Source organism: Vigna unguiculata, chromosome 4 (assembly GCF_004118075.2).
Source record: "Vigna unguiculata cultivar IT97K-499-35 chromosome 4, ASM411807v1, whole genome shotgun sequence".
Classification (NCBI taxonomy): domain Eukaryota; kingdom Viridiplantae; phylum Streptophyta; class Magnoliopsida; order Fabales; family Fabaceae; genus Vigna; species Vigna unguiculata.
In genome coordinates, this window is record NC_040282.1 from 31,644,358 (window position 1) to 31,770,345 (window position 125,988).

The window sequence follows — 125,988 nt, forward strand, 5'->3', positions numbered from 1 at the left end:
CCTGTGGTGAAAATGTCATCCATCAGAACTGTGCTAAGTTTAGCTGCTACTCTTGATTTGGAGGTTGAGCAGATGGATGTGAAGACAGCTTTCCTTCATGGTAATTTGGAGGAAGAGATATACATGAAGCAACCTGATGGTTTTCTTGTTGAAGGCAAGGAAGATTATGTGTGTAGACTAAGGAAGAGTCTATACGGTTTGAAGCAGGCTCCAAGGCAGTGGTATAAGAAGTTTGAGTCTTTTATGTGTGAGCAAGGTTACAAGAAGACTACTTCTAATCATTGTGTCTTTGTTAAAAGTTTTTCTAATGATGACTTTATTATCCTGTTATTATATGTTGATGACATGCTTATTGTTGGGAAAGATATTTCCAGAATTGACAGGTTAAAGAAGACACTTGGCGAGTCTTTTGCCATGAAAGACTTGGGAGCTGCTAAAAGGATTCTTGGGATACATATCTCACGTGATAGGAGAGAAAAGAAGATTTATCTATCACAAGAGCAATACATTAGGAAGGTGTTGCAGAGATTCCAGATGAAAAATGCTAAAGCTGTGAGTACTCCTCTTGCTACTCATTTTAAACTGAGTGTTAAACAGAGTCCTTCAAATGAAGTTGAGAAGACCAATATGAGTAGAGTTCCTTATGCATCTGCGGTGGGCAGTTTGATGTATGCGATGGTGTGTACAAGACCAGATATTGCACATGCTGTTGGTACAGTTAGTCGATTTTTGTCAAACCCAGGTAGAGAGCATTGGAATGCTGTGAAATGGATTTTGAGGTATCTTCATGGTACAGTTGATATGAAGCTTTGTTTTGGAGGTGATAAACCTACTTTGATGGGTTACTCAGACTCAGATATGGCTGGGGATATTGATTCCAGAAAGTCCACTTCGGGCTATTTGATAAAGTTTGCAGGGGGAGCTGTGGCTTGGCAATCAAGACTACAGAGGTGTGTAGCGTTGTCTACTACAGAGGCAGAGTTCATTGCTATTACTGAAGCATGCAAGGAGTTGTTATGGTTGAAGAAATTCTTGCAGGAGCTTGGTTTTAGGCAAGATAAGTATTCATTGTTCGTTGATAGCCAAAGTGCTATCCATCTTGGTAAGAATCCAACTTTTCATTCTAGATCCAAACATATTGATGTGAGGTATCATTGGATACGTGATGCTTTGGATGCTAAGTTGTTGGAGTTGGAAAAGGTTCATACAGATGATAATGGTGCTGATATGATGACTAAAGCATTGCCAAGAGGGAAGTTTGAAGTTTGTTGTGAGATCGCCGGTTTGGGGGTTCTCTCCACATAGTTGTGAGGGGGAGATTTGTTGGGTATTGGGCTCACTTCCTATGTGGAGAAAAGGCCCAAAACTTGAGAAGCCCATGTCTCACTTAACCTAGTGGAGAGGAGGCTATAAAATAAAGAGAGAGGCAGAACAATAGAGTCAGAACACACTGAAAGCCCTAACACATAGAGGGAGAGGTAGAGGGAAAATTCTGTTCACGTTTTTCACAGAGCTGTCACAGTAGAATCAGCGCTGCGGATTTGTTCACCGTTGGATCGGGCTGAAATTTTGACAGCAGGTTCGGAACTCATTGCTCTTCATTCTGACCGGTCGGATCTTTGATACGAGGTCTCAGTTGGGAGATATTAATTTCGCACGGCAGCAGTGATTTTTAGAGGTTTTCCTCTCTTGTTCTTCTCTATTTGAAAGCTTTGTTGCTTTGTTGATTGGTTGGGTGTTGGCACTAATTTGTGTTATTGATTGAGACTCTTTTGTACTCTTGTTGATCATAGTGAAGCTATTTCTTTGGTCTGGACGACTCGTGGTTTTTACCCTTGATTTGAGGGGTTTTCCACGTTAAAAATCTTGGTGCCTTTATTTGTGCTTTTGGTGATTTATTATTGCTGCTCTTTGATTATTGCTCCTCATATATTCTTGCAAGTTAGGGAAAATTATATCCGCTGCATTCTCTGGTATATTGTTTGTTATTGTTTTCCCCATCACAAACATACGTTCCCAACAATGGTTTCTGCAACAAAGGATCTTTTTTCTCCCACTCATCGTATTCATGCCATCTTAGAAGAAGCTCAATTATAAAGCAAGCATCAACTAGAATCATATTTAAGAAATCATGACTATTGTATATAATTCGGTCTGCATAACAAACTCGAATTTTTTCTTCCAAATCTTTAATTTTGGCAAGAAATTCCCTTACTGGTAGTTCTGTTCGATTTAGAAATCCTTTGAGATATTTAAGTTTAAGCTCTTCCATTCCCTCGTAATTGTTGTGATGATGATAAGGACCAATGGAAACAGTTTGAGGTGTGTAGGCTTTGGGATTATATTCACGAATATTTGGTGGTACCCTGTAAATGCATTGCGTATGGATTTCATCCATCTCTGGAAGTTTCACATTTTGAAGCTTCTCAGTCCATTCTCTGTCTAAAAGTTCTATTTCAATAGCTAGATCTTTCGATTCTCCTTCCATTTGGTTAAAACTCTGTAACTTAGACAAAAAAAATATAATAACTTATTCAAACTTTAGGATTTTGGAATCAATTTTTAAAATACTGTATGCCATAATTCAAAAGACTGTAATTAATATTTATATAAAACCAGTAGTTTAAAAGTTACTTCAGAGAAAGAAACCCTATTACTAACAACCAATTTAATGGTTTATTTATAAATTTCTTTAAAATTTTCATAGGGCGCAAAGATATTATATATGAAAAGGTAAATATAATATAACAGAAAAACATTGAGTTAATAGATTTTAAATATGATAGGGTATACCACAGTTAGGACAAGGCATGTAAAATAAATGTAATTTTGGTAAGGAAACAAGACTGGATAACAAAATATCGACTAAACATAACTACAAGCTATATTAAAGCCAATAATATATAACCTTTTACTAATTTATTTATATATTCATTAAATTTTTATTAAATAAAAAGTATAATTATTTCTAAAATGACTACTTAACATTTTACAATGATTTCAATTTCAAGATATAATTATTTATGAAATCTTTTAATTTATATTTAGTTATTTAAAAATATTGTAAATGTTGTGCTTTATCAGTTTTCATCTAAATAGAATAGATTATGCAAATAAAAAACTATAAGAATAATAAAACTAACTAGCACTTAGTTTCAAAAATTGTTAGACCAGATCCTATATAGTCATCGGATAATGGATAGTTCAACTTAATATCATCTGCGTCATATCGTTCAAAAAGAAAAAATAATTTTTAGTAAAGTTTTATTCTGCAGGGAAAGCTATTCTGATGAACAAGCTAAAGTGTTATTAAAAGTTAATAAAAATTGAGTAAAGCTCACGGGTGAAACCATGAACCCAAACCCATCATAGATCTGCGTTTCATGACACCAAATCCATCATTTTTTGGTCACAAATAATTCAACAAACACTCCAAAAACCATAACATATACATTACTCAAGAAATGGGTACTTACTTGCGGTTGGAGTAGCACAATAAAACTAGCAGTTTGAGTAGCACAATAAAACCTCCTTAACGCCAGAACACAACCAGTTTGAAGAGCAGAGAAAAGACGTTTCAACCTTACTTCTTAACCTTCAATGGTCACCACAAGATGATGGTGGAGTGAGGGCACGAATCTTAGTTGTTTCACTGTTTTCATCATTTGGGTTCTTTCTTAATCGTTCAAATTCTCCCCCAATTACTTATTTCCCGCTTAATTTGCCAATCTCTAGATGAACCAGCTACTCATCATAAATAAACAAGTCAAAAGGTTATATATTATTGGCTGATATTTTAATATAGATAGTAGTCACGTTTGGTGGATATATATATTTTATTATCTAGTCTCGTTTCGTACCTAAATTGTATTTATTTTAGGGTTAAATATGTTTTTAATACTTCAAATTTCAATAGAAATTTGGAATTAGTCTCTTTTCAAAAAATTTGATTAATTTAGTTTTTTATATTTAAAAATACGTGGATTTAATTCTTTTAACAAAATTTTGTTAAGTTTATCTGATGTTTCCGGTGTATTTCATGATAGTATTTGAATTGTTTACACCGTTTGACATATTTTCGCTTTAATATTAACTCAAATATTATCATAAAATACGTTTAAAATATTAAATAAACTTAACAAAATTTGGTAAGAATGACTAAATTCACGCATTTTTAAAAATAAAAGACTAAATTGATATAAAATTTTGAAAATAGACTAATTCCAAAATTTTCTTGAAGAACAGAAACCATATTTAACTCTTTATTTTATATGCCTTGTCCTAACTACGATAAACCCTGTAATATTTAAAATCTACTGTATCCAATGTCTTTCTGTTATTATGACCAAAATTCTTTTTATAATATCTATGCATGCGCCCTATAAAAATTTTAAATAAACTTATTGGAATAAACCATTAATTTGTTTGTTAATGTTTATAGGGGCCAAGCATAAAGTAGAGGAGGGAACGAAGCAAAAACGGACAATAGAAGGTAAGGAAGTTGGTGAAAGGGAGAGACCACCTTGTCGATAACTAAAAAATATTTGGTGTTTATGATGTTTTAAAACTTTCCAGTGTCTGATGTACTTTTTGGTATTTCGATACCAGAATTTTATAAATATAGTTCATTACTTATCTATATACCAGTTGGTATCCATGAATATATTAGAAGATATTCATCATCTCTCTGTTGTAGCTTTCTTCACTTATTTTTGCAGTTTGTTATCCTGCACGTTTTGATAATTTGATTTTCAAAGCTGGTTTTCGCTTGGGTCCAAATTACAGGACTTCAAAAATAATATAATTTTAAATTTCATATTTACTTCTAAAAAGCACTTTATATCACTCTAATTATAAAGTCTTTCAAATTTCAAAAATAAATTAACTTCTGAAATCGACTTTATATTATTCTAACTAAAGTCTTTTTCTAAGTTTTATTGGCATGTGCAGCCACACATTGTTTCTAGCCCCGAGGACATTATTATAACTATACTAAGAGCCAATTGGTTGACAATGGATCCATACAATTAATCTAAGGCCATCTTTCCAAGAACTTCACAATAAAATTTGAGACATAAAACTTTTACTGTTAGATAAAGATACCATTCATATGATATAACATAATATAATAATATAATACGTTATATAATTATAATGATACATAAAAAAATAGAAAAGAAAGAACTATGAACTTCGATTTTTTACTTTAAAGAATACCTATCAAAGTTACAACTTGTGTATCAAATCTGGGTTCCACGCAGAGTTTAATGAAAACACAAGTATTCATTCTCAGTATTGTAAGGCCCAGTTTGATTTCTGCCCTAATGTTTAAGGGCTGGCCTTAATCTGTTGGGCCTAAGGGGCTGATCCATAGGGTGCTAAGGCCCTAAAGCTGCTAGAGTTTCCATTTCTGATTCATTCTTGCAAAAACAAAACCCTAGGCACTGTCCCTCTCCCTAGAAGCTCTGCAAGGGTTTGATCCTACGCCCCTTTCAAGCCAACCAAACCTCATTCTCCTGTCACCTCTTGAGTCCGTTGTTGAAGTTGTTGGGTTCGTTGAGTCGGGTGTCAAAATTGTTGCAAAACCCTTTCCAGGTAAGGGAAGCTTGAGCTTATGGTTGCCTGTAATTTATGTATGCTTCCGAGTATGAATCATATGCGTGATGTATGCTTATGGTTGATTGTGTGATAGTGGTGAATACATGATTTCTATTGATGTTGCGTGTTGTGTTTTCGCGTGCGTGCAGTGGTGGGCACTATCTTTCTCGCCCAGGCGAGCGTGTCTCGCCCAGGCGAGCGTGTCTCGCCCAAGCGAGACTAACAGAGGCTCGCCCAGGCTTTTGTGTGCAAACTATCGCCTAGGCAACTGATTTCCATTTTTTAGCGAGGCGTGATCTCGCCTAGGCGAGGGTGGACTCGCCTGAGCGAGAATCCGCAGGGGCTGCTGTTCGAAGACTCGAGCTCTCACCTAGGCGAGGAGGAGCTCGCTTGAGCGAGAGGACCTCTTGCCTGAACGAGACTGAGGCAGCTTGGTGCTAAGGTGTGAATGGCCCACTAGTATGGTTGCTTGTTGTATGAATTGGGAAGTATGAAATATATGAATTGTTGTTTATGCATGATGTTGGTATTATGGGGACTTCCTGATTGGTTGGTGAAACATGTACGATGTGTGAGTAGGGGTAATTCCACGACTCTTGTAGTGAGAGCTCATGGTGGTGCCTCATCAATTGGACGTAATCCCATGGACCCTCCTAATGAGAGTCCCTAGTGGTGCCTCCCCTTTTGGACTTAATTCCATGAACCTCGTGGTGAGAGTTCGTGGTGGTGTCTACACAACAGGACGTAATTCCACGAAGATGATGTGGTGGTGCCTCACGGCCAGGATGTAATTCCACGAAGGCCACGTGGTGGTGCCTCTTGTAAGGGTGTAATTCTGCGAAGGCCTCGTGGTGACGCCTCACTGCTAGGACAGAATTCCATTGTTTTGTGGTGATGCCTCATTACGCGTATTCGGATTGTCTAGTTTGGAATGGTAGGGTTTCAGCAACTCCTGTGTGGTTCCATGATCTATGCTTGCCTATGTGTGTTGCTTGTTGCGTGTTATGATGTAATTATCTAGTGCTCTAGCTTACCCTTTCGCTGGTTTGCATGATTGTGTGTGGTTTTCCCCCTTTGCAATGATCATCAATTCTATTGATGTGAGCAGATGTGAGAACCCTTGACAGTGGCAATGATAGTAGAGATGCAGTAGCTTGAGGGTCATGGATGGATATTGGGCCCACTGTGGGACCCATCTGGGAAGGAGTTTCATTAGTTATGATGGTCTTGTCTATACAAGGCCTAGAACTTTATTTCTTTTGCCCATGTACGTTTGTTTGGGCCGTGTGGAGCCTTTTTCATGTAATCTAGGTATACTTGGCGCACTGTACACCTTTATACTCTAAACCATGTACTCTCTGATTATTCATGTATGTGATGTTTTATTAATTTGAGGTTATCCAGTTTTTGGGATATTACATTTATGGTATCAAAGCGGTCGATCCTTAGGTCTGTGGACTGGGTGTCCGCTTAGCTTTCTCTGTGTCTTTTTGAGTATTCTTCGCTAATTCTTGTCTTATCGCGCCTGACCAAGTGATTTCCTGTGTGTTAGTGAATTATGGCACCGTCTCGTAGGACCCCGCAATCTTCCCAGTGTGATGTGCCAGATATCGCCAGAGCGATTGAGGCAATGGTGGCAGCTGACGCAGCAAAGTACGGCAATGATGCAACAGCATGAAGCATCAATGCAGCGTCAGGCGGCAGCACTAGAGCAGCAACAATTGGTGATGCAGCAAATGGAGGTTGCGAGGGTGGCTGCGGAGGACACTCACAAACAGCATATGGAGGTTCTCCGCCAGCTGGAGGAGGATAGGGTAGCTGCCCCTGCTTTTGGCCTGAAGCCACAACCAACGGCCAGGGAGTGGAGTCTGGAGGACTTTTTGAAACACCACCCAGTGAAGTTTGGGGGTAAGACCAGTCCGGATGCAGCAGATCAGTGGCTGAAAGATCTGGAGAGAATATTTGATGCCAAGATGTGTCCCGATGAGAGTAGACTGGCTTTCGCGGTGTATATGTTCACGGGTGAGGCTGAGCATTGGTGGGTCAGCATGAAGTCCATGATGGAGGAGAGTCAGGAAGCAGTTACTTGGGAGGTCTTTAGGAGGAAATTTCTCTCCGAGTACTTCCCCGACAGCGTCAAATATGCCAAAGAGGTGGAGTTCCTACAGTTAACTCAAGGGAACAAGTCTGTGGCTGAGTATGCGAAAAAGTTTAAGCATCTAAGTCGTTTTTATACTATGCCACTGGATGAAGAGTGGCGATGCAGGAAGTTCGAGAATGGCCTCCGTGGAGACCTCCGTCTGATGGTGGCCCCGCTATCCATCAAGGATTTTGCAGCCTTGGTAGAGAAGGCTATGGTAATGGAGAAGATGAAGGTGGAGGTGGAGACTCAGCTATTTGGTAGATGCTCGGGGCCTACAGAAAAGGTTGCATCTTCAATTATCAAAATTTTCAAGTTCTTCATTTCCTTGAAGGCTTTTCCATCCCATTGCACCTGTACGTTGTTGTACTCTTCAAGCTTTATGAATTCTATTCTATCAGATCCCTTCCATGCCAAAAAGAAGAGTTTAACCACAAAATCGATAAATTAATATTAAATATAGCATGTATTCAACAAAATCGATAAATTAATACATGGATTTATCGAGAAAAAATTGCAGAGATGTTTTTAATATCAACATACCGTATTTTCTTCCAAAACATGAACAATGTCTTGGTCAAACCATAATCTACTACGTCTTCCTGGCTCAAGTGTTGATTCCTGCCTTACAATCTCTCTACCTGTGTCTCGAATTAGGTCATGAATCCTCACAAAACCAAAAGAATCAATCTTTATCAGAGATTTGTCAACCAGCACTCTCAAACCATCTTCTACATGAAAGCCATGCGCTTTTAGCATTGGTGTGACATTGCCCAGTTCATAGGTATTGAAGAAACAAGCAATGTCTAGGAAAATTCCCTTCTCATTTTCTTCCAAACCATCATAGCTTACTTTTAGTATTTCATGAATCTTCTGATGAGGAATACTTTCATATTTATCTAATGCAGAATTGCACTCATCTAAGCTTTTTCCAAATAAGTGGGATCCTATAACTTCCAGAGCCAACGGAAGGCCACACGCGTAAGAAACTGCACGCTTGGAAATACTCATGTATGGTGGACCAACTTTACCACTTCTGAAGGCATGCAAGTTAAACAATTCCAAAGCTTTTTCAAAATGTAATGGTTTAACCTCATATAAGTTAACCACCCCATGAGCATCTAGCAAGTGCTTGTCTCTTGTAGTGATGATGATTATACTTCCAGAGCCAAACCAATCACATCCCCCAGCAAGTGCCTTTAACTGCTTTAATTTGTCAACATCATCAAGAACTAGAAGGACCTTCTTCTGTTGAAGTCTCTGTTTTATTAATGGTATTCCTCTATTGACATCTCCCACTTTGATATCTTCCCCCTTGAGAATCTGAGAAAGTAGTATTTCTTGGAGTTGGACAATCTCGTTCTTATTAACTGCCTTTTCTCTAATGTCAGGTAGAAAACACGAACCTTCATAATGCCAAAAAATAATGTTATAGACAGCACGAGCAGTGGTGGTTTTACCAATACCCCCGATACCATAAATTCCTATCATGTTGACATCCGACCCATCTCCGAGGAGAGATTTCACTCCTTTCACTGCATACTCCAGCCCAATTGGATTATCAGCAACATGTAAAGGGATGTAATTTATCTTTTCAGATATCTCTTCAACAATCTTTCTGATAAACTCATATTCTGGTTGATACCTATACATAATAAGAAAACATGTGAACTAAAGCATATTCGTGTTTAGTTCCTTCATTTCAATCACAGAAATATTTGCCTCCAACTCTCAAATTTTATAGATCAAGATCCATGTACGATTTATTTCACTTTCCTTCCCTATCAGTATTAATATGAAAATTATCAGCAAAAATAGGGTTTATAATTTATATAACAAAAACAGGCTAAATTGCGTGATAAAAGGATAGTATGAAATACCAATATTTGCAATGCCAGCCTGATAGATTAGCTGCTTCATGTAAAGCCTTCCTCCATTTTTGTACCTTCTCGGTGTCAGCGTCGTTGTGGAACTTAGCTTCGTGTTTTGACAGTGCTTCTGCATAAGTTCCAGTATGATGTCGAACTTCTGATGGATCCACTCCATAAAATATTGGATAAATGGATCGACCTTCTTCCTTGGCGCCTTCAAGGATCTTTACAAGTTCATTTAAGCAATAGGTTGAAGATGCATAGCTTTCGGAGAAGACAACGATGGAAATCATTGAATTTTGAATTGCGTGGAAAAGAGCGGGTGTAATTTCTTCCCCTCTTCTAAGACCATCCTGGTCGATGAAAGTACGGATCCCCTTTTGGCACAAGGAATGGTAAAGATTATTAGTAAACTGGAAACGAGTGTCTTCACCCCTAAAACTTAGAAAGACATCATAAATCCATGTACGCCTGGGGGAAGACAATGATGATGAGATTCTTTGTGCCATGATCTAAGAACTTCAAAAGTACTACGAGATGAGAATCTAGTAAAACAAGGTTGTGATCGGTGAGGAGCAATTAGCATGTCGTTGCATTATATTTCACATGAAGATCTGGTGGGTGAATGCAGTATTTTTAAATGTCAAAGATGCTGCAAAAAATTCTTTGACTATATTATCTCATGTATAAACGCGTGAATGGATGAGGACACGGATTCATTGACTTCATCGAAGGAACTAACATGATGAATTTTCTTGTTTTACGTTATAGATTTCGCTTTTTCAATAAAAGAAATTGCACGAGTTACTGTGAAAGAAACTTGTATGAGTGTTGTGAAAGAAACTTGTATGAGTGTGCATATATAATTGTCAGACAATTTCTAAGGGTTATCGAAGGGAACAACTTGTTGATAATATATACTAACCTACACACATGTACGAAAGCGCTTGTGTACGTATTTTGTAAATATGAATAATAGTATATTAATAGGTATAACGTTTGTGTATGTATTTTGTAAATATGAATGATAATATACTAATAGGTGATAATGTTATTAAGTTAATATATAAAATAAATTTATATTTATTAAAAATAAAGTGAAAATTGAAAAATTAATTATTGATAAATTAAAAAAAAAGATAAACAATGTTATAAAAAATAGGAAAAAGTAACCATTAATTTTAAAAAGTTTAATAAATAATTATATTGTAAAGGGTATAATTAGTATTATAAAATATGGACAAAAAGAAAATATTTTTATATATTGCTATAGATGATGTGGTTAAAGAACAAAGATGATGACTTTTTTAAAAGGTGCATAGTCTTATTAAATTATCAAACATTTATGTGATACAAATAATTTCAAACTAATTTAATTAATAAATAATTGAAAATACTAAAAATTAATAAGTAATTAGTAAATTAAAAGAGTATGTAAAATACATAAATTCTAACCTGTAACGTATTTGATGTTATTTTAACTGTGCATCCATCCAAACTTTCAAATGACAGTAAGTGATATGTCGTGCTATTTCTATAGAAAAATGTTAATATTGATCTTTTTAGTCTTTCAACATCAGTTTTAGAATGAAGATTAGATGGGTTGCAATTGAAAGGGTAGTTTTTAAGATCGATTGTAACCACTACCGATGTTAAAATTGACACAATCACATCATTACCATGGATTAATCTTAAAAACAATGTTGAAAAGAGATCTCTATTTTGGAGGCAGCAATACACTTGAAATTTTATCAAGGAAATATCTTGTAAATAAAATTAAAAGTGATTATTACAAGATCACAAGTATTGTGGCTTTATTTTTCATTTCTATTTTTTATATTTAAATAAGTACGAGTGCTTGTATATTGTTATCATTCCTAAAAATTTATAGGTTAAATCATTTCAGATGTTCCTATTCTTGTAGCGAAATCTTAAGTAGGTCTCTCCATTTTTATTTGATTCAATTAAGTTCCTATTTTTGAAAATTCGTTGTAATCAGTTCCTTTCTATTAGTTGTACAGTAGAGGTGTTAATTATGTGTCACGTGTCAACATGTGGTTTTTTTAATTTTTTTTAATTTCTATTTTTTTTATAATTTTTAAAAAAAAATTTAAAATTGTCACGTGTCAATCTGACATTGTGTCACGTGGCAGAGATAATGTGATGTGGCAGTGGCAGTGCCACGTATCACTATTGGATGTGAAAAGTCTCAATGTAGTACCTGTATTTGTTATCTTGTCTCAATTTGGTCCCAATTTTTTTAAAACTAAATCAATTTCATCCCGATATCAACATTAATTTTTATATAAATTCTACAATGATATTTTTATTATAATTGATATTTTTAACAAAATTAAGTTTATTTAAATGTATATTTTGCATTGAACTTTATTAAAATATATTTAACCCTTTTCTTTTTTGAAAGAATTATTAAAATGATTTAATATGAGTTTTAATTTTGTTTAATTTTTCAATTATTTTATTTATATAAAACATTTCAATTATCTTCAAATGGTTTTTATATTAAATAATAAACTTAATTGATCTTTTAGTTCTCGTGATTCAATTTGGTTTTCTATTTTTTTTTTCAATTAAGTAATCGTATTTGTAAAAGTGGTATAATTAAGTCATTTCCATTAGATTGGCATTAACAATGTGTTCGTACATTCTAGGTGTCAAATGTAGTATTTTAAATTTTTTTAAACTAAAAAAAATGTCACGTGTTAGGTCATTGTCATGCCATTGTCTTGTATTCCGTTTAGTTCTTGTATATTTGAAATATTGACTCAATTGAGTTCCAATTTATTTTTTAGTGGAGCAATTTTGTCCTTCTCAATTTATTTTTTAATGGAGCAATTTTGTCGAAACCAAATTAGTAATTAATCTTAAGTTTAATTATATCATTGGTCCCTATTTTTGGGTCAAAATATCAATTTAGTCCCTCTTTTTTAGTCATCTCAATTAGGTCCCTAATTTAGTTAAAATGTCTTAAAGTTGTCCTTTTTATTAGTTTTGTGTAAAAGTCGTTAATTGAAAAGTTACCTAACATAGTTGACCGTACTCAAACAGTGACAAGGACCAAAAATCAGTGACATGACAGAAAATAAGAAAGATGATTTAAGAATTAAAAATAAATTGAAATTAGGATTTGTAAGTGGACCGTAACAATTCCCAACCTACTGAATTTGAGAACAATCTGATCCATATCATTCTGTTGTTTCACTCTTTACAAGATCTCTGGTGGGTTTTTCCTATTATGAGATGAGAGGGGAGACACTTCAACTTTTGCTAAAACCATATCATTCCTCCGGCAAAATGTATTGGTTCTTTTCCTTTCTTTACTTGTATAGCTCAGGCATTTGAAAACGTATTGGATTTACCCAACTAGAACAACGTCCTAGTGCCATGGTTCCATTTGCATAGCCATTAATGTTGTAAGTCCATGGCTCATTCAGTGTAACCCAATGCTTAACTCTATCTCCAAATGCCTTGAAGCAAACGTCCGCATAATCCCGAAAATCCTTGCTGAAGATTAATACAAAAGTGTTTGATCAACAAAACTAGCCATTGAATTTTCCAAGAGTGCAGAAATTAATACTTTGGAATCAAAACTCACAATATGAGAGGACTAAGGAAGCCACCATATTCATCTTCTAAAGCTTGGGGAAGATCACAATGGAAAAGAGTCACCAATGGTTTTATACCTGCAAAGGTTCATGTTTAATTGTCATACACCATTGATAATAACTGAAGAATGTGGGATTAAGAAAACTGAGTTTGAACATTACCATTAGCCAATTGTTCGTTGATGACATTGTTGTAATAGTCAATCCCTTCTTGGTTTATACCTCTGCTAAGCTTTCCATCTGTGTATTGTTTGTAAAAATCAAATTTTATATTGTCAAACTAAAATCTTAAGTCAAATTTAATCTAAAATGATCATTGTTCAGCATTTTGACTTGGTAGTATCCTGGACCAAGAAATCGAGAATCTGTATGAATCCAAGTTCATATTCTTCATAAATTTAGCATCTTCCTGTAAAATTTATGTGTAATGTATATGTTATTATATTGCACCAACGATTAAAATAAAAGCAAACACAATACTCGATATAGTAAATTATACATGAAATTATAATTCCTTTTAAGATATTAACCAAACCATAGACAAAAGATAACAAGTTAAATATCTGGAAAAAAAAAATTTTATACCCGGATATTTATGGGTGAAAGTATCCCACACACTTGGTCCTCTACCACCTTCTTTTGCACCACCTTCGAACTATATTACATTTTACGAGGAAAACATAATTAAGACCATGTCTTATCAGTGAAATGAATAGATACATTAAGTACTAATTAGTAGTTGATTATTCTATCTCATTATACTTAATTAATACCTGCTATGATGAGGACCCAACCCCAAAGATGAAACCTGGTAGGAAACTATTAAAAGTATAATGCAAATTCTAGAAGAATCTAGAAAAATATAAGATAGAGTTGTTGGAATGTAAAGAAACTTCTAGAGTATTGGAGAAAAGCCTAGGATAGAAAGAAAAATCAAGAACATTCAACTATGTAGAAAAATCTAGAAGTATTTGCATTAGTTCTAGCTAGGAGTTTCTAGAATAATCTATGGGTCTATAAATACCCATGTATGCTACCATTTTGTAATATGAAGAACAACTAACACAACATTCAATACAACTACTCTCAACTATAAAATACACTTCTCCAACTACTACTTTCACACTCTATTATCTACACATTTTCTCTATCCCTTCAACTATCCCCTTCACAACCTCAAAATACTAACAGTGGTACCAGAGCTACGTTCGATCATTTATTGGGCGTAGAAAAATTACTCTATTACTCCCAAAACCTTCCTTCTATACCTCCAAAAGAAGAGAGTTTTTTCTCTTAACCTATGGCTTCTAACATTGTTCACTTTTCTTCAGGCCCCCTACCAGTTTTTACCGGTGAAAATTTTGACCACTGGAAACTCAAACTAAAGACATATTTTATCTCACAAAAATTGTGGGATATTGTTCAATATGGTTATACAAAACCAAATAATATTGAGACTCTATCTGAGGAGGAACGAAAAAAGCTAGAAGATTCTGAACAAAAGGATGCCCAAGCATTGTTTGTTCTTCAACAAGCTATTGGAGAAAATATTGCCAGGAGGATCATGGATGCAGAAACTGCAAAAAGGGCATGGGATATTTTGGAAGAAGAATTTGAAGGCAATGAACAGGTACGCTCCGTTAAACTGCACTATCTAAGAAGAGAATTTGAGACCATCAGAATGAAGGAATCTGAGACCATTGAAGAATATTATGGAAGAATAAAAGAAATAGTGAATAAAATGAAGTTATATGGAAAAGAAATTAAGAAAAAAAGAGTGGTAGAAAAAATTCTTATCACTCTCACAGAAAAATATGATTCCATAGTAGCTTCCATAGAAACTTCCTCGGATCCATCTTCTCTATCGATAAGTAAATTAGTTGGTCTCCTTGGAGCGCACGAAGCAAGATTAAATAATCGTGCTGATACAAATTCAGTCGAAAATGTCTTCCAATCAAAGCTCAAATTACAACCCAAAAGGAGAGAAGAAGAAGAAAAGAAAAATATTGAAGAATATTCTAGAAGCAAAGATTCTAGAAATTTCTCTGGAAGCAAGAAAGATAAATATCCTCCGTGTGGCATTTGCAATAAGTCAAGTCATGCAGAAAAAGACTGTTGGCATCGTGGGAAGCCAATATGTCATTATTGCAAGAAGCCTGGTCATGTGGAGAAGTATTGTCGTAATAAAAATAAGCATCAAGCAAACTTTGCTGAAGAACATAATCAGGAGCAACGTTTATTCTATGCTAATCAAGAATCTCATAGTGGAGAAGGAAACTGGTACTTGGACAGTGGATGCAGCAATCACATGGCCAAAGATCAAAGCATCTTCAAAGACATTGATAAATCTATCAATGTCAAAGTTCGACTTGGAAATGGCGCCACAGTGGAGTCTCAAGGCAAAGGAACTGTCATGGTGGAGACAAAGAAAGGTACAAAATTCATCAAGGATGTTTTACTAGTTCCCAATCTTAAAGAAAATCTTTTAAGTATTGGCCAAATGATGGAGAATGGGTATTCTCTTCACTTTGAGAAAGATACATGCAAAATTTATGACAATAGAAGGTTAGAAATTGGTGAAGTAAAAATGGAGAAGAGAAATAGAAGCTTTCCCACAAGCTTCAAACCTAGAACCAATATTGCCATGAAGGCGGAAATTGATGACTCATGGCTTTGGCATAGGAGATTTAGCCACTTCAACACACATGCCTTAAAGCTTCTATATCAGAAAAACATGATGAGGGATCTTCCTTACTTGAAGGAGAATAATGAATCATGCAAAGGATCTCTTCTCGGCAAGCAACACCGATTACCATTCTCAACAGACAAAGCATGGAGAGCAAAAGACTTACTAGAATTAATCCACACCGATGTTTGTGGACCAATGAGGACGCCTTCACATCACAACAACAGGTACTTCATCCTCTTCATTGATGACTTCTCTAGAATGACATGGGTCTATTTCTTAAAGGCAAAGTCAAAAGTCTTCGAAATATTCAAGAAATTCAAGGCTCTTGTCGAGAAACAAAGTGAAAAACAGATAAAAGTACTTAGAAGTGATCGTGAAAAAGAGTACATATCTCGTGAGTTTGACAAATTCTGCGAAGATGAAGGCATAGAACGACAACTTACAGTCACATATACTCCACAACAAAATGGTGTTTCAGAGAGAAAGAATCGCACAGTCATGGAGATGGCGAGATCAATGTTGAAGGAGAAAGGACTACCAAATACATTCTGGGCAGAAGCAGTCTACACTGCGGTCTACCTACTAAATAGATGTCCTACTAAAGCAGTTCAAGACAAAACTCCAATCGAAGCCTGGAGTGGTAAGAAACCATCAGCTAAACATCTAAGAGTATTTGGATTTGTTTGCTATATTCATGTTCCAGACCAAAAGAGACACAAACTAGAAGACAAGACCGTACGAGGCATCTTCTTGGGATATAGTACACAATCCAAAGGTTATAGAGTCTATAATCTTCAAACAAAGAAGTTAACTATCAGCAGAGACATTGAAGTAGATGAAAGCGCTACTTGGAACTGGGAAGAGGAACAAATTGAAAGGAAGACAATATACATGCCCAACAATCAACCAACTACAAGCCAAGAAGATAATGATCAAGATACCATTATAACTCCAGAATCTCCTACAACTCCAACATCAATTCAAGATCAAGAAGAATCATCGCCTGAATCCACTCCGAGACGAATCAGATCTCTAACAGACATCTATCAATCTTGCAACTTGGCCATACTAGAGCCTGGAACCTTTGAAGAGGCTGTAAAACAAGAAGAATGGGTCAAGGCAATGAAAGAAGAGATAAAGACAATAGAGAAAAATAACACTTGGGAGCTAGCAGACTGTCCAAAAGATAAAGATATCATCGGAGTTAAGTGGGTCTTCAAGACAAAGTTAAACCCTGATGGTACCATACACAAACACAAGGCAAGGTTGGTAGCTAAGGGTTATTCACAACAACCTGGAGTAGACTACAATGAGACATTTGCTCTAGTTGCTCGACTAGACACAATAAGAACTCTAATAGCCCTTGCAGCACAAAAAGGATGGAGCATCTACCAATTAGACGTCAAGTCTGCATTCCTCAATGGTGTTCTTGAAGAAGAGATCTATATAGAGCAACCACCAGGATTTGTGGTTAAAGGCCAAGAAACCAAAGTGTTGAGATTGAAGAAAGCTTTATATGGCCTAAAACAAGCTCCTCGTGCATGGTACAGCAGAATCGATCAATATTTCACCAATCAAGGATTCAGGAGGAGCAAGAGTGAGCCTACACTATACATCAAGACACAAGGTCAGTATAATCTTTTACTCTCTCAATATGTAGATGATCTTATTTTCTCGGCATAGAGGTAAGTCAAAGAGATGATGGAATATTCATCTCACAAAAGAAATATACAGAAGATTTGCTGAAGAAATTTAAGATGTACGGGTGCAAACCTGTAAGGACATCACTAGTGACGAATGAGAAACTACAAAAGGTGGATGGAGCACCAGAAGCCGATGCATCTCGATACAGGAGTCTAGTTGGAAGTCTACTTTATCTGACGGCTACATGACCAGATATCATGTTCGCTACTAGTCTCTTATCAAGATTCATGTAAAATCCAAGCCAAATACATCTTGGCGTAGGCAAAAGAATTTTAAGATATCTACAAGGAACCAAAGAGCACGGTATATGGTACAAAACCACAGGCAATCCAACATTGCTTGGTTATACTGATAGTGATTGGGCAGGGTCAGTGGACGACATGAAGAGCACGTCAGGCTATGCTTTCTCACTTGGATCAGGAATATTCTCTTGGGCGTCAAAGAAGCAAGCCACAGTTGCTCAATCAACCGCTGAAGCAGAATATGTGGCAGCCACTGAAGCAACAAGTCAGGCTATATGGCTTCGAAGAATACTCAAAGATATCGGAGAAAAACAAAGTGGCCCTACTACAATTAATTGTGACAATAAATCAACCATTGCAATGACAAAGAATCCTATGCATCACAATAGAACAAAACATATAGCAATTAAATACCACTTCATAAGAGAAGCGGAAACAAATATGAAGATACGACTTGAGTACTGTCCGACAGAAGATCAAATTGCAGATATCTTCACAAAGGCTTTACCAAGACCAAGATTTGAACTACTACGCACTATGCTTGAAGTTACCGAATTTGCATCAAGGAGGAGTATTAAAAGTATAATGCAAATTCTAGAAGAATCTAGAAAAATATAAGATAAAGTTGTTGAAATGTAAAAAAACTTCTAGAGTATTGGAGAAAAGCCTAGGATAGAAAGAAAAATCAAGAACATTCGACTATGTAAAAAAATCTAGAAGTATTTGCATTAGTTCTAGCTAGGAGTTTCTAGAATAATCTATGGGTCTATAAATACCCATGTATGCTACCATTTTGTAATATGAAGAACGACTAACACAACATTCAATACAACTACTCTCAACTACAAAATACACTTCTCCAACTACTACTTTCACACTCTATTATCTACACATTTTCTCTATCCCTTCAACTATCCCCTTCACAACCTCAAAATACTAATAGAAACTATCCCGATTCAGATAAGCAACATCTATAATAGGATCAATTGCATCAGTTTCTATGCAATTAACATTTGTTTTGCTGATTACAAGAACAAAAGTTCCTGTCACAAATGTAGTTTTCCCCACAAATCCAGCATCATCAGGAAATGTTCCTGCCACTACAAATCCCCAACCTCAACCACCTCCTGCAAACACTAATGCTCCAGCCATTCAGGGGCAGAGTTGGTGTGTGGCAAAGCAAGGATCCTGAACCTTCTCTTCAAGCACCACTAGACTATGCTTGTGGAATGGGTGGGTCAGATTGTTCTCAAATTCAGCAGGGTAGGAATTATTAGGGTGGGAATTATTACGGTCCATTTACAAACCCAAATTTCAATTTATTTTTAATTCTTAAATCATCTTTCTTTTTTGCTGCCACGTGATTTATGGTTCTTACCACTATTTCAGTATTAGTCAATGTCAAGTCATTGTTTAATTAATGACGTTTACAAAAATTTAACAGAAAGGACAATTTTAAGACATTTTAATTAAATTAAGAACCTAATTGAAATGGTTAAAAAAAGAGAAATCAAATTGAGATTTTGATCCAAAAATAGGGACTAAGAGTATAATTAAACCTTAATCTTAATTACAACTTATATATACATGTTAAAATAATTTTTTAAAATTTATATACCAAATCACTCCACCTACATATTCAAATTAATTATATTTTTTACATTTTAAATTTCAATAAAAATAAATCTCTATTTTAAACTTATAATTTTTAAAAAATATTAAAAATGCAAATGTAAATTGGCAATTGTCATATTAACACTAGTGCAGAATTCCCATTTTACCTCGCCTTATATGCTTCGGTTGGCCAGGAACCGAAGCATATAATGGCGCGGTGGCATTTTTGCAATTACAGCCAAGTTTTAGGCCTCGGTTCTCCAAATACCCGAAGCCAAAGAGGGGTATAGGCCGCGGTTCGCTCAAAACCGGTGCCAAAGAGGTGTTTAGGCCTCGGTCCATCAAGACCCGAAGCCAAAAAGTGGCTGGAAGTCAGGGTATAGGCCTCGGTCCAAGGAGAACCGGTGCCAAAAGGGGTCAATGGCTTCGGTTCTTCTAACAACCGAAGCCATAGGGTTTATTTAGGGTTCGAAAATCGCGAACCCTCTTCTTCCTCCCCGCGCCAGCCTCTACAACTCTCTCTCTCTCTCTCCTCCCCAACTCCCCGGAGTTTGTCTTCACCTTCATGGCGGTCTCCATGCTCGGCGTCGTCGCCACCACCGCCAACCCCTCCTACACCGCCGCCGAACTCGCCAAGTAACTGGACGTCTCCAACGCCAAGCTCGTCGTCACGCTCTCCACCCACGTCCACAAGCTCAACAACCAGCAAGCGCAGCACCACTTCTTCAAGGTGGCAACCGTCGACGACCCACCGGAGAATTGCTGGGCTTTCCCGGAGGGCGACGAGAGCGAGGTTCCGGAGGGCGCTGCCGTTTTCGTCGGGGACGACGGGGCTGGCGAAGGGGGTGATTCTGACGCACAAGAGTTTGGTAACCAGCGTGGCGCAACAGATAGAGGGAGAGAACCCGCACATGTACCTGAAAGAAGAGGACGTTGTGCTGTGCGTGCTTCCTCTGTTTCACGTGTTCGCCATGCACATCGTGATGATGTGCGGGATGAGAACGGGGAGCGCTATTTTGCCGATCCAGAAGTTTGAGATGAGGGCGCTGCTGGAGGCGATTCAGAAACACAGGGTGACGGTGGCGATACTGGTGCCGTCGCTGGTGGTGGCGCTTACGACGAACACGGCGGTGGAGAAGTACGATTTGAGTTCGATACGGTTGGTTATGTTCGGGGCTGCGCCGCTGGGGCTACAGGCGGAAGAGGCTCTGAGTTTTTTTTTTTTTAAAAAAGAAACCCATATGGCCTCGGGTGCATCCAAAACCGAGGCCAAAAGGGTATCGAAAAAATCCCATATGGCCTCGGGTGGAACGTAAAACCGAGGCAGAAGGGGACTCTATGGCTTCGGTTCTTAACCGAGGCAAAAAGCTATGACCTTTTGGCCTCGCCCCAATATGCTTCGGTTCCCGAACCGGTGCAGAATATTGAAAACAACCGCTGCCAAAGGCCCTTTCTGCACTGGTGTAAAAATCTTAAAATTTAAAAATTATAATTGTCATCTTCCATTTACATTCTTTAAAATGGGTATTTCTTTTAATTTAGATTGAAAATTAAATTGGAAGGAAAAATTTCAAAATAAAGGTAATGAATTGAGTTAAAATTTTAAATATGAAGACTAAATTCAATACAAGATATTACTATGTGGCAATAACACTAATACTAGCACTCAATGCCACCAGACACAATACTGCCTTGACATGTCACAGTTTGTTTTGTTTTTTAACCACAATAATTAAAAATTATAAAATTAAAATACTACGATATGCTAGTTAGGTTCTTGAAATGGGTGTCTTACCTGTATTCATCTTTTTAGAGAAACTTCTAAGCACATAGTTGACAGGAAAAGTCAGCCACTAAACATATGTACCAAACACATCTCCAATGAAAACGCCAGCTATAAACGTCCGTACCAATCATTTCCAGTTACCACTTTACAGTTTATACATACATTTTATATTCTTAATTACTGTTCTCTCACATTATATATATGATCAAAATAATAATAAAATATTTGAATAATTATGATAAAAGGAAAGATGTTCATTGAAGCTTAAAATATTTACAATCATCTAAGAGCTCGTAATAAAGTACTTAGTGAATAAAAGGTTGTTAAAGTTAAGCACAGAGTGGAAAAATTAGACAAGCAGTTGAATCTTTATCTTGAGGAAAGAAAACAACGATAAAGTGAATCATCTTATTACAAGATTCTCTTACAAATACAACTTACACAATCAGATACAATGATCAACGTCTTCTTCCCTTAACTGAACTGACGTTCTTGTTCCTGATTTAACGACCGTATCTCATTAATTACCTGCACATTTAACATAACTAATTTTATCAGTTGTAACTCATTTCATAACAATAGTTAAGTATTAATATATCATAATTTCTTACCCTGAAATAGTGAGAGGATTGAACATACGGTCTGAATAAACGTGAGCAGAAGTAGCACAATTGCAGCAATAGTAGATGCTATTTTCCAAGGAGTGTTGAAGTACTCATGTATGAAGATAGCCTTGTACTTGTTCCGAGGATTTTCGTAGAATTCATTCAAACTATTGCAGATGGAGAAATAGTGTGAATTGAAATATGTCATAGGAAGATTTGAGTTCAGATTATTAATCATTGTAACCACTTTATTAGCATCACCCATCAAATTGACAATAATTTTCTTGTCAATAAGTACGTCGACATCTTTTTCAGTGTTGATAAGAAAATCAAGAATCACTACATATTGTGTAATGATGTCTGTAGCAGAAGGGTGGCATTGCTCATATGCCATCATATTCTTCAACAAAACTTCTGTACTGTCATCTATATTGAAGATTGGCATGCTCAACACTCCATGTTTAGAATAGGTCAAGTCAAGTAAGCTTTTATTTGGACTGATCTTGAACTTAAGACCTGCCTCCATTAGTTGGCTTGCACTGTATACATGTCTAACTTCTTTACCTTCTTTGGGTTTTCCAAGACCAAGCTCTGATGATGATATTATACAAGACCTTAACAAGTCAGTGAAGTGTTTTGGACTCTCTCTTGGACACACGATTCCTAAAGGTATTCTTTCAAAATATTCGAAAGTAATGTCGAGTAATTTCTCATCCATTCCGGTGAGGTTGTAAAGTTGTTCAAGAACAAAGAATGGAAGTTGATTTTCCAGTATTACCAAATCAACGCAAATATTAATTTCCAACAATGGTTTTAGCAACAAAGGATCTTTTCCCTTCCAGCCATTATAGTCATGACATCTTAGAAAAAGTTCAATTATAAAGCAAGCATCAACTAGAATCATATTTAAGAAATCATGACCCTGGTATATAATTCTGTCTGCGTAGCAAACTCGAATTTTTTCTTCCAAATCTTTAATTTTGGCAAGAAATTCCCTTATAGGTATTTCTGTTCGATTTAGAAGTCCCTTGAGATATTTGAGTTTAAGCTTTTCCATTGCCTCAAAACTGTTGTGATGATAAGGACCAACGGAAACAATTTGAGGTGTGTAGGCTTTGGGATTATAATCACGAATATTTGGTGGTACCCTATAAATGCTTTGCATATGGATTTCATCCATCTCTGGAGGATTCACATCTTGAAGCGTCTTAGTCCATTCTCTCTCTAAATGTTCTATTTCAATGGCTAAATCTCTCGATCCTCCCTCCATTTGGTTAAACCTCTGTAACATGAAAAATAATATAATAACTTATTCAAATATTAGGATTTTGGAATCAATTTTTAGAATGCTATATGCCATAATTTATAAGACTGTAATTAATATTTATATAAAACCAGTAGTTTAAAAGTTACTTTAGAGAAAGAAACTCTTACAAACAACCAAATTAATGGTTTATTTCTAATTTTCTTTAAAATTTTAATGGGCGCAAAGATATTATGAAAAGGATTTAAGTATAATATACAGAAAGATATCGAATATAATAGATTTTAAATATTATAGGGTATACCGCAGTTAGAACAAGGCATGTAAAATAAATGTAATTTTGGTAAGGAAACTAGACTAGATAACAAAATGTCCACCGATCATGACTACTAGCTATATTAAAATATCATGCCAATAATATAAAACCTTTGAAAAATATATTTATATATTCATTAATTTTTTATTAAATAAAAAGTATAAGTAATTAATTGATTGTGTGGACGTGCCTCTGGGTGTGCGTGATATTTTTATATATAGATAAAATGACTATTTGACATTTTACAATAATTTTAATTTTGCTTAAATAGTTCTTTGGTTCCAATTTTCTTGAGTTTTGCTTCGTTTTGTCCTATTTTTTTGAAATGTTCAAAATGGTCTTAATTTTTATAATTGTGGTCAATTTGGTCCTTTTTACAGACGTCGTTCAAATCGTTAACGGGAAGTGAACAGTAACTGCCATGTGTCTCTGTAGTTTTTTTAATTTCTTTTTAATTTTTTAATTTTTTTTAATTTTAAAAAAAATTTAAAATATTTTTTAATTTTAAAAATGTTGTTCACGTGTCAAGTCAACATAGTGACATGTGGCAGTATCTCGTGGTTTATATTCAATTTTGTCGCAATTTTTGTTAATTTTGTTTAATTTAGTTTCAATTTTTGTTAATTTTATTCAAATGAGTCCCAATTTTGCTCCTCTCCAAATTAACCAAATTTAATTTCAATATAAATGTTGTACTGACTCATTTAAAAAATAATGAAGAATTGTCCTTCTAATTTTAAAAATAATGAAGAATATTTCCTCTAATTTTAAACTAACTTTAACCCTATTTTTTACATGTATCAAAAATCAAACATATATAATAATTTCCCTAAAAAAATATAGTTAGGTTTGGTATAAAAATAATGAAAGAAATATTTAAAATAAATTTTAATAAAAATAAAAATAAAATTTTCAATATAACATTTATATAAAAAATAAATTTGGTCATTTGGGATAGAAACAAAATTGGGATTGAATTGAACAAAAATAACAAAAATTATGACTAAATTGAACAAAATTAACAAAAAGTGAGATCAAATTGAATATAACAACAAGATACTGCCACGTGTCACAATGCTGACTTGACATGTGGATAACATTTTTAATTTTTTTTAAATTAAAAAATATATTTTAAAAATTAAAAAAATCACGGAATGACAAGTGGTAGTTACTGTTCACCTTCCGTTAACGATTTAAACGACATATGCAAAAAGGACCAAATTGACTGCAAATTACAAAAATTAGGACCATTTTAAACATTTTGAAAAAAATAGGACCAAATGAAATAAAACTCACAAAAATTGGGACAAAAAGGTATTTAAGCCTTTTAATTTCAAGATATAATTTTTTTACAAAGTCTTTTAATTTATATTTAATTATCTAGAAATATTTTAAATGTTGTAGTTTATCAATTTTCATTTAAACAAAACAAATTATGCAAATCATAAATTATAAGAATAATAAAACTAACAACCATTATAACTTAGATCATCAATTTTCCTATTTAATAAATTTATCAATACAAACTAATAAACTAATTCATAGATATAAGTGTTATACGACGAATGCCGGTATTCATCTAGACTATACTTATAAAAAAAATATTAAGTAGATTTCATAACATAAGCAAGAGTAAACATAATATACTTTATTCTTATTAGCTAACTTTAATTAACCATAAAAACCTTAACAACTCTTTCCTTTTGGATTAATATGTCAATTTCAATGTGTCAAAGACATCTTCCTCTTCTTTAGAACAAAGGGTATCCAAAGGTTCCACCTTCTAAAGTTAGATAACCTTTTGACAGAAAACCATGAAAAGAAACACAGTTTTCCAAACTTTTTTTTTTCTTTCTTTTTGCTCTAGATTTAATTCTACAGTCTATTATTTGTTACAGTTACACTTTCTAGGCTTTAAAAGAATGTTCTACGTGCAGCAGTGCAATTATTAACAAGACTAGAACAGGACAGACCCGTAGCTTCTTTTTTTCTGCAGGGGGAGCTATTTTCATGAACAAGCTAAAAGTGTTATTAGAACTTAATGAAAATTCAGTAAAGCTCATGGGTAAACTGATCCATGCTTAGGGAAGCCAAACCCGTCATAGATCTGCTTTTCGAGCTACCAAATCCATCATTTTTTTGTCACAAATAATTCAACATTATTCAAGAAATTCCCTACTAAAATTTTTTATATTCCACAGAAATTTTCTTATAAATATGTTAAAAAAAATATTTTTTCTGTTATTTTTTCTAAAATTTTTAATCGAAAAGTAACTTTTTTTGAATAATTATTTTCTACAAAATTATAACATTAGTAAGTATTTTTTTACAAAATTTTTTTCATAATAAAATTTATAAATATTTTAAAAAAAAAATTAAAATAAAATTAACTAGAGATATGAATTTTTTTTAATAACGATAGATACTTACTTGCGGATGAGTAACAATAAAACTTGCAGTTAGTTTGAGTGCAGGATAAAACCTCCTTCACGCCGGAACACAACCGGTGGTGGCAGGTTGAAGTGTTCGCCACAGCAGCACCAGTTTGAAGATCAGAGAAAAGACGTTGAGTACACAAATCTTAGTTGTTTTGCCAAGATTGGTGAATACTCACTGTTTTCATCATTTGGGTTCTTGTGTAATCAAATCCTTCCCCAATTACTTATTTCCCCGTTAATTTTCGTATGATGCCAATCTCTAGATGAACCAGCTACGCATCATAAATAAATAAGTCAAAAGGTTATATATTATTGGCTGATATTTTAATATAGTTAGTGGTCACGTTTGGTGGATATACTTTATTATATAGTCTCGTTTCGTTACCTAAATTATATTTATTTTATATGCCTTGTCCTAACTACGCTAAACCCTATAATATTTAAAATCTACTGTATTCAATGTCTTTATGTTATATTATGTTCAAATTCTTTTTATAATATCTATGAGCCCAATGAAATTTTTAAATAAACTTATTGGAATAAACCATTAATTTGGTTGATAGTAAGTATTTCAACGTGTAAAACATGACTTTTTTCAATGCATATACAAAGTGATAGTTTTAAGCCATCGTAGTTGGTTAAAATAGGCTTAAACTGCAACGACCATTCTCAAACTTAAAAGGGTATCCAACAACATTAAGTTTAGACAAAGAAAATAAATTTTTAATGATATGAGGTACATAAAAAGTATTGATAAGGTCTAAGGGATATTTAGTGTCGAAGATTGGACGATAAGTCCCGACGGCTTTCACTGGAACTTTGTCTTTATTATCTATGAAGACGAACTTCTCATTTAGGTTTATGGTTCGGGTTGAAAGAAATTCATGCATTACATTATAAACATGAGTCGTACATCCAGAATCAATCCACAAAGTATTATGGGGAACTTCAGTTAAGTTTAATCCAAAACATATGTAAGTATTATGCTAAACTCTATGCTTTACACAATCCTTCTGGAAATGTCCAGACTTTTTGCATAAATGACATTTGTCATCTTCTTGATTTTGGTTGTGGACTCGTCAATCTTCAATGGTCCTTTACCCTTTCCATGTTTTTTTTTATAACTTTCTTTCTAGTTTCTTGATTCTTCACATACTGAACAAAGTGGTTTCCTAAGTTATTCAGTCTGGTCTAATCCTGAACTAACATATTGTGCATGTTCCCCTTGTCTTTCATGATGTTGTAGTTTATTTGGAACGGACCATACTCAAACTGTAATGAGTTGAAAATGAATTGCATGAGAAAACCTTCATCTGTTGTCATTCCTAGAGACTTAAGTCTTGCTACGAAATTTGTCATCTCGATCACATACTCGTTCATAGAACGTGAACCGTAAAACTTCATGATAGTTAACGAACTCATCAATGTCCCAACGAGAGACTTATAAGCAATTTGAGAGAGTTCTTCCATAAATTTCATAAATTCTTTCACATTGTCAATTTCTACCCCTTTTTCTTTCAAAGCAATAAATTTTTCTCATGTATGTGGCTTTTCTACATTTTAGGCAATATTTATCTGTTAGAGATAATAAAATCATGATCTAATTATTGACCGAACTCTTATTTGTGTATATAGAACTATTTTAGGCTTTGAAGTTGTGTAAGGAAAGAACAGTATTAGGAATCTACTTAAAGGTAAAGGAAGCTAATCATTTAGAAGTTGTTAATTTTCTTAAAATATTGAGTCTTGGTTTTGAAGTTTAATTTAAGGTATTCATAATTTTATCTTTTCCTAAATAGGTGAGCGATGACAAATTCATATTAGAAAAAATATGATAAAGAGTAAACAATTTGATTCTTCCTTCAAAAGGAAGACTTGTGATGAAGATGAAAAAAATGTATCTACGTCTACCAAACTTGAAAAACTTCATAAGAATTCAAGAATTAAAGAAAATGAAAAATAACTCACTAAAGTTCTTACAGTTGCATATAATGAATTTAAAAATTCTTTCGAACGTGATTCGGGAAAGCGTCATCAAATTTGACAATACCCACCAAATTAAATTGATGAGGTACGGAGGGCTTATATAAAGTTGCATTCATGTCATGATTTTTCCAATTTCTATAGCTACAACTAAAATATCTTTTTTTTGCAATGAAAATAATCAAGAACAAGTTGAGAAATAAAATGAACACTGAATTTTTAGAAAATAATATAATAATCTATACTGAAAGGGATATTACAGCAAGTTTTAATTCTGATTCAATTATTAAAGATTTTAAGTCATTCTGTAACAACAAATTCTAACATGAAATAGAATTTATTGATCTATAACCAGTTATAAAACAATTCTACCATGAAGTAGAAATTCATCATCTCTTTGTTGTAGCTTTTTTCACATTGTCGGTTGGTATGAGAAAAAAAATATTCTATCACTTATTTTTGCAGTTTGTTATCCTGCACGTTTTGACAAAATGATTTTCAAATACTTTGATTTTTTTTCTTGGATCCAAATTACAAGACTTCAGAAATAATATAATTTCAAATTTCATATTAACTTCTAGAAACGACTTTATATTAGTCTAACTAAAGTCTTTAAAAATTCAAAAATAAATTAACTTCTATAAACGACTTTATATTAGCCTAACTAAAGTCTTATTTCAAAAATAAATTAACTAGTAAAAACGACTTTATATTAGTCAAACGAAAGTCTTTTTCTAAGTTTTATTGGCATGATTTTTTTTTCAGCTCGAAGGACATTGCAATATTATAACTATACTGATAGCTAATTTTTGGACAATGTGTCCATAAAATTAATCAGCAAATGAGATAGCGTGCAATATGATGATTTGCTAAAATAATAGATTAATGATTTGGGCATTAGATTTGGATATTAGTGTTCATACATGATGGTGTAGACTTTGAAAAACTGGTTCAGGCTTCAGGAATTATTATATAAAGCATGAATCACAAAACAGTTGCTGTTGTTAATGTTATTCAATTGCTGAACATTAATCCTATTCCTCGAGAGCTTCATCATGAGGTTCCTTTCTCTTCTTTTTTTTTCTATGAAGTATCTACTTCAACTCTAATATTGCTTTATATTAATAACGGATCTAAGACTTTAAATCAATAAAGTAAATATGTTGACAAAAATAAATATATAAAATTTAAGAGAACAAAATAAAATAATATTTTTTTTATATATTTAGTAATAATTTTAACAAAATCACGAAGTAATTTTTCTTATCTCGTTAGGTCCGTCAGTGTACTATGCTACAATCAATTAAATAGAATTATAGTATTGATTTTTACATTATTAGTTTGTATATTCCATTCATAAAAATTATAATGATAATGTATTCGATCATTATTTAAATTATCTGTTAATATTATCTTTCAATTAACCACAATAAGTTCAATTGTGTGTTTTATTAACGTTTGTTTCATCCAATCGTTTCCTGTATTTATATACGAAAATGATATTCGAACATAAAATTCAAACTCAATTTTGACATGGGTGACGTGACACCCTTTTTTTCTTTTATTTTTATTTTTTTAAAATCAAACAGAACCCATGGTCACGTGCGTATGTGCTATGTGCTCTAAACAGACGTGGAGAGAGAAAGTAACACAAAATGCAAAATTTGGTAATTTTGGTGAGAGAGGGAGAGAGAAAGGCGATCGGAAGTGGATGCAGGGTGGAGTTCGCGTGAGATAGAAAGTCAGAGTAGAGGCAGAGGAAGGCGTTGCCGGAGAACAGGTGTCTGACCACAACTCATCGACGGCATAGTATTCAGGGTTAGTGCTATTTTCAGAAGACGACCACTAGGGCTTCCACAAATCGAAGACTTCCGACACACAACAACGAGCACGGTGGGTAGAAACCCTTTTCTGGCCTTAATGTATTTGTTAATCGTTGATATTTTTAATAACCGCTTATATGGCAGAAACTGTGCGATTTGAATTCGGTTTTACTTATCTGTAGGGTTTCCCAATCATGGAATCATGTATTGAGGTTTTGGTTGAGTAAAGTGAAATTTCCATTTGGGTGTATTGCTGCTTTTGTTTTTATCAGTGTACAAAACATGGCAGTTTGGGTGTTGAAATAATTGATTGAGGTGGTCAAATAATTGTTCATTTAATGTATATAATATTTGTGAAATTCGTAACATTATGATTTTTTACAGATATGTATTTTCGTCATTGCTGTAAAGCGAAGTTCATTGGTGCTTTGAACGAAAAGTTAAATGTGGCACAAAAGGAGTATATTGCAAGCACCCCGTTTTGGTGGTTTCCCATGTTAAAGCAATCATTGAAGATAAGTAGAAATGTTTTATCTCAGTTATATATTAAATGGGTTGAAAGAAGGAGTGGTTTTGATGTTGGTGGTGAAGTGGTGGACTTTAGTTTATTAGACGTTTGTTTAGGGTTAGGATTGAGGGTGGTCGGTGAAAAAATTGATTTAAATGAGGAAGTTGTGGAGAGTGAGACGTTGAATACTTTTGGGCGTCAAAGAGTTGATGTTAAGTTGATATATGATTTTTTGATGAAATTTGATGATGATGTTGGTGATGTTGAATTATTTTGCAAGCTATATGTTGTGTTAGGAATATCAGAGTTCTTGCTTGCAAGTAAAAAGGGTTGTGTTTTCCCCGTTATTTTTAAACTTGTTGATGACATGGAAAATATTGGGAAATATAATTGGGGTACATTAGTGTATGAGTATTTAGTGTTTAGCTTGTGTAGTGCTTCGTTGGCGTTGCAGAACGAACCAAGTCGATTTGAGTTTTATGTTGTTGGATGTGCGTATTTGCTTGAGGTAAATTGATTTATTTTTTCTAATGTTGTTTACATATGGTTTTAATTTTCCATAAATTGATTTTATTAATGATTTATGTTTTCAGTTATGGTCATTTGATCATTTGGTTGTTTGTCAATCAACGTTCAAGTGTAAGATGAACTTGTTCCCACGATTGTTGTATTGGATGAATGTGAGCGTGGGTGACAAGGTCATGAAGACTGCGTTTGATTACGACATGGTTTGGACGTGTTTAACTATATTAGTTATGTTTGAAATCTGTAAGTTTTTATTGAACTCAGACATGTGTTTTCTTGTATAGGCTATTGTTGATGTGGCGGTGTCAAAGGAAGAACTTGATTATGCTATTGTAAGAGAAGCATTTGAACATTTTGGCATTGAATACAAAACCCGAGATTTGAAGGACAAGGAAGAGCTAGAGCGTTTGCTAGAACATCATGAAGTAGAGATAGTTGATTTGGAACAATCTATGTCCGCATTGGATGAGTTGGTTGCAAATTGGAAGGGTCAACAGCGGAAGGATGAGGTCCGAGATGAAGTTGGTGATGATGTTTTCATTGATCCACCTGCATCTGTAATGAGTGATGAAAAAGATGATGGTGCACAACAAAGCAATATGTATGACCGTATGAAGGTTCGACCTAGGATGCGGTTCAAGAGTGTTGCCACAAAAACACCATATTCTGTTTATGGAAAGAAGAAGTTGAAATCACTACAAATTGGTTGATTTTGTTAATTTGAAAACACCATTGCTATTTCATTTTGAGTTATTTAAGAATGTTTGTTATGGATTGATTTTGCAGGACAAATTATGTCCATGATTCTGTTATGTGTTTTTGTGTTTGAAAATGTATGTTGCAGGTTTTTAGATGTTTTGCATTTACTTTGCGTAGCAGTAATAATTTTTTGTTTTTTGTGGGTGGTAGAACCAAATTATATAACACAACACCCCACTTCATTTCCCTTCACTCCCCATTTTGATGTGAGATAAAAAAATATGTAATAGAAGTCCTCGGTGAATATACTGGGGAATTATATTTTGGAGGCCAAGAATTATGAACCATATGAAGTTGACTTTCAGCAGTTAATGGCACGTATTTGTCATTGCTTAAGCAGATTGGGGCTGTTCACCAAAATGTTGAAATTTAAGATGGTTATAAAAAGTGGTACCGTGAACCAGAATATATAATAACAGTCCCCAATATGAATACTTGTACTCCCCACATGATAACGTAATTGATACTTTAAACAACATTTTATTTCCAACATAAAATAAAAGTTGTTATTAAAACTGTTTTTCGCATTTTGGATTGGTCATAATAAAATTAAAAATTTAATTGCTTAACATAATTAAGAAATTTAAGATGGTTATTAAAGTTGTTACTGTGAACCAGAATATATAACAGCGCTCCCCATTTTGAAAACTTTTACTCCCCACTTTGTAACATTGTTGTAAGTTTAAAGAACATTTAATTTCCTTCCAAAATTAAAATGATATTGAAACTGTTATTCTAAATTTAAATTGGTCATAATTTAAAATAAAAAATTTAATTGCTTAACAAAATTCAGAAATTTTAGATGGTTATTAAACCTGGTACGGTGAACAAGAATATATACCACCACTACCCATTTGGGATACCTTTACTCCTCACTTTGTAACGCAATTGAAAGTTTAAAGAACATTTAATTTCCTTCCAAAATTAATATGATATTAAAACTGTTATACTAAATTTAAATTGGTTATAATTTAAAATAAAAAATTTAATTGCTAAAGAAATATTATAAATTTTACATGGTTATTAAACCTGGTACTGTGAACCAGAATATATAACACCACTCCCCATTTTGGAAATTTTTACTCCCCACTTTGTAACGTTGTTGTAAGTTTAAAGAACATTTAATTTCCTTCCAAAATTAAAATGATATTGAAACTGTTATTCTAAATTTAAATTGGTAATAATTTAAAATAAAAAATTTAATTGTTTAACAAAATTCAGAGATTTTATATGGTTATTAAACTTGATACGGTGAACCAGAATATATACCACCACTCCCTATTTGGGATACCTTTACTCCCCACTTTGTAACGTAATTGAAAGTTTAAAGAACATTTAATTTCCTTCCAAAATTAAAGTGATATTAAAACTGTTATTCTAAATTTAAATTGGTTATAATTTAAAATAAAAAATTTAATTGCTAAAGAAAACTTATAAATTTCATATTGTTATTAAACCTGGTACTGTGAACCAGAATATATAGCAGCGCTCCCCATTTTGAAAACTTGTGCTCCCCACTTTGTAACGTTGTTGTAAGTTTAAAGAACATTTAATTTCCTTCCAAAATTAAAATGATATTGAAACTGTTATTCTAAATTTTAATTTGTCATAATTTAAAATAAAAAATTTAATTGCTTAAAAAAATTCAGAAATTTTAGATGGTTATTAAACCTAGTACGGTGAACATGAATATATACCACCACTCCCCATTTGGGATACCTTTACTCCCCACTTTGTAACGTAATTGAAATTTTAAAGAACATTTAATTTCCTTCCAAAATTAAAGTGATATTAAAACTGTTATTCTAAATTTAAATTGGTTATAATTTAAAATAAAAAATTTAATTGCTAAAGAAAATCTAAAAATTCCACATGGTTATTAAACTTAGTACTGTGAACCAGAATATATAACAGTGCTCCCCATTTTGGAAACTTTTACTCCCCACTGTCACTTTCTTGTAAGTTTAAAGAACATTTAATTTCCTTCCAAAATTAAAATGATATTGAAACTGTTATTCTAAATTTAAATTGGTCATAATTTAAAATAAAAAATTTAATTGCTTAACAGAATTCAGAAATTTTAGATGGTTATTAAACCTGGTACGGTGAACCAGAATATATACCACCACTCCCCATTTGGGATACCTTTACTCCCCACTTTGTAACGTAATTGAAAGTTTAAAGAACATTTAATTTCCTTCCAAAATTAAAGTGATATTAAAACTGTTATTCTAAATTTAAATTGGTTATAATTTAAAATAAAAAATTTAATTGCTAAAGAAAATTTATAAATTTTACATGGTTATTAAACCTGGTACTGTAAACCAGAATATATAACAGCGCTCCCCATTTTGAAAACTTTTACTCTCCACTTTGTAACGTTGTTGTAAGTTTAAAGAACATTTAATTTCCTTCCAAAATTAAAATGATATTGAAACGGTTATTCTAAATTTAAATTGGTCATAATTTAAAATAAAAAATTTAATTGCTTAACAAAATTCAGAAATTTTAGATGGTTATTTAACGTGGTACGGTGAACCAGAATATATACCACCACTCCCCATTCGGGATACCTTTACTCTCCACTTTGTAACGTAATGGAAAGTTTAAAGAACATTTAATTTCCTTCCAAAATTAAAGTGATATTAAAACTGTTATTCTAAATTTAAATTGGTTATAATTTAAAATAAAAAATTTAATTGCTAAAGAAAACTTATAAATTTTACATGGTTATTAAACCTGGTACTGTGAACCAGAATATATAACAGCGCTCCCCATTTTGGAAACTTTTACACCCCACTTTGAAACGTTGTTGTAAGTTTAAAGAGCATTTAATTTCCTTCCAAAATTAAAATGATATTGAAACTGTTATTCTAAATTTAAATTGGTTATAATTTAAAATAAAAAATTTAATTGCTTAACAAAATTCAGAAATTTTAGATGGTTATTAAACCTGGTACGGTAAACCAGAATATAACCACCACTCCCCATTTGGGATACTTTTACTCCCCACTTTGTAACGTTGTTGTAAGTTTAAAGAACATTTAATTTCCTTCCAAAATTAAAATGATATTGAAACTGTTATTCTAAATTTAAATTGGTCATAATTTAAAATAAAAAATTTAATTGCTTAACAGAATTCAGAAATTTTAGATGGTTATTAAACCTGGTACGGTGAACCAGGATCTATACCACCACTCCCCATTTAGGATACCTTTACTCCCCACTTTGTAACGTAATTGAAAGTTTAAAGAACATTTAATTTCCTTCCAAAATTAACGTAATATTAAAACTGTTATTCTAAATTTAAATTGGTCGTAATTTAAAATAAAAAATTTAATTGCTAAAGAAAATTTATAAATTTTACATGGTTATTAAACCTGGTACTGTGATCCAGAATATATAACACCACTCCCCATTTTGAAAATTTTTACTCCCCACTTTGTAACGTTGTTGTAAGTTTAAAGAACATTTAATTTCCTTCCAAAATTAGAATGATATTGAAACTGTTATTATAAATTTAAATTGGTCATAATTTAAAATAAAAAATGTAATTGCTTAACAAAATTCAGAAATTTTAGATTGTTATTAAACCTGTTTCTGTGAACCAGAATATATAACAGCGCTCCCCATTTTGGAAACGTTTACTCCCCACTTTGTAACGTAATTGAAAGTTTAAAGAACATTTAATTTCCTTCCAAAATTAAAATGCTATTAAAACTGTTATTCTAAATTTAAATTGGTCATAATTTAAAATAAAAAATTTAATTGCTAAAGAAAATTTAGAAATTTTACATGGTTATTAAACCTGGTACCGTGAACCAAAATATATAACAGCGCTCCCTATTTTGGAAACTTTTACTCCCCACTTTGTAACGTAATTGAAGGTTTAAAGAACATTTAATTTCCTTCCAAAATTAAAATGCTATTAAAACTATTATTCTAAATTTAAATTGGTCATAATTTAAAATAAAAAATTTAATTGCTAAAGAAAATTTAGAAATTTTACATGGTTATTAAACCTGGTACTGTGAACCAGAATATATAACAGTGCTCCCCATTTTCGAAACTTTTACTCCCCACTTTGTAACGTAATTGAAAGTTTAAAGAACATTTAATTTCCTTCCAAAATTAAAATGCTATTAAAACTGTTATTCTAAATTTAAATTGGTCATAATTTAAAATAAAATATTTAACTGCTTAACAAAATTCAGAAATTTTAGATGGTTATTAAACTTGGTACGGTGAACCAGAATATATACCACCACTCCCCATTTGGGATACTTTTACTCCCCACTTTGTAACGTAATTGATGGTTCTACTACCCCTTTAAACATCAACTTTCTGACCACCAAATAAAATTTACTTAGTTTCAGAATGTTCATTGCTTGAGAACACAAACACTGGTAGACGAAAACCAAATAATTACACAAACCAAATAACATTCCAAAAACAACAAACAATAACAACAATATCCAACACCAAAGCCCATCCCCTGAAACATAAAAAATTCCTATTTTCCATATCCAACCATAACTGAGTAACATTCGACCACCAAAATTAAAAAACCCCCAAATGTGCTGCTTTGAAAATTTTGGTGTTGTCCAAAGGCACAACATTATCAAACACCACAACATGCCACTACAAAATCAAGACTACAAAACCACACCACAATGCAAACCAGAATATACCAACGACTCTGTCAAACAATGTTGCACCAAACTCGAAAATAAATGAAACGTTTTTCCCCCAAAGATTAAAGCTTTTCGATTGGTGAACAAAAAAACACGAACCTTACACTAAAACGGTGTTGCGGAACGGCTTCCGGTAGGTTGGTTGTCGTTGTCGTCGACTCACTTCCACTGGATTCGATCCCCTCCACTATCGTCGCTGTCGCAGGTGTGTCCTCTCACGGTGACCGCCTCCCGCCTCGCTTCTATAACACCACAACTTCTCTGTCTCGACTTTCTCCGACTATTTCAGTCTCTCTCGGCCGTTCCGCCGACTTCCTCACGCTGGCTTCACCTTTCCACACACTTGATCACCCTGTCTCCGCCTTTCCTTCGAGTTGCTCACGTTGTGGCAGCCTTTTCGTCGACTTTCTCACGCTGTTTCCGCCTCTCCTCCGACTTGCACAAACTGTCTCCACTTCCTCCGACTTTCTCCCTGTCTCACGAACACTCTACAAATTTTGCCTTTTGTCTTACTTTCTCTCTCCATGTCTGCTTTAGTTTTGCCAAAAAGAATTTGCTGCACATAATTTCCGCGCACGTGACCATGGGTTCTGCTTGATTTAAAAAAAGAAAAAAGAAAAAAAAAAGGGTGCCACGTCACCCATGTCAAAATTGAGTTCGAATTTTATGTTCGAATATCATTTTCGATTTATATATTATTGGCTGATATTTAATATATAGTGTTTGGTCGACATTTTATTATCTAGTCTCGTTTGGTTACCAAAATTGTATTTATTTTATATGCTTTGTCCTAAAAGCGGTACACCCTATAATATTTAAAATCTGTTATATTCATTGTGTTTTTGTTATATTATATTTAAATCATTTTTATAATATCTTTGCCATATGAAAGTTTTAATGAAATTTATAAATAAACCATTAATTTGGTTGTTAGTGAGACTTTCTTACTTTTAAACTAAATGGTTTTATATAAATATTAACTACATTCTTATAAATTATGTGATATAGTATTTTAAAATTGATTCCAACATCTAAAAACCAACAATTTCACATTTGTCTGAATAATCAAATTTTCTTTATTACAATTTACTGCATGACGATGTTTGTTAATTATGTTGAGTAAGAGGTCTCTGTTCGCTGCTTGGGAATACAAGACTGTGATAGTGTCGTGGTTGATAAACTCTATGAAACAATCCATTGCACAAGCATTATTTACCTTGTCACTAAACATGCCACTTACGTATTAATTGGCTTCCACTCCTTTGATCTTTTATATTATCAAGTCTCCAATCTTCAATAAGGTTTTGTTTGTCTAATGATTTTTTTTATTATTTTAGAGTATTATATATATATATATATATATATAAATTGACATGATTTTTAATCTAAAACTTCAATATATTAAATTTATGAGTTTTTTTAATATAGAATTTAATTTTGTTTTCTTTATACGGTGTCGGACTTAAACTTAGATCATTCCTAACACAATTTACATAACACATAAATTTGTCCCACGATCTAAACGTAGACTTTTAATGTGTTTTTCAAAATGTAGATGATTTGTCAAAATCTTTTTTAAAACTTAGTCTTTAAAACTCTCAATCTTGTCAGTTTAAATTTAACTATATGCAATAAAGTTGACTCTTGACTCGAGACAACATATCTTAAGTCTCAACATGAGTTGGTTTGGCTTAACTTTCAACTTTAGGCCGATCTATCATGATCTTCAATACCAGATGACTCAACTTAATTTTTGGCTCAAGTCGATTTAACTTCAATTTTGATTCGAACCAACTTCACTTGACCTTTAACCTGTGCTGACTCAGCTTGAATTTCAATTTAGAATAACTTTACTTAATCTTTAACTCGATGCAACTTAACTTGACCTTTGATCTATGCCGAAAATGTTATATTTAGAAGTTTTTTAAAGTCTTATTGTGGGACAAAGTCCAAATTTTACCTTGACCATTACCCACTTTCAGTGGCGGATGTTTTGAGGGGGTAGGGAGGGGCCATGGCACTCCCTCCCATTTTTTATTTTTTTTATATTATATGTAATTTAGAAAATTTTAATATTTTTTAAAAAATTTAAATGATACGTAGTTTATATTAAAAAAATATGATTATTAAATTAGGTATTTTTTTAATTTTTTATAAAGTATAACATTTAATAATAATAAATGATAAAACATAAATCAAATATAATAAAAATTAAAAATATTTATTAAGATACATTCTTTTTTATTATCTTTTTGAGAGATTTATCTCTTATTCTCACATGTTTTTTTTCGCTTTTAAAAAAAGTTAGATACAAACTTATTATTTTTTTCTTTTAATTTTATTATAATTGAAGAAAAAAAAGAAATTCTCATATCTTACTTCATCCTGAAATATTTGTTTAATAGTTAGCATTATCTTTTATCTTATGAGTCTTATATTTATTTTTTATGAATATAGAAGTAAAAGTAATGTATGATGTGTTTTTTCATAACCGATTTTGAATTGTGACTTTATTATCATAGATTTTTTTAGGAATTCTCATTTTTTTATTAGATTGTAATAACTTATTTTTTGATTTTAATCATTTTTAGGAACTCTCAATCTTTGATTAGGTTGTGATAAATATTAATGAAGAATAAGATAATAGATTCATTGTTTTAAAGTGATAAAAGGAAAGGTACATGTGAAGATGAAAACAAGACTAATTCAATTTTTTACATATTCTGAAATATAATACTAATGATCATATTGTTCAATTAGAAGATCCTTTTCTTAAAGTTCAACGAGTTACATGAGAAATTTCCTATTAATTATTTAGAAAGGTTTTCATATTTATATTAAAAGAAATAGTTGAAAATTTTAGTTTTTATTTAATTATTGATGAATTCAAGAATATGAAAAAATAATACTTTAGATATGTGTGATTTGTTTTGTAATTACGGTTATATTAAATTATGTATTAAGTTTTATTTTATAGTGACAATAATTAAAAATATAAATTTTGAGTACATTTTTTGGCTCCTCCAATATTATTGGACAAGATCCGCCACTGCCCACTTTAAAAGGAGACTTTGGAGGTAAAGTTTTTTTCAACCCACACATTTGGTAACCCATTAAAAGAGATGCTATTTCTTTTTACACAGTCATATTATCATCATGCACCTCCATAGCCTAATGGAAATGATCTAACTAACTTTGATTTTAAGAATATTTAAAAACCTAATATTGAAATGACCTAACTCCATCTTTGTCATAGAAGCTGCCACCACACCTCCATAGATTTTTTGCACATCAATTGTCGAAAGGCCACACCTCCTTTGCAGCAAAGATGCAATGCCATGTAGTGGAAGCTGCAAGTCCCTACACCTCCATTGCAATGTTCGACGGTCTGTACCTCCATAGCACAAAGCTTTGCACCATCAAAGGCTTTGAAGAAGAAAGTGTTGCGTGCATCGCATTTGATATGGCTGAGTTTTCGCAATCGCTGTTCGTGGGTGTATTTGTGGAAATGGGTGTTTGTGATGCGGAAATTTTTTAGATTAGGAATACATTCCGATTTTTCAAATCCGTAAAGATTGTATGGTTAAATACTTTATGCATTATCAGCGTAAATGAATTATCAGCGTAAACACTATCGTGTATATGCAATTTTTTTTAAATATATATAATATTATATTAATAGATAATAATATTATAATGTTATTAAGTTAATATATAAAATAAAATTATATTTATTTAAAATAAAATGAAATATATTAGAAAAAAGGAGAGAATAGCTGTTGATAAAAAAAATAAAAATAAACAATTTTATAAAAAATTATAAAAATAGTAGTTAATTTTTAAAAATTTAAGAAATAATTATATTTTAAAAATTAAAATTCCAATTTTGAAATATAAACAGAAGAGAATCTTTATTGTATATTATATATTGTTATAGATTGAATTCGGTGCAATTGTTAATTCGAAAATACTTACGAACTTCACAATCTAGTATGCTAACTAAACCAAAACACGTTATGGATTTGACAGTCAGTAATGCTTTCACAAACAAACCACCAGTAATGGAAATGCATACCTCTGTTCTACACGTTGCCAACAATGCTCTTCAGAAGCTACTAGCAAATGTTAAAATATTTTTATAAATTTATATATGAAATTATTTTATCCCAAATTATTTTTCTTTATACATTTTAACATCAAAATAATTCCTATTTAAACATATAATTTTTTTAAAATATTAAAAATATAAATGTAAAGTGAAACTTCTAATTTTTAAATATTTAATGTGATAAATATTTTTAATGTGACGAGTGTCACACATTTTTAATATTTTTAAAATATTATAATTTTAAATAGGGATTTTTTTTATGTAATTTCAAAAAGAAAAATTAATATATATATATATATATATATATATAATTTGTAATTAAGTTTAATTACTAATTTAGTCTCAAAAATTTGAGAGACCAAATTATTTCATTTAAAAAAGAAGACCAAATTAAACATTTTTTTAAAAATTATATGACTAAATTGAATAAATAAAAAATTATGGATTTTTTAAAAAATTGAATAAAATTGAAAGTACAAATTAGGTATTAAACCTAAAATAAATAATAAAAGATAGAAAGGTTATTTTAAAATGTTTGGGTGAAGGAAGCCGAAGCCTTGGTGTAGTCTCTAAGGCCCACTTTATTTTTGCCTTTAATTAAAAGGGTTGTCTCAAATCTGTTGGGCCTAAGGGTTGACCCATAGGGTGCCAAGGCCCCTAAAGCAGCCAAGAGTCCTCATTCAGCTCTCATTTGCAAACTGTCCCCTCTCATACATTCACTCTTCCTTTTAGAACGCTTTGCTAGGGTTACTTACAGCTCTTGGTCAAGCTAGCTCTAAGCTCAGCTCTTCTTCACTTCATAGATCTGCTCTTGGAGCTACGGGTTCCGTTGGTTTAAGAGTCAAAATCCGATATTAGCTCCTTTCCAGGTAAGGGAAGCTAGATCCTTTTGTATATTCCGTGAGATCTATTTGTTGTACGTTTATTCCATGATTAAATAGACTGTGTGTGGGTATGAGTTGCTGGAATACATGTTTGAACTGTTTGGGGCGTGTTTGGGTGACTGTTGCACGAGAGAACAATGGTGAGCGCTAGTTTTCTCGCCTAAGCGAGCATGTCTTGCCTAGGTGAGATTAAGAGAGGCTCACCCAGGCCATTTCACGTGAGTTGTAGCTCAGGCGACTAACCACGTTTTGAGCAAGCGAGTGTCTCGCTCAGGCGAGGGAAGTCTCGCCTAAGCGAGAAGGAGCTGATGACCATTGTTCTTGATGTCGAGCTCTCACCTAGGTGAAAGAAGCTCGCCTGAGCGAGAGCCCCTCTCACCTGAGCGAGGCCTTTCTGCCTGAATAAGAAGCTGGGCGAGAATGCGACCTGTTTGGTTGTTTCCATTGTGGGCTCTATGTTTGTGTTGATCTTGCTTGTAAAGTATGAATTGGGTGATGATGTACGAATGAGATAATCTATATTCTGCAATGGGTGAGTTCAATGTGAATTGGGCATGTTACATGTATGGTTGTTTCATGGATTGAATATGATGAGTTGAGTATGGATTTGATATGAGATAAGAAATGATGACTTTTGACATGGTATCGACATGAGGTACAGTTCTATATTCGTGGATTTAGGAAGGATGAGTTGTTATTGATTCAACATGGAATATGAATGAGGAATGGTTAAAAGGGTTGGTATGTGATTTATATGTGTGATAAATGTTACTTGATTGATTGAGTATGATTGGTATGTGGATAGTACGTAAACCATGAGCCTCTAGGTGAGATCTCATGGTGGTGCTTCAATGGTCGGAACGTAATTCCATGACCCCTGTTAGTGGGAGTTCATGGTGGTTCCCCATCTATATAATTTGGTAAGGATTCAAGGTAAGGTTGCATCCTGACACTCTAAGGAGTCAGTTAGTCTCACTTAGAGCAGACTGACTTGTGGTGAGAGTAGCAGGAGGCCTGAAACTCATTAAGGGCTAACCTTGTGTGTGGGGGAATTGAGACATTGTAACACTTGTAACACTTAGCTCGGGGGTGAGCAGAGAAATCCACCACAAGTGTAAGCATCCGCTGAATCCGACTAGATTATGTGTATCCATATGAGTCGAGTCTGAGTCTAGTGTATTGCTTGGGGAGTCATAACATGTTTGGATGACATATACTGCTTGGACTGTGAAATAGCATGTGATTGTATGATCAACTGTTTTCTACTCTAACTTACCCTTTGTTTGTTTGTTGTATGTTTTGTATGTTTGGTTTTTTCTTTTTGCGATGATAATCAATTTATTAATGTGAGCATATGCGAGAAACACCCTTGGTTCACAAGGAGGTGATGGTTCGGCTGCATAGCCTACCTGGGCTGAATTCTACTATTTTGGGCCTTATTTTAGGACTATGGCCCATGTATTGGTTGTCCTTTAAATTTCCATTTTATTACTGTTAAATATTTGTATCTGGTTTAGTTTGGCATCGTTGTGTGCCTTGGATAATTGTAAGGAGTTATGTTTAAACTCCAAGACTGTGTTACTATATTATTTTTTGTGTGACACTTCCTTTAATTACGCTTATTAATTAAATGGGGTGTTATATAGTCTAATCCAAATTTAAAATTAGTTGTGATTTTTTAGTCTAGTCTAACAATACAATAATGAGCTAAGCAGAGTTACTCAAAGATACCACCAAAATCTCTTAACTGTCTGGTAATGAGCTAAGTAACAACAATGCTAATAACTCATCCTCTAAACAATCTCCATTATGGTTAATTGATCCACCATATTTTGAATACTGCTCAAGTGTTCTGCCACTGAGAACCATCCTTGTATTTCAAGTTTACTATCTTCCTAATAAAGAATGTCTTGTTCAAGGAATTTTTAGACTCAAACAGCTCACTTAATCTCATCCATAAATAGATTGATCTATCCATTGTCTGATCACACCAATAGTCTCTTCCTATTTATCTTCTTCCAATCTCCATCAGATCTACTTGTTGGTTTAACACCCTTTTCCTCAATAGGATCATACCGGTATCTGCAAAATAACAAATCTTCCATGCAAGATTTTCATATTGAATAATTTATAGAATCTAATTTAATCATGGTTCTTGCACCATCATTATCTCCCATCTTCAAAGCTCAAATCAAAGCCCCTAATCGGAGCTCTAATACTAGTCGTTGGGAAGATCTCAAAAATAACATATAACCAAGAAGAAGCAAAACTCAGATCAAATATTCCCTAAATAAATAATATGCAAAATAACAAAATGCATAAAACAGAGAAGAGATGAACTAACAAACACTAAAACTTTTAAAGTGGAAAAACCTAATATGGAGGAAAAACCCACGAGACCTAGACCAGTAAAATCTTTCACTAATAAAAATTAATGGGTACACCACAAGTTCACTTGGAGATTCCAATGATCAACATAGCACTATCCTCTTCACCAACAAGGTAGATAACAAACTCAAATGGGTACTTTAAATAAATAACAGTGAGAATCTCAATATATGAAAAAAGGAATAAAACCGTTACTTCAAGGTAGTTTCTCTACACATGCTTGCACAAAATAAATTGGTTGTTTTTTTCTTCTTCACTCTCTATGACTTTTTTTTTTCTCACCTGAGGCACTCACAACCCACTTTTGTCTTTGTGTTTGCCACTTTGTTCTTCTCTCTATAACTAACCTGATGCAAAGATTACATATTTAAATTACATAATGGATCGAGAACCCATAAAAAATATCTCCTTTTATTTTTCTTATTTAAATTATTGTGAATATTAGTAACCCAACGACTTCACCGTCTGCAGGTTCCTTTCCCTTTTATCTATTATTTTCCCATTGCATAATTCATTTAATATTTAACAATCCTATGAAATGTCATTAGTTTCATGTTTTTATTTGGAGTTTAATATTATATTATTTTTGCCTGCTGTACTCTAACTATATCATAGCATTTTTAAATTATAGTATACATAACCTATCACGTTAATTTTGTTAAAGAATTAGGTCTAAGTACAAATTACATGAATGAGAAGTGCCCATAGACTCTCTAGTTTCAAATTTGTGCTAAACCTTTTCATTACAATAAATGATACTTGACCCAACTTTAAGTTCATGTTGTCAATCTGTAACTCTCATCATGTGACGATAGGGGGATTGTAAGGAAATGGAGGGAGAATCAAATAGTACTTCACAAAATCAAGCCCAGTATTTAGAGGCAGAATTGACCAAGAAGCTTCAAGAAGTGGTCGTAGAAATGTCTGAAGTTAATGAGCAATGCATTTACAAAGTACCACAGAAATTTCGCCATGGTAATCCCAAAGCCTATACTCCTCAAGTTGTTTCCATTGGCCCGTTTCACAAACAGAGTGACTCTAATGAAGGGAACAACAATTTGAAGAAAATGGAAGAACTCAAACTGGAATATCTCCAGAGATTTCTAGATCGAAACGATAACTATGAAGAATTTGCTTCAAGAACTGATTGAGAAGGAAAAGCGAATTCGAAGCTGTTATGCAGAGCCTATTAATTGCAACAGCAATGATTTCTTAACTATGATTCTAGTAGATGCTTGTTTTATAATTGAGCATTTTCATAGATTTTATACAGGCTTGGCTTCGATTGAAAGAGACCTTTTGTCAGAAATATGGTTGGTAAATGATGTTCTTCATGGCCTGATACTACTTGAAAATCAGCTTCCTTTCTTTGTTCTTGAAAACATATTCAACTCTGCTAAGCCTGGTATGGAAGTTGAATTTCCCTTTAAGAATGTTAAATACATGGATGAATTCACTGGCCCTATAACAGATCTTGATTCTCTCTCATTTCTTGCTATTACCTTTCAATACTTTCGGAAACACAACTACATGAACATAAATGAAGACACAATTGAGAGTCCAAAACATTTCACCGATCTTCTAAGAACTTTCATGCAACCATCAAAAATTCGTCATGAAAATCTGAAAGTGGGATACATGGTTAAACATCTACCGAGCGCAAGCCAACTATCACAGGTGGGTTTGATATTCAAGGCTAGTTCTAACAAATGCTTGTTTGACAAAAATATCTTTCTGGAGGATCGAAATAACATGTCATTATTTTGTGTATCCTTTCCTTCTTTCCAATAATTGTCATGTTAATTAATATAACACAAAGTAGAATGAACATGCTTTACATTAGGATTAAAGTCACTTGTATGTACTTTGTCTTTCCTTTCTTGGCCTTTTAATAATAATTTTGTCACTTCAATTGACATAACACAGCATAAAATAGATTAACACCATTATTAAGATATTTAACCTTCCACCAAACTCGTTAATCAAAGGTTGGCCATCCTCTGCGCAGTTTAACACTTTCCCTATCCTCCAACCAAGTCAAACCAACCTTGTATTACATGGTTCTCTCTTTTATGTTTACTTGTGGGGAATTTAAAGGTAACAGCTTGAAGATTTTGGAAACTGAATATATTTAAGATGAAGGAAACAGAGCAGGTATTAGGAAAATTCGTGTTATGTTTCCTGGGATATGATTTCTGCTACCAAAACATTTCCAGCATTTTGATTTACAGTTTTAGTGAAGGATTAAAAGTATTAAAAATAGATGATTGGAATATCCACAAAGAAGACATGAGAGAAAATAGGAAAAATATATGATAGGGTTGCATTAATTTTATTTTATGTTTATGTGTTATATTAACTAACGTGGCTAAATATTATTAGAAGTTCACCTTCCACTATACTTTGTTTCTATTCAACTAAAAGTTTAGCAAGTTCATTAATGTAAACCATGATCTAACTCAATACAGACTTGACATAGAACACCTGTAAACTCGACTTATACTTCCATATTAATATATCAATATTAACATTCTATATAATTAAATCTGTATATATATCAGTTAAAGTATTATTGTAGGATGAGTGTGAGATGAGTTTAGACGAGTTTATTTGAACAGAATCTAATCAGACTAATACTAGATAATAGGTGACACTAGTTGAACATGTCTTACTTTATGAGTTCGTGATTCTTAGATTTGGAAGAAAGCCCCAGAAAGATTTTGTGGTTCAGGGTGACAAGCATATATCTAACTAGTTTATTTATTATTATCTAGTTTTTTTTGTTTATTATTATTATCTAGTTTTTTTTTGTTTATTTAATTTTAAAAAATATTGAGACATATATTGTTGTTTTTGTCCTAATTAGTTCTTGTTAGGAAGTCTCGGTTTAAATAGAGGCAACAACCTAAAAGTCTAATTTTACATCATTCTAAACTCAACTTAATTCACACATCTAAGCTGGAAATAGAAGTTCACAAGAGCATTGAAGGCCATTCCTTTTCACTGAAACATGATATTTTAAGAAGTAGAGTAACTACAACAACCTAATTAACTTGTTCAAAATTCACTTGTGAGCTCCGTTACGAACGTAATAATTGTAAATACAGAAACTTTTTTAATCCATATCCACCCATTCTTGAGGAATTCCTCTACTAACGACATAGTACAAAGAACTAGGTAATGAAGAAGGAGGTTCTGTGCTACTTAATGGAAAAATTGACATGGGATCTTCAAATTCTATATCCTCCTTATTATTTCCTTCCTCATACACACCAATTAGGCTCCAACTTAGATTTCCTATACCAATGCTATTTGTTGTGATTCCATTTCTAGTATTTCTTTGCATAGGGAAGTCCACCTCAAACGCAATCTCAGCTCTATTCCACTCTTGCTCTGAACACACCCCCTCCACTTTCCCTTCTAGATCACACCAAAGTATAATTTCTAGCCCTCTAAACATGAAATTGCACATACCACTGAATTGCAAAGTATCATTAATGAATACTCTGAAGTTGAAAGTCATTATCATGACGCTTTTCATCGCAGGAAAAAATAATGAACAACATAGCGCTATCTTAGGAAATTTGTTTCGAAACGAGAAATGCATCACTGATACCCTGCATCTGCCATACCAGTCTTCTTCCCTTATGAGCTTTGAGAATAACAAATTGAAATCAGAATGGATAAGAGGATTAGGACTGCATACCTGGATGCCATTATTGGGATTCATGTATGGATAATACACATCAAGATATAGGTTAGAACCACCAATAAACATGGCCATTGGAGACACCTCTGAGCTCAACTCCTTTTCAAAAAAATTATATGCTTCATGCCCATAACCAATTACCACTCTAACTTTCGGCATTATGCTTATACTACCTGGTAGCTGATGAAGCCTCCTGCACCCCTTCAAGGACAATAGTTCAAGCCAAACAAAATTTCCAATTGAAAATGGCAATTTTTCTATGTTTGTGGCGTCTAAATATACTGTCCTTATTTTCTCCATCTTTTCCAATACTTCTGGGAAACTCTCAAGCTTATAGCACATCCCAAGATCCAAAGTTTCAAGAGAAGTCAACATGATGCAGGGTGCAAGAGTTTTCAGCTTGGTGCACCCTTTAGCACTCAACAACCGAAGCTTATCAAGAAACCCAATTGATTCATCAATGTTAACTAAATTACAACATCTATCGAGACGCAGAGTTGTTAAGAGTGATGCCTCTCGTAGGCTCGGTAGATCAGTTAAGAACTTGCAATCTTCAAGGTTTATTACAGAAAATGATTCCAACATCTGCAACATAAAAACCGAATGGGTCAATTAAGGTAGAAACTCATGTTGAGAACAAAAGCTTTGGAAGATAAACATGCCTTTTGTGGTTTGAACATCAGAAGGCAACTTTCAGGCATAAGGAGTATCTCAAAACGTTTGGGATTGAAATCAGAAGGTAAAGATGGCGAAGGATAGCAATTCCAGTCTAGCACTCTTAAGCTATTTGGTAGATGCTCGGGGCCTACAGAAAAGGTTGCATCTTCGATTATCAAAATTTTCAAGTTCTTCATTTCCTTGAAGGCTTTTCCATCCCATTGCACTTGTACGTTGTTGTACCCTTCAAGCTTTATGAATTCTATTCTATCAGATCCCTTCCATGCCAAAGAAGAGTTTATCCACAAAAACGCGCACTTTAATTAGCTATGCCATCCATGGATAAATATATAAATATTAAATCTACCATGTATTCAACAAAATCGATAAATTAATACAGGGATTTATCGAGAAAAAATTGCAGAGATGTTTTTAATATCAACATACCGTATTTTCTTCCAAAACATGAACAATGTCTTGGTCAAACCATAATCTACTACGTCTTCCTGGCTCAAGTGTTGATTCCTGCCTTACAATCTCTCTACCTGTGTCTCGAATTAGGTCATGAATCCTCACAAAACCGAAAGAATCAATCTTTATCAGAGATTTGTCAACCAGCACTCTCAAACCATCTTCTACATGAAAGCCATGCGCTTTTAGCATTGGTGTGACATTGCCCAGTTCACAGGTATTGAAGAAACAAGCAATGTCTAGAAAAATTCCCTTCTCATTTTCTTCCAAACCATCATAGCTTACTTTTAGTATTTCATGAATCTTCTGATGAGGAATACTTTCATATTTATCTAATGCAGAATTGCACTCATCTAAGCTTTTTCCAAATAAGTGGGATCCTATAACTTCCAGAGCCAACGGAAGGCCACACGCATAAGAAACTGCACGCTTGGAAATACTCATGTATGGTGGACCAACTTTACCACTTCTGAAGGCATGCCAGTTAAACAATTCCAAAGCTTTTTCAATATGTAATGGTTTAACCTCATATAAGTTAACCACCCCATGAGCATCTAGCAAGTGCTTGTCTCTTGTAGTGATGATGATTCTACTTCCAGAGCCAAACCAATCACATCCCCCAGCAAGTGCCTTTAACTGCTCTAATTTGTCAACATCATCAAGAACTAGAAGGACCTTCTTCTGTTGAAGTCTCTGTTTTATTAATGGTATTCCTCTATTGACATCTCCCACTTTGATATCTTCCCCCTTGAGAATATGAGAAAGTAGTATTTCTTGGAGTTGGACAATCCCGTTCTTATTAACTGCCTTTTCTCTAATGTCAGGTAGAAAACACGAACCTTCATAATGCCAAAAAATAGTGTTATAGACAGCACGAGCAGTGGTGGTTTTACCAATACCCCCGATACCATAAATTCCTATCATGTTGACATCCGACTCATCTCCAAGGAGGGATTTCACTCCTTTCACTGCATACTCCAGCCCAATTGGATTATCAGCAACATGTAAAGGGATGTAATTTATCTTTTCAGATATCTCTTCAACAATCTTTCTGATAAACTCATATTCTGATTGATACCTATACATAATAAGAAAACATGTGAACTAAAGCATATTCGTGTTTAGTTCGTTCATTTCAATCACAGAAATATTTGCCTCCAACTCTCAAATTTTATAGATCAAGATCCATGTACGATTTATTTCACTTTCTTCCCTATTAGTATTAATACGAAAATTATCAGCAAAAATAGGGTTTATAATTTATATAACAAAAACAGGCTAAATTGTGTGATAAAAGGATAGTATGAAATACCAATATTTGCAATGCCAGCCTGATAGATTAGCTGCTTCATGTAAGGCCTTCCTCCATTTTTGTACCTTCTCGGTGTCAGCGTCGTTGTGGAACCTAGCTTCGTGTTTTGACAATGCTTCTGCATAACTTCCAGTCTGATGTCGAACTTCTGATGGATCCACTCCATAAAATATTGGATAAATTGATCGACCTTCTTCCTTCGCGCATTCAAGGATCCTTACAAGTTCATTTAAGCAATAGGTTGAAGATGCATAATTGAGAAGACAACGATGGAAATCATTGAACTTTGAATTGCGTGAAAAAGAGAAGGTGTAATTTCTTCCCCTCTTCTAAGACCTTCCTGGTCGATGAAAGTACGAATCCCCTTTTGGCACAAGGAATGGTAAAGATTATTAGTAAACTGAGAACGAGTGTCTTCACCTCTAAAACTTAGAAAAACATCATGAATCCATGTACGCCTGGGAGAAGACAAGGGTGATGAGATTCTCCGAGCCATGATTTAAGAACTTCAAAGATACTACGAAGGATGAGAAAGTAGTAAAACAACTTATATTTGCAGTATAACGAGGTTGTTATCGGTAAGGAGCAATTAGCAAGTAGTTGTGTTACATTTGAGATGAGATCTGGTGGGTGAATTCAATGTTTTGCAATGGCAGAGGTGGTGGAAAAAATTGTTTACTATATTACAGAAAAGTCACGTATAATGGGTAGGGACAGGGATTCGTTGACTTTGATGAAGCAACTAACTCATGATGACTTTTCTCTGATCTTATTACACACGATAGAAAGAGATTGCATCAGTTATAAAAGAAATTTTGCCACTGTTCATATATAATATTAGTGATACAATTTCTGAGGGTTATTAAATGTTTAATGCACATCCAAAATTTTCATCAATATCTCAACTACCTTAGAAAGGAAAAAAAGAAAAAGAAAGCAAAAAAAGAAAAAATAAATAAATAAATATAAAATATATATATATATATATATATATATATATATTGGCGGATTATATATGAAACAGGGAGGGACTGTGACTTCCCAAAATATTTTTGATTTTTTCTAGTTATGTATATATTTTTGATTTTTTAATATTTTTAAAATTTTGAAACTTTTTTAAATTATAAGTAATGAATTTTAAAAATTGATAGAAATTTAAATTTTGTGTCTTCTTAATTTTTTTAATAAAACATAATACTTAATGTTAATAAATAATAAAATATAAAATTAAATATAATAAAGAGGAAAAATATTTAGGTTTAATTATTTTTTTCTTGTTTTTGTCAAAAAAATGTCAAATTTTGATTAAAAAATCGAAACCAAATTAGACTAAATCAACTTGAGAACCAATTTACATTTTTGAAAACAAAAACTAAAATAGTGATTAAAATAAATATTTATTAAGATATTTTTATTTTATTTCTCATTGTCTTTTTAGGTTTTCACAAACTTATACTCATCTTTCAGCCTTGTATGTTTTCTTTTTGTTTTAGAAAAAAAAAAGTTAGACACGAACTCATTACTTTTGTTCTCATTTGTCATTTGTTCTCTTTTTTCCTTGAAGAAAAAAAGGTAATCCTCTTGTCTCCCTTGATAATGAATTATTAGTTTAATAGTTATTAACATTATTTTTTATTTTATGAACTTTGTATATTTATTTTTTTATGAATATAGAAGAAAAAATAATGTATTATATGTTTTTTCAAATCGATTTTGTGACTTGATTATAATATATTTTTCTTTTAATAATTTACGACTCTCAAATTCTCATTAGATTATGATAAATTATTTTTTAATATTAATTTTTTTAAAAGTATATTGATGAAGAATAAAACCATATATTCATTCTTTAAAATGATAGAAGAGAAGTTGTTGGTGAAGATGAAAACAAAATTGATTTTATTTCTTCACATATTTTGAAATATTGTACTAATTATCCAACCTAATGGTCAAATTGTTCAGTTAGATGAATTATTTTTTGAAACATTATACTAATGATTCAATCTAATAATCAAATAATTATATTGTTTTAGCCCCTCCAAATGTTGTAATCAAGATCCGTCAATATATATATATATATATATATATATATATATATATATGATAAAAAAAAATAAAGATAGTTACTTTTTAAAAATGTATATACATCAATATTGCTTTATTAAATTATCAATTATTTATGTTATAAAAGAAATGAAAAGAATAAATTAATAATTAATTAATAAACTAAAAAAGAGTGTCTCTTTGTCAAATTGATGTAATGGATTCGAAGAACTGGAAGTTATTCTAAAATCCCTCAAGAAAATTTCTACTGATATAGCAAGTGGCATGTTGTGATATTTCTATAGAAAACTTGTTATACTAATATTGATTTTTTTAGTCTTTCAATATCAGTTTTAGTTTTATAATCAACTTATATACGTCGTAATTGAATTACAGATTTCAATATCATGGTTGTCAGCAATACCAATGTTGAAATTGACACAATCAAATCTTTAACGTTAATTAATGTTAAAAAAACAGAACGTTGAAAGGTGATAATACATAGCTTATATTCAGTTTTATAAAATTGGCGTAGTCATTGCATTGTTGTTTTACTTTTGTTTTTAGTTTATTTCTATTTTTTATCAATCAGTTTTATTATACTTTCTTTGTAAATATCCTTTTTATCTTATTTTAGTTGTATTATATTTTATACTTCAAATGCTTCAAAATATATGATTTGCTAAATTGATTTTTTTATTTGCAGTAGACTCTCTTTTTTATCTTTATTTCTGGCACAATTTTTTTATTTTTTTTTCAAAAAATGTAATTTTTTTATTCTACAAAAATATAAAGTTGAATATCCAAAACTACAGAAACATAGATATTTAAAAAAATTAATTAGAAATAAAAAAATACAAATTTAAATATATAACAAAAATATTAAAAATTTTAATTGAAATTTATAAAATAGAAAAAAGTATTAAAATTTATTTAAAAACAAATATAAAAATAGAAGTTGGAGCTTTTCTATGCAAATATTTTATTTATTTTTTTATGTTTTAAGAAGTTCGAGTATTATAATTTTTTTTTTCTTTTTTTAAAAGAATATTTTGAAAAGTATATTTATTTATTGAAAATGTTTAATTATAATTTAAATGTTAGTGTTATGTAAATTTTCATTATTAAAAAATTAGTTAGCACTGGCATGTTTTAATTTAATCAAATAAATATACATTTTTCTAAAAATTACTACAATGTTTTTACTTTATCTTTATTTATCTTTAATTTAATTTTTTCATCTTCTAATTTTAAATAATTTGAACAACAAAAAGATATTTAAAAATTCAGTTTAGAATTTGGTTTCTACAAGATTAAATTGAGTGTAAAATGACCATAATGAATAATGTAAGAATTTGACTCCTCGGAGATGGAATTCTAACCTAGAAACAAATTCATGTATTTCTCTACTTTAAATTTTAATACTTTTCTACTTTAAAAATTTTATAAATTTCAATTAAAAATTTTGATATTTTGTTATACTTTTAAATTTAATTTTGAAATCTTTTCTCTAAATAAAACTTTTTTCTAAACAAAATTTCCATATTTCTACAATTAATTTTTTTTTAATATTTTTTCCAAATAAAAATTTATATTTTTTCAAAATAAGAAAAATAAAAAAATTGCATTAAGAGTAAAAGAGTCTAGTTTAAGAAATAATATGCATCTAGGTGGGTCTTAGGGTGGTAATCTATAATGCACGATACTTCAACTTGGGTCATGTATCCGTGTCCGACACGTATTCGTATCCGATATTGTAGAATACTTTATCGATACTTTATTAATGAAGTATCTAATTTATAAAGTTGTAGTGCACCACAAAAAAAAAATTTGGCAACTAATTTTAATGACAAAAAATAATTAGTTACTATATAGTGACTAATTTAGGTACCAATTTAAAAATTAAAAATTATTGCCAACTAAAATAGTTCCAAAAAATTATAATTGGTCTCTAAATTGATAATTAAAATAGTTTTTATTATTAATTGGTTTATAAATTGGTCACTAACATTAGGTACCAAGGTTTTGACTACCAAAGTAATTGGTTTCTCAATTGGTCAATAACATTAGTTACCAAGGTTTTAGTTACCAATATAATTGATCTCTAGTTTGGTTTCTAGATATAGGAAATTGGTCTCTAAAATGATTTTGGTTACTAAGATTGATAGTAATACTTTTGTGATGACAATAATTTATATTTTTTATGTTGACAACTTTAGTACATATAGTTTTTATTTGGATTCACATAGTAACAATATATATTTGTTATGTTTTTAAGAATTATTGTACATTTTTCAATATTCAATATTCATATATTACGTATCTATCACGTATTGTGTCATATTATTTTTAAAATAAACGTCGTATTGGATATTTGTCGTATGTGATACATGAATCGTATCCGTGCATCATAGGTGGTAACAAATATGTGAAAGAATATATTTCAAGAAAAGATTATGCTAGATTTGGAATCCTATGTTATTTTTATGATTTTTAGAACTTGAGGCATATTTATTAAAAATTTGTAAAGAGAACCTTATGAATTAGCTTTTTTCTTGTATTAGCTTATATTTTGTAATAAGGACTTGATTAGAGCCCATATTAGCGTTAGATTTCAGAGGCTACTTAAGACTTTTAATTAATGTGCTAAAAACTGCAGACAAAATTCATTTGCAAAATTTTCAGCGATTTAGATCTTCTCTTTTCTCTCTTCTCTTATTATTTAGTTTTTGTCTCCTTTTATCTTCCTTCTTTGTTGTTGCGTTTTCATTCTTCAGTAACGGATGAAATCAATTCATAGGATGAAAATGACATCAAGATCACAATTTTTTTAGTTTGTTTAGTTCTTGAATTTGTGTTTGATTTGTTTACATTTTTATCATTTTCATTCCTACATGTTCATGCACTCTAAGCTCTTGAGTTTAATTTTCTTACATTGAATGCTTCTATAGTTTAGTTTAACACTTTAATGTTCTTGCAATTTAGTTTCAATTTTGATTTTCGGATTTCAATGTCCATTTGTGTTTTTTGTTTTGAATATCTAAAAGCCCCACAAATTAATTTGTACAAGAATTACGCTCAAGATTGAATATGTACTCGGCCAGTGGATTATCTCGGTAGTTTACCGAGGTCATGGTTAGGAAAATCTGGTGGCATGGTGGGATAAAAGATACCAGGAAGATCGGGGTAGGGCCGAGGTTAAAATGTCTAATAAATTGTACTCGGCCTTTAAGTGATTTAGTTGGTTGTTGAATAAATGTAAGGTTGTTATTATATTTAGAGATATTTTAGGAAAAAAGATAATCTCATTTTGTAACTGATTATTCTATAAATAAGAGTTTTACTCCCATGATCAAGGGATAGATTGTTTTTTACCTAAATAAGTCTTAAGCACTTTCTTTTTGTTTTGATGAAGAATTATTTGACATTTTTCTTAACCAGAATATAACTTAATGTGTTCTTTTGAAAATTGACCTAAGTTGTACTTTATGTTGTATTATTAATAGAAACTTATTTTGCTTGAAATCACCTACTTTATATTCACAAACATAAAAATTTAGATCACCTAATTTACGTCAAATAGCGAAAAAACTCATAAAAAAAATGTGGTTGCACTTTCATTAATAAACGGAAACAATTTATGTCAAACTCCTTATTGGATAACATAGATAAGATGATTTGTGTTAATATGCAGTCTTAGGTTCATTATTTATTTTTTGTAAGCCGATTAGAGATTTGTCATAAATTTTTCTTTATATATCAAATTCAGATTTTCTTCGTCATTTCTTACTAAAAAAAAGCACATTGAAAACACACTTACAAGTTAAGATTTGTTCTTCGATAACGAAATTGTGTTGCTGATTATTAGGGAACATTTCTAACTAAGTTTTATTCTTTCATTGTGGACTGCTCATGGTTCATCTTAGTCATGACTTTGCTTCATTGTTGAGGTTTGTTATTTTAAATTGTGATCCTAACTATTTATTTGGGAATCCAGTTATGACTTTGCATGAATGCCTCTTGTCTATACATTGTTTTTGTTATTGTAAGAATAGTGGTAAAAAGTTTGCATTGTTTTACTTTATGAAATTTAAAATCAAAACTAAACATCTATTTTCATCTTGGTTCATTTTTACAACTAATAAAAAAAGTTATACTAAAATGGATACTTTTAAACTTGTTTTAGTTTAAGGTGTTGCATATCAAAATTAAATATATTTTATAAAGTTGAAGAAGAGTCAACGAACAAAGAAGTCAAATTTAAGATAGAAGTTTGGTCATTTAAGAAGAAGATTTAGTTTTACATGTTATTTAAGTTTGAGGGTGTAATACTCTTAAATATATACAACTTAATCTTTTTTCTACGTGACCTAACCTTTATCCTAAGTTTGGCTTCTTGATTCACCAACTCTTCTTCAATTATATCAAAATTCTTTCTTTAATATACAACATGCTAAAGTGAGACAAGCTAAAAAAAATGTTTATTTCATTGTAGATTTTTTCATTGACACAAACTTATTTACGTCGAAGCTAGTATAGTCTAACGTAAAATTGCATGTTTATGTCGATTTTGAACTATGCAACGTAAACCCAAAATAATTGACATAAGGCCTTCATTGTGTTAATGATTGCTCTATATACTTTATTTAAATCTTAATGCTACCTTTGCTTATAATATGTCTATGGTGGTAAGTAACGTTTTAACCTATCCTAAGATAAGTCTTTTATCGCTTAAAGTCTTAAAGATCTAAGTCTATGTGTGTTCAAAGCTTGGGTTCGTGAATGATAGGTAAGATCCCACGGACCAATAGTCCCTAACACAAGTGGGTAAAGGTGTTAGAAAATCATTACTCAAATAATACTAATAATAATAAAAATATAAAATGATATAATAATAATTATTAAATCAATAATAATACTAAGACAATATATAAAATAATGAATATTAATCAGAGATCAACAATTATTTTAACAATAATAAATAATAGATAAAAGGTAAGAAGTAGAAATATCCTGGGTTGAGGCAAGCATAGCGCTATCCTTAGAGAGAAAACGTCTCTAGTGCTAAACAAATACACACTCATATGTGTTTAAAATCATATGCGTTTCTCTCCCAAGATATAATAATCCGTCAGATCGATCGAGTGTAGCGAAAGATCTCCGGACCTTATGAACACCACTGTCTTAAAGATAATATAGGAAAGAAGAAAACTTTTAAGAGAACTCTAGTATTTGTTAGTATTTGTTATCTTTGTTGTTGTGTCTTTCCCTATACACTTAGGTGGTATTTATAGGTAGAAAATGGAGACAAAGAAGTAAATAGTAATAAGAATATAGCCGTTAGTCATAAAAACCATTAACCCATAAATTAAAAATCTATAAATACTTCAATAACAGTAAACCATTCACAAATTATTTGACAAATTAGTTCTCAACTACTTATTTACACTTGCAATATATGTGGAAACCGTTTGATTCAACATGAACCAAAAGATACAACTGATCGAGAGAAAAACAATAAAAGTATTTATAATGACAGATATGTGTTGTCTCTTAAAGACCCAAATGTTATCGCTCAAAGATTTGAGAGTTGTATAGTCTTCTCACTTAACTACCTAAGTCTTATCGATCAAAGACTTGGGAGTTGTACAGTGATAAAGTGATAAATAGGATTCCAACCTAATTTTAGATAAGCCTATAGGACAAAAAGTTTATTTAACTTCACCTAATATGTCTTGTGTTTAAGAAAAGCAAAGTTTACAAACGAGATTACATTTTTAAAATTATTATGAATGTTTAGGCCTCAATTCTCTTAAAAACCTAAGCTAAAGAGGAACATCATTAGGTTTCTAGACAATTGAAACCTAAATGTTTTCAATAATTTTAAAAATGGCACTTAATTTTAAATATTTTATTTTAGTGTCAAGCTTTTTGATACGATCTTATCCAGGAACGAGTACGACCGTTTCTGAATTTGAATCCTTAAAAGGCACAAACAAAAATAAATCAAAGAAGAACACAAACAAACAAGAGATAGAGATGCCACAATTTAGCAAATTGATAAGTTAATACAGATTTATCACAAAGATTGCCATATTTGATAAGAACCAGAGTTGGAAACACCACAATCCAAAAGATTGATAAGTCAAGGAAGATTCCACACAAAGAATTCAATCTTTGATAAGAACCAGAGTTACAATCCAAGAACCAAGAGAATCTTCTCTCAATGAAAGACCAATTTTCATATAATGATCATTTAAGGTGTCTACATATGCATTTTGTGACCCTATATATAGGCATAAATGTTTAAGCCACCTAAGAAACCCTAAAAGCAAGCCCAAAGACATCAGGCCTAAAAATAAATTCAAAATTCAAAAACAGACTCGAATCTTCGCTTAGCGAATCATCCCGCCCAACGATAAACTATTTTAAAAATTAAAAGAAAATTGCAAAATATTTTTAATTGCGTAAAATTATTCTATAATTGTGTTTCAAGCCATGATCTTCATACCCTTAAAAGTGCAAAGGCTCCTCCTCAAGTTCTTCTTTTATTGAATCAAAAGATAATCCCCATCATACCCTCATTCTTATAAAGAGACTTTCTCCTCAAATTCATACACCACTTGAAAATTTAGGAGATAGTCCTCTATCACTTTAGGCCTCAATTCTTTATAAAACTAAAGCCTATTAGGATCTATGGTTCAATTTTATTAAGAACTGAAGCCTAAATCTTGACTTAGGTTTAATTTTCACAAAATTTACAAAGGTGTGAAATCCCTATTTTATTACACCACTATAGTAACTCTCATTATCTCGTCCTCCTCCACTACGAATGTTGTTCCTCTACCATTGTTGGTCCTTTCTTCTTCTTTGCAAAGTCAATAACTTTCTTTTTCTTCTTCCTCCATCATTGAACAATCTTCCTCCCACCATTGCACTCCACATCCTCGTTGTCCGTTGTACCCTTGAACAAGATTTCTTAATGACCTCCACTCTCGCTATTGAACTCCATTTCTTCAACACTTCCACTCTCCATCATCGTTGTTGCACTAGAACACTGGTGAATGGTTTTTCTTTATTCCCTATTCAACTTTTTTTGCGTTTTTTTGTTGAGTTTGTGTTTTTCCTTGAGGCTTGTTGTTCCTAAAGTTCATTTTTTTGTTGTTGTGTCCATGTACTGCCACATTATGGTGGGATTGTGTATTTTTCCAAAAAATGCATCTAGGGTTGCTTCCTTCTCTACCTTCTCTATTGTTGTTTGCGTTTCACGTGCGAAGGTTTATTTTATTTCTAATATATGTTGTTTTGTTTTTTTATGTTAGATATATGGTTAATTATATTTTTAAACATATTGACTTATTTTCTTTATTTGAGATTGTTGTTTCATTGAGTTGTTAGCTTTAATTTCCTGTTTGAGATTCAATATGAAAATTATGTATTATCACTAAGTTTTTGATGAAATTGTATTTTTAAAAATTAATATAAGAGGAGGTAATACTAAAAATTTATATATATTGACACTACGCTAAAATTGTCAATAGATAACATATTTTAGAAAGCACTTTTTTAATTAACCGTTGTCTATAGAAACACGGAACCAAAAGATAGCGCTTCATAAAATAAGTGCTATCTAATTGTTTTACATAGATAGTGTTTTTCTATATAAGCACCGTCTATATTTTATTTATTTACTTTTTTAATTTTAGTAGATAAAAAAAGAGCACTCATAGAAATAAGTGCAATGTATTGAGATACAAATAGAGAGCATGTAATTGAACAAGCGTTATCTATTGTTTTGATCATTTTATTAATTAAAAGAAAATTGGCGCCCTCACATTCCCTCCTTTGTCCGTGCCTACTCTAGTGTCGTGTCCATTCTTTCTTCATCAACGTCCGTTTCAGCACCACTCTTTCTTTCCGTCTTCGATTCGTCAATAGTGATTCGCGACGCCCTCGCAGTACCTTCTTCATTAACGCCCATTCAATTGTTGTGCCCATTCTGTTTCTGATTTTCGTCTTCGTTTCTGCGATGCCCTCCCTTCTTCATTAGCATCATTGTATTTATGCTTGCCCATTCATTTTCATCTACGTTCGTTTCGTGTGTGGTGCTCTCCCTTCTTCATCAACGCCTTCGTTCATTTCTGCCGCAGTTGTGCTTTTCATCTGCGTAGTGTCAACAGTCTTGCGTTTCATGTGCGGTGCATTTCATCAACACTTCTGTGCAGTGCCCTATGCGTTTCATGTGCATCTCGTGTGCGTCTGCGTTTCGTCAACACTCGTGTGCGTCTGGGTTGCAAATATTGAAAGCTAAAAGCTCCAACATAAGGATTGAAAGTTGAAAGCTCTAGGTAACATTTCGTCACCATGTAATGTGATTTCTATTTTTGAGAAATTTTTTATTGAGTAGGTTTTCGTAAGAGAAAAAGGTGAAAAGGAGTGCCGCTTTTGAGATTATTGAGTTTTATAGGGATTATTGAGTTTTATAGGATTTAGGGTGAACATTTTTGTGAATTTTAGGACAAGGCACAAATGTTTCAAACTTGCCATTGAAAACGATTTTAGGTTCTCGAAAACCAGAAAGTGGTATGGAGATTCTAAACACATTTTTTGTGAATTTTTCCATTCGAAATTTAATTCAAGAGGTGCATAAGAAGTGGGTCAATTGGAATAAGCTATGGTTCCTGTGAATTGTAAGCTATTATAGAACTCATAAACTACGGTTTAAAATTATAGTCTAAAATGTTTGTTTTATATTATCTTCTCATAGTTTAATATTCAAAATAATCATAGTCTAATGTGTTAGAATTAATTGACGAATTAATTCTATTAGTGACTCATTTGAAATATTATGATGGGCCCAATTGTGATTTAATAAAATATAAAGACTTATTGGTTATTATTATGGGAAGTGATAATAAAATAAAGATAAAGATAAAATAAAAACCAACTTGATGGACGTTGGTTTATAAAAGGAATTGGGGTTCTGTCTCTGGCCATAAGGTTCTTTTCACTGTAACCCATCAAGTAGTGTGAGAAGAGAAAGAAAGGCAAAGAGATAGATTGGGAAAAGGTGGTTGAAGAGCACACAAGATTATAAATTTGAAGAACGCATATTCACAGGATCTCTCATGGATCAAGGTTAGTGCTCTATTATGTTTTATCGAGTGAGAATCATAAATCTTAAAGATCCTTAATTAAGTTTTACATGTGGTATCAGAGCAAGATTGTAGGATTTATGATTCTCCTATTATGTGATGTTTCTCCCTTATTATGTTTTTCTCTAATGTTATAAGCCCTAATTTAATTTTATGAATGATGATGCTATGGATCAAGTGCATCCGCTGCTGCCATTAAAATGCCATTAATTAGAATTTATGCGTGCGCGTGCTTTACTGTAATGGAGTTTTGTTTTTAATTGGAATAAAGGAATGAATGAAAGTTAAGAACTGTTACCTGTGCAAGTAATATGGCATTGATTGAAAATAAAAAAAAAACCGTTACTGTTTGAAATGAAGCAAAGTGAATGGCATATTGTTAATGTGTGAACGTGTGCTGCCATCCTGTGAACGTGCCTAAATGAAAGTTTAAAAACTGCTGAACGTGCATTGTGCTTAAATTAAGATGAGTAATTTTTTTTTTATTGGTTTACGTTTTAATTATTTTATTTATATAAATAATATTAATTATTTTATTTATATAAATAATTAATAATTTTATTTTAATTTGTAATAATATTTATGTTTAATATTGTTAAATTAAAATTAATAAGGATGCTATATAAAGTTTATAGCAATTAAATGTGTATTTATTTATTTGAAATTAAGTATGATAAATTTTGTTAGTCACCAAAGTGGCCAAAATTTTAATGTTTATATAATTTCAAATTATTAATCTTTTTTATTTTAATTATCCATAGTATGGATGCTAAATTATGAATAATTAAATTTATGGGTTAATTAAAATTCATTAATTATAAGACATTTAAGGATCGCTCAAAGGTTGATTAATTGTTCTCATAATTAATGAACATGATTGTAGATAATTTTGTATGCGTCACTAGTTTTATTTATATACCCAAAGGTAGTAGGTGATTCTAGTTGATGCATATTTTAATTATCAATAATGTTATAATATGATTAGCATCATTATGCTTATGTTTGTGTATTAGTGGATCTCCCAAAGGAGAACATTAGTATGCATAGAATGATTGTTTATATCTGAATCTGTTTTTACGTTTAGTTTTATGACTCAAAGCATTAATGTTAGGCATGTGTTAATTGCAGTCTCTATTCCGGTATCTTTACACGCGCTTGCTTCGTCTGTTCCAGTCTTTAATGGGTTGAATTTTCCTGACTGGAGTGAGCAAGTCCAATTTCACTTAGGTGTGTTGGATCTTGATCTAGCTCTTCTAGTTGAAAAGTCGGCTGCTATCACGGATACTAGTAGCAATGAAGAGAAAACCCATTATAAAGCCTGGGTAAGATCAAACAGACTTAGCTTAATGTTTATGAGAATGAGCATAGCAAGTAATATAAAGTCAGCTCTTCCCAAAACTGATGACGCAAAAGAATTTATGAAATTTGTGGAAGAGCGCTCCCAAACTGCTGATAAGTCTCTCGCTGGGACACTGATGAGTACGTTGACCACTATGAAGTTTGACGGTTCGCGTACTATGCATGAGCATGTGATCGAGATGACAAATATCGCAGCAAGACTTAAGTCTTTAGGAATGGTAGTGGATGAAGGTTTTCTCGTGCAGTTCATTCTGAACTCATTACCGTCTGAGTATGGTCCGTTCCAGATGAACTACAACACCATGAAAGACAAGTGGAATGTGCATGAATTGCACAGTATGCTAGTTCAGGAGGAGACCCGACTGAAGAACTTAGGAAGCCACTCTATTCAATATGTGAAGAATCAAGGAGCTGTTGGAAAGAAAGTTGCTAAGAAACATGGAAAGGGTAAAGGACCACTGAAGATTGACGAGTCCTCAACCAAAATCCAGAAGAAAAATGACAAATGTCATTTCTGCGGGAAGTCTGGACATTTCCAGAAGGACTGCATAAAGCGTAAGGCTTGGTTCGAAAAGAAAGGTGAGCATAATGCTTATGTATGTTTTGAATCAAACTTAACTGAAGTTCCCCATAATACGTGGTGGATTGATTCTGGATGTACGACTCATGTTTCTAATGTGATGCAGGGATTTCTTACAACCCGAACCATAAACCCAAATGAGAAGTTTGTCTTCATGGGCAATAAAGAGAAAGTTCCAGTGGAAGCGGTCGGGACTTATCGTCTAATCCTCGACACTGGATATCACTTAGACCTTATGGATACTTTTTATGTACCTAGTATCACTAGAAATTTAATTTCTTTGTCTAAGCTAGATATTGCTGGATATTCTTTTAAGTTTGGGAATGGTTGTTTCAGTTTGTTTAAGTGTACTTTTATGATTGGATCTGGTACACTTTATGATGGTTTATATAAATTGAATTTGGATAATTTATATGCTGAAACTCTTATGACTTTGCATCACAATGTTGGCACTAAACGTAGTTTAGTGGATGAACGATCTGCTTTCTTGTGGCATAAACGTTTGGGACATATTTCCAAAGAAAGAATGCAAAGATTAGTAAAGAATGAATTTCTTCCGGATTTAGATTTTACTGATCTGAATGTGTGTGTGGATTGTATTAAAGGCAAACAAACTAAACACACAAAGAAAGGAGCCACAAGAAGCACTCAGCTTCTTGAAATCATACACACCGATATATGTGGTCCGTTTGATGTAAATTCTTTCAATAAAGAGAAGTATTTCATCACCTTTATTGATGATTTTTCGCGTTATGGACATGTCTATCTACTGCATGAGAAATCTCAGTCAGTAAATGCCTTGGAAGTTTATATAAATGAAGTGGAAAGGCAATTAGACAGAAAGGTGAAAATCGTAAGGTCTGATAGAGGTGGTGAGTATTATGGAAGATATGATGAAAGTGGACAACACCTTGGTCCGTTCGCTAAGTTCCTTGAGAAACGTGGTATTTGTGCTCAATACACAATGCCAGGCACACCACAACAAAATGGTGTATCAGAAAGGCGTAATCGAACCTTAATGGATATGGTTAGGAGTATGTTAAGTAATTCATGTTTACCCGTATCATTGTGGATGTATGCTTTAAAGACTGCCATGTATTTGTTGAACAGGGTTCCTAGTAAAGCTGTTCAAAAGACTCCTTTTGAGTTATGGACGAATAGGAAACCCAGTTTGAGACACCTGCATGTTTGGGGTTGTCAGGCAGAAGTAAGGATATACAATCCGCAAGAAAAGAAACTGGATGAAAGAACAATCAGTGGATTTTTCATTGGTTATCCAGAAAAATCAAAGGGGTACATGTTTTACTGTCCTACCCATAGTACTAGAATCGTTGAAACTGGAAATGCTCGGTTCATTGAAAATGGCGAAAGTATTAAAAAATAGTATTAAGAAGATCTCACAGAGATAGAAAGTCTGCTATTTCGAATGATTATGTGGTTTATCTACAAGAGTCAGAAAATGACTTAAGTATTGATAATGATCCAATTTCTTTTTCAGAAGCCATTAATGGTGATAATTCTGATAAGTGGTTAGATGCCATGAAAGATGAGCTTAAATCAATGACACATAATGACGTATGGGACCTTGTGGAATTGCCAGAAGGATGCAAGAGAGTTGGGTGTAAATGGGTCTTTAAGACTAAGCGTGACTCTCAAGGCAATATTGAACGTTACAAGGCCCGTCTTGTTGCCAAAGGTTTTACTCAGAAAGATGGCATTGACTGTAAGGAAACATTTTCGCCTGTTTCTAAGAAAGATTCTTTTAGAATTATCATGGCATTAGTAGCTCATTATGATCTTGAGTTGCATCAAATGGATGTTAAAACTGCTTTTCTGAATGGGGATTTAGAAGAGGATGTCTATATGGACCAACCGGTGAGGTTCGCTGAAGAAGGAAAGGAGCACATGGTGTGTAAACTTAAGAGATCGATATATGGACTTAAACAAGCTTCTCGGCAATGGTATCTTAAGTTCAATGATACTATTGTGTCCTTTGGATTTAAGGAAAACACCGTTGATCGGTGTATATATCTGAAGGTCAGTGGGAGTAAGTTTATATTTCTGATTCTGTATGTTGATGATATCTTGCTTGCGACTAATGATCTTGGTCTATTAAGTGAGACTAAGAGGTTTCTTTCTAATAACTTTGAAATGAAAGATATGGGTGAGGCATACTATGTGATAGGAATAGAAATATTCCGTGACAGATCACAAGGATTGTTAGGTTTGTCTCAGAATGCATATATTAATAAAGTTTTAGAGAGATTCAGAATGGATAAATGTTCAGCATCTCCTGTTCCAATACAGAAAGGAGACAAGTTTAGTCTCATGCAATGTCCAAAGAATGATTTGGAACGGAAACAGATGGAAAATATCCCTTATGCATCTGTTGTTGGGAGTTTGATGTATGCTCAAACCTGTACGAGGCCAGATATTAGCTTTGCAGTTGGTATGCTTGGTAGATACCAAAGTAATCCAGGTCTGGAGCATTGGAAAGCTGCAAAGAAAGTTTTAAGATACCTACAAGGAACAAAGAATCACATGCTTACTTATAGAAAAACTGATCACCTTGAGGTGATAGGTTATACAGATTCAGATTTTGCCGGCTGTGTGGATACAAGAAAGTCTACATTTGGTTATGTGTATCTTTTAGCCGGAGGAGCGATTTCATGGAAAAGTGCGAAGCAGTCTGTCATTGCTGCATCCACCATGGAAGCTGAATTTGTGGCATGCTTTGAGGCCACAGTTCAGGCTAATTGGTTGTGGAACTTTATTTCAGGACTTGGAGTAGTCGACAGTATTTCCAAGCCGCTGAAAATTTATTGTGATAATTCCGCAGCAGTCTTCTTTTCTAAAAACGACAAGTATTCTAAAGGTGCTAAACATATGGAGTTGAAATACTTTGCCGTTAAAGAAGAAGTTCAGAAACGTAAAGTGTCAATAGAACATATTAGCACAGATCTTATGATTGCTGACCCTTTAACAAAAGGGTTACCGCCCAAATTGTATGCTGGTCATGTAAAGAATATGGGCATTATGTCTACTAGTGAATGTTAAATGTTGAATGTTAATGTTTTGAATGTTTATGTGACACTTTGAGCTCCCTAATGTATAAATTTCTGAAATCTGTGTTTTCTTCTTTATGTTTATGCATGCAAATTATGATGAAGAAAACAAATTATATTATGTTATTGCTTTGTAAAATGACATTATGTTTGAACCCATTATTGACTTCTCGTTTTTAAGATCATATTAAGGAGAAAGGGATGATATAGTAGTACATGGAAGGGATCATGTCGATCAAATGATGTGTGACCGCCATGACTCTTATTATGTCTGTATCTTTAATTATGAATAATGATGGAACCAATTTATGCAAGGTCTTTTATTGCGCATTATGTTTATGTATTAAATCACATAATGTTATGATATCATATGAGTCAAGTGGGAGAATGTTAGAATTAATTGACGAATTAATTCTATTAGTGACTCATTTGAAATATTATGATGGGCCCAATTGTGATTTAATAAAATAGAAAGACTTATTGGTTATTATTATGGGAAGTGATAATAAAATAAAGATAAAGATAAAATAAAAACCAACTTGATGGACGTTGGTTTATAAAAGGAATTGGGGTTCTGTCTCTGGCCATAAGGTTCTTTTCACTGTAACCCATCAAGTAGTGTGAGAAGAGAAAGAAAGGCAAAGAGATAGATTGGAAAAAGGTGGTTGAAGAGCACACAAGATTATAAATTTGAAGAACGCATATTCACAGGATCTCTCATGGATCAAGGTTAGTGCTCTATTATGTTTTATCGAGTGAGAATCATAAATCTTAAAGATCCTTAATTAAGTTTTACATAATGTCTTTGTTGGATTTAAAACTTTAGGAGCTCTTTTTTCTTTCATATGAAGTATCTGTAACCAAGATGATGATATTGGTGATAGAATTTGTAACATATGAATAACAATAATGCAGACATAGTTTTGAATATTGGTAGAAGCAACATTAAACAATATCATATATAAAGAAGAGATCTTTATTTATTGGCATGATGATCCGAACAACAAGAACATAGTCAACATTAACTTCTAGTTAGTATAGTTGATATGAATTGATAGTTGTGTAGAGAGATTGATATTGATAAAAGATTTCACAGAAGTATTATAATACCCTAATGATTTTTCATTGGCAGCAACATGTGCTAGGACCTTTTCTTGTTGAAAAGTTAGTCTAAGCACAGAGACAAAAACCTTGTAACCCTATCACCAAAGGTAGACCCGCAAGAGTCATTTTTTACGAATACACATGAAACCAAAGAGGCATGTGTACCCACCAGAGGGCATTGGAATTTATGAAGAAATGTGGATAGTTGTTAGGTAGAAAAAAACCAAATCCCAACTAAGGAATAACAGGGATGCATTAAAGTATTCATTCATTGTCAACGAGTAGGAAGAATAATATTTCTTTTTTTCTTTATGGAAGTAACCTTCTGCAACTGATAGTATTGTCCACATAAATAAATAAAATTTAAAATAGTAAAGGTTGATTTTGATTTATAAGAAAAGAAGAAGAAAACCCCAATGAATGTGTTTTAATGAACTTAGATATGATAAAAATGGTTCAGTATACGTGAAAAGAGTGGGACTTTGTTTTTCTAAACCTGTTAGCTTCTCCTTTGGGTTTGGTATTCAATTCTTATATTTTTATTTTCTGTGTCTTATAAAGTTTATGCAATACTAATAGAGAAAATTAAGAAGGGAAAGAGTGTTTTAATGCCTTTCTTAGCCATGACCATGATATTATACATATATAGGAATGGTGGAGATATGAAATCAAAAAATAGGACAAGTTATAATTAATAGGTACTATAGTATGGAATCCTCTTGTCGTAGTCTATTTATTTTGGTTTATGAGAGATTTTAATTTTTTATGGTAATAATTTAAAACTTAACTTTTTTTATGGTACTAGTGTTGGTATAATAGTTATTAGTTTTTTGTTAAACAAATTTTATATTGGTGGATGAAACATGATATGCTATCATTTAAATATTTCTTTATTTTAATTGATTGCATTTTTATTCCTTTTTAATTTACAATTGTGGACTTTTATTACACAAATCTCAGTGTCTTCAAAGTTGAGGTACGATGAATATTATCTTATAGTTTGTTATTGAAAATGGTGTTAGTTTGACGTGTATATGCAGGCATATGAATTTTCCTTAGTCCTCCTTTTTAGAAAAATAAATTATTAGATTAGGAATTTTCATTTTTATTATTATGTTGTATCTTAGCATCCCTATATAGCTAATATTAGTAACTAACATGATAGATCAAGAAAATATGGACCGAAAATGGATGTTTGCTAGTCGATTATCAAAAGAATATGAGGATGGGGTGAAAGAGTTTCAAAGATTTGCAGTTAAGCATACAAAAAATCCTAATAGAATCATTTGTCCTTGCTTGAAGTGTTGTCATTCAAGGGTAGTCAACGCAGATGAGTTGGGAGAGCATTTAGTATGCAACAAAATTGATAAAAGTTATTTATGTTGGACCAAACATGGTGAAAATAGAAAAAATGATATAGATTATGATTTCCATGATAGTATAAGTGATGCACCAAAAGAGACTTAGACAACAAATGGGTTAGACCAAGTTGAGGAGATTGCAAATGTTATCAAAGAGGATATGCGAGATTGTCCTCAAATGTTTGATAGGTTGACAACGGATGCAAAGACACCATTGTATAATGGTTGTACTAGTTTCACAAGACTATCAGCTGTGTTGAAATTATTCAATTTGAAAGCAGGAAATGGATGGTCTGATAAGAGCTTTACTGAATTATCATCACTTTTAAAAGATATGCTACCACAAGATAATGTGCTTCCTAGTCGAATGTATGAGGCTAAAAAAATGTTAAGCTCTATTGGAATGAGCTATGAGAAGATTCATGCTTGTCCAAATGATTGCATTCTTTTTCAAAATGAATATGCATCATTAGATAAATGTCATAAATGTAGGGCATTGCGCTATAAGAAAAATTCAGCACCGATCAAAGTGGTATGGTATTTTCCTATATAATACCATGATTTAGGCGCATGTACCGTAATGCACAAGATGCAAAGAACTTAAGATGGAATTCAGAGGAAAGGATATGTGATGGAAAACTTTGACACCTTGTGGATTCTCCTCAATGGCCAAAAGTTGACCATGATTACCCTAATTTTGGGAAAGAACCAAGAAACCTACGTCTTGCTTTTCCAAATTTTATAACTTAATTTGACATGCTTTTCCAAATTCATATATAACTTGACTTGCATTCATTGTAGTGTAATTTACAAACCGGGTCATATGAGTGCAATTACTATGTAATGCAATGAATGTCAACCGTTGTACGTGATCGTATCACAAGTGGTTGGGAAATGTTAATAATTTCACTATATCAAATACTTATCTGCAATTTTGTCTTAGTTTGTATACCGATTTAAATTATTATCTTGTGTGCACATATTCAATACCAGTACATCAAACCTCATCAAGTCCATCAAATATTTAAGGATAACTTGTGCAAAGTACATTATACAAATGTACAATAGTACTTAGTATATCTATTTATGGTAGCATATGAGCTTGTAATATGAATAGTATTTTTCCATATTTTCTGTTTGAATAGCATTTGGCTCCTGTTTTGGGTTGAAAATTTGCAGGTTTAATGTGTTGCATATGAAAGAAACAAAACTTGTATTTTTAAAAAATGACACATTTATGCCTCGGTTGTAACCAAAATCGAGGCAGAAGGTTATTTCGAGTTTTTTTAATAGCTAATATGCTTGGGTTTGGATATAACTGAGGCAGTATATCTCACTTCCTTCCTCGATTGGACCAGCCTCAAGGCAAAAAATACATTTCTTTTTCTTTTTTTTTTTAATTTCTGATGTCCATTAGGCCTCAGTTATGGAGGGAACCGAGGTAGTAACCCTCAAATATGTTTTGGTTCATAATCGAGGCATAAACGACTGTCTTTTTACCTCGCTTGTATATGTCTCGGGTGGGAACCCGAAGCCAAAAGGCCAAAATAACCGCGACCATTTTCTTTCCCTGCACTGGTGGGGGGAAACAAATATATCTAGCCCCTTATATTGCTTTGTAAGTGTGGTTTGTTGACTTTTAATTATAATCCATCATTTTAAGGTATAACAATGAAATTATTTTCAATTCAGGCGTCATTCACAACTACTTGTAGTTTCCCTGAAAGAACATTGTTGTGTGGTTTGGCTCCTTGAACAAGTCTCTCCCAACCATCTTAAACAAGTAATAAATTGGTAAGAACCTCAATGTTATGAAATTTCTTTGTTGTAAAAGCATATCCTAAAACATTCCCTTTTTCATAGTTCAATTGTTAGACATAACATGCTGTTAGGGAAATTTACTACTAAGGCAAAAAAACTGGCATGGTTCTCCCTCCAAGTTTGTTATTTTGGTCCATATATAATTATTTAATTCCTTTTCTTCCTGAATTATTTATAACTGTGTTGACATATTGTAGTGTAATAAACAAATCGACTCATATGAGTGTGGTTACTATGTAATGTAATGGATGACAATCGTTATTCGTACTCATATTACAACTAGTTGAAAAATGGTAATAATTTTATTGAATCAAATACTTTACAATTTTTGTCTTTTTATATACTAATTGAAATTATTATATTTTGTCAGAGATTTAAGACAACTACATCAATTCCCAACAAGTCCATACAATATAAGGATAGTTCTTGCAAAATATATAATAGAAATTTACAAATATTATATAGCACATTTACTTATAAATTATTTAAAGTAGATTCTAGCTTATTCTGATTACAGTATATATGTGTTGGTTTTGGATGTATATTTTTTTCGTCCTGGTTTGATATGTACGCATTAACAATAACAAAAAGAAAATATTTTAAAAAAACGTCTACATCTGACTTTGTTTATTACCAAAGTCGAAGCATAAATGAATATTAGACTTAGATTTTGATAATAATCAAAGTCTAATCTTTTTTAATTTTAAAAATTATTTTATTTTAAAAGTATTAAACTTCGATTATTTTGAGAACTAGGGGTCTAATATCCCTTTAAAATTAATTAATTTTTATAATCGTATTAGACTTCAGTTATTAAAAAAACAAAAGTTTTGTACCTCTTTTTTACCATTATTTAATTATTGTTTCATGTTTCGGTTTCTTCTGGAACAGAAACCTAATATTGAAGTTTAAGTTTTGATTTACAACCAAAGACAAAATATCACCCTTTTTCATTCCACCTGAATATGTTTCGATTGTTTAAGTGAAGGACAATGTCTAAAATAGTTGGTCCCAAATATCTTATATGCAGTAAGATCTAGAAAACTATGTAATGAAGATTTAACGTATTCAAAAGAATAATATAATTATAATACGAATATTAACAAGTAAATGAAAGTATTTCTGCATCATATAAAAATATTTTATCACATTTAAACATAAATAAATGCACAATCTAGAAAAAGTCTACCAAATAAAATAATAAACCCTAATACAAATAAGTAGGATCAAATAATCATCAAATAAAAGAAATAAACAATGCAAGACAGAAAATTAGGGATATGGATACTAATTTTAACATAAAAATTATAAATTCGGAAGAGTACTAAATCATAAAAGTAGTTTATCAAAACCTAAATATAAAACAAACTTTGAGTACTATAATAAAGGAGGTCATCATCTGCTAACAATTTCTAAGAAAAAAACTTTAATCGTCTGTCGGTAATTTTCATATAATCCCTCACAAATGAATCATGTAATCTTTCATACTTTAAGCAATCACATTTTAATTGTCGTAAATTCTTTGATCTTTTACCCATCACCGAGAAGAATAGGAATAAATATACATGCCTAACTTGCCATATTCAAAACAGACCCCTTCTGTTTCTCCGGCTATATATAATTAGCGAAAAAAACAAATCTATTCTGGGATGCTTCCAAATCGAAAAAGATAGGAACTAAATACAGAAAAAAAAAAAAAAAGCAACCTGAAATGGTGACATTGCGGAGGTATACGAGTTTTTATTTTTTTTATCCATAATCATTAGTTGTTAGTTTTTATAATAGAAATAGTTAAAGGGAAATGATTTTTTGACTACTAAATTTTATTGTCAAAATTCAGTAGTCAAAATATCATTATCCATAGTTAAATCCATAATCTCTCTCATCCTTATTTCTGAATTTTATCAAACTTATTTTATTTCTTCAAATTGTTAGCAGAACTACCTTTCCCACTTTCCTTACATACTTAATATTAATTATTTTGTGGAGTGTAACACCAACTAAATATACTCAAAATTTGTAAAATTTAAGTATTTAATAAAAATAGCGTTGCTCTAACATACACTTATGAAATGAAAATTAAAATAAATAAGTTTTAATGTCCATAAACCAACTTCATTTCTTTGTTCTTGTTGAAGAAATATTCAACTATGCAAGTAATTTAAAAAATGACTACAAAAATATTTACTCTAAAAAAATTATTAATTAACAATCAATTTTAAAAATAAAAAATAATTAATCATTATAATTAATTTAGAATTTAGAATTTAACTTTCTCTATAATATTTTGAGGGTAAGAAACTATGATATACTAAATCCTAAGTACAGTGTTATGATATTTCTTACGAAGACTTTTTTTATTAGCAAATTGTGTCTTTCTTACACAAGGATTAAAATAATACCATGTCTCCATTTTGTATGTCCTTTCTTCTCTTTCCAATAATTGGCATGGTAATTAATATAACATATAGGCATAAAATAGAATTAACAGGGTTTAACATTAGGATTAAACACTTGTGTATCCACTTTGTGTTTCCTTTCATGGCCTTTTAGTAATTTTTTTTCACTTCAATTAATATAACACAGCATGAAATAATTAACACTATTATTATAACACATTTAATCTTTCTCACCAAGCTCGTTAATGAAAGGTTGACCGTCCTCTGTGCTGTTTGCAACTTTCCCTTTCCTCCAACCAAAGCAAACCCATCGTTTTCTCTTTTATCTTCAATTAAGGAGAATTTAAAGGTAACAGCTTGAAAATTTTGGAAATTAAATATATTTAAGATGAAGGAAAGAGAGTATGAGGTATCAGGAATTCGTGTTATGTTTTCTGAGATTGATTTCTGCTACCAAAACATTTGATTTACAGTTTTAGTGAAGGATTAAAAATATTAAAAACAGATGATTGGAATACGCACCAAGAAGACGTAGAGAAATTAGGAAAAATATATGATAAAGGTTGTTTTATTTTTGTATTATGCTTATGTGTTATATTAATTGATGTGGCTAAAAATTATTAGAAGTTTGTTTCTATTCAACTCGATGTTGACAAGGTAATTGATGTAAAACATGATCTAACTCAACCTAGACATATAGAACACTTATAAACTCGACTTACTGGAATATTAATTATATATATATATATATATTAACATTCCATATAATTATATTTCAGAAAAAAAGTATTATTGTAGGGTGTATGTGAGATGAGTTTAGACGAATTTATTTTATTCTGACTCAATCTAGAAGTTTGATATAGTCCTTTATGTGAACAGAATCTAATCAGACTAAGACTAGATAATAGGTGACACTAGTTGAACATGTCTTACTTTATGAGTTTGTGACTCTTAGAGTTGGAGGAAAGCCCCAGCAAGATTTTGTGGTGCAGGGTGACAAGCATATATCTATCTAAAAAAGCTGAAAATGAAGGTACTTTCAAACTAAAGATTCATGTTCCCCTTTACAGAATCTAAGGGAATCACTGCATGTATTGGACATTACTAGAGTTTCATATATTCATACAAATGAGACACTCCAAATAAGTTGTTGTCACTCTGTTGCTTTGGTCTAACTCATGCAACAATCTATTCTCTCTGTTTCAACCATGAGACTATATCTAGAAACATAAAGTGGCACAGATGGATGAAATCTTTATTTCCAGGTCAGTAATGGACGAGAAGTTTTAGTATGATTCAGTATGTTACCGTCGGAATCATAGATTATAACACCAGAGAAATCAGGGAGCTGACACTTCCCTCCCATGAGTATGTTCTTCTGCCAAAGTGAACCCTCTTCTTGTTCTTGTTGCACAACCACTTCATTGTTGAATTCTATGACAGGTTCTTCTCCAAAGGCATAGCAAGAGGCCCACTTTCTCCATTTGCGAGAATGAGAAGCACACATAAGCAATGCAATGGCACACACCATAAGGGTCATCACACCGAAGCCAATATGTGAAATTCTTGGTAGAGAGTGGATCATTACAAGTGGCCTAGCCATGGCAAAGTCAAATAACAAAGTGTGATATATTTCTCATATGTGAGTAACTACATCTATATATAAGGTCTTGTGCTTTGATTTTCAATTCTGAACTAGAAAGTGTAGTTGGTTCTTTTTGAGTTCGTTAGCATTTGGTTTTTGAGGGTTTGGTATTTACTGAACTCAGGAAAGAGGCAGAGTGTAGCAGTTGAGATCTCGTGCCAAGAGTGGGTTCACTAGCTCTTCAATGCACAAAAAGCATTCACTCCAAATGAAACTGGGGGTATCGGTATGATTATTTTGACGTTGACCAAAATTTTTATCCATATTTTTATATTTATTATTTTATCTTTTACCCTTTTTTTCTCTTCATTAATATAAAATTAACTTTTTTTTTATGATCAAAATATCTTTAAAAATAAGTTATCAACTGATGCAAGGGTGATAAAAAAAAGGCATTTTTCTATGATTTTTATATAAAATTTATCTTTCGTTTACTTTTGAGAAGCAATTTCTTTTGGTAATTTTTCATTGATAATAAGTTAACTACTTTGATTTTATTTTTTTTTAGAATTATTTTACTATGACAACGAGTGTTTTTACCATCCCTCAAGCATGTCTTTATAATAATAATAATAATAATAATAATAATAATAATAATAATCAAATTAATAGTAAATTATTATTATTATTATTATTCTGGTTTTCAGTGCATCAAAAAATATTTATTGTTAAATAATTTTTTTTTGTTTCTTTATTTAATTTAAAAAAATATTGAGATATATAGTGTTGTTTTTATCCTAAATAGTTATTGTTAGGAAGTTCAAGCGTAGATGTAAGTCTCACATTCAATATAGGTGAGAAAGTTTGAACAACAAATTTTTACTTCAACCTAATATTTTATTAATATATCTCCACGATTTAAGATCTTATGTTATGCAAAATATTATTAATTCAAAAGTAGTAGAGTAACTCCAAGAACCTAATTAACATCTTAAATGTTGGACGATCTAAGGTTCAAAATTTTGTACAAATATAAACTTTTTTCTGGTCAATTTTGGAGGAACAAATCTGCATATATGACCCTTTCAAAATTAACTTGTGAGCTCCGTTAATTCAAAACGAACGTAATAATTGTAAATACAGAAACTTTGTTAATCCATATCCACCCATCCTTGACGAAATCCTAGACTAACAACATAGTGCAAAGAACTAGATAATGAAGAAAGAGGTTGTGTGTTACTTAATGGAAAAATTGACATGGGATCTTCAAATTCTATATCCTCTTTATTATTTCCTTCCTCGTACACACCAATTAGGCTCCAACTTAGATTTCCTCTACCAATGCTATTTGTTGTGATTCCATTTCTAGTATTTCTTCGCATAGGGAAGTCCAACTCAAACGCAATCTCAGCTCTGTTCCACTCTTGCTCTGAAAACACCCTCTCCACTTTCCCTTCTAGATCACACCAAAGTATTTTTTCATACCCTCTAAACATGAAATTGCACATACCACTGAATTGCAAAGTATCATTAATGTATACTCTGAAATTAAAAGTCATTATCATGACTCTTTTCATCGCAGGAAAAAATAATGAACAACATAGCGCTATCTTAGGAAATTTCTTTCGAAACGAGAAATGCATCACTGATACCCTGCATCTGCGATACCAGTCTTCTTCCCTCCTGAGCTTTGAGAATAACAAATTGAAATCAGAATGCATAAGAGGATTAGGACTGCATACCTGGATGCCATTATTGGGATTCATGTATGGATAATACACATCAAGATATAGGTTAGAACCACCAATAAGCATTGCCATTGGAGACACGTCTGAGCTCAACTCTTTTTCAAAAAAATTATATGTTTCATGCCCATAACCAATTACCACTCTAACTTTCGGCATCATGCATATACTACCTGGTAACTGATGAAGCCTTTCGCATCCCTTCAAGGACAATAGTTCCAGCCCAACAAAATTTCCAATTGAAAATGGCAATTTCTCTATGTCTGTGTCGTCTAAATATATTGTCTTTATTTTCTCCATCTTTCCCAATACTTCTGGGAAACTCTCAAGATTATAGCACATCGCAAGATCCAAAGTTTCAAGAGATGTCAACATGATGCGGGGTGCAAGAGTTTTCAGCTTGGTGCACCCTTTAGCACTCAACAACCGAAGCTTATCAAGAAACCCAATTGATTCATCAATGTTAACTAAATTACAGCATCTATCGAGACGCAGAGTTGTTAAGAGTGATGCCTCTCGTAGGCTCGGTAGATTAGTTAAGAACTTGCAATCTTCAAGGTTTATTATAGACAATGATTCCAACATCTGCAACATAAAAAGCGAATGGGTCAATTAAGGTAGAAACTCATGTTGAGAACAAAAGCTTTGGAAGATATACATGCCTTTTGTGGTTCGAACATCAGAAGGCTACTTTCAGGCATAAGGATTATCTCAAAACGTTTTGGATTGAAATCAGAAGGTAAAGATGGCGAAGGATAGCAACTCCAGTCTAGCACTCTCAAGCTATTTGGTAGATGCTCGGGGCTTGTAGAAAAGGTTGCATCTTCAACTATCAAAATCCTCAAGTTCTTCATTTTCTTTAAGGCTTTTCCATTCCATTGCACTTGTATGTTGTTGTACCCTTCAAGCTTTATGAATTCTATTTTATCAGATCCCTTTCATGCCAAAGAACAGTTCATCCACAAAAACATAAACTGTAATAAGCTATGCCATCCTGGATAAATATATAAATATAATCTACCATGTATTCAACAAAATCGGTAAATTCTTAAGGGGGTAAAGGAAAAAAAATTGTAGAGATATTTATAACATGAACATACCGTATTTCCTTCCAAAACGTGAACAATGTCCTGGTTAAACCATAATCTACTACGTCTGCCTGGCTCAAGTGTTGATTCCTGCCTTACAATCTCTCTACCTGTGTCTCGAATTAGGTCATGCATTCTCACAAAATCAGAAGAATTAATCTTTATGAGAGATCTGTCAGCTAACACTCTCAAACCATCTTCTGCATAAAAACCATGAGCTTTTAGCATTGGTGTGACATTGCCCAGTTCACAGTTATTGAAGAAACATGCAATGTCTAGGAAAATTCCCTTCTCATTTTCTTCCAAACCATCGTAGCTTACTTTTAGTATTTCATGAATCTTTCGATGAGGAATACTTTCATATTTATCTAATGCAGAATGGCACTCATCTAAACTTTTTCCGAATAAGTGGGATCCTATAACTTCCAGAGCCAAAGGAAGACCGCACGCATAAGAAACGGCACGGTTGGAAATACTCATGTATGGTGGACCAACTTTATCACTTCTGAAGGCATGCCAGTTAAACAATTCCAGAGCTTTTTCAACATGTAATGGTTTAACCTCATATAAGTTTACCACCCCATGAGCATCTAGCAAGTGCTTGTCTCTTGTGGTGATGATGATTATACTTCCAGAGCCAAACCAATCATATCCCCCTGCAAGTGCCTTTAACTGCTCTAATTTGTCGACATTATCAAGAACTAGAAGGACCTTCTTCTGTTGAAGTCTCCTTTTTATTAACGGTATTCCTCTATTGACATCTCCCACTTTAATATCTTTTTCCTTGAGTATTTCAGAAAGTACTAATTCTTGAAGTTGGACAATACCGTGTTTATTAATCGCCTTTTCTCTTATGTCAGGTAGAAAACACGAACCTTGAAAACCCCAAAAAATATTGTTATACACGGCACGAGCAATGGTGGTTTTCCCTATACCCCCGATACCATAAATTCCTATCATGTTGATTTCAGATCCATCTTCAAGGAGAGATTTCACTCCTTCCAGTGCATACTCCAGCCCAATTGGGTTATCGGCAACATATAAAGGGATGTAATTTATCTTTCTAGAGATTGCTTGAACAATCTTTCTTATGAACTCATATTCTGGTTGAGACCTATCCATTATAAGAAAACGTGTGAACTAAAACTGAAGCATCATATTTATGTTTAGTTCATCCATTTCACAACTAATCACATAAAATTTTGCATCCATTTCTCAAATTTTATTGATCAAGATATATACGTTTATTTCACTTTCCGTCCCTATTATAGTATTAATACGAAAATTATCAGCAAAAAGAGAGATTATGACATATATATGCGTGTAATAAAAGGATAGTATGAAATACCCATGTTGGTAATGCCAGCCTGATAGATTAGCTGCTTCATGTAAGGCCTTCCTCCATTTTTGTACCTTCTCGTTGTCAGCGTCGTTGTGGAACCTAGTTTCGAGTTTTGACAATGCTTCTGCATAAGTTCCCGTCTGATGTCGAACTTCTGACGGATCCACGTCATAAAATATTGGATATATTGATGGACCTTCTTCCTTGGCGCATTCAAGGATCCTTACAAGTTCATTTAAGCAATAGGTTGAAGATGCATAGCTTTTGGAGAAGACAATGATGGAAATCCTTGAATTTTGAATTGCGTGGAAAAGAACAGGTGTAATTTCTTCCCCTATTCTAAGACCTTCCTGGTCGATGAAAGTATGAATCCCCGCTTCGCACAAGGAATGGTAGAGATTATGAGTAAACTGAAAACGAGTGTCTTCTCCTCTAAAACTTAGAAAGACGTCATAAATCCATGTATGGGTGGAGGAAGACAAGGATAATGAGATTCTCCGTGCCATGTTTAAGAACTTCAAAGATACTACGAAGGATGAGAAAGTAGTAAAACAACTTATATTTGCAGCATAACGAGGTTGTGATCAGTAAGGAGCAATAAGTAGTTGTGTTATATTTGAGATGAGATCTGGTGGGTGAATTCAGTGTTTTGCAATGGCAGAGGTGGTGGAAAAAATTGTTTACTATATTACGGAAAAGTCATGTATAATGGATAGGGACAGGGATTCATTGACTTTGACTAATTCATGGCAACTTTTCTCTTATTACACACAATATTTAAAATTGCACCAGTATAAAAGAAATTTGTGCCACTGTGTATATATAATAGTGAGACAATTTCAAAGGGTTATTAAATGTTTAATGCACATCCAAAATTTTCACCTATATGTGTGTGTGATAAAAAATTATGATAATGACTTTTTAAAAAGGTATAAACGTCATTGCTTTTATTAAATTATGAAATATTTATGTGATACAAGAAAGGGAAAAAGAATAAATTAATAAACTAAAATGAGTGTTTCTTTGTCAAATTGATGTAATGGATTCGAAGGACCGGAAGCTATTCTAAAATTTTCAACTGATATAGCAAGTGGCATGTTGAGCTATTTCTATAGAAAACTTGTTATATTAATATTGGTTTTGTTAGTCTTTCAATATCAGTTTTAGTTTTAGAATCAACTTACGTCGTAATTGAAGTATAGATTTCAATATCATCGGTTGTGAGATTTTTATATTTTAGAACAACAATAACAAATAAAATAAAAAGAGACGATAAGATTGTCCCAACTTATATACAAAAATAAAAGGAAGAGAGAAAAAAAAATAACATACACTTCCAACAAAAAGATCCAAGAATTAACATCTTCATAAACACATTCTCAAAGATAATAAAAAATAAAACTCACACAAAAATATTGCCAACATATATTTCCCTAAACAAATACAAAACCTAAATTCTGACAATCCTAACAAAAGTATGAACATAATTAAATAAGATAACAAGAAAATAAAAATAAAGGTGTTGTTTTAACATATCTTCCTCACATCAAATATTCTTCCACTTCCATCAAGAGCCTGCACCGGAGGAACAAATGCATAAAGCAAAAAAAAGTGTTATTTTGTGACAATCTTTGAGTATTTGTGAAAACTCGAGTCAAGTGATGATATATATTTTATATTCAGTTTTATAAAACTCCATAGTGATTGCATTGTGGTTTTAGTTTTGTTTTTAGTTTATTTCTATTTTTACCGATTAATTTCGTTCTTTGTCATATTTATTTTAATTTTATATTTTTATCTCATCTTATATTTACGTACTGGTTTTTATTATAACTTTTTGTAAATATCATTTTTGTCTTATTTTAGTAATATTGAATTATGAACTTCAAAATGAACATATAATTGGCTAGATTTGGACTCCTATACTATTTTTTATGATTTTTAGGAAATGAAGCATATTTGTTCAAAATTTGTAAAAAAACCCTATTTCATAGCTTTTTCCTTGTATTCGTTTTTATTGTATTTGGGCTGAAGGGCTTAATTAGAGTAGATACTAGGCCCATGGTAGCTTCAGATTTCAAAAGGCTATATAAGACATCTAATGTACTGAAAACCATACACATAATTTATTTGCAAAATTTTTAGTGCTTTAGTTTTTCCACTAACAAAAAAATGACTTTGTCTATTACTTTCAACTTTTTACATCAGGGGAATGTTAAATATTGTATTAGGTGACATTAAATTGAGGTCGGAGTAGCTAAAAGTCAATGTGTCTTAACGTGGGTTACATCGAATGACTGATGTGTTAGGGTTTACTCTTAGTTCTGTTTTAGAGATAGCAAATAAACCTGTTCCCGTAGGTTTTGTCCGAATCCGTTTCCGTTTTGACGAAAAATCCCCGCATTGCCTGGGTATGAGTATGGATATGGGAAATTCCCGACTTTTTCAATTGGATATGGGGATGAGTATGAGGATGTACATATCCCCGCCATAATATCCGTTCCCGCCATATCTTCATCCCCATTTAGATTATTAAAATATTCATAATTAATTAAGTAACCATATATATATATATATATATATATATATATATATATATATATATATATACTTTATATTTTTTATTTCTCTTAATTATTTAGTTTGTCATGAAACTCATTTGCATCTCCAATATATTTTCATCTTATCATAACTTCTTATATGTAATTATGTTAAAATGATGTATGTTAATTAAATTTTTTTATGCCTAACATTTGAATATTTATATTATTTTTTAATATTTTTATTTATTATATATTTTTCTTTTACATGAGAATTTTTATATTTTCAATTTAAGCTAATATAAAAAAAATTCTTTACTTATTATTAATAATTTTTGTTTAATTTGAAGAACTCTTTTGTTTCGTTAAAATAATTTTCGTTACTTTTGAACCATTGAGTATATATGTTGATATTTGAAAAGTTTTCTTAGATCTCTAAGGTATTTTTCATCTTATCATACACCCTTAATTATACACTTGATTTACTTTGTGCGATTTTTTTCAACAGTCTCTCAAATTATTTCTAAGACACACATTTGTTAATTTTATAATATTTTTATTTATTGTTTATTTCATTATGTAGAATAATATTTTGATATATTCTATCTACTTATTTTTTATTTTCTAACTCATTATTAATCATACTATAATTTTTTCACTTTAATTGTATAAATAACTTTATTTACTACAATATAAAAATTTAATGTAATTTCTATGAATTTTTTTTGTCACTATGCAACATGTATTAAAGTTCAAAAGATACAGAATTGATGTCAAAATTTTATTATTATGTTTATTATTTCTTCTTTGTGTCATTTTGATCCAGTGATGTATTATAACTTTAATTAGTGTATAAAAAAGAGATTCATTATAATTTAAAAAATTGAAGTAAAAAACATTTAAAATATATTTTAATTTGAATATTTGTTTTCCTTTTATATATTTTTTAAATATTTTTTAATTTTAGCAAGTAAGTTTCACTAATGTTTGTAGTTTGCAGATTTAATAAATGTTTTGGTTCTCATGAAATTTTATTTAATATTCTAATCTAAAATGTAAACAATTATAATTAATTTCAAAGTATTTGATATGAAAGAAACAATCATCCTTCTAATATTAAATATTTGATAATATTATGTTTTTTTTGTTGTAATTTTTTTTATAAAATTTAATATTGAAGTAATTAGAACGCGTGTACGGGTATGGGTACGAGATTATACCTGTTACCCGGTGGGGATGGGGATGAGACAAAAGTTTGATACTAATTAAATTTGGGTATGAAGATGAGAATGAATTTTGTTTTGCGAGGATAGGTATGGGATAGCGAAACCCATCGTCGCCCCGCCCCGTTGCCGTCCCTAGTTCTATTATCGTATATATCCTTGTAGTGCAAACTCTTCTTCATTCAATCACATACATTTTTTCTCGTGCATTCCTCTTCTATTCTCTCTCTGAAACCCTCACATCGTATCAAGAGCTTAATTTTTTTATTTTACCATGTATTCCGCTGGTCTTTATGTTTCCACATGTTTTCATCTTCTCTTACACCACATCATTTCACATCTCCCATAAGCCTTAAGATCGATGATGAAAACTTCTTGATTTGGAAACATCAAGTTTTGGCGACTTCGATGGTTTACAACTTATGAAGTTTCTCGAAGTAATGGAGACGTCCAAGGTCTTTAAGAGAGAAGGTCTGACTAAGAGTGTTGATAAGATTGTTAATAGCCCCAGATGAAGAACCTATGATAAGTATGTCATCAACAGATCAACTTATCGTTGCCTGGCTTTTGGCCTCGATGTCCACCACTATGCTCATAAAAATGGTGGGCTTGAACACGTCTTATCAAATATGGGAGAAGCTCAATGTTTACTATGCTAGTCAGTCCATGCTCGCGTCAAGAAACTAAAGACTTAGTTAAAGAGAGCCATGAAAAACAGGTGTATATCTGTATATTTTCTTGATGTCAAAAAGATCATGGATGCTCTTGCCGCCATAGGATCACCGATCACAGAAGATGATCACATTGAATATATTATAGATGACCTACCCGAAGAATATGATAGTTTCATGACAATCATTCTTTCACGTCACGAACCTTATACCCTAGATGAATTGAAGCTTTGCTTCTCGCTCAAGAAGAGCGTTTCGAGAAGCATCAAAATACTGATACTCTACCTCAAGCAAATGTTACCACATCTACTTGGACGACTTCTTTCCGAGGTAGAGCGTTCGAACGCGGTAAGAACTTTTTCTTCAAGTGGCGGCCGCTCTTTTTCATGAAGACAGCACCATCATCAACCATGTGGCACCCACAACAGTCATCTACTCAATCCTCCAACAGAGTTCAATGTCAACTATGTTCAAAGTATGGGCATCTTGTCGTAGACTGTTGCCACAGGTTCAACCACGATTTTTAACCACAAATTCAAATGAATAATTCCCAGGTTCCCTCCTCTAATCTTGACGTTTATGAACAAATGTCTAATATCTCATCGTTATTCGATCCTCTCTGGTACCCCACAGTGGGGCCTCTCACCATGTCACAAATGATTCTACTAATTACAACACAAAAACTTCATATGTTGGTTCTAAATAGATCAAATTAGGCAACAGTGCAAGTCTGCCGATAACTCATATTGGCTCTACTACACTTTCGTCTTCCTTACGTTCTCCATGCTTTCTTTTGTTCTTATTGTTACTAAGAATCTACTTAGAGTTTCTCAATTTGCCAGGGATAACAATGTCTTCTTTGAATTCTTTGCTGATTTTTGTTTTGTCAAAAATCAGGACACCAAGGATTCTACTCAAAGAAATTCTTAAAGATGGAATTTACATTTTTCCTACACTACAACGTGCCTTCAAGACCTCTCCTACAGTTCATCAATCTACTGCCTCTGTGAACTCTGATCTTGTTCCCATTTGGCATGCACATATGGGTTATGCATCTATTAAAACCATTAAACAGATTCTCAATGATTGCAATATTTCTGCTAATTCTTTTTTCTGTGATTCTTGTGCGGTCCCAAAAATTCATCAATTACCTTTTGATATGTCTCAAACCAAATGCAGTCATCCTTTAGAATTGGTGTATATGGATATTTGAGGGCCTTCTCATGTTTGCTCTGTAAATGGTGATAAATATTACATCTCCTTTGTTGATGCTTTTTCTAAATGCACTTGGATCTATATTTTGCATGCTAAATCTCAAGCCCTTGACATTTTTCATAAGTTCAGATTACTTGCTGAAAATAAATTGGGTCACCAGATTAAAACTATACAAAGTAATAATGCTCGAGAGTTTATGCATTTTGATAACTTTCTTGCATCTGTTGGGATTAGTCATTGTTATATTTGTGCATATGCACATCAACAAAATGGGAATGTGGAAAGGAAGCACCGTCATATTGTAGAAATTGGTTTGAGTGTTCTTGCTGACGCTGCTTTACCTCTAAAATACTGGAACTATGCTTTTCAAACTATTGTTTTCATCATTAAACTCCTCATAGCGTTTTATACAAACATGAATCAAATTATAACATGTTCCGTGTGTTTGGCTGCACCTGATATCCTTTGCTTAGACCATACAATAAAAACAAATTTGATTTCAAGTCATATGCCTATCTATTTTTGGGATATTCTACCAATAAGAAAGGGTTCCTCTGTCTTCACCCTAATGGAAAATTATATTTTTCTCGGGATGTTTTGTTTAATGATTCCATACAAACATTCTTCAAAAATTTTTGAGTCATCTTTGTCATCCACAACTTTGATGCCACCTTCCACCTATCCCTCTCTTTTACTGCTTCCCACACCCTATTCCCATACACAAAATGCTTATCATCAAAACACATATTCCCATACACAAAATGCTCATCATCAAAACACATATGCTATGTCTCATGCTTCGCAACCTACAAATCATGAAAATTCTCACATTACTGATACCTCAACACCACCAAACAATATTGAGTCACATATAAATACTGTTGTTCCTCCTACGGATACCTCAACACCACCAAACATTACTGACTCTCCTATAAATACTATTGTTCCTCCTGTAGTTTCTTCCACAGATAACATTGCTACTCACAAACCATCCCATGAAGACACGTTCAAATTCTGGAATATCTAAGCCCAAAGTTTGGACTCTTACTACTTCTTATTTTGTTCCTCACAGACCTAGTGAGGCTCTTGCAGACCCTGACTAGAAGCAAGCGATGCAACTTGAATACGTTGCCTTGGTCAAAAAACAAACATGGAGCTTAGTTGACCCACCTTCTAGAGTGCACATTATCAGCTGCAAGTGGATATTCAAAAACAAATATAATCCTAACGGGTCATTACAACGTAGAAAGGCTCGACTTGTAGCTCGTGAATTCGACCAAATAGAAGGAATTGATTACTTCGAAACATTCAGTCCAGTGGTAAAACATGTAACCATTCATGTCATTCTATCTCTTGTAGTAACAAATGCTTGGCCCGGTCATCAACTAGACGTAAACAACGCATTTCTCAAATGGGGATCTTAAAGAAGTTGTCTTCATGAATCAACCTGCAGGTTTCTCAACTAATTCACATCAGGTCTGTCGACTCAACAAAGCCATATATGGCCTAAAACAGGCTCCAAGAGCCTGGTATAAAAAGCTAAGTACTGCCTTGCTACACCTTGGTTTAAAATCCACCACTTATGATGCTTCTCTTTTCACTCGGGCTATTAACAATCTTATCAACACTCTTAGTCAAACCTTCTCTCTTAAAGACCTTGGACGTCTCGATTACTTCTTTGGAATTGAAGCACACTAGCAATCAAATGGTTCTTTAGATCTTAGTCAAACCAAATACATTTAACAAATTTTTCACAAAGCCAACATGATCGATGCAAATCCTCAACCTTCACCCATGGTTTCATCACCTAAACTCACTACAGATGGAACTTCTGGCTTCGATGATCCGACTCTATACAGGCAGATTGTAGGTGCGCTTCAATACTTAACCTTCACTCGACTGAAGCTTACGTATGTTGTTAATAAAATCTCTCAATACATGTATAGTCCTCAACTTCATCATTGGAAAGCAGTGAAACGGATCCTTCGTTACATATCTGACGCTCGCTCATATGGTTTGTGATTCACAACCTCCAAAGATCTATCCATTCGTGCCTTTGCAGATGCAGATTGGGGATCAAACATCGATGATCGAAAGTCTACCACAAGTTTTTGCATATACTTAGGTTTAAATATGGTAAGCTGGTCGTCGAAAAAACAACATGTTGTTTCCCGCAGTAGCACAAAGGCCGAGTCATGAAGCATTGTCGTTGTTACCATGGACATTTCTTAGCTTTGTAATCTTCTTCAAGAAATAGCTCGTCGTTTGTCAACTCCTACCATCTATTCTGACAACGGTGTTGTTCTTCTCACTGCAAATCCTATTATGCACTCTAAAACCAAACACTTCGCCCTAGATATTCATTACGTACGGGATCTTGTCTCCAAACACCAACTTTTGGTTCAACATATCCCTGCTCAGTTGCAAATCGCTGATGTTTTTATGAAGCCCAGACACGGACACGCACATGGACACGGGAAAGCGTCTAAATCGAAAAAATGTAAGACACGGACACACACACATATTATATATATATATATATATATATATATATATATAACAATTACAATTCATAGTCTAAAAAATTGAAAATTAATATTTATATAAAAAATAATCCACCAATTATACTTCATGATCTAATAGAAATCAAGATAAACAATTATAAAAGAAACAAAGTCTACCAAAAGAAAAACAAAAAAAAAACGTAAGTAAATCATGATGTTTAACTCTCATTTGTTCATTTTCATTGAAAAATGCTTCTTCTAATTCTTGTTCATCAAGAGATAGACTAGCAATCTGAAGAATTTTGCTGTCTTCCAATGAAAAGTCATCTCCTCCAATATCCCACAATTTAGTTTCCTCTTCTCTATACTTTGAGGAGTTTCTTGAGAGAAGACGGAGATTACTATGGATAAATACTAAATCTTCTGCCCTTTTGGGAGTCATCTTATTTCTTTTCAAAGAATGTATAAAAGAGTAGGTACTCCAATTCCTTTCACAACAAGAAGAAGAAGAAGGTTGTCCAAGTAGCTTAAGAGCTATCTTTTGAAGTATTGGTGCTTGAGATCCATGAATAATCCACCATGATTTTGCATCCATTTTAGTTCTATCCCTTATAGCGTCGGGATCTGCAAAATCTTCTCTTTCATTTGAAAAGTTTGCAAACTCTAAATTTGCTTGTCTCCTTACATCCACATCATCAAAGTACTTCATAAAACATTTTTTCCTTTCATGAGTAAGTTCTGCATCTTCATGTGGGGCAACTCTTTGTGAATCTTCATTTAACCATTCATCACTATAATATCTACAGTATTAAAGAACATAAGCATAAATTAACATAATATTATATATTATAGATAAGACATATACAAAAAAATATATAATAATAAAATAATTTAATAGTATAATTACCTTGGATTTAAAGAATGAGCAAGACAATGAAGAGATGTGCTACTCTTAGTCCAACGATCAATTAATACTGAGTTTACTGCCTCAAAAAAAGATGAATGTTCAACTTGTGCCTTTCCTTCATGTTGGTATATAATCTTCCTCACATCTTCAATCATTGAATCCCACATCTCATACACTAAATGAAGAGTAGCCATATCTGTATCTGTTTTTCTGATAACATCATAAATAGGGGCAGGAAAAGCAAGTATGTAGTCAACCTTCATCCACCAATTATCATTCAATAAAGTTTCTTTGACTGTTCGTGCATTATCAACGTTATCCTCTTTGTAATCAGACCATTCATTACTAATTACCATCTGTTGGAGTCCTCTTTTCAAGGTTCTAAATCTTTTAAGCATGATGATGGTTGAAGCAAATCTCGTTGGAGCAACAGAAAGAAACTTCAATGAATTGAAGTTATTAAACATTGATAATCTCATAGAGTGCCCCATAATGAAGTTTTTAATAAATGTAGCATCATCAGCAATCTGTGAGATCCAATAAAATTCTTCATAAAGATCACTATTTCTTTTTGTATTTTTTGCTGCACAAATATTTTTCAATGCAAGATTCAAGGTGTGCACTACACAAGGAGTCCAATATATTGAAGAAAATTCTGATTCTATGATCATACCTGCTGCCTTACATATTGCTGCATTGTCTGTGATAATTTGTACCACGTTTTGTGGTCCAACTTCCATAATTACATCTCTCATGTGTTTGGCAATAAAATCCTTGTCTTTTGTCTCACTAGATCCATCTATTGCTTTCAAAAACATTGGTCCACTCTCATTGATAGCCATAAAATTGATAAGAGGTCTTCTTTGAGGGTCGCTCCATCCATCGCTAACAATTGTCACACCTTTTGGCTTCCATGAATTCTTTATAGGTTGCAGAAGATTTTCTACATGAGCTCTTTCTTTATTAAGCAGTGGACCTCTCAATTTATTATATGATGGTGGTACATATCCACTAAGGTTAGAAGTATTGGCAGCGTAAGAAAAGGCACTCCTATAATAAGGACTTCTTGCGAGATGAAATGGTAATCCTGAAGAATAAAACATCCTTGCAATTTCACAATCAAGAGCATCTCTAGCTTGAATGTTGAAAGAAGCTTCTAGAGGACCCTTGAGTTTTTGGTGAACACCACCACTGCTTGTCTGCTTTCTTTCCTCAGATACAGGTCGTAGAGAGACCTTTTTCTTCTTTGAATTTTCAATTTTCAAAGTTGCTTCATTATCCAATCTTTTAAGCTCAGCAAGTTTTGTCGGATTCACTTTTGGACAAACTCTAACCCCTTCTCCCTTAATTTTTAAGAGATGAGCTCTCACTCGAGTGTAAGATCCATTAAATTCAAAATCACACAAAGTACAGTTGACCATATAATTTCCACCACCAGGAGTTTTTCTTATCTTTGTAAAATATCTCCAAAGGGGTTTTGTTTCATCTTCTTGTTCAATAGCTTGATTAGGTCTACTCATCTTAATTTCCTATAATAAAATAAATTGAAAATACAAAATTTACTTAATATTTAAAATTTAAAAATAAAACCAAAGTATATAATTTAAATAATTTTTATACATAATATATTTATAAAATTAAATTCAAAATATAAAACTTATAATTTTATGTTTATAATTTAAATTATAAAATAAATTAAAATTATGTAATGCATATGTATTGAAATTTGAAATTAAAAACTAATAAAGTATCATGTATAATCTAATAATAATATAAAATATAATTATCTATAAAATATAATTATTTATAAAATAATATATTTTTAAAGTAATGTTAAATTATTAAATTATTTTATATTGTTAAAAGAACAAGGAACATAGTACTCTGACATGTATAAGTTATAGCAAATATGATGGATGCATAGAATGACATTAAGTATTAAAAAAGTTAAATTATTAGCATTTAATGGATGAATTTAATAAGTAGAAGAAAAAGAGGGTGTGGATAAAATTTAATATAGAAGGCAAAGAATTTAATAGATAGAAGGAGAGAAGACGTAAAGAGTACTTACCTTTTTCTACACACTTCTTCTTCTCAGTATTTACTTTTTTCTCCTGCTCAAAATATATCTCTTTTTATTCTTCTATCCGAGCTTCTTCCTTCTTCCTCTAAGAGCTTTCTTCCAATGACTATGTGTTTCGCTCACTAAATCTCAACGTTTCTTTCTTTTACCTCTAACTGATTTCTTTTTCTTTGTATATTTTGTAAGTCTCTGTATGTATTTATAGAACATGTATAAGGTTTTTGTTATTAAAAGATGAGATATAAAGATATTTAAATAGATATATTTGAGGATTATTTTGTTAAAATTTTTAGTTTTAATTCTATATAATTTATTAAGATTTTTAGTTAAGATTATTTATATATTTATCTTTATTTTTTTTATATAAAGTAATTTATTTATATTTATTTGAAATATGGAACATGTATCTAGTAATTTATTTATATTTATTTACGTATAAAAAATGAAAGATGTTATAGATTAAAATTAATTATAATATAATATATTATATACTGATAAAACAAGTTAAAATCTCTTTAAATAAAATATTTTAAGAAAATTTTAGATAAAGTGAAAACTGAACAGATGTATTTGTATTTGGGATCCGTAAAATTAAAACAAATTTCATATTAAATAACTAAATTATTAAATTGATAAGAATATGGTTATGTTTTCTTTTCAGATTTTTATTTTTGTTTTGCTTAACTTTCCCTTTCCTATCTTCTATCTTCCCTTCTCCTCTCCGTGAATTTGGTGACAACTCTGCAACGGGCAACTCTGCAACAGGCGTCCACGTTCCACTTTTTGCAGCACCGCAACGTATCTTTTCCGCGTCCAGAGAGAAGGCCGTATCTGGCCCAAAAAGCAGCGTCCGACACCGTGTCGTGTGCGCTTCCGACAAGTGTCCGTGTCCGGTGCGTCTCCGAAACGGGGAAGCGTGGTTCAGACGCCGTGTCGGAGCTTCATAGGTTTTTACTAAGCATTTATCTGGGGCTTTTTTTCTTCTTTTTCCCAATAAACTTAGTGTGTTTGCCTTGTAGCCTCCTCCTTAAGTTTAAGGGGGCATGTTAGGGTCTACTTTTAGTTATGTTACTATATATATATCCTTACCCAATATATCCTTGTAGTGCATACTCTTCTTCACTCAATCACATACATTTTCTCTCGTGCATTCCTTTTCTATTCTCTCTCTTAAACCCTCACATGATGTCACGTAACGCTGGATATAATATCAAATCGACGTCAAGCTGACGCCACTTCAAACAAGGTTTTGTTGTCACACTTAAAAAGTTAGAAGAAAAAAATTGATGTTGTTATGCATTGCCTATTGAATACAATAGTGATGATTTTTTAGAAATGATTCTAATTGATGCTGCCTTCATAATTGAGTCTTTTCTCAAGCTTTGTTACAGAGATTGGAAGCAGGACGATCTATTGTTGCCAAAACATGGATGCTAGGAGATATTGATCATGACTTGTTGCTGCTAGAAGATCAACTTCCTTTCTTTATTCATGAAGAACTTTACAACCTCGCAGGTTTAAGAGGGAAATTGGCCTCCTTTCTACATATTACTTCCATTTTTTTTTTTGACGACGTTGGTTTTGGAACTGTGTGTCCAAGAGATTCACTAAACACTTCACTGATCTTTTAAGATCTATTGCAATATTATCACCAAAACTTGATCTTGGGGCACTTAGAGAACACAAAGAAATTAAACATGTGTATAATGCAAGTCAACTAATGGAGGCAGGTCTTAAACTCAAGGTTAGTCCAAATCAAGGCTTACTTGACTTGACCTATTCTGATGAGGGTGTATTCACAATGCCAATCTTTAATTTATATAACAGTACAGAAGTTCACTTTAGGAACATGATGGCGTTTGAGTTTGTCACTGTCTTGATGAATGCATCATTACTCAATTCATAACAAATCTGATTTATGTTATTAATTCTGAAAAAGATGTGAACATACTAATTGATAATGAAATTGTAGTCAACATGATGGGTGATGCTAAAACGATATAGCTTCAATGGTTAATAGTTTGACCACATACCTTTTGTAAGACCCGTGAAAATTAATTAAATAAATAAAAAATTAATTAATAAATGCAGGTAGTGAGAACCTTTAAGGAATTAATTATTGATTTACATGATGTGGAATAGTATTAGCTCAAATGGTTGAGAGTACTTGATTATGTGAGAGGACTTGGGTTTAAGTCTTATGTATGCCAATTTGTGTTATTTAATTATTATTATTTTTAATAATGTGCTTGATCATGTTGAGTGATGATATAATCATGGATTTATATTAAATATCACAAAGCATGAATTGGTTTAATTGGTTGTGCACTTGCTCAGAAATTGGATGGTTATGAGTTTGAACCTTGGTAACTCTAAATTAAACTTCCATTTTGCTTAAATTAGTTTTGGCATGAAGGTGCAAGGGTAGAGAAAACCCTAGATGAATGAGCTCCCAAGGGAGGCTGAGAAAACAGTCCATAAGTGATCAAAGGGGGAGCTCTAGCATTTGCGTTTTAAGCAAGAAAACCAGGTTAAGGGAGCTTTACGCGTTAATCTTATGTTTATGTGTGGTGATGAATTGCCGCCATTGCCCCGAGTTGACTGGTTGACCAATGTTGACTCATTGACTGTCCAATGAGAGGCTGCCACGTGTCAAGGCAGTCTCTCTCTCAAGCCAGAATTCTCTTTCCGCAATTAGGGTTTGGCTGCCGTGAGGGTTACCGCAAGGGGCATTTCATAGGTTCTGATTATGGCCAGTGGTTCTCCGATGGAGAATGTGTTCGACTGCGTACTCGATCTATTGCATTTTTCCAGTAATGTGGTTCATGGAAGAGATGCAAGTTGACCATGACGCATTGGTGAATGTGGTTGACACAGGGGCTGGCTGCGAGAATGGTTCGAACGAGTGCAGGCAGTGTGCGTCACGAGCAGAGGTGGTTTCCGAAGGTTGCATGATGTTAATGGCAGATCTACGATGCTAATTTTGGCTCGTTCATGCACGTGGTGGTGCTTCACTGTTCTCAACTTATGCAGGTTCACAAACTCGAGTATAGAGGAACGATGGAGGCGATGGAGTCGAAGAAGATGGAGGCGCGTCGGAGGTGCAGGATTTGCAGGAGAGGGAGGTGCGAGGAAAAAGATAGTACGACGGGACGCGCGGAGAGGGAGAGGGAGGCGCGAAGAGCACGATGCAGTCCATTGTCCCGGCGAGTACAGTCCCGACGTGGTGGTGGCTGTGGGACGCGGGACGCGCGGAGAAGATGAAGCAATCGTGAACTCCCATTTCTGAAAGTAGGACGTCACTGAGGAAGCGAGGCACAGGGGAGACAGTGGTTCTGTGAGTCATGGATGCTGTTTCGAGAATGGTGCAGCTTGGAGGCAGCATGGCGCGTCGGAGAAGACGGTGGCTACAATTCCGTCGAGCTGCAGCGGTGGTCGGAGGTGGTGGCTATGCAGTGGGTTGGTGTGGAAGATATAGAGAATGAGATTAGGGTTAGGGTTTTGGTTGTGTGAAGGAGAGAGAGAGAGTGATGAGGTGTCATGTTTTGGTTGGTTATTTTCATGAGTGGGAGATTGAGGACGTGGCTTATTTTCATTAGTTAATCTAGTAAGTGAAGGATTGCCACGTGGCGAAATCTGATGGACTAGAGTTTAAGTGACATTAGGGGTGCAACTCAGTAAAAAGAAGGGGTGCAGAACAGAAATAGAAAGTCCAATTAGAGAAGGGGGTGTAAACCTGAAAACAAGGGGTGCAATTAGCTCCGTGAATATTTTTTTTCAGAAATATATAATGGAATTGGAAAAGGAGGGGTGTAAACATGAAAATTGGGGGTGCATTTAGTACCTGAACTATTCCTCTCCAAATTTTGATTTTGGGACTTAAATTATGAATTAAAATATTCACTATTTACACTCTAAGGACCTAAGTTAAATTATAGTTGCATTATTAAATTCAAGGATGTCCAATAATATAGTATGCCACTAAATACAATTTTTCAGCGAAAAAAAATAATATTAAATTCCCAAAATTTAATTATTTAATGTGAGTAAAGGTTCGACCCATCATACCCTCCGGGCGGTTTAGAAGCGGGCAACGCTTGGCGGTACGTGTCCCCCGCTAGGCGATTTTACTGCAGTAGTATTGGGGTTCTTATTTGTGGTGTGCATGATCTACATAGTTGTAGTGATGCCTTAAAGGTCAGCTTGCTTATGTTCCTTGAGTTAAGCTCAGAACGTATCCCTTGAGTTGAGCTCGGGATAGGGGTTAAATGTAAGACTCGTGGAAATTAATTAATTAAATAATTAATTAATTAATAAATGTGGGAGAAAGGAACTTTTATGACATTAAATGTTAATAGGTATGACGTGGAAAAGTACTAGCTCAAGTGGTTGAGAGTACTTTGTTTGTGTGTGAGGGCTTGGATTCAAGTCCTATGTATGCCTTTGTGTGTTATTTGATTTATTATTATTTTGATAATATATTTGTGACTAGTGAGTGATGTTATAATCATAGGATTATAATTGTTATCACTAAATCTGAATTGGCATAATTGTTGTGCTTTGGCCTTATGAGTGGAGGGTCACGGGTTCAAACCTTGATGTGCATAAAGTAGGCTTTATTTTTGCTAATTCTAGCTTGGAGTGGAGGTGAAAGGGCAAAGGTAAAACTAGAATGAGTTGAAAGGAGAACGAGATTAGAGAATGAGTTGAAAGGAGAACGAGATTAGAGAGTGAGAGGGAAGTTTTTGGTGTGCAAAGGGCTGAAGCAAAGTATTGGTGAACCAAGAATCTTCCATATTTTTTTTCCCAATTTCAATCCAAAATTTCAGGTTAGGGGAGCTGTCTTTTGTGTTTGTAAATTACATGATATGTATTATGGTTTGGTGTCATTGCCTTCTCAATTGGAATATGAGTGTGGTGAATTCGTGTATGTGTGATCAAAGTAATGAATTGGCTGGGTGGTTTTACATTGCAAAACCCTTTTATGAATTATATGTTTTGGGGATGAGGGTTTTTGCTATTGAATGATTGTGGATGCCTAAATCTTGTGTTTTGGTAGTTTAATTGGATATAAAGCATGATTCTAAGGTTTGCTTGCCATTACAATGTGTAGATAATTATTGAGTGGTGTTTTGACATTGGGTTTGGTGTATTGTGTGCGTGAATAGAGACGAAACTCTACAAGTTTCGCCCAAGTGAGTCTATCTCGCCTAAGCGAGAGTTGCAGAACCTCGTTCTGGTTTTTGGTTCGCGCTACTCGTCCAGGCGAGGAGTTTTGGGGTGTTGAGCGATAAATACTCTCGCTTAGGCGAGAATGGCTCGCCTATGCGAGGTCGTGACGAGACTTGGTGTTGTTTACATTGAATCCTCGTCCAGGCGAGGAGTTATGTGTGTTGAGCGAACTAAGGTCTCGCTCAGGCTAGAAGAGCTCGCCTAAGCGAGATGAAGTGGTACAACCACTATTGCATGCTCGCTCAGGCGAGATGGGTTAGCTTAAGTGAGGTTAATGGTCTAGCCTGGGCGAAGATCCTTGGCTTAAGCGAGAATGATGTGTTTTCTATGTTTGTGTGAGTTGTTTGAGCTGGTTTGTTTGTTGTCCCTAAATTCTAGGGATTTTATGCTTGTGTTGGTGATGTTTGGGCTTGAAGGACTAAGTCCATAGGACTTTGGGATGTGCTTTGTTTGAGTCGCGAACAAGGAGTTCGTGATGGGTGGACCACATGCGGAACATGAACAGTTTAGTTCACCGGAGGTACTCTTGTTGGGATGAATGAGCGAGGGAGTTCATTTCATGCTCAACTTGGGAATGCTATGAGCGAGGGAGTTCATAGTAGGAAAGGCGAGTATGCATGTCTGGGTCCGAGCGAGGAGTTCGTTAAGCAGAACTACAAGCGGGATAGGCTTGTAGGTTGGACCACGAGCGAGGAGGGTCGTGGAAGCACATGAAGTCCCAAGTTTTAGTGTACATGCATGAACTCATAATGTTTATGAGTTGGAAAATGGAGATTTTATTATAAATGATTTAATAATTGTGATTTATCGGGTGGGTGAAATTCATGTTTATTTTATACCTATGTGTATAGCTCACCCTATCTGTTTGTGTGTGACGATTATCGAATAACTTGTTATCCAGGAGCAGATGATGTTTCAGGTGAGCCAAGAGCTGCATAGTGGCAAAGAGTGGGGACCAATGGCATGGGAATTTTATAAAATCTTTTATTTAATTTTCATGTAATTTGAATTATCAAATTTTACTGTTTTCTTGATCTCTATATTATAAAGGTGGATTTTGGAATATTTTAGACTATGAATGTTTAAAGTTTTAAAATTTTCCCGCGTTTTGGAAAAAAGGATTGCTAATAAATGAGGAATGTAATTTATTTTTGTCTTATTAATTTATTTATTTTTAAGTAATATCCTACCGGGATGTTACAGTTGGTATCAGAGCAAAAGTTTTGAAAATATTTTAAATATTTTGGGGCTTTTGGGGAGTGAGCTTATCGTTTGATTGTTTGTGTGACTGAGTTACATGTTGGAAAGATATGAGTGGCTTTATTTAAATAAGTGAATTTTAACAGTTGAAATGTGGCGTATTCAGGCTATGGAGGAGCGATGGAGGCGATGGAGTCGAAGAAGATGAAGGTGCGTCGAAGTAGCGAGATTTGCAGGAGAAGGAGGCGCAAAGAGCACGATGCAGTCCATTGTCCCAGCAAGTACAATCCCGACGTGGTGGTAGCTGCGGGACGCACAGAGAAGATGAAATAGTCGCGAACTCCCATTTCTGAAAGCGGGACGACGCTGAGGAAGCGAGACGCAACGAAGACGGTGGTTCTGTGAGTCATGGATGTTGTTTCGATAATGGTGCAGCTCGGAGGCAGCATGGCGCGTCGAAAAAGATGGTGGCTATAGTTCCGTCGAGCTGCAACGGTGGTCGGAGGTGGCGGCTGCGTAGTGGGTTGGTGCGGAAAAGATAGAGAATGAGATTAGGGTTACGGTTTTGGTTGTGTGAAGGAGAGAGAGAGTGATGAGGTGTCATATTTTGGTTGGTTATTTTTGTGAGTGGGAGATTGAGGACGTGACTTATTTTCATTGGTTAATCTAGTAAGTGGATGATTGCCACGTGACAAAATCTGATCGGTTAGAGTTTAAGTGACATTACGGGTGCAACTCAGTAAAAAGAAGGGGTGCAGAACAAAAATAGAAAGTCCAATTACAGAAGGGGGTGTGTGTGATCTACATAGCTTTAGTGATGCCTTAAAGGTTGGCTTGCTGATGTTCCTTGAGTTGAGCTCGAAACGTATCTCTTGAGTTGAGCTCGGGATAGGGGTTAAGCACGTGGCATTCCTCGAGTTGAGCTCGGAATGACATCGCTCGAGTTGAGCTCAAGATGGAAGATGAACACAAGGAACCCTTGAGTTAAGCTCGGGTTGGCGAGTGTTGCTGGTGTGAGTGTGCTGGTTGTGGCCAGTACGGATAGGTCCAGATGGATTGCCATCCTCAATAATTAGCTGACGAGTTTGGTAGTTTTGGAATTTTACGAACTATGTTCATATTTGGAAACTCCACCTGACGTTACGGTGTATGATCCGTAGCATGGTTTCCCACACATGCTCTATCGGTTGTGGCCGATATGTATGGCAGCAAGACATCTTGAGGTAATTGCTATAAGACGTAGAACACAATTATCATGGTAGTGGCCATGTGGTATGGGATCAAAGGAAGAGATTTCTTTGGTGCGATTGTGTGATATATATAACTGTTCAATATTTATATATATGTGTGATTTGTTAGCTCACCCTATCTACTTGTGTTTGGCGATGATCGTGTATGCGGTACACGGGAGCAAATGATATTGTAGGTGAATCTGGTGAGGCCTAGAGACGGAGCAAGGCTAGTATTAGGAGAAGATTTTATCAGAACTTTTATGAACTTTTTTATGCTTTCAAATAAATTGTAATTAAGCTTATTTTGAACTTTTGGATAATTACAATCTTATTTATACTTATGGATTTTGGTTTATTGTGAAAGTAATAGAAGTTTTTAATTTTCCCGTGTTTTGGGAGAATCAGTTATAATAACTCAAGTTTTATTATTTACTACTTTATTTTATTTTAAATCCATAATATCCGGACGGGATGTTACAGTTGGTATCAGAGCAAAGGCTTTCAAAAATGTTTTGGGGTCTATGGGGAGTGAGCTCATCGTGTTACGTTAACGTGACTAATTGATTATGTTTTGTGCTAAATTTTGGTTGTGAAATCATAACTTGCGATGTGTGATGTGAATAGTTGTAAAAATGTGGTGCGCACAAGCTATGGCCAACAGAAGGAGAAGGAATAATGCTGGAGCTAATGACATTGCTCAGGCGATTCATCGCATGGTAGACGTGATGCAACCCATTGCAGCAGCACCCAAGACCGTAGTCGCACCTACTCGTCCAGTAACTAAGGAGGATTTCATGAAGCATAGGCCAACCAAGTTCTCTGGCAAGGCCACCCTTGATGAGGCAGATGCCTAGCTGCGTGAGTGCGAGAAGATTTGCTGGGTACTTGAATGCACTGATGCGCAGAGGTTAGCCTTCGTCGCATTCCTCCTGGTGGCAGACGCTGAATACTGGTGGCAGGGGATGCAGTAGTTGATGCAGACCTATGAAGAACAGGTGACTTGGGCTACCTTCAGGACGAGGTTTCTGGAGAAATATTTCCCAAACAGCGCGAAGCATGAGAGAGAGGCAGAGTTCCTTACACTCCAGCAGGGAACTATGACTATGCAAGCCTATACTGATAGGTTTGAGTATCTGGCACGATTCTACTCGCCGTTGTCGCCGAAGAGTGGAGGTGCAGGAAGTTCGAGGGTGGACTTAATCATGGGTTACTTAGGTTTTTGGTGCCTCTTAGGATCAGGGAATTCCCAAATTTGGTTGAGCAGGTCAAAACACTTGAGCAACTGGAGATGGGGCCCAGCAGAGTGGCTCGACAGTAGAAGACCACTACAAACTCCATACTACAAAAGAAGCCATACAGTAGACCACCGACTTCGTCTAGGAAACTGCAGTGTTTTAACTTTGGTGGGAAGCATCGGCCTAGAGCACAAGCTAGGAAACTACAGTGTTGCACCTTTTGTGCCAAATTTCATTTCACAATATGTTTCTCTCTGGAATAGTTTGAATGATTTCTACGAAAACCCTCTCAACAAGTACAAGGCTATGTTCATACATGAGTAATTAAACGCTCCTTGGAAAATAGCTTCTACTATTGCTGGAATTGTACTACTTTTCCTCGTATTTATTCAGACTCTTTGTTCAATCATCTCAGTAGTTCAAAAGTAAGAAATTATGACAATTTCAACACTTGAATAATGCTATGGAACAAGTCAAACTGATAAAATTAGTTTCGTTATATGTGTAGGTAATTGAGAAGTTGAGTTGTTAAATGAGGAATAAAGCTAATTGGGTAAAGAAAACATTTGATGATTGTATTTAAGTATCTCATTTTTATATATAAGAAAAGTTTTTGTAAGGTGATCGTATACATTGTTGTTTTTCTTTCATCAAATGATAAGATTGTGTCTATTTTATATTCTTACAACTTTGGTTGCTTACATTTTTATTTTTGTCTTCACCACACAATTTTATTGTGAGGTCTTAGAATATATTGTAGACATTTTAAATTGTAAGTACTTTTTATTTTTGTGATAGCAATGAAAATAATAGATCTTTACAAAGAAAAAACACGCCAATGTTATAGCAATAGTGGGTAAAGTTATTTTTACTGAGATGGACGAAAAAGTTGTGCTAAAACTACTAGTATATAACTAAAATAGATAGTTTTCAAATGCGTATAGTAAACCTGGTTGGTGTTAGTTCTTATGGTAGGCTTTGTAATGCCTTGGAGGGTACATGAGCTTGACCAAGGGAGGGAAAATGAACATATCTTTCCATTGCAGCCTTGAAGGGTTTTTATGATTTTTAGCAGGCTAAAATAAAAAGGATGAAGAAGTGATGCATAATAGGTCATTAGCCTATCATGGTCTGTAAATTTTAGAGTGTTAATTTGAGAAAGTTGTTGACTGCCACTTTGGTATTTGGTTTTCCTTTTGTTTTGTAAGTGGGTATTGAGGGGTCAGGGTTTTTGGTTGTTACCATTTTTGTTGAATCGAATGCTAGTGTTTTTGGATTTGTGGTGGTCATAAAAATCACTAAAATAATTTCTAGGTAAAACAAAAATGTTGTAGTATTGTGTCATATTGCTTGATATAAAAGCTTCTAAAATGATTATAATTAACAAAGTAATTCTGATCATGCTTTTTGCTTAGATAACCTTGAAGTATGCTACTAGTGGGCTTCTAGCAGCTACAACTCTTTTATTGAATAAACGACTTTTATAGCGGTGCACACATCCAATAGTAAATGTCCAGATTATTATGCTATTTTGCTTTGAACCTTGATGTATGTTACTGTTTCCTTTATAACTTCTGTCTTTTGTTTGATATTGATAGGACTAGTATAGTATCATAGCAACAAGAAAAATGGGGTTTTAATTGAATTAAACTACGGAGAAACCTAGGAATTCATACGTAATTTCAAATATTTCAAGAGCTCTAGATCCACTCCTTTTATTGCTTTCCGATGACAAAATCCCCTAGGTAGCTACAGGTCTACAGTTTACAACCGAAACCTATGCTATGCTTAATTGGCTTAATTAGTTGTAATGCAAATCCATTGCCCTTCTTTCTAACATAAGTTTGTAACTAACTAACTAACTTACCTAACCCATACAAAACTATTTAATAGGTATCCATCATACTCTCCATTAAAATTTCACAATTTCCTCTAGGTGAACTGGTTCTGAATGCTGAGATAAAGGTCCTCTAGTGTTCTTATCGATGACAAAATTATGGTAGTGACCAAGTCTGGATACTATGATGCAGATGGGACATTGTGTTTTCCTTGAGGAAACATTATTTCATGGAAAAGTTAGAAACAAAATGTGGTGGCCTGATCTACAACTAAAGCTGAATATAGGGCAATGGTGTCACTAACATGTGAACTTATATGGGTAAAGCAGTTCCTTCAAGAGCTTAACTTTTGTGACATCCTAACTATGAAGATGTATTGCGATAATCAAGTTGTTCTCCACATTGCATCACATACAATGTTTCATGAGATAACTAAACATATAGATATAGATTGTCATTTTGTTCATGAAAAATTGTTGAAGAAAGAAATATGTACTGAATTTGTTGGATCAAATGACCAACATCCAGATGCGTTGACCAAGTCTTTAAGGGAAGCTCAGATTGAGTTTATTTGTTCCAAGCTTCGAACATACAATCTGTTGAAGGAATTCCAAAAAATACACCATTTCTTTCTCCTAGGATTCCAGTTCTCCATGAAGGAATATGATTCTAGTGGTTCTAACATGCAATTTCCTCACTACTCTCCAACCTCTTTTTCTCCCTCTGTTTGTCCTTTGGTTGTTCTTATTTTTTTTCTAGGTCCATCCACTAATTATTCTTTCCACAATGATTATTTTCTTGGCTCTTGATTTTCATCTTCATTTCTATTTTCTTCATCCAACACGAGATATTCCTCACATTTTTTCTCTTTATTCCCGATACCCGTTCCCACAAACATTGGAAACAAATTATGTGATTTTCCCATCCACCTATTTACTGAAACTTTTACTTCCCTTAGCTAACATGAGCATTTTAAAGATGGAGAATCGCCTGTATATTTTACCAAAGTTATTTGATCATCTCCTTCAAAGATTCTATTCCCTCCCCCAATGATTCCAATTGCAACATGTTTCAGGTATTGCATCTTTTCATTTTGGTGTTGCATGTCTTCTATTCTTGCTTCAAGCTGTTGGTTTGACACCATGATGTTCCCTTTGCAGATTTCCAATCAAGAATGCTCCAACAATCGGTCGTTAATGCACCCACAACTTTGGGCTCAATTGCTCTTGTACCAATTTCCATCATGAAAACAAGGTATGCACTTGTAAAAAGCTAACATTGACAATTTGGCATGTATTGTTGAGTCTTCCTATCATCACTTTGAGAACCTGACATTATAAAACCCCATTAGACAAGGATATTGCTGAGAAGGTTTTGATGATAACAAAATCTATAAAAAAATTAGAGATGTTAAAACGAGTAATCCAGTCTGGCCTGGCTCGACTCACCACGGGTTGATCACTTAGTCAGTCAATCCAACCTGGCTCACTTATTAGCGAGCCCAAAAAATTCAAACCCGGCCTAGCTCACCACGGGTTGGTGGGTTAAACATGCTCACTTAATTAAAAAAATATAATTGGGCCCACTTAATTAAAAAATAATAATTTTTTTATATTTTTTAAAGTCAAAATTAAATCATAATTCTAACTAAAATCTAAATATACTTCAATACAAGCCAAATACAAACCAAAATCATAAAAATACAAATTATCTATGTGTTGGCTAAAAAAAACAACCTAACCTACTGATGAGTCATTATTTTCTTCCATTCCACTAGCTTTTGTGTACCCATTAGACAGTTGATTAGTGCTTAATTGTTCATCATTAGAGTGTTTTTCATCTGTTGGGCTTTATTGGGCCATTGTTCCGAATTTGGACTAATTTCACATTATTTGGCCTAATTTTTGTTTTTAATTATTTTTTAGGTATTTGGGTGAAGCAAATTTTGGAGCTTGGACATTAATATTTAGTTGAAGAGACTTTCCACATCATTGCCACATCATTTCCATGTCATTTCCACGTCAGCAAAGTCAATGGGTCAACATTTGAGGCCCATAATGGCATTTTTGTAAATCTGAGTGGCAGTTTTGTAATTATGAGTGGCAAGGGTGATATGACCACGCAAATTAGGTCTGCATGGGGAGGGAGCCGCCACTTCATCTTCTCCATTCTCTCCACCTCCATTTCTTCGTGCTCCAAGCTTCCATGGATGCCTCCCCTTACGGTTTTTCACATTTTTGGGTCATTTTTACCATTTTTATGCACATTTGACAGCACCCATTGAGGGTTTTGCGTTTTGATTTCGTTTTCTACATTGGGCAGCTCGTTTTGTGATTTCATTGAGTTGAAACAATACCCATTCATGGGGTTTTCGCATTTATATATGATAGCACCGTTTGGCATTCCATTTAAGCTTTGAAATATCTATTTTTGCTCTTAAATTGCGTTTTTAGATTTGATAAGTTAGGGTTCTTAGTTATGTTTTGTGATTGCAGTTTTGAAATGTTTGATTGTTCATTCTCTATGTCTAACTAAGTTTTTCGTATTGGTTCCTTGAAGAAACTGATTTGAAACCATGAGGTTGATGTTTTGCAGTGCACTCCAATTCCTATTTTCTCTTCATTGTATTCAATTTCGTAGCTTTGAATGAAATAGAATTTGTGATGCTTAATCGTGGGTTCATGTTTTGCACAATTTCAGAATCCTTGTCATGCTTAGTGAGTTCGGGTTTTGGCCACAGTTGCTTAATCTGTGTGTGTGTGTGTGTGAAATTGAAGGAAGGATGTGTGCTATGCTTAATGGCATAATGAAGCTGTGTTAATTTTCGCATAGTTGATTAATTCAGATTTCATGAGAGTAAATTGGATAAGAGAATTGATTTAGTAACCTGTGATTGGTGGATTTTCAGTGGAATCAAGGGACCAGTACGTTTTGAATTCTGTGTTTAATTCAGTTTTGGTGTTTTGATTAGAATTTAGCAAAGTTGTGTGAATCTGCCAACCCCCCCCCCCTGTGTTTTATTGTTGTGTTCATCTGGAAATTTGGCTTTGAATGAAAATATTGGTCGTTGGGAGACGACTTGGTTCACTTTCATATATTATATTTAATATGTTTTAATTTGGTGGGGTACAGCCTCTATCACCTACCCCAAATGTAAAACCCAACTTAACAAAAAATACTTGTGTGACCATTTATTTGTGGGTTGGTGAGCCAACCCGGCTCACCACGGGTTCAACCTGCGTGAGCCGGGTCAAAAATCAACCCATATTGAAATTCATATAAAAATTTGAATCCAACTAGGCCCTAACCCGTGGTGGACCGGATTCACTAACCGATTTCAACCCATTTTGACAACTCTAAAAGAAATGAAAGCATGTGATTAGAATTGAGTATCTAAGTCCTAGTTTAGCCAGACAAATAAATTGAATACACTTATGCAAAGAATGAATAAAGAATGTTAGGCGAGACTAAGTCATCATTAGACTATATATATTGCTTAGACGCTATTTAACACGTCAATCATAAACTATAATTATTATTATATCTAGTGTTTGTTCATGAAGTAAATTACAATTACGAAGATAAGATGAAATAAGTTTGAAAGTAAAGAGTTTAAGAGCCAAGTTAAAGAAATCAGCCAGACAAGGCTAAATAAGGAGCCTCACTAGACGAGTAAAATCAACCAAGACAAGTCACGAGTCAAGATAGATTAGACTATGTAAAAAAAAAGTCACATTAACAAATCACATTAGGGAAAGTAAAAAAAAAGGTGACCAATGAGTATACTATGTAGACAAGTCACATTAACAAATCAAGAAAGATCAAGTATGATTAGACAAGATGAAAGTCAAAGCAAATCATAATACAAGTGACCTGAGTAGACGAGTCAATTTTGAATCCGATGATCAATTCTACAACTATTATAGTAAGTATCATAAAATCATAATTTTACATTATTTTAAACTTAACTCAAAATCTAACTTATAAGGAAAAATTTGAATTCACTGAAATATAATATTATTCATATCTCTACATGATTTAAGATCTTGTGTGAACATATGAACTTATCAGACTAAACATGTAAATATCATTAATTCAAAAGTCGTAGAGTAACTCTAAACCAAATTAATATCTTAAACAGTGGTCTTAAAAGTATTAGGATCAATTTTGCAGGCACAAATTTCCACTCATGCTCGGATATGCCCCTTTCAAAATTAACTTGTGATCTCCGTAATTCAAAACTAACATAATTATAAACACAGAAAAATTTATTCAATCCATATTCACCCATACTCCTTCAAACATAATAATTATAAACATAGAAAAACTTATTTAATCCATATTCACCCATAATCCTTCATTCAGTCATTCCTCTAACGACATAGTACAAAGAACTAGGTAATGAAGGAGGTTCTATGTTACTTAACGGAAAAATTGACAAGCGATCTTCGAATTTGATATCCTCCTTATTATTTCCTTCCTCGTACACACCGATTAGGCTCCAACTTAGAATTCCTCTACCAATGCTCATTGTTGTGTTCACATATATACTATTTCTTCGCATTGGGAAGTCCAACTCAAATACAATCTCAACGTTATTCCACTCTTGCTCTGAAAACACCTCCTCTGCTTTGCCTTCTAGATCACACCAAAGTATTTGTTCCTCCCACTTAAACAAGAAATTGCACATAGCACTGAATTGCATAGTATCGTTAATGAATACTCTGAGCTTGTAAGTCTGAATCATGACACTTTTCATCGCTAGATAATATGAAGAACAACATAGCGCTATCTTAGGAAATTTCTTTCGAAACGAGAAATGCATTCTTGATACCGTGCATCTGCTAGACCAATTCGCTTCCCTTTCAAGCTTTTGGAATAACAAATTGAAATCAGAATGGAAAAGAGGATTAGGACTGCATACTTGGATGGCATTATTGGGACTTATGTATTGATAATACACATCAAGATATCGGTTAGAACCATCAATACGCATGGCCATTGGAGACACCTCTGAGCTCAACCTTTCTTCAAAAAAATTATATGCTTCATGCCCATAACCAATTAGCACTTTAACTTTCGGCATTATGCTTATACTACCCGGTAGCTGGCAAAGCCTTTTGCATCCCTTCAAGGACAATAGTTCCAGCCAAACAAAATTTCCAATTGAAAATGGCAATTTCTCTATGTCTGTGTGGTCTAAATATATTGTCCTTATTTTCTCCATCTTTCCCAATACTTCTGGGAAACTCTCAAGACTTACGCATCTCCGAAGATCCAAAGTTTCAAGACATGTCAACATGATGCAGGGTGCAAGAGTTTTCAGCTTGGCGCACCCTTTAGCACTCAACAACCGAAGCTTATCAAGAAACCCAATTGATTCATCAATGTTAACTAAATTAAAACATCTATCGAGACGCAGAGTTGTTAAGAGTGATGCCTCTCCTAGGCTCGGTAGATCGGTTAAGAATTTGCAATCTTCAAGGTTTATTACAGACAATGATTCCAACATCTGCAACATAAAAACCGAATGGGTCAATTGAGGTAGAAACTCATGTTGAGAACAAAAGCTTTGGAAGATAAACATGCCTTTTGTGGTTTGAACATCAGAAGGCAACTTTCTGGCATAAGGATTATCTCAAAACGTTTGGGATTGAAATCAGAAGGTAAAGATGGCGAAGGATAGCAACTCCAGTCTAACACTCTCAAGCTATTTGGAAGATGCTCGGGGCTTAGAGAAAAGGTTGCATCTTCAACTATCAAAATACTCAAGTTCTTCATTTTCTTGAAGGCTTTTCCATTCCATTGCACTTGTACGTTGTTGTACCCTTCAAGCTTTATGAATTCTATTTTATCAGATCCCTTTCACGCCAAAGAATAGTTCATCCACAAAAACATAAACTGTAATAAGCTATGCCATCCGTGGATAAATATATAAATATAATCTACCATGTATTCAACATAATCGGTAAATTCTTAAAGGGGTGAAAGGAGAAAAAATTGCAGAGATAATTATAACATGAACATACCGTATTTCCTTCCAAAACGTGAACAATGTCCTGGTTAAACCATAATCTACTGCGTCTGCCTGGCTCAAGTGTTGATTCTTGCCTTACAATCTCTCTACCTGTGTCTCGAATTAGGTCATGCATTCTCACAAAATCAGAAGAATTAATCTTTATGAGAGATCTGTCAGCTAACACTCTCAAACCATCTTCTGCATAAAAACCATGAGCTTTTAGCATTGGTGTGACATTGCCTAGTTCACAGTTATTGAAGAAACATGCAATGTCTAGGAAAATTCCCTTCTCATTTTCTTCCAAACCATCATAGCTTACTTTTAGTATTTCATGAATCTTCTGATGAGGAATACTTTCATATTTATCTAATGCAGAATGGCACTCATCTAAACTTTTTCCGAATAAATGGGATCCTATAACTTCCAGAGCCAAAGGAAGGCCACACGCATAAGAAACGGCACGGTTGGAAATACTCATGTATGGTGGACCAACTTTATCACTTCTGAAGGCATGCCAGTTAAACAATTCCAGAGCCTTTTCAACATGTAATGGTTTAACCTCATATAAGTTAACCACCCCATGAGCATCTAGCAAGTGCTTGTCTCTTGTGGTGATGATGATTCTACTTCCAGAGCCAAACCAATCATATCCCCCTGCAAGTGCCTTTAACTGCTCTAATTTGTCAACATTATCAAGAACTAGAAGGACCTTCTTCTGTTGAAGTCTCCTTTTTATTAACGGTATTCCTCTATTGACATCTCCCACTTTAATATCTTTTTCCTCGAGTATTTCAGAAAGTACTAATTCTTGAAGTTGGACAATACCGTATTTATCAATTGCCTTTTCTCTAATGTCAGGTAGAAAACACGAACCTTGAAAGTAAAAAAAAATAGTGTTATACACATCACGAGCAATCGTGGTTTTTCCTATACCCCCGATACCATAAATTCCTATCATGTTGATTTCAGATCCATCTTCAAGGAGAGATTTCACTCCCTTCCGTGCATACTCCAGTCCAATTGGGTTATCGGCAACATATAAAGGGATGTAATTTATCTCTCTAGAGATTGCTTCAACAATCTTTCTTATAAACTCATATTCTGGTTGAGACCTATCCATTATAAGAAAACGTGTGAACTAAAACTGAAGGATCATATTTGTGTTTAGTTCATTCATTTCACAACTAATAACATCAAGTTTTGCATCCATTTCTCAAATTTTATGGATCAAGATATACGTTTATTTTACTTTCTTTCCCTTTTAGTATTAATACGAAAATTATCAGCAAAAAGAGAGTCTATGACATATATACGCGTGTAATAAAAGGATAGTATGAAATACCGATGTTGGAAATGCCAGCCTGATAGATTAGCTGCTTCATGTAAAGCCTTCCTCCATTTTTGTACCTTCTCATTGTTAGCGTCATTGTGAAACCTAGCTTCGTGTTTTGACAATGCTTCTGCATAAGTTCCAGTCTGATGTCGAACTTCTGATGGATCCACTCCATAAAATATTGGATAAATTGATCGACCTTCTTCTTTCGCGCATTCAAGAATCCTTACAAGTTCATTTAAGCAATAGGTTGAAGATGCATAGTTTTTGGAAAAGACAATGATGGAAATCCTTGAATTTTGAATTGCGTGGAAAAGAGCAGGTGTAATTTCTTCCCCTTTTCTAAGACCTTCCTGGTCGATGAAAGTGTGAATGCCCTTCTCGCACAAGGAATGGTAGAGATTGTGAGTAAACTGAAAACGAGTGTCTTCACCTCTAAAACTTAGAAAGACATCATAAATCCATGTATGACTGGAGGAAGACAACGATAATGAGATTCTCCGTGCCATGATTTAAGAACTTCAAAAGTACTATGAAGGATTAATACAACTTATGTTTGCAGTAAAAAAGGTTGTGATGAGTGAGGAGCAATTAGCGAGTAGTTGTATTATATTTGAGTTTAAGATCTGGTAGGTGTATTCTGTCTTTTGCAATGGCAGAGGTGCTGCAAAAGATTCTCTAACTAGTACAGAAAAATGATGTATAAACGCGTGATAAGGTAAGTCATCTATTGACTTCATCGAAGGAACTAATTCATGATGACTTTTCTTGTTTTACACAATTGTTTTTAGTAATAAAAATTGTACCAGAGATACTGTGAAAGAAATCTGTATGACTATGCATATATAATTGTGAGACAAAGGGTTATTAAATTGAAATATTTAATGTACATCCGAAATTTTCATCCGTATCTCCAGCTACCTAGGAAGGGAAAAAATAAAAAGAAATTATAATATATATTTATAGAAGAAAGATAATAAGTAGAGTGTTATATCGTTGTTCTTATTAAATTATTAAAATGTAATGCAAACTCTAGAAGAATCTAGAAAATCCTAATATAAAAGGATTGAAATGTAATGAAAGTTCTAGAACAAAGTAGAAAATCCTAAAATAGGAAGAAAATATCAGGAACATTCTATATAGGCAAAAATCTAGAACATTCCACACAAGTTGTGGCTAGCTAGCACTTTCTAGAATACTCTATAGGTCTATAAATACCCATGTACTCAATCATTTGATGTATTACAAGAACTAAGACCACATCTAGCACACCACTCACTCCTACAATTACATACTCCTTCCAACTACAACTTCCACATTCTACTATCTCCACAATTTATCTATCCCATCAACTATTCCTTTCACAACCTCAAAATACTATCAGTGGTACCAGAGCTACGTTCGATCATCTACTGGACGTAGATAAATTTTTCAACTACTTCAAAAAAAAAACTAGAACTCCATTCTATACTACTCCCAAAATATTTTCTCAACCCATGGCAACTACCAATCAAACATCATCAATTCCAGTGCCTATTTTCACAGGACAAAATTATGAATTTTGAAATGTCAAAATGAAGACATTCTTTCGCTCCCAAGACTTATGGGACATTATAGAAGAGGGATTCACTATTCTAGAAGACACTTCCACTCTTACTGTAGCTCAGAAGAAGGAGTTGAAGGAAAACAAACAGAAGGATTCAAGGGCTTTATTTTATCTTCAACAAGCAGTTGATGACACAATCTTTCCGAGAATAATATGTGCCACAAGTGCAAAGCAAGCTTGGAACACAATACAAGAAGAGTTTCAAGGAAGTGATGAGGTACACAATGTTAAACTTCATTCTCTAAGACGAGAGTTTGAATTAATAAGAATGAAAGAATCTGAGACCATTAAAGACTACTATTATAGAATAAAGGAAATAGTTAGCCAAATGAGAGCCTATGGGGAAACTATTCTTGACAAAAAAATCGTTGAGAAAATTTAAATTTCTATTCGCCAAAAATATGATGCAATCGCAACCACGATTGAACAAACAAAAGATTTGGCCACAATATCAGTAACACAACTAATGGGCTCTCTTGAAGCTTATGAACAAAGATTGAAAAGGCATGAAGAAGACTCGGTCAAAAATGCCTTTCAATCAAAACTAAAATTACGGTCTTAGAATAAAGAATATAAAGGAAATAAAGAAAATTCTAGAAGTTTCCCTATGACCCGTCAAGGAAAATATCCCCCATGTAGGCATATGTAAAAAGACAAGTCACATGGAAAAAGATTGTTGGCATCATGTAAAACCTCAATGTCAGTACTGCAAGAAATTTGGCCACGTAGAGAAGTATTGTCGTAATAAAAATAAGCATCAAGCAAACTTTTCTGAAGAACATAACAAAGAGCAACGCTTATTTTATGCCAATCAAGAATCTCCTAGCGGAGGAGAAAGTTGGTACTTGGATAGTGGATGCAGCAATCACATGGCCAAAGATCAAAGCATCTTCAAAGACATTGATAAATCTGTGAATGTCAAAGTTCGACTAGGAAACGGTGCCATAGTGGAGTCTCAAGGCAAAGGAACTATCATGGTGGAGACAAAGAAAGGTAGGAAATTCATCAAGGATGTTTTACTGGTTCCCAATCTTAAAGAGAATCTTTTAAGTATTGGCCAAATGATGGAGAATGGATATTCTCTTCACTTTGAGAAAGATACATGCAAAATTTATGACAGTAGAAAGATAGAAATTGACCAAGTAAAAATGGAGAAGAGAAATAGAATTTTTCCCATATGCTTCAAACCTAGAACTAATATTTCCATGAAGGCAGAAGTTGATTACTCATGGCTTTGGCATAGGAGATTTGGCCACTTCAACACACATGCCTTAAAGCTTCTATATCAAAAAAACATGATGAGAGATCTTCCATGCTTGAAGGAGAAAAATGAATCATGCGAAGGATGTCTCCTTGGTAAACAACATCGATTACCATTCTCGACGGACAAAGCATGGAGAGCAAAAGACTTACTAGAATTGATCCATACTGATGTTTGTAGACCAATGAGGACGCATTCACATCACAACAATAGGTATTTCATCCTATTCATTGATGACTTCTCTAGAATGACATGGGTCTATTTCTTAAAGGCAAAGTCAGAAGTCTTTGAAATATTCAAGAAATTCAAGGTCCTTGTTGAGAAGCAAAGTGGAAAACAGATATAAGTACTAAGAAGTGATAGTGGAAAGGAATACACATCTCACGAGTTTGACAAATTCTGTGAAGATGAAGGCATAGAGAGACAACTCACAGTCACATATACTCCACAACAAAATGGTGTGTCGGAAAGAAAAAATCGCACAGTCATGAAAATGGCAAGATCAATGCTTAAAGAGAAAGGTATGCCTAACACTTTTTGGGCTGAAGTAGTCTACACTACGTTTACATTTTAAACAGATGTCCAACTAAGGCAGTCCAAGACAAGACTCCTATTGAAGCTTGGAGTGGTAGAAAGCCATCAGCCAAACACCTACGAGTATTTGGATCTATCTACTACATACATGTTCCTGATCAAAGCAGGCACAAGATTGAAGACAAGACTATACGAGGAATATTCTTGGGATATAGCACACAATCAAAAGGCTATCGAGTTTACAACCTACAAACAAAAAAGCTCGTCATTAGTCGAGATGTTGAAATTGATGAAAATGCTTCTTGAAATTGGGAAGAAGAAAAAGTCGTTAAAAGCAACACTTTAGTCTTAGTGCAACAATATCAAGAAGAAATTCAAGAAGAGGCAGAAGCTTCAGGTATGCCTTCTCCACCTCCATTAGAAGATTCTTCACCAGAGTCCACTCCAAGACGAGTAAGATCTTTGGTAGACATATACGAAACCTACAATATGGCCATGATTGAGCCTAATTGCTATGAGGAAGCATCAAAGCAAGAAGTATGGGTCAAGGCTATGGAAGAAGAAGTTAAAATGATTTAGAAGAATAACACTTGGGAGCTTGTAAACTGTCCTTAAGGAAAAGACATCATTGGAGTGAATAGGTATATAAAACAAAGCTCAATCCTGATGGAACTATACAAAAGCACAAGGCCAGATTGGTCGCAAAAGGCTACTCACAACAACCAGGAATCGACTACAATGAGACATTTGCTCCAGTCGCATGACTAGATACAATAAGAGCTCTAATAGCCCTTGCAACACAAAAAGGATGGAACCTTTATCAACTAGATGCCAAATCATCCTTTCTAAATGGAGTGCTCGAAGAAGAGATTTATGTTGAACAACCTCAAGGCTTCATCAATAAAGGCAATGAAGGCAAAGTACTAAGACTGAAAAAAGCCTTATACGGCCTGAAGCAAGCTCCTCGAGCATGGTATAGCAAGATTGATCAATACTTCATCGATCAAGGATTCATGAGGAGCAAAAGTGAGCCAACACTATATATTAAATCACAAGGTTAGTATCATCTCATTGTCTTCTTATATGTCGATGATCTTATCTATACGGGAAACAATTTGGAGATGATGAAAGAATTTAAAGAAGACATGATGAAGACATTTGAGATGACTGACCTTGGGTTAATGAACTATTTCCTCGGTATAAAGGTGAAACAACAAGAAGACGACATATTTTTCTCTCAAAAGAAATATATTGAAGCCCTATTGAAGAAGTTCAAGATGTATGATTGTAAACCTGTCACTACTCTATTGGTGGTAAACGAGAAGCTACAAAAAGATGATGGAGCACATGAAGCAAATGCATCACGCTATAGGAGTTTGATTGGAAGTCTCTTATATCTCATAGCCACAAGACCAGATATTATGTATGCTACAAGTCTTCTATCAAGATTCGTGCAAAAGCGAGTTCAGATTAATTATGGAGTAGGGAAAAGAATTTTAAGATATCTACAAGGTACAAAGGAATTTGGAATATGGTACAAAACCATGACTAACTCAAGGATCATTGGCTACACCGATAGTGATTGGGCAGGATCAATAGATGACATGAAGAGTACCTCAAGCTATGCTTTCTCGCTTGGATCGGGAATATTCTCTTGGGCATCAAAGAAGCAAGCAACCGTGGCACAATCAACAACTGGAGCAGAATACGTGGTTGTTGCTGAAGCAACAAGTCAGGCTATATGGCTTCGAAAGATATTCAAAGATATGGGAGAAAAACAAAGTGGACCTACTATAATCAATTGTGACAATAAATTAGCTATCGCAATGACGAAGAACCTAGTACATCACAGTAGAACAAAACACATAACAGTTAAATATCATTTCATTAGAGAAGTAGAGACAAATATGGAGATCCAATTCGAGTATTGCATGACAGAAGATCAAATTGCAGATATTTTCACAAAGGCCTTACCAAGACCAAGATTTGAACTACTATGAGCTATGCTTGGAGTTACCGAATTTGCATCAAGGAGGAGTACTAAAGTGTAATGCAAATTCTAGAAGAATCTAGAAAATCCTAAGATAAAAGGATTGAAATGTAATGAAAGTTCTAGAACAAAGTAGAAAAGCCTAAGATAGGAAGAAAATATCAAGAACATTCTATATATGCAAAAATCTAGAACATTCCACACAAGTTGTGGCTAGCACTTTCTAGAATATTGTATAGGTCTATAAATACTCATGTACTCAATCATTTGATGTATGACAAGAACTAAGACCACATCTAACACACCACTCACTCCTCCAACTACAACTTCCACATTTTACTATCTCCACAATTTTTCTATCCCATCAACTATTCCTTTCACAACCTCAAAATACTATCATAAACTATCAAATATTTTGCAATAGTAGAGATACTGGAAACAATTCTCTGACTATATTACAGAAAAGTCATCTATAATGTGAATGGATAGCTACTCGGATTCATTGGCTTCACTAAGGAACTAATTCATGATGACTTTTCGTTGTACACAATAGATTTTGCTTGTTTAGTAAATAAAAGAAATTGCACGAGTTACTGTCAAAGAAATTTGTATTACTGTGCATATATATAAAATAGTGAGAATATTTCTACGGGTTTTTAAATGTTTGATGTACATCAAAAAATTTCATCAATATGTCAACTACCTTATTAATATCTCACTATCTGAATACATTGTATTTTGTTTTTACAATCTTATAGTGGTCTCAGAGTATCTTTCATTTTGTTATGCTTTTTCTCTTTCCTCCTTTGTTATATATAATGGACACTTGTAATCATGAATAAGATGAGACAAATATTATTTCTTCTATCTTTGTTTATCTTTTTGCTTTGCATTCTCAACATGGTATCAAAAGCGTGACACATCCTATTATGGCTAAGGGTCCTGAGCCTCCTTCTTTCATGGCTACGATACCCCTTATCATCTTCACATACTTTATATCCAAGAAATTATCAGCAAGTGGAGCCTGTCATCAAATCCCACTATCTCCATTGTTTCCTCGTCAATCCTTAAATACCTTCTCAGTTTCTCTTCCTCCCTGATTATGAAACAGGTACTGAGAATCCCGACTACACCACCTGGGAGGCCCAAGATCAATTGTTTCTTTCATGGTTGCAATCGTCTCTTTTTGCCTCGTTCCTCATCCACATTATTGGTTGTAAGCACTCTTTCCAGGTTTGTAAAAAGATTCATACGCACTTTACTTCCCAAACAAAAGTTAGGGCTCGTGAACTCTGCACTAAGCTACAGACTATTAAGAGAGGGGATCTTTCGATTAATGACTTATGTTAGGAATTAAAGCCCTTCTTGATTTTCCTGCTTCAATTGGTGAACCAATTTATGACAATGAACACCTTGATGTTCTGATTGAATGCATTCCGACTGAGTATGACTCATTTCTTTCGCTCATTCATAACAAGTCTGAACTCTTCTTGATGAATGAAATTTCCTCCCATGGTGATACTATTTCTCTTAATCTCGCTCATGCAAAATATCAAACTGTTGTTCACCTCACTCACATGTAGTTTGAGTCCTCGCAAAACTTTTCACCGGTTTCTTCTCCCCGAGGTCGTTATTTTTCATGTGGTCAACCCTTAGAATAATTTATTAAAATTAAAATACGAAAATTAGAAGTTAATTGTCTTTAATAGGCATTAACCTCAAGATTTCCTCTCCATCCACTTCCTGTGTAATTGCTACTCCTCTATGCGCACATGCAAAAGAAAACAAAGAATTAAAACATTACACTAATAACATACACATGATTCAAACCTAAGACCTCTTAACAAAATCCAACATGCTTAACCACTTGAGCTACCATTGTTCTTTTTATTATGAATTGACAATTTTATTTTCTTATATATATCTCCGATCCACAATTATGATAGTTAAATTTTTATTCTTTATTTAATTTTTTCGGGTCCGTAGTTGCTTAACATCAACGATAAATTCTTGACATGAAAAATCAATTCCTTCATGAAAGCATCGATGTAAGAGGCCGAACAAAAAAAAATACAATCAAATGATTGAATTAGCTCTATGTGTATTATTTATGTAACATGGGATTTGTTTTGTAAAAGATAAGAAGTTGCTATAACCAATTACAGAGAAGAAAAACAGAACAAGAACCCTCTCACTTTTCCTAACCATTATGGCCCTATACTTACTTGAGGCCCACACGAAATCCTGTAAACGTGAATTCCTTATTCTCTTTTTGTTGGTCCTATGTTCCCCCTTAGGTTTGTTAGTTGCCGGTCCCACTTTCTCAACAAACTTTATTTGCTAGAGTAATAAAAACCCCAAAAGGTGTGTGATTAAGTGATTTATTTATTGATTTGGTCACATTCATTCACCCTTTTCCTTTTCAACTCTTTATCATGACTTTGGACGTGCATATTAGTGATTTATGCAAGTTAAGGTGATTGTGCTCATAGCCAACAATTTTTTTCTTCTCAACAAAGAGGTTAATGCACCAATTTACAACCCCAAAAAAGATCTCAAAAACATTAAAAAGATAGTTGAAAGAGATAATGCATTTGAAGAACTTAAAGAACGACACTCACTTGGGAGGGTTCGTGTTTTTTGGTTAATCTCCCTTCTCTTTTTATGATAAAAAAATCATTGTCATGGGTTATACGCATAGATCTATTATTTATTTTTTTATCTAAGGAAACGATTCTTACTTCTTTCTCAGGAGAAAGAAGTCTAGAGGTTGGGGAATGGTTCTTGTCGACAGAGGTGTTGTCTGCATTGAATGAGTATGGTGCAGATCCAGGTGGGAATGAAGAGAGTGGTGATGCCTTTTGAAAGCAGTGGAAGATGCTTTTGGGTTGCAGAAGGGTTATGAGATGGTTGCAGGGGTGAATGACCTTGGAGGGGTTGTCATTGATTGAAAGGTGGAAACTACAAAATCACCAAACCCATTACATTCCCTTCAAGTAGTGCCAATATTCTGGTTAGTATCTATCCATCTATTCTCTTCTCCTTTGTTTCTCTGCCTCAAATCTATTTTTTTTTTCTTTGTATGTTTGAGTGGAATGATGATGTTTATTTTTCATGGAAGATATTACTTTCTTTTCATATTTTTAGAATGTTGAAGCAATTGGTCAAATTATATTTTTAAATATACTTTTCATTAGTATATATACTACTATTTTAGTTGATTTTAAAAGTAATCTTAGTCTTTTGAAATATGATGTTTACTATTATATTTAAAAATAAAATTGTCCTTCTAATACATGGTGCATGCATTGTTTGAGGTGCTGCATCGACTTTTAGACTAATGTTTAGCAATTATAGCATGTTTACATCTTATAAGTGATTTTTCCTTCACTGTTTAATGTTCTATGTTGTGAGCATTGCACCATTGTATATAATGTGATATTTTTATGACTTATAATACAGAGTGTATGCAGCTTAATTTGATATCCAAATTGAATATATGATTTAATGCATTTATTTTTTGTACGTGTGAGGTCACGATTTCTAAAACATATATAGTTTATGCATTCAGAATATGGCATGCAATTTTCGTATGTACCTAACCCAATTTTAAGATGGATTTGATTGTAGAGGCACAATTGCAGGGCATTTTTAATATGAAGAACTTATCTGAACGTAGACCAAGCCTTTCCTTTATATGTCTGTTGTGTTGAATGATTCAATATAAAGAATGAAAGTAATAGCTTCTTAAAGGTTAATTTTAAACCATAGCTTTTTAAAGATAGTTACAATTGAAATATGAAAGTTTTCATTTTAGTGTACTTGTGCCTATGAACTAGACCAATATGTATAACTTTGAATTGTTTGTTTTCCATTTCAAAAATTTCACTGGATTTCAAATATTCTTTTAGGTCATTGCTGAAAATATGTCTACCGTGTAATGATGGATTGTCAGAAGCTCTCCATTGATGCTTGCATGCATACTGCACAAAATGAAAGAAACTCTCCATTGAGGGTAGTCGTGCAAGTTTGATTCTCTAATCAGATAAAGATAAGTAATGCACTATCCAAGAATTCTCTGAAAGAAGGTGTTGAGTCAGCTGTAAGACCCGGGAAAATTAAATAGTTATTTAATTAATTATTTAATTAGGACGGGTGATGAGAACATTTAAAGCAATAAATATGAGAAGCTATGACATGGAAAAGTACTAGCTCATGTAATTGAGAGTATTTTATTGTGTGTGAGGACTTGGGTTCGAGTCCTATGTGTGCGCAATTTGGATGTTATTTAAATTATGCGTTTTTGTGTACTATATATTGAATGCATGGTGTGATGATAAATTCCTAAAATTTGTAGGAGTTATCATGAAATTTGGATTGGTTGAATGGTTTGGCCTTGGCTTGGTATGTGCATGAGTGTGGGTTCAAACCTTGTTGAGAACTAAATAGTTTCCATTTTGCTAAATTTCTTTTGAGCATTTCTTTTGAGCATGAATATGAAAGGATTGGGAAACCTAGCAGATACTGGACAGGCAATGTGGGGGGGCTGAAAATTAATGGGTGATAACCATTGAAATGGCCTTAACCATATTTTTATTTAATAAAATTCGTTTTAGTAAAATAGAGAATAATTAGGACACATTAAGCTTGGGAGAGAAGAGAGAAGGAGAGGAAAAATCAGTCTGTGAAAGGTGCAAACAATTCTGAGAGTGAGAAGGGACAATTCTGGTGCGTGAAGGGGGCCAGCGAGAGAAGAATTAGAGTGGTTCTTTTAGCAAAGGGAAAAGGTGTGCAAAGAGAGTGGGAATCTCAATTTGGAGCGCGAATTTCTGGTAAGGGGAGTTGTTTTCGCGTGCCTTTTATTACATTCATCATAATATACCTTGTAGGATCATAAGAGTATGGATTTTGCCTTGAATGTATCGTTTTGTTGCGTTTTCTGGGTTCTGCCCAGAAATCGCCTGGTGGGCTTGCATGTGCCGCCAGGCGGTTCATCAATTTATGTGTGGTTGTGGCTACTGCTAACTTAAACCGCCTGGCAGGGATGAATATCCGCCAGGCGGCGTGACAGTGCTTGTAGTGCTTGACTGATTTTGATGTTGTTGGGGTGAAAGTCATTGCAATTTCTGAAATTCAAACGTGCTGACTTTATTGCGTGTGATGTTAATCTGAAAACTGATTAGAATTGCAAGATAGTGGAATTTAGACCCAATCGGGATGGGTCGCTCATGATGGTACGTATGAGGGTAGAGGTTAAGAACATGTATGAATTGATTTGCAAACTGAAGTGGAGCCATAGTATGTGTATTGTTGTATTTGAGTGCCGTAGACATAGGTTTGGACCTTGGTGATGGCGAAAAAGATCGCAGATAGAGAGAGACCTAGTCTTGGACTGGTTCTGGTGCACCGCCCGGCGGTGATAAGCCTACCGCCCGGCGGTGATAAGCCTACCGCCAGGCGGTGACAAGGCACATGGGCTGTCTATAATTCTTGACATTGTAAAATGAAGAGTGGGTTTTAGTTATGTGAGTAATACTGGAAAATCATGGACGAAATAGTAGGAACGATATATTGGTATTAATGTGTGTAGTGAATTGGAACAAAGGTGGAGGTGAATGTAGCATGATAGAATTGAGAGAACATGCGTTGCAAGTAGGGAGTATAACTATTATGAATCAGCTGCAGGGTTGAAATACATCGGCTTATTGATGGAATAAAGAGTAGACAGGGGCTAGCGCGTTATCATGAGATACGGGGTAAGATAGAGATTATCAAATATGAATTTTAGGCCAAAGGAATAGAAGTAGTAAATTTTGGGGTAACGTAGCTTGGGTTGGTATGGTGTTGTGAGGTACTGTATAATGACCTCAGTTTGAGATAAATTGGATCATTTGTTAATGATGGAGTAACTTGTTAAATTATAAATTTTATAGAGTGATTGAGAGGGAAGATTCAAAGGTAATGGGTTTACTACGAAAGTGCCAACAAGGCGAAAATGTTGATTAACTTGATTGAGGCATGATTGCGTAGTTTTGCATTGAGTCATGATGATTGAGAAAAGTGAGGCTTGTGATAGTGTGCTGGTCTGGAATCAATTAGGGAGTATGCCAAATCAGTTGCAGACTGCTTCTGGTATGGCGCCTGGCGGTCCACTACAGACCGCCAAGCGATAGCCTTTGTGTGAGAGAGCGCTGTACAGACGGGCGCCTGGCGGCAAGACGTGCTCCGCTAGGCGGTAGCGGTAAAACAGTGACGCTGGGAGGTCTCTGGCGCCTGGCGGTGAGTGGATACTGCCAGGCGGTCTGGAGCAATTTCGCCTGGCGGCACGTGGGCAGAGCCAGGCGAAAATACTGTTGTTCTTTGCTTTCTGGGTGTGTTGTTTTAATTAACAATGATGCTTTGCTTGGATCGGGAGATGCTGTACCATGAGCGGGTAGGTTCATGGATGGTGGATGACATGTGATGATATGAGCGGGGAGGTTCATATCCAGTTACTCTCACGTGGGGATACGAGCGAGGTAGGTTCGTATGTTCCTTGCTCACGTTGAGAGATGCCACGTGCGGAGAGGTACGGGACTGGTGAATCACATGTGTTGGACTACGGGCGGGCAGGTCCGTAGAGTAGGACTACGAGCGGGGAGGTTCGTAGAGGCAGGACCACGAGCGGGCAGGTTCGTGTGAGCATCATGTTCCCGAGTCCAAGGCTAACCAATTATATGATTTGAAGACTGATAAGTCTTGGGGTTAAGGTCTTGGCCAAGAAATATATATAAAGAATAAAATGGGTATACGCTTTATCTTGTGTTTTATATGCTTGTTATTTTATTTTCTCAGCTCACCCTTTCTGTTTGTGTGTGGCGAGGATCGTGTAATTCGTTACACGGGAGCAGATGTTGATACAGGTGATGTTGAGGATGTTCAGATGGCGGAGTGAGGGCTAGTATGGGATTAGAGCTAGGGTTTTGCTCATTTGTATTTTATGTTTTAAATACTAATCTTGGAAACTTGTAACCTTTTATGGATTTAGTTATGAGTTTTGGCGCGCTATTTTGATAAATTGAAATTTTACCGCATTGGGATTTTTATCGAGATGACTATTAATGTAATTATTTCTTTTAATATTTATTTTTAAGTAATATTCCCTAGGGATGTTACACCAGCCAATGATTCCAAACCAGAAAACACTTTTAGAAGGGACACCACAATCATTCCAAGAAGAGTACTAGATCATCGTTTGAGGTGGTTTTTCACCATGGAGGTAAATTCATAAGTGATGGGAAGTTGCGATACGAATATGGGGAAAGTACTAGATTATCATTTGACCTAGACATGTGGAGCTACTTTGTTGTTTTAAGGGTGATAAAAGGGATCAGGTATGTTGGAGAAAATAAATTATGGTTCTTAGTTGGAGGTTCTTCGGTATTGGATGACAGACTGCAGCTTCTGTGTGATGATAGTGGTGCATTGCATATGGTTAATATCGCAAGACTGAATGCTGAAGTTCATTTATTTGTGGAACACTCATTATCTAAACCCTAAGTCATTGAAATGTTGGAGTATTATCCGGATGAACCTGACACACAGAAGGAGGGTGAACCTCAAGTTGAGAATCAGAGTGTTCCTGTTGTAGTAGATGATATTGGATGTGAAGGTGAATGTGATGTTGAGATAAGGGAAGTGGGAACTGAGGTTGATATTGGTGGTGTTTTAAGTGATAGTTTGTAGTGTGAAGCTGAAGGTGAGGGTGAGATCAGGGATGATGGAGTTCAGTGTGAAGTTGAAGGTGATGGTGAGATGAGGGAGGATGGAGTTCAGTGTGAAGTTGAAGGTGATGGTGAATTAAGGGATGTTGAAGTGAACTGTGAAGTTGAAGCTGAGGGTGACATGAGGGAGGATGGAGTTCAGTGTGAAGTTGAACCTGAGGGTGAATTAAGGGATGTTGAAGTGAACTGTGAAGGTGAAGCTGTGGGTGAACTAAGGGATGTTGAAGTTACTTGTGAAGTTGAGGAAGATGTGGGATAGAAGAAGATGGTGATGTTCACACTTGGACTAAGTCTGGACCAGATGATAACATGGATGAGAGTATTGACAACCTACTAGATGTTAGTGTTGATTGTGATATTGATGATGAACTACGTAATAAGGAGTGGTATGGTAATGTAGAAGTTGAGGTTGAATCTGGTTCACATGGACAATCAACTGTCTCTGAGCCACAAGTGAACCAAAGCTATGACACTGGCGTGGAAGATGATGTTTTATTTATGATATTGTCAGGGGCTGCTACATGCCATACAAGAACTTCTGCTTGTAGTTGATCAACGTTTTTGTGTAAGGCACTTGTATGCCAATTTCAGAAAGAAATTTCCGGCCAAAAGTTTATGACGTCTTAAGTGGAGAGCAATTGCAGCCACACACCCACATGCACGGGAAAGGGAGATGAGGAATATAAAAGATGTGAATGAAGATGCATTTAAGCATCTGATTGCAATCCCACCCAAGTAATACAATTTCCATTGCACTGTTTTCAATGGTCAGTGATTTTATTTCCAACCACATGGGATTGTATACTATCATAATTTAAATATTTATGTTGTACTTAGATATTGGTCCAGATCAAGATTTACCACAAAGGCTCAATCTGATACCTTGGTAAACAATATGTCTGAAGCCTTCAATAGTGTATTGCTGCATATAAGGACTAAGCCTGTGATAAGCATGTTAGAGGATATTCGGGTATACCTGATGATAAGGTGGGCAAAAAACAGAAAGAAGATACAATCAATATCAGGATCTATTTGTCCTAGAATTATGAGCAGATTTGAAAAGGAGTCAGAATTAACAAAGTATTGGATTCCTAGGTAAGGATTGAATTTTGTTTAATTTGAAAAAATGAAAGTTGTTTAATTATTGGTGTTCTATATGTCATTGCAGCTGGTCAGCAGAGAAATTATTTGAAGTTAGGCATTTCTCGCAATTAGGGGAGAGGTTTGTTGTCAATATAGACGAACAATCGTGCACATGCAGGAAATGAGGTATAAGTGGTATTCCTTACTGCCATTCACTGTCTGCAATGAAGTTTCTAAACCTCAATGGAGAAGACTTCATCCTAGTAGTCTTTAGGAAGTCCACTTATAAAGAGATATACATTTCCATAATATTTCCATCAATGGTAAGAGTTTATGGGAGACAACTCCATACCCTGATGTCTTACCCCCCTCGAAGAGAATTTTACCAGGTAGACCGAAGAAAAAAAGAAGATTAGAGCAATGGGAGATCAGAAGAGATGAAACAAGACTGAGAAAAAGGTGGTTTACGTAAAACATGTCATATCTGTAAGCAAATTGGGCACAATAGAAGGGCTTGTCCGAAAGCAATTGAAATTCATATGGCTCAATTCGATTGGTTTGGGCCTTATAGTGTCCTAGATGTTCATCTTGATCTATGCTTGATTTTAGATCATAATCAAGCTTCAAATCAAATTCATTTGTCCATTGAACATCATCCACTTTCAATGTGCTTTTTGCTTCAGTTTTCAACTTTATTTTCCAATGCACACCTTCTGTTTGAGAAGTGTCACGAGTGACTCAGTGCATGAATATTTAATTTGATTATTGCTTCGAAAATCTTATTCATAGACAAAAATTCTCCAACAAGAATCATTCAATTATGTTGAGAATTGAATTCTAGACAAATTTTTGAAGTAGAAGCAACTTTCTGTGTTTTTCAATGCAAATCTACTGCTGTTTTCACTTGTGTCCTGATGCACACTTTTCTTATTTGATTTAACTGGAACGATTCATAGCACCGAATCACCTTCTAATTTTTGTCTAATTTTCTTAACATCTGGACGAAAAATTAGCAAGAAGAATCATTCAAAATTTGTCCAGTACAAAAAAATATGATAAATCTTCAAAGTTAAGAAATCTGTCAGTGTTTTTTGGTGCTGTGTTTTCGGGAAAATCACTGTTTAGTGCGTTTTTGGTGTGTTTTGCTTCAAAATTTTAGTGCTCTTGCTTTATAAATTTTCTTGTTTATGTGTGTATTCAATATTGCCATCATTTGCTTTCAATTGGAGTGGATTAGTTCCCTCAAATTGGCACAAATGTAATGAATACCATAAGCATCTTATGAGTACTGCAGTTTCTGTTTTCATTTTTTAATCCATTATAGTTCCATTCTAGGATTCCTTTTGATGTGCTTTCCTTTCTTTTAAGTCTTAATTTCTTGATTGTCCTTTTTGGCTATTCAATTCAGTCTTGTTTCATGAATTCCACTTTGATTTAACATTCCTAATTGGCTTTTCTTGCTTTAGTTGTTGATTCCTTCCAATTATAATGCTCTCAATTTTTGTGGTTTGATTTGGTGATGCAATGCTTTCTACTTATTGATAGATAGTGGTAGCATCTTAGAACAACTCCCGGAACTAGACCAGCATTCGACCACTATGTCGTCAGCCTCACACCTTGCCAAAATCACCATGGCAGCAACCTCACACCATAGTCGCGCCGGAAGACGAAGCAATGCAGGTCAGAAGCATGGCAGCCACATTAACGCACAACAACCACAAACCAGCAACGCTTCCACGCACCTGTAGTGTACGAACCTACAATGCCACCACAAGGAACAAAAACGCGCACAACAGACCACTCTGGAATCACGCAACTACACCGTTAAGCCACCATCGTCGAAAAACGCGAAGCATCGCCACCACAAGATTTGGGAACAAATTGCAAAACAATCATCGTGAGCCATTCAAGTCACCAAGCTACACACCTCAGCACGCAAAAAATGCACCTGTTATGTTAACTATAGAAAGGTGGTTGTATAACTATTAAAAACACTTTTAAAAAAGCTTTTTGTAATTATTCAACTAGATGCAAGTATAGCTCTTAGCAGGAAATAGCCAATAAATAATATACATGTAGAAATACAATTTGATCGCTCTTTATAACTTAGTTGTCTTACTTGCACTTAAGGTTTCCCGGTACTTTTTCACATGCATGTCATGTAGTATTGATAATATATTAGAACACTATAACCCAAAAAAGTTTATAATGTCTGTTATTTTAGGATGTTGACATTTGTTGAAGGTTTAATGTCACAGTGGGAGACGTTAAATGATGTTTGTTTTCTCTTAACAGACATTAATTTATGTTTGTTACATTTATAACAGACATTAATTGATGTTTGTGGTAAAAACGTCATTTTATGGTTTTTTTTAAGAAAAAATCGTCAATATTTTCCTACATTGAAATCATGAAAAATCAATATACAGTATAATAATAGAACATTTAAATTTCTAGATTTTTGTAGGTACTATGAGCATCTCAAATAATTTTGTAGAGTAAAGAAAAATAAATGAAAAATACTAATATATATATATATATATATATATATATTAAACGATGAATTGTTTAGAATTTCAGAATCCCAAATCCTGAAAACTCTAAAGCTGTGAGCAATATCTCATATATGAACATTATGCAAAACCCTAAAACAAGAGAGAATATGAGAAAACACCAACTTTAAGGACACTGCCGCTAGATAACCTCGGAGCCTTGACAACACACCTCAGAACGCATTTAAGAACGTTACACAAAAAATCAATCGGTGAGAATAAGAAAAAAATGTTATAAATGGCATCAAAATAACATTAATGCGAGTGAAAATGAAACAAAAACCACCTTGGACTTCGTTGTCGTCGTTGTCACTGTTGTTTGGTGACCTCAGTTGAAGCTCACATGAATAGAAGAGTTAAAAGAAAATGAGGCTTGCACTATTTATTCTACTTTTTAAAAACATTTTAACATCAAACTCAACAAATTACAAACGTTAAATTATAATTTGACATCAGAACTAGGATGGACCGACGTCTTTGAAATTGACATCAATGATAGGTGGATCGACATCAAATTTAATAAATTATTTATAAAAATGTCACCAGATATTATTTTTTATGTTGATGTTAAAAATCCTTTTTGCACTCGTGGAACCTCATTTCTTTTTGCAAGGATTTGTTTTTCTTATACAGGTGGCTTAAGAAGAATTTAAATTATTCATGTTTAATAGTCATCACTAATTAGAGCTTTTTGAGATGATGATGATTTTCTGTTAACATTTCTTACTTGTAGTTTGATAAGGTGGTTGAAACGGACTCATTTATATATGTATCATGGACAATACAAAATAGCTTTCTACATTGTAAGTGAGAATCTGTTCCCATTATCTACTACCTTCATTTCTTTTATTTTTTTCAAATCTAAGTGAAAGTCTCTTTCCGCTATTGTTATTTTACTTTCTATTTTCTCTTTTTGTTATCATATAACTTTTTTTGGTTTTTTAGTTTTAGTATTAGTGTCATTTGTTATGATTTTTAAATTAATTAAAAATAAACTAAAAAGGTGATATACGTATCAAAATGAAGAATATATATATATATATATATATATATATATATATATTCAAATGTAAAAAAATCATATTATTTTTTCTTTTTTAGATAAATTATCTATAATGTATACCATATATAATGAATTCCTTAATTTAGTGTAAACAAATTGTTTGTCTACCGCGATATTTTTAAATTACAATATAAAATTTACTAAAGCATACCAAATAAAAAAAATATTAAACTACAATAGAAAAGAAAAGGATAACTAACTGTTAATAGCAAGAAAGTTCTTGAAGAAAAACTAAACTACTTACATTTTAGGAATAAACACAATTAAACTATTTAATTGTTTACTCCAACATAACTTCAATACCATATACAACAAATAATATATTTAATTATTTTACTACTATACAACAAACGAAATCATACCGTATCTACCGACAATCGTGTATGTGTGGCTAATAACATATAATAAGATTTTCTTGTTTGTTGTGATTTTTTATTATTACTCTTAAATATAATTATTTCTTCCACATATAAGACCCATAATTGCTATCTTGTCGTAATCCTCTATTCATCCTTTTTTTTTCTTTAATATCGCACATGTCAA

The 125,988-nt window shown here is 33.6% G+C and overlaps 8 protein-coding genes and 2 pseudogenes across 10 annotated transcripts; 2 read left to right on the forward strand and 8 right to left on the reverse strand.

The window, feature by feature from the left end:
• Positions 1-6,936: 6,936 nt before the first annotated feature.
• LOC114181124 (TMV resistance protein N-like) lies at positions 6,937-10,257 on the reverse strand. Its single transcript, XM_028067479.1, has 3 exons — positions 9,619-10,257; positions 8,282-9,383; positions 6,937-8,143 (listed from the first exon to the last, which is right to left on the reverse strand). Exons 1-3 carry the CDS (start codon positions 10,116-10,118, stop codon positions 7,988-7,990), a joined length of 1,758 nt encoding a protein of 585 aa, XP_027923280.1. The 5' UTR covers positions 10,119-10,257; the 3' UTR covers positions 6,937-7,987.
• A 2,468-nt stretch (positions 10,258-12,725) lies between these two features.
• Positions 12,726-13,658, reverse strand: LOC114181029 (cyanogenic beta-glucosidase-like). Its single transcript, XM_028067347.1, has 4 exons — positions 13,569-13,658; positions 13,398-13,475; positions 13,226-13,313; positions 12,726-13,134 (listed from the first exon to the last, which is right to left on the reverse strand). The coding sequence occupies exons 1-4, from the start codon at positions 13,627-13,629 to the stop codon at positions 12,948-12,950; spliced, it is 414 nt and encodes a 137-aa protein (XP_027923148.1). The 5' UTR covers positions 13,630-13,658; the 3' UTR covers positions 12,726-12,947.
• A 7,900-nt stretch (positions 13,659-21,558) lies between these two features.
• LOC114180962 (UPF0481 protein At3g47200-like) lies at positions 21,559-26,170 on the reverse strand. Of its 2 annotated transcripts, none has more exons than XM_028067263.1 (3): positions 25,938-26,170; positions 21,882-23,157; positions 21,559-21,798 (listed from the first exon to the last, which is right to left on the reverse strand). In XM_028067263.1, exons 2-3 carry the CDS (start codon positions 23,143-23,145, stop codon positions 21,791-21,793), a joined length of 1,272 nt encoding a protein of 423 aa, XP_027923064.1. In that variant the 5' UTR covers positions 23,146-23,157; positions 25,938-26,170; the 3' UTR covers positions 21,559-21,790. The 2 variants fall into 2 exon arrangements, with proteins under 2 accessions (XP_027923064.1, XP_027923063.1); XM_028067262.1 differs by having other exon boundaries at positions 25,886-26,168.
• A 3,915-nt stretch (positions 26,171-30,085) lies between these two features.
• Positions 30,086-31,442, forward strand: LOC114180748. The gene is made up of 3 exons (XM_028067043.1): positions 30,086-30,715; positions 30,801-30,935; positions 31,017-31,442. Exons 1-3 carry the CDS (start codon positions 30,086-30,088, stop codon positions 31,440-31,442), a joined length of 1,191 nt encoding a protein of 396 aa, XP_027922844.1.
• Positions 31,443-46,596: 15,154 nt separating this feature from the next.
• Positions 46,597-50,410, reverse strand: LOC114182045 (annotated as a pseudogene).
• A 23,225-nt stretch (positions 50,411-73,635) lies between these two features.
• Positions 73,636-74,226, reverse strand: LOC114182047. Its single transcript, XM_028068789.1, has one exon. It carries the CDS (start codon positions 74,202-74,204, stop codon positions 73,857-73,859), a length of 348 nt encoding a protein of 115 aa, XP_027924590.1. The 5' UTR covers positions 74,205-74,226; the 3' UTR covers positions 73,636-73,856.
• A 1,035-nt stretch (positions 74,227-75,261) lies between these two features.
• LOC114182044 (TMV resistance protein N-like) lies at positions 75,262-79,006 on the reverse strand. 2 transcript variants are annotated; one of them, XM_028068788.1, is made up of 4 exons: positions 78,368-79,006; positions 77,032-78,133; positions 76,594-76,839; positions 75,262-76,516 (listed from the first exon to the last, which is right to left on the reverse strand). In XM_028068788.1, exons 1-4 carry the CDS (start codon positions 78,865-78,867, stop codon positions 75,338-75,340), a joined length of 3,027 nt encoding a protein of 1,008 aa, XP_027924589.1. In that variant the 5' UTR covers positions 78,868-79,006; the 3' UTR covers positions 75,262-75,337. The 2 variants fall into 2 exon arrangements, with proteins under 2 accessions (XP_027924589.1, XP_027924588.1); XM_028068787.1 differs by having other exon boundaries at positions 76,594-76,866.
• Positions 79,007-83,790: 4,784 nt separating this feature from the next.
• Positions 83,791-88,941, reverse strand: LOC114180749. The gene is made up of 4 exons (XM_028067044.1): positions 87,422-88,941; positions 86,738-87,314; positions 83,947-84,027; positions 83,791-83,850 (listed from the first exon to the last, which is right to left on the reverse strand). Exons 1-4 carry the CDS (start codon positions 88,939-88,941, stop codon positions 83,791-83,793), a joined length of 2,238 nt encoding a protein of 745 aa, XP_027922845.1.
• Positions 88,942-90,934: 1,993 nt separating this feature from the next.
• Positions 90,935-98,832, forward strand: LOC114180750 (annotated as a pseudogene).
• Positions 98,833-104,531: 5,699 nt separating this feature from the next.
• On the reverse strand, positions 104,532-108,218 carry LOC114182522 (TMV resistance protein N-like). The gene is made up of 4 exons (XM_028069409.1): positions 107,603-108,218; positions 106,271-107,372; positions 105,831-106,103; positions 104,532-105,753 (listed from the first exon to the last, which is right to left on the reverse strand). Exons 1-4 carry the CDS (start codon positions 108,100-108,102, stop codon positions 104,599-104,601), a joined length of 3,030 nt encoding a protein of 1,009 aa, XP_027925210.1. The 5' UTR covers positions 108,103-108,218; the 3' UTR covers positions 104,532-104,598.
• Positions 108,219-125,988: the final 17,770 nt, after the last annotated feature.

What these genes read in the sequence shown, in the direction of transcription:
- LOC114182047 (XM_028068789.1), bottom strand. Translation starts at nt 74,204, where the DNA reads ATGGCTAGGCCACTTGTAATGATCCACTCTCTACCAAGAATTTCACAT.
- LOC114182044 (XM_028068787.1), bottom strand. Translation starts at nt 78,867, where the DNA reads ATGGCACGGAGAATCTCATTATCCTTGTCTTCCTCCACCCATACATGG. An exon ending in GGCTGGCATTACCAACATGG is followed by an intron (nt 78,134 to 78,367) that starts GTATTTCATACT and finishes TATAATGGATAG; the next exon opens with GTCTCAACCAGAATATGAGT. An exon ending in ACGTTTTGGAAGGAAATACG is followed by an intron (nt 76,867 to 77,031) that starts GTATGTTCATGT and finishes TTGGCATGAAAG; the next exon opens with GGATCTGATAAAATAGAATT.
- LOC114182522 (XM_028069409.1), bottom strand. Translation starts at nt 108,102, where the DNA reads ATGGCACGGAGAATCTCATTATCGTTGTCTTCCTCCAGTCATACATGG. An exon ending in ACGTTTTGGAAGGAAATACG is followed by an intron (nt 106,104 to 106,270) that starts GTATGTTCATGT and finishes TTGGCGTGAAAG; the next exon opens with GGATCTGATAAAATAGAATT. An exon ending in TGATGTTCAAACCACAAAAG is followed by an intron (nt 105,754 to 105,830) that starts GCATGTTTATCT and finishes TTTATGTTGCAG; the next exon opens with ATGTTGGAATCATTGTCTGT.
- LOC114180962 (XM_028067263.1), bottom strand. Translation starts at nt 23,145, where the DNA reads ATGGAGGGAGGATCGAGAGATTTAGCCATTGAAATAGAACATTTAGAG.
- LOC114180749 (XM_028067044.1), bottom strand. Translation starts at nt 88,941, where the DNA reads ATGAGTAGACCTAATCAAGCTATTGAACAAGAAGATGAAACAAAACCC. An exon ending in GCTCATTCTTTAAATCCAAG is followed by an intron (nt 87,315 to 87,421) that starts GTAATTATACTA and finishes TTAATACTGTAG; the next exon opens with ATATTATAGTGATGAATGGT. An exon ending in GGTTTGAGACATATCAAAAG is followed by an intron (nt 83,851 to 83,946) that starts GTAATTGATGAA and finishes TGGTTTTAATAG; the next exon opens with ATGCATAACCCATATGTGCA.
- LOC114181124 (XM_028067479.1), bottom strand. Translation starts at nt 10,118, where the DNA reads ATGGCACAAAGAATCTCATCATCATTGTCTTCCCCCAGGCGTACATGG. An exon ending in GGCTGGCATTGCAAATATTG is followed by an intron (nt 9,384 to 9,618) that starts GTATTTCATACT and finishes TATTATGTATAG; the next exon opens with GTATCAACCAGAATATGAGT. An exon ending in ATGTTTTGGAAGAAAATACG is followed by an intron (nt 8,144 to 8,281) that starts GTATGTTGATAT and finishes TTGGCATGGAAG; the next exon opens with GGATCTGATAGAATAGAATT.
- LOC114180748 (XM_028067043.1), top strand. Translation starts at nt 30,086, where the DNA reads ATGTATTTTCGTCATTGCTGTAAAGCGAAGTTCATTGGTGCTTTGAAC. An exon ending in GATGTGCGTATTTGCTTGAG is followed by an intron (nt 30,716 to 30,800) that starts GTAAATTGATTT and finishes TTATGTTTTCAG; the next exon opens with TTATGGTCATTTGATCATTT. An exon ending in CTGCGTTTGATTACGACATG is followed by an intron (nt 30,936 to 31,016) that starts GTTTGGACGTGT and finishes TTTCTTGTATAG; the next exon opens with GCTATTGTTGATGTGGCGGT.
- LOC114181029 (XM_028067347.1), bottom strand. Translation starts at nt 13,629, where the DNA reads ATGAAGAATATGAACTTGGATTCATACAGATTCTCGATTTCTTGGTCC. An exon ending in TTGGTCCAGGATACTACCAA is followed by an intron (nt 13,476 to 13,568) that starts GTCAAAATGCTG and finishes AACAATACACAG; the next exon opens with ATGGAAAGCTTAGCAGAGGT. An exon ending in TTCCTTAGTCCTCTCATATT is followed by an intron (nt 13,135 to 13,225) that starts GTGAGTTTTGAT and finishes ATTAATCTTCAG; the next exon opens with CAAGGATTTTCGGGATTATG.